This window comes from Emys orbicularis, chromosome 7, assembly GCF_028017835.1.
Source record: "Emys orbicularis isolate rEmyOrb1 chromosome 7, rEmyOrb1.hap1, whole genome shotgun sequence".
In the NCBI taxonomy this organism is placed as follows: domain Eukaryota; kingdom Metazoa; phylum Chordata; order Testudines; family Emydidae; genus Emys; species Emys orbicularis.
The window spans coordinates 50056400-50200578 of record NC_088689.1 but is presented as its reverse complement, the minus strand read 5'-3'; the positions used below and the strand labels follow the sequence as shown (position 1 = coordinate 50200578).

Here is a 144179-nt window from a genome sequence, read left to right as displayed (position 1 = left end):
CAACCTTGACAAATAAGTTGAAAATGCTGTCTTATATATATATGAATATATATATATATATATATATATATATATATATATATATATATATATATATATATATATATGTATTAAGATTTAACTTTACTATTTCTCATGAACCATTGATATCAGTGAGATGTCCATTTAAAAACAGCAGTACAGAAGTACCCCAGGGAACTCCAGCAGGGAAGGTCTTAAAAAAAATTACATTTTAAAGAGGCGGGCACTCAAAAGAAACTTGCTAAGTTGTTACGATTAAAAAGAAATCAAAACCTTTCTATAAGCGCAAAGCTCTTTCATCATAAAAATGAAAATGCATAAGAGCTGCTTGTGGTAAAGCCAATTGAAAGAATCAGCTTAGCATGAAATGCTTCCAGTATATTAATAAAGAAAGATGGACATTTCCCTGATGGAGAACAAATCTAGCCCTTGAAGCTTAAGATGGCAGCTTTGCCTAACAAATGTCACCTCTGCTTATGTTCCAGTGGTTTCTGGTTTCCTGGTGTGCCTGAGAAGTCTCACTTCTAATATTCTATACCAGAAGAATCCTCCAGCCAGAAGGGTAAAAAAAGAAGCTGATATTAAATACCAATCAGTGAGCAATGCACCTGGCTGTGATGCTATCTAAATCATAGTACTGTACAGTGAAAGTTTCCATTTTTAATATTATACAGAAAATCTGAAATATGAAAGTGAGCCTGAAATGAAAATATGTTGGTGAGGGTTAGGGGTGCTTGGCATTTACAGAAAAGAAGCATTTCAAATTTTTTGTTTCAAATTTCCCTCAGAATTCACATGTTCTGTTTTGTGTGTTCCTGTCTTCATTCTATATGTGGAAGGTAGTTATAAATGAGGCTACTCTACTCTACAGCTACGTGGGAGAACTGCTACTGTGATCACCTTTTTTGAAAGAGAAATATTGCAATTCAGTGCAGGAGAAACTGGGCTAAGGACACTGTGCCAGTGCAGTCTGGGAACTGACCAGGGAAGCTCAGAGCAATCCAACCAAAAGGTTGGGAAACAAAGTGAGCACAGTTTGTTTGTTCTCGAGCAGCAGCAATGGCCCCTTCCTGGGGTCTCTGTGATTTGACACGGATCAGGTCAGTGGTATTTGAGGAAAGATCTCTGGCTCACTGGTGGAGAATGCAGGGCTGGGAAACCACAGAGAAAGGCTGAGTGCAGAGACTCTGAGTCAGAGGTGGTTGAGATGGTAAGGAATGTTGGGGTTCCCTTGAGACCTCTTCCATTCGGTTCAGGAAGAAGGCCTACGGGGAAGAAGGAAGCAAGGATTTGAGATCCTAGAATTGAAGTCACTGTAAAAGTGTGTAAAATGTACTTTATATAAAGTTATTAACATGTATATCTAACCATGTTAACTTGTAATAATACATTAGTAATACTAGTACACACTATACCGTATACAGTGGTATAATAGAAGAAATAACATAAGCTATTTATTACAGTGTGTGTATGTGCATATATATAAAATAAAATACTTTGCATTTTCATATTGCCTTCAATCCAAGGGTCTGAAAACTCTTCACAGACAGTACACACAGTGAATTAAGCCTTACAGCGTTCCTTTGACAGTGGCAATTAGTATTCCCATTTTATGTCTGTGGAAACTGAGGCACTGAAAGGTTAAATGACTTGGCTGAGGTCACTCTGTGAGTAATAATACAACCATGAAAACAGTTTTAATCATTAGGTTAATTAAAAACCCCTTTTCTTTACAAAACCTTACTATTGAGCTTAAAATTCAATCTCAGTTTAACAATAAGAAGGCTGAAATAATGGTTGGTTGTGACATCGGGAGGTGATCACTTTTCTGATGTTCATTAAACTGTGGGGGATACCTGGCTATCCATACATAGATTTGTAAGAGAGGAAAAGAGCATACTTCAAACACTGCTCAACCTTCAAAAATATATCTCAAAGTAAATCGAATAAAAGTTAAATGAAGAAACAAACTATACATGAAAGCTGCAATGGAAGAAAATGTACACAATAGACATGGAATCCTCCCAAACATAGAGACAAATTCTGCTCTTGTTTACACTGGGGTGCATCCGGAATAACTCTGACATTAACGTAATTACACTGGTGTAAATCCAGAGTAAGTGGGGTCAGAACTTGGCCCATTGGATATAGGACAAAGCTAATATGTTTTGCATCATGCAAAATACTTCAAAAGATATGTTTGCAAAATTTCAACCTGTAGAATCACACCTGCTTAAATTAGATAAAAAAAAATCACAGAAACTTTTTATCTAGTTGACTGTGTCTGAGATGACCAAATTCTCTCCACACTTATGCCAGTGCCAGTCAGGAGTGATTCTAGCTCCACTGTAGTCAATGGACTTAAGCTGGTGTAAGACTAGTGTGCGATGAAAACCAAGTCTTTTGCCTCTAAATTGGAATTAGTGGTATCAATGTTCAGGTTTAACATTAAAGGCCAGATCCTACCCTGATTTTAAGCAACAACCCTCCACTGACTTCAACTACGCTATCCTAATGTACACCAGCTGACAATCTGGCCCAAGGATCAAATAAGTATAATATGAATATATTCCCTGTATTCCTACATTCACTCCAAACTACTTTGTTGAGCAATTGGAATATAAACACAAATGCAAACATTTACAACATAGACATAAGAACATACGAACAGCCATACTGGGTCAGACCAAAGGTCCATCTAACCCAGTAACCTGTCTTCCAACAGTGGCCAGTGCCAGGTGGCCCAGAGGGAATGAATAGAACAGGTAATCATCAAGTGATTCATCTCCTGTCACTCATTCCCAGCTTCTGGCAAACTGAGGCTAGGGACACCATTCCTGCCCATCCTGGCTAATAGCCATTGATGGACCTATCCTCCATGAATTTATCTAGTTCTTTTTTTAACCCTCTGGCAAGGAGTTCCGCAGGTTGACTGTGCGTTGTGTGAAGAAATACTTCCTTTTATTTGTTTTAAACCTGCTGCCTATTAATTTCATTTGGTGACCCCTAGTTCTTGTGTTATCAGAAGTAGTAAACAACACTTCCTTATCTACTTTCTCTACATCAATCATGATTTTATAGACCTCAATCAGATCTCCCCTTAGCCATCTCTTTTCCAAGTTGAAAAGTCCGAGTCTTATTAATCTCTCCTCATATGGAAGCTGTTCCATACCCCTAATAATTTTTGTTGCCCTTTTCTGAACCTTTTCCAATTCCAATATATCTTTTTTGAGATGGGGTGACCACATCTGCACACAGTATTCAAGATGTGGGTGTACCATGGATTTATATAGAGGCAACATGATATTTTCTGTCCTATTATCTATCCCTTTCTTAATTATTCCCAGTATTCTGTTGCTTTTTTGACTGCTGCTGCACACTGAGTGGATGTTTTCAGAGGACTATCCACAATGACTCCAAGATCTCTTTCTTGAGTGGTAATAGCTAATTTAGACCCCATCATTTTATATGTATGGTTGGGATTATGCTTTCCAATGTGCATTACTTTGCATTTATCAACATTAAATTTCATCTGCCATTTTGTTGCCCAGTCACCCAGTTTTGAGAAATCCTTTTATAGCTCTTCACAGTCTGCCTGGGTCTTAACTATCTTTAGTAATTTTGTATCATCTGCAAATTTTGCCACCTCACTGTTTACCCCTTTTGCCAGATCATTTATGAATATGTTGAATAGGACTGGTCCCAGAACAGACCCCTGGGGGACACCACTATTTACCTCTCTCCATTCTGAAAACTGACCATTTATACCTACCCTTTGTTTCCTATCTTTTAACCAGTTACCAATCCATGAGAGCACCTTCCTTCTTATCCCATGGCAGCTTACTTTGCGTAAGAGCCTTTGGTGAGGGACCTTGTCAAAGGCTTTCTGAAAATCTAAGTACACTATATCCACTGGATCCCCTTGATCCATGTGCTTGTTGACCCCCTCAAAGAATTCTAGTAGATTGATGAGGCATGATTTCCCTTTACTAAAACCATGTTGACTCTTCCTCAACAAATTATATTCATCTATATGTCTGACAATATTGTTCTTTATTATAGTTTGAGCCAGTTTGCCCGGTACTGAAGTCAGGCTTATAGGCCTGTAATTGCCAGGATCACCTCTAGAGCCCAAGGTGGAATGCTGCCAAAGTCATATTACGGTGATGATTTTATAAGTCTAGTCTCAACCAGGGAAAAAGTTAGACCAAAATGAATGCCTTGAAACCTTAATCAGAGAATTGGAATAAAAACACAAAACCTTAAAACTCAAAGGACTTGCTTGTGGGAGACAGTTAATATCTTATTTTCTAAAAAAAAGTATTATTTCTTATCAAACTGTTGAAGAGAATGTTTTTTGAAAAACGAAATAAGGCAAACACCATTAGTATGGGTCCCAGTGATCTTCTTTCCATCCATGGAGTGAGGGTAGCCAAAGCAGGCACAAGATAGTGAATATGGAAGGTAGGGACAGCAGAGGTTCAGCTGCATGACCATCCACCTGAGGCCAGGATCCTGTGAGATGTAATCTGAAGGTATAGGTAGGTAAGGTATGGGTATAAGTTAAGGCAGTAACGCAATGAGCCTCAAGGCCTGTCAGGCAATAGATTAGCTAAACTCATCAAGGCCTATGGCCCAAAAACCTTAGCATAAGCAGCTAACCAGGAGTAACCCTGGATTATAAGATATCACAAGATAGAATGCTGAAATATGTATGATTAAACTGATGACAGGTAACCACAAAATGCCAGTTTATACCAGCATCAGTAGACATTCAACCATAAGAATGCCATGGTAGAAGGCCTAGTAACCTATGGGAGAAGGACACCCCAGCATTAGTAGGGTGAGGAAATACAGATAAGGAAAAGGGGCTGAAGTCCCTATTGAATATGCATTAGGCATAGTAGGCATTATATGCATTAAGAATTAGTACCATATTATAAACGCTGTATATGGCCTGCGTGCCTTGGGAGATGTCAGAATGACTTCCATTGGTGGTGGTGATGATGATGAGGATGATGACTAGCACTTTGGGTTATTCTGCAAGAGATGGTGTGATTGTATAGATTCTCAGATGTGGGATGTTTTGACCATCTTATATTATCTATATGCTTTGCTTGGCTGGAGTGTTTGAGATTTTTGCTTACTGTGCTAATAAAAATATTACAAAGACAAAACACCTTTCCTAAGTGTAAGTGCCTCTCAAGCACACACTGAGGCTTTGTCTTCACTACCCGCCGATCCGGCGGGTAGCAATCGGTCTATCGGGGATCGACTTACCGCGTCTAGTGAAGACGCGGTAAAATCGATCCCTGATCACTCTGCCGTCGACTCCGGAAATCCACCTCGGCAAGAGGCGGCAGCGGAGTCGGCGGCAGCGCGGCAGCGGTCGACTTTCCCGCGTCCTCACCGCCAGGTAAGCCAACCTAAAATACGCAACTTCAGCTACGGTATTCACGTAGCTGAAGTTGCGTATCTTAGGTCGGACCCCCGCTGCAGTGTAGACCTAGCCTGAGTTCCTCATAATAACTAATACCTCTGGCTCTGGTCACAGGACAGAGCCCTGACAAACTATAGTGTTAATTGACTTTTCTAATTAATCATATAACTAATGCTCAATCAATAGAGCAAGCAACAGAGAGCCCTTCATTGCTAAATCTGTGTGCTCAAGGAATTAGGAAATGGAGCTAGGGCGTATGCACTCTCTGTACTCCACTTGTGGCTGCCTGGAAGTTAATGTCCCTAGAAGCAGCTTGCATGCCTGCTGCTCTCTGCAGAAGGTGATACAGCACAGATATGGAGGGGACAATCCAATAGTAGAAGGAGACCTTCCAACCATTGTGTAGGATTCTTGTCGTTGTCGTCCTCCACTTTAAATGTAAAACCAGCAGACCTCAGCTCCTTGCAAGAGAAGGTGCAGAGGATATCAATGGTGTCATGCCAGCATGGGAGACAAAATCTGTATCTGGCCTTCAACAAACCAATGAAACTGATGATACCAAAGTACAATCTAATGTACAGAGTGAACAAACTGGAAAAATTAAAGAGCAACAAAATCTCTTCTATAATACTCTTGCTGATACTTGCATCAATTGAAGGTTAAAAAAAAAACTATTCAGATGGATATGTGATTTTTCAAGTAATGGTATCTCTTTAGCCACTTCAATGCAATGGGACTTATGGTTGGTGAGGTATCACAATCCTAAATTAATTTCTCTATGTTTGTGTTTTCATTCTGCATTACTGCTCCTTTGGACAGTCAAAGACAAACAAAAATCACTTTGAATATGTTGACATAAATCTGACTGCTCATTTAGAGAATATCCTTTAGAATTAATGCCTTACCTCTGATATCTAAAAAGAAAATTGAGTCAGCATAGTTAGTAAAATTACATTGGTTAGGGTGTGTGTGATGGGGTGGGCTAGATCTGGAGGCCCCTGCTGGAGGCCTCATGGCCCTGCCTTACCCCACCCCAGAAAAGAGCCGAGAAGTCTTTGAGGCATCCTAGAGTGGCTGCAGGGGAGCAGCTAATCACAGGGGCTGCTGGAGCGACCAATCAGGGTCCAGAAGGGCCATATAAAAGGAAGCCGCAGAAGCAGAGCAGTCAGTTGCTGCCTGGAGCTTGAAGAGGGAGGATCGGGTGTCTGACTGCCTGGAAGAGCAGCAGGATCGTGGACAACTCACTGCAGGCAGGACTGAGCTCAGGGAAGGCTGCTGAAGACCAGATGCCTGGCTGGCTGGATAGAGTAGCAGCAGGACCATGGATAGGTCAGTGCGGGCAGGCTGAAGCCCAGGGAGACTGAGCCCAGAACCTGGCCAGACCAGATGAGGGTACTGTGATGGGCCCTGCTGGTCTGGTTGAAGACTGAGCCCAGGGAGAGCTGCCTAAAGATCACCAACTGAGGGTACCGAGATGGGTCCCTGTTGGGCTGTTAAAGAAGGCAGGGCCTCCGGGAAGGAAGTCTTCGTGCTTTGGCCCCATACCAGGGCAGTGAGAAAAAACTAGAGACCAGAAAAGGGGGACAGTGTGTGTGACTCAGCCATAGGGTTGAGTCACTGAAGACCAACCAAACAACCATTGTTTGGGGGGCACTCATAAGAGGTGGATCTCACCCAGTTGTCAGAACTGAAAGGAAAGCAAGCTCACACCTAACCAGAAAAGGGGCTGCTTGTGAGAGGTGGGTGCCGCCCTTTTCAAAACTGAGTGCTTTCAGGCATGTATTGGCCAGAGAGGGGGTGCTTGTGAGAGGTGGGTGCCAATGCCATTACAGCGTGTTAATACCATTAAAGAAGATGGACTCCCTTACCCATACAGGAGTATATATTTATATCTTGTACATTCCAGGATACCTCATTTGTTTTCTGACTAGTTAGGGAACAAAAGATCAAAAAGAATGTACAATGATTATCTCAGAAGATTTTATTCCCCAAGGGCCTCATTGTGGGCCTGGTTCCCTGCTGATTTGCATGCAATACATTGATTGATACTTCTATGTAAAGATGGTGAGGATGCAGGCCCTTTGAGATTTCTGAGGAGAACCCTAATGAACCAGATTTTCCTCATTCTAGATTAGTAACAATACCTATGGACAGTGAACATTGTCACAAAGTGGAGAGGACATGGTCTAGGATTTATAAAGAACTCCATGCTGATGAGCAGTTTTAGAATGAAAAGCAAGAGTTCTATGAGTCAATAGGGCTCAAACTCCCCTCTCCTTTCTGTGGTGAATTATCCACCTAGATCTTGGTGGTTCCAGTTAGTCTCGGTCTCAATCTCTCTAGTTCTCTCTGGCAGGCTGGGAAATGTAGCCACCATGTCAGCTATGGTAGTAGATCTAGCTTCTGTTTAAAAATTCCAAAGATGTACCTTTTTTTGTTTGGCCTCTGACACTGTGCAAAGTGATTTAGCCAACAACTGTTAGATTTAGCAGAGCTCGAGCCAATTTATTAAGCATAAATTACTTCCAAGTTTAGCTAGAATAATTTAGACTCTTGACCCTCCTCAGATGTGTAGCCAATAGGACCTTTCTGGTTGCATCTTTAATGTCACTGGAGACATAAATACAAAATCTATCACTCAGGAGCATGGACATCATGTAGATTTGTGACAGTTTCTGGAGATCTTTAGGTCCGTAAATTAATGACTGGATTACACTGTTGTTCTTCACTTACCACTCAAACCTAGTAACACAGGATTATAGAAGTTAGAATTGGAAAAGGCCTCCTCCTACCATTTACTTCATCCACCACTGCTCTTCCAGTGTAGGATTGTCTCACTACATTAGAAATTAATATCAATTTTTAATATAGTGCCTGATCATCCTCTAATTTAAATTAGACCATCAGGGAGTAGGGAAGGTTCATCATGTAGATTAAAAACTACTCTGCGTTCTGCTTAATCATTTCTTGTTGTTATGAGGAGCCAAGTCCTGCAAGTTTCATATTTACTGCAAAGGAGAGAGAATGGATACAAGAGAATGGAAACTGTTTATGCAGAAAATGGTGTACTGCATGTCAGCTGTGGTATAGTATTTCCTGACTTTTTAAATGTAACTCACAATTATGACACTAGACTTGGGGAAATTATCTTATACTATGTCTTTATCTTAACTGAAGTAGTTGTCTGGACTCTATATGAGATTATTTGATTTAAACTACAAAGCTATGTACCTAAGGTGTGTTCATCAATCTAGTACCCGAGCACCTCACAAACATTAATAATAGATTTTATCCTCACAATACTACTGTGAGGTAGGGAATTATTAAACCTTCTGAACAGATGGGGAAGTGAGGGTACAGGTGATTTGTCCAAGGCTATACAGGAAGCCTGTGGCTAAACAGGAAATTGAAACCAGCTCTCCTGAGTCACAGCAAGAGCCTTTTAAACTAGGGCAGTCTTTCTCCCCCTCAGATGTAAGGTGCTATAGTTTTCACATCCACCATCAGGTCTTTCCTGGTATTTGAATCCTGAACTTCTGACACTATAGGTAAGATTTAGTCCTCAAAGCCACCAAGCAAGTATCATGCATTCTGGCTGCATGGCAATTACACAAAATACTCAAATGGACATTGGTAAGTGCTAAACCCTGATTGTCAGCAAAAATGCAGACATGGGAACTGCACCCAAGGACACATCTGCAAATATAATGTGTTCTGCAGTCCACTGAAATGTTCAATTTCACTACTTTTGTCTTCAGTCGGGAAGCGTTTGGCTGCCAGACTTTGATTCTAAGCAGCTCAATTCCAGATATGGCTCACTAACAGTAGTTTGCTCCACCTCGCTGCCAATGGACTGGAACAATTTGACATCGTATCCTTCACACTTTCAATGATATCTTCTCTAAATAAGAGGTGTGATGAGTAGTACACCAAATAATAGTGTTAGTCTCTGTACCCAACTCTGCAGTGGTGCCAGTCAGACACCCAAAAGCCATGAGAAATGGCTATTACAATTTAATCAATTGTATTAACAACAATTTAATTCACCTTTTTTTTTTTTTTACAGAAGATTTTTTTTTCTACACACACAGCTTTGGCAGCTTAAAGATAGATTAATATAAGCAACATCCCAACCTGCCTCTATCTATATGTCCAACTTAAAAGCTTTGCCAACTAAAAAGAAAATCAAATTAAAGTTAGCAGGCTACCTGTAAAGATAAAGTGGTTGATGGGCTGACTTTCATTAGGGATATCACATTACAACAACAATCTAAAGAATCTTGTTAAATGTCAGCCTTCTTAGCAAAGAAATTGTAGATGTTAAAATGGAATGGAATTTTGAGACAGAAATTTGGGTAAATTACTCAACTATGCAGAGTCATGTTCACTAACATGCATTCATAATCTTTTACTTGCAAATAACTTTTTTTTTTTTTTTAAATAAACTAAGGAATCTCTGGCATAAAGAATATAATCCACACAACAGCCTGTGTTTTGTCTAACAACTGATGTATAGTACTGTATTCCTTTCAGCAGTTGGCATGATACCTGATGAGAAATGAGGTCTCATCATTGTCAAATGTCCTGTCAATTCACATGCCAGATCTTTACACCACTATAGGCTCAGGTCAATGCTGATCACTGACTGTCAGTTTGACTATACAGCCTTCTTTTTAAATTACATTTCATGAATATAAGGCTTCTACCTAATAAGTTGGACTGTTGGGCCCCAATCCTGCAGTCTGGTACTGACGGATGGACCCTTGAGCCCATGTGAAGCATCATTGACTCAATGGGATTGTGGAAGGATCTCATTGGGCATAAGGTACTGCGCACATGGATCAGATTGCAAGATTGGGGCCTAAATAATAGACACTAGACAGCAAAGAGGATGTATCAATAATGTGTATTTGTCCATACAATAGCACCATTCTGGAAGGAGTCCAGTAACTACATTGAATGCTGAATTGGCTTTGAAATCCCCATTTTGTTATATCTGATACTTATTATATTAAACCACAATGACCCAGGAGACTCCCTCAGGAAAAAAATAGTTATTCAATTGCTATTAGTTGGCCTCAGCATTCCTTGTTTCAGAACAGGTGAAATCAAACATGGAATGTATTCAAAACAGAGTAACTATCATATATTTTGAAGACTCATTTGAATAAATTTTATTATGCTTGGTCTTTAACAACGACTGGTTTGGGGCTCACTTTGATCCAAATTATGCCCTGAGACATATGTAGAAAACGATACCTGGAATAGGATCTGGCCCGCTGTTCCTACTTTCCCCCATGAATAAGATTATTTTTAATCTTACTAACACAACGATGTAGCTGTACTGTGTGTCCGTGAGCAGCATAGGATGTGGAGACTTTGTTGTTTACAAGATTTCATTTTACAACCTCTGCAGAAACATTTCCTTAAATGCAGAATTGTCTGTATTTTATCACATAAAATGAAACAAAGAAAAAAGTCCCCACAGACAGTACAGAATACATCAATTGTATCTTTCCTCAATATGAGCAGAATCTCTGAAAGAAAAGGATCAAGCAATTCTTTAAAGTTAAGATCTTGAAATCGATAAATTTTCATCTGCTTCCACCTCTCCTTCCCCAGTCCCACCCTGTGCTTAATTATCTCTAAATATCTCAATACAGAGAAATGCCCTGATGTATATTGGGCTGACCTGGTTTTTAAAAAGGATGCTGTATAGAAGAAACAGGAAAAGAAAGTGAAAAGAACACAAAGGCAAACATTCAGGGTTGATCAGGCATGCTGTATTTGTGACAATACAGAATGCCAAGGTGAAATAGATTATGGAAGCATTAAGAGCCTGCCACATTGAAAGGAAAGTGAAGACGGCTTTTGATAGTAAAACACTGAAATCTTCTTGAATGAGGATCAAGGTTGTAAATGAAAACAACATCTGGCTTTGATTGTTAAAATCTGATTGCAAAAGGGAAAACTGATGTTATGTTACACGAGTTAGCATTAGAAACTTGGAAAACTTGGCATTAAAAAAAAAGTCAGACAGACATAGCAAACAAGCAGCTGTTGGAGATGGGCAAGCTTCCCTCTGGAACATGTTGCAAAAAATAATATATATATAAGGGTCTAATTCTGATCTCTTCTTGTTGTATATCTGGATTAACTGCACTGAAGTCAATACAGTTTTACCTGTATAAAACTAGTGTCTGTGAGATCAAAATCAGGTACTAAATGCAGATCACAGTGATGAAATTTGACTAATTTCATGTCGTCTATAATCAGTAGGACAGTATGGTCAGGTGTAATTGAATTTGTAATCTGTTTTTTATTTTATTTAGTGTTTAAATTTATATCCTCAAATTTAAACATTAGGGGTCAAATTCCTAACCAGGTTATGTCCCTTTGTCCCTATTCTCTATTCCAGATGTGACAAAAGGGACTAAAAGCTGTCTGGGACAGCTGGGGATTCCCCTGTCATACACTACCAGGGGTTTATCTAAAACCAGCACAGCTCATCTTCTCTTTGCCCCCTCCACAAAGGAGACATTTTGGAGCATGGCTGGAGGGGCGTGGCCAAAGCTGGCTGGCTCCAGCCATCCCCAGCTGGTGGTCTGGCTTCTAGTGGAATTCCCAGATGGCTGACCGTTCCTGCTGGTGCAAGGTTGATTTAACTCTCTTCATGGACTCAGCATACAGCAGCTTTATGACCAGGGGAGGTGGTTAGTCTCCCCCCTCTTCTACCGTGTTAAGTGTGAGCAGCTGAGGTCTGAGCCCAAAGAGAAGGGGGAAAAAACCCAAACAGTAGTTTTGTCCTCAATCTCAAATCCATACTTGTACCTTCATAATGTACTGAAATAACTGAATCAAAGTAGAAGGTGCTGGTTACATTTTTTTTAACTCAACCTTTATTTTTTCAGTGAAAATAAACAGAGTGACTCATTATTCCTAGAGCTGTGGTTCTTCTCCTCCTCTGTACTATGATCCCATTTTGCAACAGAAGAAAGCAATCCCCTTCCTATTGACCATAAAAATAAGGAGGGTGGTCACGATCCTCATATCCCAGAAGTGGTCAGTTAGCTAGCATATCATTGTTGAGTACTAGCTAGAAGATACAGATCTAGAAGTAATTGTGTGTGATTTGGCAGGTTAATAAAGACAATGGGCTGGAAGGGGAAGTTGATAGAGATGCTACAGAAATGATGAAAGACAAATTCAGTTTCAAAATGAAAAGAGTTTTTCACTGTACATTTCTAAGATGCTGTTAGCAATGAAAATATCTTAAAGTCACAGTTCCCTTGTATAGTATGAAAAGATGAAATCTATAAGATCAAGCTTCCTTTTTTAAAATCCTAGTTTTTGTCCATCACTCAATTGTGTCAGAAACACTTCCTTCGACCCAGAGTCTGGGAGTTCAACATTATTTATTCAAGCTGACAGAGGAAGTTACTCTATCCTTTGCTCTCTTGCCAGCTTAGAGTTATATGCAGAGAAGAAAAAGGAAAGGAAAAGGAGGAGACTTCAGTGCCCAACTATTCCCAAAGGGATGGGACAGGAATAGTCAAGACAAATTCCACTGAATTTTACCTCTTGCCAAATGCAAGATTAAACTAGTCTATCACAGCCATCCTTTGGCTAACATAAAAAGGGATGTAATTTATTTGTTCTTTGCTCCTTTTTCACATCAGATATTTAATTGCATGTTTCCTTTGCCCAATGTATGTACTTGCATCTTGCAGTAATTCCTTTAAAGTTTAAACAGACAAATGTAGAAATAAAATGTCTCATTGATAAGGCCCTTTTTCATCCTTTTCTCATGAACTTCTTAAACTTTTCTGGCTTTGATTTATTTCTGAGTCACCTGCCCCTTGTCCAATGAGAAATTGGTTTTGAGTGGGATGTGTATGGCAAAAGAATAAAATGCACATAATCTCATAATAAAAAGTCTTTTTCAGTAACTTAAAACAATCAAAGTAGGTTTGAGCACTTTGAATAGTATGGCCATGAAACAAAGCTTAATCTCCCTTAATTTTGGATAAATGTAAAAAGTTCCATTTTTTTACATCAGTCTGTTTTTACTTCTAATTGATATTATTCTCACATAATGGAGGTGTTATGGCAATTGCACCCAACAGCCTGTTGCTTGTCACTTCCATTTATCAGGCTTTTAATTATTGAGATGACCCTTCTAAAATTCAGGAGTTAATATTTTGTTGCAGGATCATTCTTGAACTACTTAGTCACTTCCAATCCTGCCTTCTGCTATCTGATGTGCAGCATATGTAGCATCTTTCAGAAAATCAACTTCTGTGTATGTTCACACAAGCAGAGCATGTTCACATTTTTTCCAAGATGTGTAGTGATGCACAACATGTAACCAATAGTAGGGCGTTACTTTTAGACTTATCTGGATTTAAATCTGGTTCTCAATATCATGAGGAGCCTGGCTGAGATGCATACAGCAGGAGTAAATTTGGTCCAGAAATTCCAATTATGAAGAGCTGAATTATCAACATCTGATGTTTAAAATAAATTTAACATTAAATTTCTGAATTTTGCACAATGACACCAAACCAGTCAAAAGAGAATTAAGAGGTAATACTAGGAAAAATTTGAAATCATAAACACAAGAGGGACAATCAAAAATCAAATACATAGGCACAGAAGTGAACAGCAATTAAAGATAGAGACAATTCACGTTTCAAGTGGAAACTTGTTACATTATTTTTTATATTATGGCAGCACCAAGTAGCCGTAACGTTGCTTGGAGCCGCATTGTGTTAAATGCTGTACGGAAACAGAAAGAGGTCCCTGCCACAAAGAATTTATAACCTAGGAAATTAGAAAATTAAATAATAGCCCAGTTTTGTGTTTTTTTTAACAGCATGTGGTTAGACTATTCTGCCATTTCAATAATATTTCTAGACTTTGTCCCCTACTGTCTTGGTCAAATGCCAACATGGTGATTTATGCTTTATTTGCTTCCAAACTATTCATGCAGTGCCTTCCTGGATGGACTATATGACTCAGGTCTACACTCGTTAAAATTTCTGCAGTCTCCAAACCAGGGAACTTATTTCATCTTATTTCCATGGCAACTGTTTGGAAAAAATTGCCATAGAAAATTGTGCTTTTTCAGTAAAAATAAAAATAAAAAATATAAACCAAGAATATTTTGACTGAAAAATGAAATAGTTTGCCCAACTAACAATGTTTCAATTCAGAAATGTTCCTGTAGTGCCTCATGCTCCCATACTCCTCTCTAGGTTGGGCTCCCTATTCAGGCCATGTGTGTCCCCCATGATGCACCTGGTTTCCACTCTCTGAACTGTAAAAGTGCATCATGGGATTTGCATGGCAAAAGTGCACCAGGTGAGATGAAATCCAACTGGCGAAGAATGGTGATATGAGGCAACGTGGTAGTATATCCAAATCAAAATATTTTAGATTTTGATCAAAAAGTGAAAACACTTTGGGTTTCCAGGTGTTTGGTTTTTCAATGAAGTTTACATTTTCTATGGAAAAGAGACACTTTCCCTCCCCAAATTTTGCTGAATCAAAACACCCAATTTGCCATCAAAAACAGAACAGACAAAAATTTGACCACCATTACTATCTGTGTTTCTTCAATGGCTTCACTCTAAGTCTGGGATGTAGATTTAAATTCTAGGAAGCTGTAATTTTTTTTATTCCCAATTAGTGAGGTCTTCAATTTCAAGTAAATAGGCAAACACACTGTTCTTATATGGGCAGAATTGACCTAAACAATTTAAAATTAGGACAAATTTGGAATAGCATCATAAAGGGGATGAGGACATAACTAATCTTACTCTTGAGACTATCTGTAGCCATAAATGGAAGACAAAGAATTTTGAATAAAGTACTAATCTAACTGATCTCCTGTAAGATCTTTAAAAGAAACTCTGAGGAAAGGAAGGTTTCTGGATATACTGTTTTTAAATCCATATATCGCCTCTAACTTCAACATGGATATAGTGACAATTTGATAGACATAACAGGAAAATGCATTAACTTGGAATACTCATGAACATCTTTAGAGGAAATGCCTTGAATTCAGACATCTGGAAAATGAAAGCATTATATGTTGACCTAGCATAATTTGCCATGTTAGTGATTTCTTATTCATTTGCTTCAGTACTAGTCAAAAGAGTATTGTATTTAAAAACAGAATTGCTTGTACTATGATGTTTGGAATAATACACCAACAACACACATTACTAAAGAGAAATACTATAGCTAAGTTCCAACTCAGCCAGATACAGAAGAAATGTGTTGCCTGTAAATGAACAGGGCCATTTTTATTCATTTGCAGATGCAACTTCGCTTAGCGACCAATATCTGTGATAGAATGCAAAAGATCTCAATCTAGTGATATTAACTTCCCATTTCTATATAAGCTAACTACAAGAAATCAGAGTACTTCATATTATTCTTGTACAGTCTCTGAATTTATATATTTGTACAGTTAATGACTGTTCCTGTCTACTGGCAAGATGTCAAAGATGCTTGTTAAAAATGAGAGGTAGAGGTGTAAGAAACTCGATGAAATAGCAATAGCGTCTGTTAGCTATCTATTACTAACAATCGAGTTGTACACTACTCATTTTTAAAGTCTCTGTTTGCACTACCTTCAATTACTGGCTGAAAGCTGCACAGATTGGCTTGTACATGTCACTGTTTGTAGAGCACAGAAACACGAATAAAGTCTGTCAGTCTTTTGATCTGCATGCCAAGTCAATGTAGTCACTATAAGTATTTATAAAAAGGAAAAAAAAAACTGTGCGTATTCTACCAGTGAAGACACACAGAACAATTTTTGCTCCCTTTGCCTGTTTTTATCAATCTGTGTACTATGCCTTTAAAAGTGACATTTTTTATCAGCTGGACAAATAATCTTGTCGGATGTTGTTAATTATAGATTGAGGTTTGTGAAGGCTTACGTATTATTTTTCATGTCTTGAATACATAATTATGTAGCAAAGAAACAGCATAAAGTAAATATTAGCACTAGCCTTGCATTTTGAAAGTTTTCTTATAATTTGCAATTACTTTTTAAAACTCTTTCCACTAGTAAAGAATCAAACATAACATGAAATATTCTTCTCAGAAGAAAAATGGTGTGGTGCGGAGACATTCACTTCAACTCAATACTGTTAAATACAAGCTACCCTAATATCTGTCTATAGGTGAATATTAAGATGGCTCTGTCAGTTTAATTTAATCAAAAGGAATGACTATCTTCAGGGCCTTCTGTTAAAAAAATGTTGAAATTGTGTATAAACCCTACACTGGTCAGGTGGGGTTAACCAATCACTTTTGGCAGAGGAGGCCACGCCTCCCTCACCCCTGCTGTGCATGCTTCTGGGGGAGGGAACAGATAAAAGGCAACTAGTCAATTCAGTTGGGGTTGGAGGATGAATGGACACTGCCAGCTCCCGGGGAAGAAACATCAGCTCTCCAGACTGCACAGGTGGGTACCCCAGACTACACTATGGAGTATCCCCTGACTGCAGAGGCTGACGGAGATGCCAAGCCACTGCCCAGGGAGGATAAGCCCACATAAAACATAACCCAGGGAAAGTGTTAGGAGCTGGCACCTGAATCCTTAATAAGGAGATTACCCACTTCATACGGTCCTGGGTCAGAACCCAGGTTTGCCTACCCTGACCCTATGCTTGTCACTAGGCATTACCACTGGGAGTCATTGCTAGAGTGTTGTTTTGCTCCGCCCCATCCAGAAGATCAGGGCCCCAGCTTGCTATTGTTTGCCCCAGCCAGAAGGCTATGGGCTGTTTGTTTGCCCCGCCCTGTCCAAAGGGCCAGAGTCCCAGGCTGCTATTGTCAGGCCTTGCCAGGAGGCTAGGAGCTGCAGACTATTAGTTTGCTCTGTCCCACCAATAGGGCTAGAGCCAGGGGTAGTACTACCCAGCGAGCAAGGGTGCGGCTGAGGACTTTTTGCGATGAGATTTGACAACTCTGCAAAAAGAGCAGATTCAGGGGGAGTGTCTGGTACGACATCATGATGCTAAACAGGGGCAATCCCCCTTTACACACAACACCCCGGTGATACACACGCATAATAGAGTAGATTGAAGACTAAAAATGGATTAAGACTAAATAAGAAAGTTAAATATCCACATAGTTTCAATTGGTTAATGTACTGTGGGCAGCAAGGTAAAGCTATGGTACTATTCCAATAAAGGAAATGAGGAGGCCTTAGTTTCTATAGTCAGTATTGTTACTCTGACACCTTTCATTACAATCACAAGCCTGATCCTGCACCCATTAAAGTCAATGGCCATGCTCATACCAACTTTAATGAATGCCAGATATTCTCTTTAAAAATTTATCAGCAATGACTCTCATAAGATGTATTTATTTATTACAAGCAGCTATTAATCTTGGGAACAATGTTTAATTTATCTAGGTTCTTATAGAGTGCCCATTTACTATGTAGGCTTTGGAGTTTGCAAAGTTGGGGCCTAATTCTGAACACTACTGTGATACCTAATAGCAGAGATATTGAATATTGTGATGATCACAACCCAAGAAATTAGTTTTTTCCCTTTTAGCACAGAAGAAATGCTGCTGAATAATTTGCCTTAAATCTCTGTCTCTGGCTAGGTTCAATCACAAGAAAAACGGGGTCTTCCCTAACACTGCCAGCTAGCTCACTTTGCTTTCATCCCAGAGGCATTTTATTCTGGAAAGTTTCATAGCTAGGAGAAAAAAAGTGTTTGTTTTTTAAAGTAAAAAAACAAAAGTGAGGAAGGAAATATACCTTAATAGATTCATTTGTATTCCTCTGTCAGTGCTCTATGATTCATACTTGTGCTCTGGAATACAATACATTGATGAGTCACACAGAGAAACAGCCTCTGCACAGGAAATTAAGTTGTCATTTTAGTGCAACATTTCTCTTCCAAAAGGTGAAACAAAGATGGGTTATTAATAGTCATGGATGAAGCCTCAAGGAGCTGGAGGATTTGTTTTGGATAAATACCCCAACGTTCACATGCTTTACTATGTAGGCTTTTGGAGTTTGCAAAGTCGGGGCCTAATTCTGAACACTACTGTGTATCTGTAACTCCTTTTGGTTTCAATTTTCAGAAGCAAATATATTTGCCCAGGTGAAGCCCCTTTAAAAATTTGTTTCTGAATATGAAAGCTAGCTATTTGTATCCAGTCAGGAAGCTAAACATCAGACAGTGTCCACATGAAGAGGTCCAAACACTGAAGCATTGAATGCCTTAGAGATATTCAGGAGGAAAAAAACTTACTGATTTTATAATTCCCACAAATATTTACAGATGTAAACCCATTAGTGAAGCCAGTGACCCTAGTCCGTTAATATGTCCTAATAGGTTTCCTGTTTTCATTGCTGCAGGATAGGGGAGTGGATGATTTTGTCCTCTTCACTCCTGTCCTCCAGAATACCTTTCAAGATTAGGTGAAGAAGATAGTTAGCTTACTAGGTTGCTCAGGACCCTCTGAAAATTCTGAAATGATGGGGACTGTATGGAAGAAGTGTTTGCTGGCTACTGAATAACCTCCAACACACCTTCCCAAATAAACCCTCTTAAGATGCATTTTAAGGTCTTCTGGAGGAGGAGTTGAATACAATCAGGTTCAGAGGTCAATATACAGGAGTCTCAATATCATCCAAATATGAACACCTTAGAGTCTAAATATCATTAGAATCTGTACATTGGCCTTTTCCCCCATCCCAAATGATATTTTGAAAATATCACACTGTACTCATTTTAAAGTAGTGAGTATACGTCACACGATCAGCATTTTCTGTGTGGGTAAATCTTGATGAGGGAATGCTGACATTAAAATTAGTGTGTATACATATACAGGTGATATTATGTATACATCTGAGACTTACATATCATTAAAGTCAGAATCTGATCCAGCTCCCATTAAAATCAGTGGGAGTTTTTCTAATAAAAACAACAAGGAACGGTATCTGGCCAAAAGAATTTAATCTACCCTCCTTCAGCTGCTGTTTTCACAGCAGGAGTATTGCCACTAAGAAGTTTATAAGGACATAAACATTCACTTTAAACTCTAGGACATTATCTATTTGTTTAAAATTGCATTTATGATTCCAGAAAGAGAAGCACAGTGCATTCATGGCTATAGTTGCATTTTAATTACTATAAATTTTGATATAAACAGAAAAATAGTTTAAATATAGCTCATGATGTATAATAAAACATGGAGCACATTTAGATGTCAAGATCTGTTGGGTTTTTTTAATGCGGCTTCAAACCCCAAACCATAAGGCTCAGTGGTTACAAAATAGATGAGGAACCCATAATTAGCCTCCAGGGTTCTTTCAACCAGCCTACAATTCTGGATTCACTTTCCTCCAGATTTCTACTAAAATTACCATTGAAGATAGTCAAGCATTGAGAAGTACAGTCTTGTACTTTTATTTACTTCTATCCCCTTTCTCTCCCAAAGTATTTTTAAATTAGGGTATCAGAAAATGTGTAGTGGTTATCATTAAAAAGTGAACATTTGACAACTATTTCCCATACTAGATAGCTTTAAGGAGAAGACTGACAAGATCTGTCATAACTTTCTCCTTCCCCCAGCTTCTTTCTTCCTTGCCTCACCTCCCATACTTCTCACCTGTTAATGACTGTGAGATCTCTCACTAACTTCCCACTTGTGATCCTTCCACCTGTCCTTCACCCTACTCCCTCTAAGCTATTAACCTCTCTTGTCCCAACCACAGCCCTCCTTCCTTTCCCTCACTGTGAACCTGTCCACCTCCTCTGGCTTCTTTCCCACTGCATACAAATATGTCCTTGCTTCTCCCATCCTTAAAAATCTATAGCCTGGTTTTCGTTTATACCAAAGTGAAAGTTACATGGACCCATTTTAAGGCCACTTTACTACCAAAGCAAAGTCAATAAGAATCAGACCTCTATTCCTGACTCTACCAGTCTCTCCAACTATAACTCTATCTCCCTCCTCTTAGCTCACTGATTGGGTGGTTCACAATCATTGTGTCATCTTCCTCACCTTAAGATCACTTTTGGACCCACTTTAGTCCCTTACCAAGACTTCTGAACCTGGTTTCAAAGTTGTAGGGAAACCTGAAATCTGGAGATTTGCATTTCATTGCAAACCTTCCTCTGAGATTTAAGTGGCTGGAGACCTCCAAGCATCCCTTAGAGAATAGACCCCATTGTACAATGTTTCTAACATACAATTATTGTTTTTAAAACCTTGCTGTGATAACTGTAGAAGCTGTTACCCAGAAAACATTTGGATTATTTCACAGTTGATGTCTGAATCATATTAGTGGGTAGTGAAGGTTGCAAGTTTCCTACTGTTTCCTAAAGAGAGTGGACAGATTTTATGTGTTTCTGTGCAAAATCATTTAATTCAGCATACTGTATATCTGGTCATAAAACTGATTGTACAATATATTTAGTTTATGAACAACTGAAATTCAATGCATTGAATTAAAATCATGAAGAGAAAATGAGATAGAGACATTTGTCCTGGATATATTGTTATATTTTCTCTGAATACACATTATTTTCAGTTTACATTTGGGTTAAATAATTCACCACAGATATTAAATATAAACATGACTCTGAAAATAAAATAGGATGCCTACATATATAGTTGGTAGATTTTTTTGTATTACCTACCCTATCAAAAGTATCTGTATTATACTACTTAATGGCCTGGGAACAAATTACAACTGTACAGTAGCTTATTTATGGCTATATAAAGTTGAATTGCATACAATTATTGCAATCACACTGATACTGAGCAACTACCTCAGCATATTTTTAAAACTGAATGTAGAACTCAAAGGAATTCCTTTGGTGGAAAAACTAGAGTTTGTCTGACCCATTACTGCAGCATGTGGCGCATGTGCTACTACTGTCACAAAAAAGAGAGGGTTTGTGAGGTACCAAATTGAGTTGTGAACAGTGATTTCCAAGAGAAGTTAAATGCACTGAACACCAAATATGAATTACTGGTGTTTTCATGGATGTTAAGAAAATCTGTTTTCTATTTCAATTAATATTTTGCTTAAATGAGTGCAGCTCAACAAAACAAGCAATATCAGATTGAAAATAAGACAAAAGATCATTGTTTCGACAAGCCAATGTCACTGTAATTACGCCACATGTTTAGTAAAATGCTGAACAAACAATGGAAAAAATTTCTTTTTGGTTATTAAACCAATTATAATCAACCCCATTCTGCCCACTCATCCATCTCTACAAGGGGATCATATAGCTGTAGAAATCAGGAACAAATCCAGTCACTAAACTAAAAACAATGAACTAGGTGTACAGCCATAAATGTTGGTATGAATGTACTACTCCCAACAGCCTTCTCAATTCAGACATCTTTTGGATCCCACAGGGACTCTAGAAAATTTTATATATATATATATATTCTTTTAATTATATATAATTAAAAGAATCAGTCAGATCTAAGATTTCAGCTCTGCAACTGTGAAGTCTTTTATGGCATTCTATGCCTGTTACAAGATATGGAATATAATAGATCACAATGCACAAAATATTCATCTCCTATACTGAGATGTAACCCCCTGTGCTCACATTGTTTAGCCTGTTAAAATTAACAAGGCTGTGACAACACCATGTAACAACGAGTTAGCTTGCACACTGTCAAACCGGGAAAGTGCCAGTGACTTCTGACACACGATTGTATGTGGGAAATGGACTCTTCGGTGGGAGGAATACCACCAAAAAGCCGATCAGCAAACAAGATTCTGCTGCAGCAACTACTTTGACATGTACAAGACATGGTCCAGCCTCATAAATGAAACCATCAGATCTGGCAGAGAAGGAGACTATTTCCACCCAACTAAAGTCATGGAGAAGTTGCAAGGTGTTGGGCCACTACCTCATCTAGCACCAAGGTAGAAATTACATGCTAGTTAGCTACATCATCCATAACTGCAACACATGGTAATAGAAAACCCGTCAGATAACTTTGAATTGTTCGCCTTTAACTAACTGTCTTGCTGTGGTATGTCTCTGAATACTGCCAAGGAAAAGTGGTACAGATAACCATTACAACACAAAGAACAATGTGTGGCCATGTGGTGGAGGTACATGGTGGTACAGCAGGTGGTTTGAGGGAGTTTGTGTTTGATTTATTTAGTTAGTTTACCCTGAGGCCCCATTATACCTCTCTTCTCTGGAAGTGTAAAGTGGGAACAGGATTGGGCTTTAGGCTGGACCCTAAGGAAAGCCACAAACTTTTGGGCATGTATAGACAAGCATTTCCAATCATATTACCTGGCAAGCAGGATACTTGAGTTAAAACAGAAGTCTAGTTTAGACGTACTCGTGGATGCCGCCTGCTGCTCCAGAAGTGGCTAAATTCTGCCAATACTGCATGTATGTAGTTTGTGAAGTGCTAGGGGATCCTTTGGGATGAAAGGCAAAAAAGGAAAGGTGTATAATGAATTAATATTTTTATTAGCATATCATTGGTCAAGCCACTTAAAAAAATCATAGTACAGTTTAAAATGGAAGGTTCTGCCCTTTCTGGTCAATTAGTCATATTCCCTGAAGGATAGAAAAGTGGCTCAAAGACATGCAGGAAAACTTGTAATGGAGAAAGAATCAGAGAATTGTAATTCCAAGGTCTGACTCTACCATGAGGTGAAAACTGGGCCCTTAGCACAGATGAGATTGTTCTTTACACCATGATAAATCTGCATAGGTTTGATTATTTCCTAAATAATTCTTCATTAACCAATATTTCAGATTTCCCAAGGTACTTTTTCCCAGATAATTTAGTACAGTACTTAAATCTGTATTGTATTTACTTTTCTGGCTTCCCATTGAGTATATATTATTAAACTTTGACCCTCCAACCAATAATATATTTAACAAGAAAATTATGATACTTCACGGTTATATAGGGATTTACAGCTTCATAGTGCTTTATAAATATAAATGAAGCAGTCCTCAGATCCTTCTGGAGCTAAGTACATACTACTTATACCCATTTTACAGATGGAGAAACAGAGACCTACAGAAGCTAAAAGGCAATTTTTTCAAAGGTATTTAGAAACCAAAACATACAAATAGGCACCTAGGTGCTTTTGAAAATTCTTCTAGGTGCCTTTCTGCATGATTATGTGGCTAAATATCTTTACAAATCTGGCCCTAAATGACTTGGCCAAAGCCACAAATTAAGTAAGTGACAGAAGAGGGAATAGAAACCTTCATTCCCAGGCCCTTGCTCTAAGATTGTGTTGCCATGGCTGACCTATATTTGCCATGAGCAATTTTGTCCTGTTTCCTGGGAACACACTATTACCTGAGTTCACTTCAGAGCTGCAAAACAGAGGTGTATATGTTACACTCTTGGAGATGTTCAAATCAGTCTGACCAATCAAAATTGTGAGCTGCAAATTAAGCTGTGTGTTCAACTCAAGTGTTTCCAGAAAATCTGACAATGCAGACTGGGCACTGAGAATGAAAACACTCAGTCTGAGGAAATACATGTGATGGTATTAGATGAGGTGATACTGATATCTATAGGCACAAGACTGCATTAAGTGCTCTTGGACTTTGGTTATTCAGTACTTAGGAGGTATTCAGATACTACAGTCAGGGGGACCATAAAAGTAACTAGATAGAATGTTTTTAATTCTCTGTCCATAGTTTGGTAGAGTCTTTGGCTAAAATGGCCTTTTTGACTTTTCTGGACTGCACTGTTGATCCTGAATGGGAAGATGACTAGAAAAGATGCCCTAAAACAGTGGTCCCCAAACTTTTGAGGGTCACGCCCCCCCAGCCCCTGTCGGCACTCCCACCACCCACCCACCCACCCCCGCCTGAGCCAGGGCTGAGAGTGGGGCCCTGGCTTGAGGGGTGGGGGAGGACCTGGACAGAGGTAAGGGGGCCAGGTCTGGGGCCAGAGCTGGGGATAGGTCTGGGGCCAGGAGAGGAGCCGGGGATCAAGCTGCAGCCAGGGGCCAAGGCAGGGGGTAGGGCTAGGAGCAGAGCCGCACCGAGGCTGTGGACGGGGCCAGGCACAGGGCCAGGAGCAGGGGATGTGGCTGCGGGCAGGATCGGAGCAGAGCTGAGGATGGGGAGGGGCTGGGTGGTGCTCCCTTTCTGCCCCGTGTGGGGGCTGGCGCAGGCCCTGCCATGCTCCCCTGAAGGGTCCTCTGTGCCCCCCTGGGGGGGGGTGCACCCCATAGTTTGGGGACCTCCGACTTAAAGCGTCATGGCAGAGTGGGCAGACCACTAGGTGCTACTGCCCTTCATGGTAGACTACCCATCTACCCAAAAGACACCATGTAAAATAAATGTTATGTATTGAGCTGTACAAAAGCTTATATGTGAAACACTAACAAGTGTCAACTGTTTTAGAAGATTTTAATTATGTGGTAGCAGCTACTAGATTTGGAGTGGTGTCGTTGGCTGGCAGAGAGCTGAAAACAGCAATACATATAGCCTACTGTTACATTCATAACGGCACAGCTCAAGAAGGGAATGTAAAGGTGTTTTAAAGTCATCACTGTGCTCCCTAAATCCTGGACCAGCCACACACCAAGCAATTGAAGGCTACTCTACCTTATAGGATTGCCAATGGCCCAGAGGAACTCATACAGCAGTTAGGGATTGCTAGCATGCTGGGGAACACCAACCATGTCCGATACTCTGGTCACAGGGAGAGGGTATGGCATTGGAGCCATTACATGGGCTCTATACCTTTCACTGTAGCAAGTACTAATTCTTGCACATTTGAAAGCAAGTGGTCATTGTGGTGTGATGATCGGAGATCAAAGACTCTAAATGCATCCCTCTCCACCCTCAAAGAAAGAGCCCATGTGGGTAGTGATGGTGTCAGATTGTTTTGCTGTGAAAAGAAGCTATAAGTATGGACACAAGGAAAAATTCTTCATCTCTGGATTGTTTGGATTCTAACAGGACAGAATAACTGAACAAGAAGACGGAGATCTCTAGAGTTGTTATAGGTAGCCCTGAGAGACTTTTGGGAAACTGGCAGATTACTACATCTCTGCTACCATTTGGAATGATAGACTGTGACTCACCTGAACATATATTTTACCTGTTTTAACCTCTCAATAACTCTCATTTCTTTTTCTTAGCTAGTAAACGTTTAGTTAGTTTACTATATACAATTGGCTACCAGTGTTGTCTTTGGTATGAGATCTAGGATGCAAATCAGCCTGGGTGAGTGACTGGTCTCTTGGGACTGGGTGTAACCTGGAATATTTGTGATTTTTGGTAGAAGTGACTATTTATCAATAAGTCCAGCTGGCCTGGGTGGCTAGATAGACTGGAATGTCTAAGTGTCTGTGATTCCATCATAAGACTATTGTACTTGTAGTACTTTGGGAGTTCACATTTGTTATTAGGTTGGTGAAATCTAATTATAGACCATACGACCAGTTTGGGAGGTCTGCCTGGCTTTTTGACAATTTGCCATGAAGTAGGCACTCATGGTTGTGAGCCACTCCAGACAGCATTAAAAGGGTGAAATCATATTCCCGTTGAAGTCAATGGCAAAATTCCCATTGACCTCCATGGGACCAGGATTTCAGGTGCAGAACTTGAGGGAAGGACTTTAGTTCTTAAAACTAAACAGCTCTGTAAGATGCCAGGGCCAGTTTAAACACATTTTAGGGCAGAATGATTTGAGCAGAAGTATAAGGGAAGGAGAACAAGATGGTGACTTCACCAGGATTTATTACATGTGGAAACCTAGAAGAAAAACTGGCAGTAATGATCTAGATGATGAAAATAAGTTGCTTTGCATTACTAATGGACAGTTTACATTACAAAACCACTATACCATATTACACAATATACATATATTATATGGTGTCCTCTCTATCTCAAGTGAATAAATAACATTAACATGAAGTTGAAAAGATTTATGGCACGAATGAATCTCTCCGTATTGCTCTTTTCTGACAACGTTTCTCTAAGTATTTCTGTCACATACGAACATTGCATCACTAGTCAAGCTAATTCCTGGTGTAACTCCATTGATCCCAGTGGAGTTACTCCACAGTCGACTTTGGCCCTGTGGCAGTACACTAAATCAGAACATAGACCAGATAGATGGCTGTGATAAAAGAAAGTACTCTCACTAATTGATAATGACATCATCCCAGTCCAGAGTAAGCTGATTGCTTGTCTCATTTACAGTTATTTTCTTCAAAGGTCAGTACTTTCCTTTTTGAAATATTTTCTTTTTTCATTGTTTAGATCCTCAGATCCTATGAAAATTACTTTTCCTTTTCAGTTTGGCAAACAATTCCATTTTCCTTTATATTTTAATGGTGCTAGAAACTAGCATAGCTTTAACAACAATACAATAGTAATAACCCACTGCACTTTCATCAGATAGCATCTTTCATTCAAAGATCTCAAAGCACGTTACAAACCTTAACTAATTATACCTCATAAGACCAGTGTAAGATAGGTAAATATTTTTACAGACAAGGAAAACTAAGGTTCTGTCTACACATGAAAACTCCAGCCAGGTAAGAAGTGTCCTCGTATTGGTAGAAATGCCCTTCCATGCATCCATACACAAATTTGTTCTTCAAACATCTATCAGTGAAAGTAATTCCAGTTCACATCCAATGTAACTTCACACTGATGGGAGTTATATCTGTGTAGTGGCAGTGTGGACACATCCCTCTTCTGCTGTAACTAAATCATTGCAATAGTTCTCCCACTGCGAATCCATGCTTCACCACTCACAGAATTGACCTGTGTGGTCACCTTTCAGATAGTTCAAAGCTCTGTTAGAATCAAAAGAAAAACTAAATAGCAAAGTACTCTGCATGTGTATACCCTCAGCATTCAAAGTCATAGATACAGCAAAAAACTCTAATGGAAGATCCTACTGTATATTTATGTGAGAAAAACATTCAATGTATGACTTTAAAACTACAGATCTAAGTGAGAGCATTGGAAGAAGTTACATTTAAACAAAATCCAGAAAGACATTTTTTGAGTTATGCATGTGCAAAATATCTGATTTGGCATTTATGGGACAATTGTGATTTTTTTTTCATTTATTTTATTTCATTTACACATACTCAACTAACAAACAGGTAAATGGATTTTGCCTGAGCTTACAAAAACAAACAAAAAATCCATACACATCTGGGCTGGTACTAATTGTGGAGAATTTCTATCCAAAAGAAATATATTTGAAAAGTCACAAGCAATCAGAAAAGTAAGGCTCTAGTGAAAGTATCATTACATCCTAAACTATTGCACGTATAGTGGTCACTACCACTCCTATTATAATACACAAGAGAATTGAAAGCATTAAGCTTTGCTTTACAACTGACAATCAACCACAGGTGCACAGCTATTGTAAATAACTACTCTGCTGTTATGCATTATTGTCTAAATTGCTATTTTAAATCTAAAGTATAAACTGTACAACCAGTAGATAAAATCCAAGAAAGTGGCTCTTAATTACAATTTACTTATTTTAAAGGCAAAAAGTAACGAGCAAATCAAACTCACAAAGAATTTTAATTATGTCGCTTGTTCCCAGGAGTAGTATTATGGTATTACATTTCAGTATAGTGTATGTGTGAAATGAGATATACAATACCTATTAAAAGTACACACTGTGATGAAAGTTTGGCTCAAAATATTGTTCAGATTTTTTTAATTATAGTGTAGAGGAGATGGAGATTTGGTTACACTGTTCCCAAATAGCCAAATATTATCAACTTAATATAATATTTTACATTTTATTAACAATGATACAGTAGTTAGAACTTGTTTGGACTAGTACAGAAAGAAATATGACTACTTACCTTTATTATACAAATGGAAATGAATGCATAGCTTTTGATAGTTGCAAAAGCTATTGCAATGACTTTTTAAATTATTTCCATTATAACCCCCAGACTGCAGACACTGATAATTTTTTATAAAGTTCTATCTTGGGGCTGAAACTTTTCATGTTTGGTGTCAGCCCAGAAGTGCTTTTTTGTGTTGTTTTGTTTGTTTTGTTGAGAATTTAGAGACATTTTAATGCCATTTTGGCCTATGGTGATGGCAAAAACTCTCTTATATTATAAAAAAAAATTCTAACAATACTTTTAAAGCATGGTTCTAGCAAAATTTGTTTAAGATGGAAGGTTAAATCGTCCTTAATTAGAACTAGTGCCTTTGTTAGGCATGGGGGAGGGGAGGATAATAACTGAAAAATAATTAGTGATCATTTTCAGTGAGCCCTTCCCCCACTTTGTGATTTCACATAGGAGGTGGAAGAATTACATTTTCTTTTTGCCTTAGAAGCACAGGAGATGCTGCCCTCAGTTTCAGTTTTGTATATGAGAGACTATAAGTATCTCATGAAGCAAAATCTTCTTTAAGAACCTGATCCTGTTCCCATTGGCATCAAAGGGAATTTTGTAATTGACTTCAACAGGAGCAGCATTGGGCCTGAAAAGAGCTATAGGTACAGAGTTATAGTGTAAAAAAACTGTAAGATTCTGCAACTTTAGGGTCTTTGTGATTTTTGGTGCATTCTGCAAACTCTAAAGTTTCATGTAAAAAAAAATTAAGGGCTCAATATTTCAGTCCTTACACAGACAAAGCTCCTATATGCTTCTATGTAAACAGATATGCTGCTGCCCTATTTAACCTGGCTTTGCAGAAAACTAATATGATCATGGCTACTCAATCCAATGACAAGATGTAATACAGGAGCTTGCACAAACTGAAAGTGGCAGAGAAGAACTGCTGGAAGTACTACTACTAAAGAGGAATTACAGTAACAAAGTCTCCTGATCAGAAGGACATGTTATATGGAGATATACCTATCTCATAAAACTGGAAGGGACCCCAAGAGGTCATTGAGTCCAACCCCCTGCCTTCACTAGCCAGACTGAGTTCTGATTTTGCCCCAGATCCCTAAGTGGCCCCTTCAAGGATTGAACTCACAACCCTAGATTTAGTAAGGGAATGCTCAAACCAGGGAGCTATCCCTCCCCCTTCTACTGCAAGGTCATCAAAGAGTAAATTAGGGCATAGCCTGCACAAGTTACACATGGAAAAAACACTTTAATACAAAGATTCATGGTTTTTCATGGAAATGACATTGCCAAAATGAGGATAAACTTCTTAATCTGCCTTGTTACCTCTGAGCATACTTCCTTACATACCTTCTCCATAAGCAATTTCTGACGAGAAGTGTTTTTTCCACAGACTGTTTCTAAAAAAATGATGGGAAGGGAAGACTAGAGAATCAATATGTGGTCTTTCTCAGATGAAACTACAAAATTATTGGAGTAGTGTAATCCAATCAGACGTGAATAAATTATACTTTGGCTGTTACAGTGTACCATAAACTGAATATCTCAGAGTATATATAGTCCCTATTTTAGGGGGGAAATTAGTGCTTGCTCGTGATTTAAACTAAGTAAAGTGTACCTAGGTACCAGAGTAATGGGTGCTTTATTAATAATAAGAATAAGTGATAAATAATACCTGTTACATGAAGTGTTGCTAATGGGCATTATATGCAAAGACATGACAAAATACCATCCTCATATATACATGTTTTGGGTGCGGGGAAGAAGGGAAGTTACATCAGACACTAAAACCATGCTGATTTACACTAATGTAACTCCATCGACTTAAATGGATTTACTCCAGATTTACACTGGTGTAAGTGAGTGGAGAATCAGATCCCATTGTATTCAGACAGTGCTCCTGGTTCAAAATCTCAGGATTCTCAAAAAACAAAAGTTTGTGTTCCATCAAAAGTATGCTGTAACTTGCATGGTGTATGTAAATCCTCTTATGAAATATATTAGCATAAAATAACTCCAGCATTTTGGCAATTCTGCCCATTACTGATCAGAATATCCCTTGGTTATTTAGATATAGATGATGTGTGAATTGGTGCCCAAACTGACTCTGGGTACACACACTTCTCAATGGTGCTATTATACAAAAGGGAAAACAGTGGATGGAAGGGGTGCCATCCTTCCCCTCTCCCTCCCCCATTTTGAACATGGATGTAGATATAGAGGTATGTATTTTTTGGAGAATACTAGAATTTGGGTGGACTGTAGTTTCCTCAAAGAGGTTAATGTCACCCCCTACCTTGGTTATACAACATGCAGATCTAAAGAAAAGATTTGACCTGCTGCTTTTAGAATAAATCTATGAATGTTCCTTATAACATCACAGCCGAGTGTTTCTACAGTTAAAAAAAAAGGAGTGCTTATATTCTCTATATAAATATATGTGCTGGCCTCAGGTTCAATTAGTTTTATTTTTTACTAGCAGTGATATACTTAAGCTCTCCAGAGCTCTGCAAATTCATTTTTTACATGCAAGCACATAATCTTTTTGGAGTGAATATGGACATTAACTCCTCCTTGCAGCTCTTTATAAACATCTGCTTGCACGGCATATATTTCAAACTCAGAATCCAAGAAGGAAAGTGCTCCCAAGACTGATTACTGAGTTAGAAACCCTTTTACTTTAATGTACTCTGCCAAGATTTGTCCTTAACCTCAAATGAATCAGGGAAGAAAAAGGGAAGGGTGAGATTACACAGCCTTGTCATAATTCTAATCACATTGCCCGGTGATCACAGAATGACCTTTTATGTTTAGATGTTAAAACAAACCATTGCACTCATTGTACCAGGAGTAGTCCCAGTAACTTCAGTGGGACTACTTGTGTGAGTAAGGATTACTCATGTGAATATGGGTTGTAGCATGAAGCCATTATTCCTGCAATTACTGTAACAAGCATTCAGATTTCTCGACTTTGCAGAGTTTTAAGAGAGCATATTAGAAACAAGTAACTGAAATACTGAGAGTGTCAACCCAAGGAACTATGGGTCAGTCTCAGCAAATCAGTGTATTCAGTTTACACCAGCTGAGGGTCCGGTCACAGCTATTTGTCTCACCTGGGATTTGGTGAAAATTTACAAATTGTAACAAGTGGGAGAAAATGTATAGCCTAAACTATTTTTGCATTCGGATATATAGTAGTAGAGAATGTTTTGCATATATTTATGTTCCCCTTTTCTCCACTCCCTTCCCCCATTCTTTTTTACCTTAATTTACTATAGCTTACCTATAGTTTAATTAATAAACTATAAGATGGACTAAAGTACTTTTTCTGTCAGGTCTGTATTGCATATTCTGTCAGGTCTGTATCACATTACCTGTAGGATCCACTACCATTGCAAGTATTTGTGGGAGAACAACTCACAAGACAGTTTTCCTCCTTGCTCCCACTACTAACTTATTTTGCAAAGTTTACTGATGTGTTCAGAGACCTTGTATGATAAAATTATTTCTTTGCCATGCCCCACATGCTGGCTAGACTTCCTGGGATTCTTGCAGCTGTTTCAAGGCTTGCCATTATGTCTGAGCAGTTTGCCACTTTTTGAAGGTTATCATTATATGTTCTATAATGTGCAAAAATGCTCGGTACAAAACATGGGCCTTAGTTGGGTCACAACAACTGGAAACTGCCCATTACCCACTAAGCTTGTGATTTATAGTTCGAGAAGCAACATGTGTATAATTGCTTCTTGCTGTTCAGAAACTCTGACCTTCCCTGACATATGTATACCAATCACTGTCCAAAAAAAAAAAATCTGAAATCTGTTTGAATGGGGTTCAGGGAGGTGGATCCCGTGGTGTTTTGTAGAATTATTCATAGTATTTTACAGAACTGGTTTGGCTCTGTGTAGAGCACACACTGTGAATTCCTACAATTTGTGCAATGCTCTGTATCTGACAGTAGTATAGCTGCAATTGCTTCCTCTTTTACTCTGTATATTAATCCAACCACATAAAGACATTATTCAGAATTACAAACGCTGCATGAAATAACGTGTAAAGAAAATATATGGCATTAAATGTGACTTTTGGACGCAATATAACATTCTCCATATTCCTTATGATAATTTGGTAGGTAATGAGTAGATTTGGGGCCTGATCCTGCATTCCTTTTGCAACAAAAATGCCCATTGGCTTCAGTGAACATTTTCAATGTGCAAGAAATGGAGGTTCAAGCTCTTTAAGGTTAAGTAATTCCATTTTTCTTATTTAATATTAAGGGCCCAACACTGGATTCTTCCTCAAGCAAAACTCCTATTGGGTGAAAGACTGGAGTTCAATCTGCAGTTTCAATGGTGAGCGCCATAGCCTCTGTTATTTTTAATTCAAGATAGTAAGTCAGTATCAAAATATATGTGTATATATAAATGGATAGATTCTCAAAAGCAGGCAACTAAGATGCTCTTTCATAATTGTTGCATGGACCTCTTATGTTCACAAAATCCACATTTGTGTACACAAATGAGCATTTAAGTATATAAAGTCAGTCTGGTAATTATATTGTAAATGGCTCCATATATATATGGCCATTTACAATATAATTACCAGACTGACTTTTGTAAATGCAGGATTTGCAGGTTCCACAGAGGTGGAAACAAATTTGACAGATCCAACTTAAACACTCCACAATTTCTTAGCTTGGCACTAAAAAAATCGAGGGACTGATTTTCATAAGTTTTATTACAAAATGCAAATGTATTTGTCACTTCAAGTATATCCACACACAACCTACTATTAATAGAGTCCTTAAGCTGATTTTTACTTACAAAAGCTTTTCCATTCACCTTTGGTTAAGCATCGTAAATCATGTTAATATCATAAGTATGTAAACTCAGGATGAAAAGCAGGTGGAAATTCTTAATGGAATTCTGCTTGTTACAATCACATCTGATGCACAGATCCCTTTTGCTGTCCACTCATGACAACAAATTGATTAAATCCTTGCCCTGTGGGTTAGGTTTCAGGAAAACAGGTATCAGGATTAGTAACTTGCACAACACTGCAGGTTTCATTCCCTCAATAACAAATCTGCCCTCTGTGACAGCAGCACTACATCAGTGCTATGTGGCTTTTAATAGCAGATCTTGTATCATCATACTTAAGAGTATTAACATAGCAATTAATCGTTCTCCCCTGACTCCTCCTTTTTAATGTACACCACAGTAAGCTGTTCTATACAGAGACAATTATTTCCCCTCAGTAAAGTGGTCCAGTTTTATATTTCCCTTCTCTTCTATAAGCTTCAGAGAATCAATGCATGATTATTTTTAAGAAAAAGAAACACAAACTCCAGGTTGTCATTGTTTTTACAACATGCAAAGCTCTTCTTCTAGAGAGAGCCAATCAATCTCACACACAATTTCAAGGATATGACCATCCTAACATATTATACAAAATGGACAAAATACCAAATTACTTAGAGAGAGATTTTTCCCCTCCACTCCAATCCTGTACACCAGAAGTGGGCAAACTACGGCCCGCAGGCCACATTCGGCCCGCGGGACCCTCCTGCCCGGTCCCTGAGCTCCTGGCCAGGGAGGCTAGCCCCTGGCCCCTCCCCTGCTATTCCCCCTCCCCCACGGCCTCAGCTTGTTCCGCCGCCGGCACAGTGCTCTGGACGGCGGGGCTGCAAGCTCCTGTGGCAGCGCAGTTGCAGAGCCGGGGCCTGACCGCTCTGTGCTGCGCGGTGGCATGGCTGGCTCCAGCCGGGCAGCGCGGCTGCCTGTCCTGTGCTCTGGGCGGCGCGGCTGTAGTGGATAGGAGTTGAGGCGGTCAGAGGGCAGGGAACAGGGGGGTTGAATGGGGGCAGCGGTCCCCAGGGGGCAGTCAGGAAGGAGAGGGGGGGGGTTGGATGGGATGGCGGGGGGCAGTCAGGAGCAGTGGTTTGGGGGGCAGTTGGGACAGGGAGAAGGGGTAGTTGGATGGGGCAGAGGTCCCGGGGGGGCAGTCAGGAATGAGAGGAGGGGTTGGATGGGGTGGCGGGGAGCAGTCAGGGGCAGGGGTTCTGGGGCTGTCAGGGGACAGGGAACGGGGGGGTTGGATGGGTCAGGAGTCCTGGGGGGGTCATCAGGGGGCAAGAAGCAGGAGGGGTCGGATAGGATTAAGAACATGTTATCCATCTCCTGGGACCTGTGTTTTTTTCTGCCAACACTGAATGTATTTATTATCAATAGTTCATATTAGTCCCTGACCATGTAATAAATTTTAGGAGTAATGTAAATGTGCATGTAGTACTGCAGTGTGCCATCAACATGAACTAAGAGTTCTTAGGGTTCTGTCATCACTCAGTATAATTGATTTTAAGACTCTAAACTTGGAGACCTGATGCACAAAATAAAGAAATGTGGATAACTTAGCTGACAGGTGTGTCAGAAGATCTACATGCTAGATAGTCAAGAATTGTATAAAAATAGTTCTAAGTGAATCTCCCGGAAAACCTTTATAAAGGAATGCACTGTCAAGATTCACAAATTTGATACAGGGGAAAACAAGAATAATGTTAAGCATTAAATAAGGCCGTAAGCTCCTCTGGACAGGAGTTGCCTTTTTCGTGTCCTGTGCAGCACTAAGTACATTGGTGGCACTGAATAATAACACTGCTCTCCAGCCAAAATGCTTCTGAAATAAATGTAGTCAAACTTTACTAATTCTGGGTCACTGAGAACGAAAATGATGCTTAAAATTGTTGATTGGCTCTAGTTTTCAAGATATGCTATTGGGTCAGTATATACGACCCTTGACTTGGGAATGGCGGAGGATAAGTGAGTTATAAAGGGAAGGGATCTCAATTTAAACCAGAAATTACTAAAATACATCTTTGACTGGATCTATGAATAAATCTATGACTGGGTTTGGACAGTACTTGCTTTTTTAGGCAAAACAATGAATGATGCAATCTGAAGCTGGTATTGCGTCATACATGATATGAATTGCATCATGTTATTCCTAGATGTCATGGATGATGCAATCATAACGAAGCTTACATCACTCTGCTGAACAAATTGCCCTATATCAGCTCTAGAAATCATACAGTGTCGTGCTCTCTTATTTGTCAGTGTTTGATTTTGCAAAGGGACACATTTCTGTTTAGCCAAAGTGAGCAGAGATGCCTCGTACTTGTGTGAACAGTGCAGATAACTTCTGCTATGTTTGTGGTGAAGTGACTTTTGCATCACAAAAGCACAGTATAACCACTATGGTTAAGAAAGCCTATCAACTTTATTTTGGCTGCAAAATTGGAGATCAGGACAAGAGATGGGCCCCACACATATGCTGCAACACTTGTGCAACAAATCTTCGCCAGTGGTTGAACAGGAAAAGGAAATCTATGCCTTTTGCAGTGCCAATGATTTGGAGAGAGCCAACAGATCATACCAGCAATTGTTACTTCTGCATGGTGCCTCCAGTTGGGAAAGGTGTGTCAAAGAAGAAAAAGTGGACTGTGCATTATCCAAACATTCCATCAGCTATACGCCCAGTCCCCCACGGAGAAGGACTGCCAGTTCCTGATGCACCAGAATCATTCTCACTTGAGTCAGACGAGGAAGAGGATGAAACTTCTGGTCCTGAACCATCAATGTCACAGGACCCACATTTTCTCCCATCCTCCTCCTCTGAACCACACCTCATAACACAAGGTGAACTGAATGACCGTGTCAGGGATTTGGAACTACCCAAGAGTAAGGCAGAGCTGTTGGGCTCCAGACTACAGCAGTGGAATCTCCTGGCAGGTGATGTTAGGGTTTCCATGTTCCGTGACCGTCAAAAGGATCTTGTCCCATTCTTCTTCATGGAAGGTGATCTTGTAGCCTGCAACAACATCGATGGTGTGATGGCAGCCCTCAACATCGTTCACGATCCAGATGAGTGGAGACTGTTCATTGATTCATCGAAGATGAGTCTTAAAGCTGTTTTACTGCATAATGGCAATGTTTTGCCATCAATTCCAGTTGGTCATGCAGTCCATATGAAGGAAACCTATGACAACATGAAACAACTTTTGAGGTGCATAAACTATGACCAATATCAGTGGCAGCTCTGTGGCGATTTGAAGGTTGTTGCTCTCTTGCTTGGTCTGCAGACTGGATACACAAAGTACTGCTGTTTTCTCTGCGAATGGGATAGTCGTGCAAGAGATTCCCACTACATCAAGAAAGATTGGCCACTCCGACAGTCATTGGAGCCTGGGAGGAAAAGTGTTCAGCATCCACCACTTGTTGAATCGAGGAAGATTTTGTTACCACCCTTACACATCAAGCTGGGTCTGATGAAGAACTTTGTCAAGGCCATTGACAAAACACAAGCAGCTTTCAAGTACCTCCGTGGAAAATTTCCAAGGTTAAGTGAAGCTAAGATAAAGGAAGGTGTCTTTGTTGGTCCTCAGATTCGTGAACTTCTTCGAGATGATGCATTTGACCATGCACTGCGTGGCAAGGAAAAGACAGCCTGGAAAGCCTTCCAGTTAGTGGCAATAAATTTTCTCGGAAACAACAAGGCAGACAACTACAGGTTGTTGGTGGAAAACCTCCTCAAGGCATACAAAAGGCTTGGTTGCAACATGTCACTAAAGATACATTTTTTGCACTCTCATCTAGATTTTTTTTCCACCGAACTGCGGAGCAGTGAGCGACGAGCACGGCGAGCGATTTCACCAGGACATTGCAACAATGGAGAAATGCTATCAGGGCAAATGGAGCCCATCGATGCTTGCAGACTATTGCTGGACAGTGACAAGAGATGCTCCATTTAATGAATACAAGAGACAAGCCAAGAAGCGCTGAGTAGACACTGAATAGGACTAAACTATGTACATAATAGTTTTTTGCCTTTTGTTTCATAATAAATTTTATTTATATAACCCTTTTGCTGATTTTTAAAGTGTTACATAAACAGGACAGGTGAAATATTATCATATAAAGCAACCATAAACACATGAAAAGACCTAGGTTTACAATTTATGATTAAAACTCTACTATCTACACAATATACATAGACATAAAATGTAAAAACTTAAATATCTTAGAAACAGTAGCCAATCAGTTGTTTTAATTGTCATATTTGAATTCAGCACATCAAAATACATAATAAATAGCACATTTTATCTCTGAAGCAGACGACTTCTCAAAAATTGTAGACCAGTGTAATATAACAAGGGTTAACTATATGTCTTTGGGCATATTAGCAACAAGAGGTGAAATCTTGGCCCCAGTGAAGTCAATTGGAAAACTCCTATGGGGTCAGGATTTCACCCAAGGTATTAAATACACAAGGGGACTTAGGCTCATCATTGCAATGCCTACTGTTAGGCACCCTGCCACCTAATGGAATCCACAGTCCCAAATTAGGAATCCAGGCTTCCTGTACGATGCTAGGGGAGTTAGGCACTTAAGAATGAGAGCCACAAAAGCCAGCAAACTGAGCAGGGAGCCTTTTAGGCTAGCTGGTAGGTAATGCCAAGAAAAGTGTGTGTGGCTGTGATCCTAACAACATCCCAGTGCAAGAGGGTCAGGGGCTCATTGGTACCTGGTAGTGAGTTTCATCTGGCCTGACCAGTTCAGTTACCCCAATTCATTAATGTCATAAACTATATCTGACATGTGTCTTGTAAGGTATCATTGGAAAATTAATAATGCACTGATCATTAATATTCTTGTGAGGTGTGTGCATGGTAAACACCTACGGGCCCATACAAATATGTAGCAAATGTGGAACACAAATGTGTTTACCAGACAAGTCTGGGGATTGGGTAAACAGGTTTCTCCCAGGCAACGGACAAGCCAGTGCCTCCAGCCAGGTGTCATCAGAATCAATTAGCAACCACGTGTCAAGAGGCCATTCATTTGCATTGGAGAGTGAGGAACAAATCAATTTGCAGTTTAGCAAACAGCAGCAGGGGAAGAAACCAGCATAGAACTTGTTTTACCACCAGACTCCATGTCTCCTTCCTCACAGCTTGAATGAACTTCATTTTGGGGGTGGGGGGTATCCTTCTTCACTGGGCTATAAAAGAGGGGGGCAAAGAACCCTGAGTTATCTTTCACCTAGGAAGACAAAGGGGAACCATCTCCTATACTTTTGGGGAAGGTCCTGACTGACAGTCAGCTACGCTGATCTAAAAGTGATTGGTGAGAGAAACCTTCTTAAACAAAGGCTGTACCTGGCTAGATTAAGTTTTAGACTTTTAGAAGAGTGTTTTTCACTGTTATTAGCTTGTAACCATCTCCTACTTTATTTTTTATTTGGCATTTCTTAATCTATGTTAGTAAACTTGTTCTATTTTAGTCTAAACCAAACCAGTGCTGTATTTGAATTGAAGTGATTGTTAACTCCAGTTAATGTGGCAAGCTGCGAGGTATTGACTCTTTAAAGGAGCAAACAAACATCATTATTCCTGTGAATGGTCCAGGAAGGAGCTGGACATTGCAGAGCACACAGTTTGGGGAAAATTCGGGACTGGGAGAGTGTTGGAGAGTAGTAACCAAGGCTGGTAGATACCCGAGTGTGGCTGGGGTGTGACAAGCAGGCTGCTGGAATCAGAATGCTGAGCCAGAGCTGCTTAACTCACAGACACTCCATACATGCTTGTCTGCTGGCTGTTGGTGTCCAGGCTTTGAGCCACAGCAGAGCATTTAAGGTACCCAGGTTTAAAGGGCAGGTGGTGACACAACCCCTCAGTGGTGTAGATTGCATCCCAGAATGTGACAATGGCCTAAGCACCATTTCTCAAAAGGAGTTAAGACCAGGTAGATGCCTATCAATGCTAGGAGTGTGTGGCTATAGACAACCCAGGTTCAATTCCCTCTGCTGGATGAGGATCAGAAGAGTGCCCAATCACTGAGCTATGGGATATTCAGGGGTGGGTCGCTCTCAATCTCTCCTGTTGAAACTGTTCTACTTTGTATAAATATTTGAATAGTCATTGCAACAGGGATTTGAAATTAGATCTCCTACATCCAAGGTGAGTGCTGTTGTTATTATTTGTATTACCGTAGCACGTAGGAGCCCTAGTCATGGACTCATTGTGCTAGGAGCTGTACAAATACAGAACAAAAACACAGCCCCTACCCTAAGGAGCTTACAGTCTAAGCATGAGACAAGAGACAACAGATAGATACAGACAGACAGGACAGTACAAGGAAACAATGAGACAATAGTGGTGACAGGCACTGATACCAGCAGCTTAACTATTCTCAAGTAAGGAGGGACTGAAGGAAAACAATGAGGTAGCTTTGTGATATTTACAGGGTGTGCCTCCCAAGTTGGAAGGGCAGCATCTGAGAAAGCACAAAGGTATTTGAGTGAAAATTTAACATGTGAGCAGAGGAGGCTTATATCATGGGCTGATCAGAGGTGAGCATCAACAACTGAAGAGTGAATGAGAGATGATAGGTAGGGTGGGGATTGACTGTGAAGGGCCTTGAAAGTGAAGACAAGCAGCTTATATTTGATACAATACAGAAGAATGAGCCAGTGTCCCAAACTGTACAACAAGTAGTATTCTAATCTCAAAGCTAGAGATAAACAAATGTTAAAAGTGTTATAAATATAGTTTTAAAAATATGTATTTAAAATATTACATTAAAAAGCCCCTTACCCCTTGGTCTGAATACCCCATCTTCTATATGTCTATCTTTTAGATTTTAAACTCTTTAGGGAAAGGGCTGTCATTATTTTTGACAGCCTTGAACATACTATAATAATTATGCTTCATGCTGAAGGTTAGACATTTCTGCTTTGAAAAAAGTATCTTAAAAGTATATTTAAATAGTCAAAACTAGGCTTTTCAGTTAACATTATTGTTTCATTTTGTCTACAGACCAAAGAAGATAGCAATGCAGTGCTATACAAAGCAAAGATAAGAAACTATTATTATATCTTAAGAACATGTAAAGTCTGTGGGAAAAAATATAAATTCACTGATTCCATTGTCCCTGCCCTTTTGCCCTTGAATAGGCACACCACTTCTATAAGAGGCTTTATATTTTATCTCTTTCATGTCTTTGTAGTGAAACTCTATGGATTTTTGCCACCTTCTCCATATGATCTTAACCATCCTTTAGAACAACATAGAACAATTTAGTACAGGAAGTTAATAAAAGAATATATCCAGTTGAAATTACAGGGGGATCTTCAGTAGGGAGACTAATTACCTGAGATGGAAGGTGGTTTGGGTATTGGGGTTTTCCAACTCATTTCTTAAAGAATATACGGTAGAACCTCAGAGTTACGAACACCTCGGGAATGGAGGTTGTTCGTAACTCTGAAATGTTCATAACTCTGAACAAAATGTTGTTTGTTCTTTCACTGATTTAATACAGCTTTGAAACTTTACTATGCAGAAGAAAAATGCTGCTTTTAACCATCTCAATTTAAATGAAAGAAGTCCAGAAACAGTTTCCTAAACTTGTCAAATCTCTCTTTTTTTTTAAACTCTTTATTTTTTCGGTAATTTACGTTTAATGGAGTACTGTACTGTACTTGCTTTTTTTTTTTTTTTTGTCTCTGCTGCTGCCTGATTGCATACTTCCGGTTCCAAATGAGGCGTGTGGTTGACTGGTCAGTTCGTAACTCTGGTGTTCGTAGTTCTGAGGTTCTACTGTACTTATGGGCCCCAATCAATCAAAGCACTTACACATATATGTAACTTCAAGTACGTGAGTAGGCCCATTGGAGTCAATGCACTGCTCGTGTGCCTGAAGTTACACACATGTTAAAATTTACTTTGCTTGTATAAATTTGTAAGTAGTTTGCTGTGCCAATTGCTTCCAAAGCTATTTGATATTTACTTGATTTTTTTATTGTACTATGGAATAGTAAATGCTGGGTCAATGAGTCAACGGGTGCTTAAAGTGGTTTGCTGGATTGAGACCATAGCCATAGTATTTTAGCATCACACAAACTGTTAATGAATTTATCCTCACAATCTCTCCAATTTGGGGAAGTAGTATTACCCTAATTTTACAGAGGGAGGAATGAGTCATAGAAGCTATGTCTACACTGCAACCTTCTTTCAGTGGTGTGTAGAACCCCCTTGCCTCCCCTCCCCCCCGCTAGCACAGGTATGAGTAGCAGTGTAGATAGACAGTGAGACATCACTTAGGCTAGAAAAGGCTCACTGAACCCCGTGGATATGTCCCCACTGTGGGTGGCTGCATGCCCAAGGAGTGCCTCCCATGTGTATACTGTTTTTAGCATCATGTCTATACTGTTGTTTTTAGCAGTGCAGAGTCTCGCTGCCTCCCAGCTGCTGGAGACTTTCCCCATTGCAGGGAGCTGCCAGAGTCTTTCCCCACCACAGGGAAAGACTCCAGCAACAGGGAAGTCTTATGGTGTGGGGGGAAGGACTGTGTCACATACTAGTGGATGGGGTGCTTTGGGTGTGGAGGTTGTCATACACTCTGGGATGGGGTGCTATGGGTGCGTGAGGGGGGAGTCACACATTCCTGGATGGGAGCTATGGGTGTTTGGGGATGTCACACCCTTGTGGATGGGAGCTATAGGTGTGTGGGGTCACACATTCCTGGATGGGTGTTATGGGGGTCACACAGGGGATGGGTGCTGTTAGGGTTGCTAGGTGTCTGGTTTTTTATCAGAACACCCGGTTGAAAGGGACCCTGGCGACTCTGGACAGCACTGGTGACCAGGTCGTTAAAAGTCCAGTTAGCGTGGGGCTGGTAGGCTCCCTACCTGGCTCTGCACGGCTCCTGGGAAGCGTCGACATGCAGGGGTGGCTCTATGTATTTTGCCGCCCCAAGCACGGCAGTCAGGCGGCTTTCGGTGGCATGCCTGTGGGAGGTCCGCTGGTAACGCGGATTCGGCGGCATGGCTGCGGGAGGTCCGCCGGTCCCAGGCCTTCGTCGTACCCGCCGCTGAATTGCCGCCGAAGCCGCGGGACCGGCGGACCTCCCACAGGCATGCCGCCGAAGGCAGCCTGACTGCCACCCTCACGGCGACCGGCACGCCGCCCCCCCCGCGGTTTGCCGCCCCAGGCACGCGCTTGGTGCGCTGGTGCCTGGAGCCGCCCCTGTCGACATGTCTCTTGGCTCCTAGGCAGAGGGACGGCCATGGGGGCTCTGTGCGCTGCCCCTGCCTCGAGCACCGGCTCCATAGCTCCCATTGGCCAGGAACTGTGGCCAATTGGAGCTGCAGGGGCGGCGCCTGCAGGCAGAGGCAGCGTGCACAGCTGCCTGGCCACGCCTCCATCTAGGAGCCAGAGGGACACGTCACTGCTTCTAGAGAGCTGCCCCAGGTAAGTGCCACCCAGAGCCGCACCCCAACCCCCTGCCCCAGCCCTGAGCCCCCTCCCGCACCCAAACTCCCAGTCCCTCCTGAAACCCACACCCCCTTCGTGCCTCAACCCCCTGCCTCAGCCCTGAGCTCCCTCCCACACCCAACCTCCCTCCCAGAGCCTGCACCCGAAACCCCCTCACGTGCCCCAACCTCCTGCCCCAGCTTGGAACCCCCTTCCACACTCTAAACCCCTCAGCCGCACCTCCAGCTCGGAGCCCCCTCCTGCACCCTATACCCCTCATCCCCGGCCCCATCCCAGAGCCTGCATCCCCAGCTGGAGCCCTCACCCCCTCCCGCACCCCAACCTCCTGCCTCAGCCCGGTGAAAATGAGTGAGTGAGAGTGGGGGTGAGCAAGCAACAGAGGGAGGGGGGATGGATTGAGCCGAGGGCAGGGCCTCGGAGCAGGGGCGGGGCCTCGGGAAAGGGGCAGGGCAAGGGTGTTCAGTTTTGTGCGATTAGAAAGTTGGCAACCCGATGGTGCTGTGGGTGTGTGTGGGGTTCACACAGGGGATGGGCACTATGGGGGTGGATGGAGGTCATACTCCCAGGATGGGTGCTATGGAGGTGGGTGGGTCACACAGGAGATGGGTGCTGTCACACTCCCAGGATGGGTGCTGTCGGAGTGTGAGAAGGGTCACACAGAGAATGGGTGCTATGGGAGTGGGGGGAGGGTCACCCAGGGGATGGGTGCTATGCGGAGGATCACACTCCTGGGATGGGTGCTATGGCGGTCACACAGGGGATGGGTGCTGTGGGGATGGGGAGTCACACAGGGGATGGATGCTGTGTGGGGCTCACAAGGGATGGGTGTTATGGGGTGGGGGTGTCGCACAGAGGATGGGAACTGTGGGGGTCACACAGGCGATGGGTGCTGTGGGGGTGAGGGGGTCATACAGAGGATGGGTGCTGTGGGGGTGAGGGGGTCACACAAGGGATGGGTGTTATGGGGGTGGGTGTTATGGGGCGGGGCTCACAGGGGATGGGTGCTGTGGGGTGAGGGGATCACACAGGGGATGGGTGCTGTGGGAGTGAGGGGGTCACACAAAAGAGGGGTGCTGTGGAGTAGGGGGAATCACACAGGGGATGGGTGCTGTGGGGGTCACACAGGGGAGGGGTGCTGTGGGGTCAGGGGGGTCACACAGGGGATGGGTGCTGTGGGGGTCACACAGGGGATGGGTGCTGTGGGGGCAGGGCAGGGCCGGCTCCAGGGTTTTTGCCGCCCCAAGCAGAAAAAATAAATAAATAAAAAAGCCACGATCGCGATCAGCTCTACCTCCGCCGCTTCAGTCTTCGGCGGCAATTCGGCAGCTGGTCCTTCGCTCCGAGAGGGAGTGAGGGACCCGCCGCCGAATTGCCGCCGAAGACTGGGATGTGCCGCCCCTCTCCGTTGGCTGCCCCAAGCACCTGCTTGCTGGGCTGGTGCCTGGAGCCGGCTCTGGGTCAGGGGGTCACACAGGAGATGGGTGTTATGGGGGGGTCACACAAGGGATGGGTGCTGTGGGGGCGGGGGGGTCACAGAGGGGGGCTAAGGCGGATCGCACTCCCGGGAAGCGCACGGGGTAGGGTAGGGAGGGGGCCGCTCCCCCCCCGGCCGCTGTCCCTGCGCTAACACCGCCCCCGCCGCCTCCCAGGGCAACGCAGAGACGCGTGGCCCGCTCGGCATGGCGGCCAAGGCGAAGGGGAAGGAGAGCAGGCAGGTACCGGCCCCGCGTCCGCTCCCCACCCCTTAGCGAGCGTCCCCTGCCCCCAGCTCCCTCCGCCTGCCCAGGGGCCCCCGCGCTCGCGGGCGGCATGTGGCGGGGCGAGGGCTGGCCCCGTTACCCCGCCTGGAGGCAGCGCCTGTGGGCCGGGGCGGAGGTGTCACGGCAGCCTCCCGCTCACCGGCACCAGCTGCTGTCCCCCGACCCGGCTCACGGAGCGGGTTTGCCGTGGCAGGTTTGCCGAGGTGCAGAGAACTCCGCGCGGGCCGGGCGCTGCTCCTGCGGGGGGAGGCCGGGGCTGGGAGGCGATTCCAGGCTTGGTTCTGACATTGAATGTGCTAGGACTTGGCCCCGCATTCAGGTTGAGGGGAAGGGGTGCAGCCAGGCCTTGCTAACAGCTGCCTCCTGCATCCTGTTTATTTAAACCCTTGAGATGTTACTAGTTCTCCAGCTAGCTGCACAAAAGGGGAAAAGAAGAGTGTACATATTAAAAATGTTAGTGAAAATGAAATGAAAGTATTATGCATGGTATAGTCTTGTAATATTTAAAATAAAGAGAGTTTAAGAAGAACACATAAACAAGTTGAGAAATTCCCATACCAAAAACTCTTCTAAAATTAGTTGGTGTTACTAACAGACACCTCTGTTAATTTACAGATTGCCTCATTAAAAGCAAGGAAATGACTAGCTAAGGTTATCAGCATTAAGGTTGTGCTGTGATAAAGTAACTTTACTTCATACTTAGTAGGAATAATTAGTTCATATTATGTGGACTGTAAAATTTATGATGTCCTTAACTATAGTTGCTTTTAAGTGCTTGTGAATTTGTAAATTATGTGATTGGTAAGGCTATTATTGTTACTCAGCACCTTTCATTTGTTTTTAAACAAAGTTTTTATAATATATATTTATTGTACCCAAAATATGCTGTGTCATTTATAGACACTTTTCAACATACAGATTTTTCTTTGTTTATTCATGCTGAGAGATGCATCTTAATTTTTAGAATTTCATTGTTGGTCTGAGGGAAATGCATGTAGTATTACTTTAAGTGACATGAACAGTATGGGAACAAGATTAGATTGATCACAGATGATATTATATTTTTGTCTCCATGTAATCCCTTCATTGATTTATGTACCCAAAGCCTTTTAGGGAGTTTCACAAATCCTCACAACATTCCTCCTGAATGCTCTATTTTTCTGCACTAGGATCTCTGATTTGGCTGATAGATGTGTAATTTCACAGGTAGCCACACAACTCTCTATGGACTGCATTTCAGAGGAAGCTCAAGAGTACAAGTTATTCCTCTTTAGGTTGACGTTAGCTTAAACTCAAACTTTCTACCTCCAAATCCATGTATTTCAGATGGTATCATGAGATAGTGTTATTTTGCTAATTCTGTCCATTCTGGGGGCTTATTTAAACCCAAATGCCTAAATATGCAGATTCCATGTCCTTCTCTTTAGAGCTCCCTTAGAAAATAAACCTGATCTTCATTTCAGTCAGAGGTGCTGGTTTCAGATGTTTAAATGCATGAATAAAGTTAAATTCTCAAATCTGTGAAGTGAAGCAGACAGAAGAACTGGCCTGTAAAAAGGTAAGTGCTGACAATACTTTACAATGTGTCAGCTTGACCTATTTCACTGAGTTGTTGCTCCAGTCATTTGCACTTTCAGGAGTATTGGTGGTGTAGTGGTTATCATGGCCAGGGGTGGCTCCAGGCACCAGCGCAGCAAGCGTGTGCCTGGGGCAGCAAGCCGCAGGGGGGCGGCGTGCCGGTTGTCGTGAGAGCGGCAGTGAGGCAGCCTTCGGCGGTGTGCCTGCGGGAGGTCCGCCGGTCCCGCAGCAATTCGGCGGCGGGTACGGCGAAGTCGTGGGACCAGCAGATCACCCGCAGAAACGCCGCCGAATCCGCGTGAGCAGCGGACCGCCCGCAGGCGTGCCGCCGAAGGCTGCCTGACTGCTGTGCTTGGGACGGCAAAAAACATAGAGCCGCCCCTGATCATGGCTGTCTTTCAAGCAGTTGATCTGGGTTAACTTTCAGCGAGTGCAACATATCTACATCTTTAGGCACTCAGACACTGTGGTGATGGGTTGTTATACAAAACTCTAAGATTATTTCTCTCTTTGATAGTGGGAATTTAAAAGGCCCTTGTTGAAGGAAATCTTCTTCTTCTGTAAAATGTATTACTAAATATTCTAGTGTTTTATGAGAGATTTACATACTTTCCAAAATATTACTTTTCTTTATATTAGTATCTGTAAACAGCTTGGTCAGGAAAACAGCAAAAAATTGGTACTCGTCAATCAACTAAATTGCAGTTTAAAATAAGTATACTATACAGAAGAAAGCAAGTTGTAGAAAATATATTGTATTTGAAATATACCACAGAAGTATTATCTTTTTATACAACTTTATAACAATTCTTATAAAGAGTTTAGAGTAAATGTATTCACATAGTCTATTTTTTGTTAGGTTTTATAATCTTTTACTCAAATTTCTTAGTTCATTTAATGTATTTTAGATTAAGTTTATAGTGTATACTATTGTCTCAAGAATTTGTTTGATTACAGACTTGGTGAAGTCATGCATTCTGTATTAAATTACATAAGTTTCAGGTTTTGGCAGAATCTAATGTTACTTGTTATTCATGTGCACTACATAAAACAGGGTACACTGCTATTATTTTTGCTCTTTTATCATCTGCAGGATCTCAATACACAGTTTTGTTTTAGATTGATTAAACTGTCTTAATTGTTTGAGCTTATAAGAAACATACATTTATAGATTACTGTTAGCAGAAAACACAACATCTGAATCATAAACATCGCAACATACGTATAAACAGTTAGGGTCTTATTTCTTCATTTGGTATTTTTATTACGGAGATATCATTAATTGTTTTCAGAGCTACTGATTGTCTAGTAACAGTAAAAGTTTAATTTCAGAACAAATATATGCTGATCCAAAATCTTCTTGAAATCTGAATTGTGGCATCTCAGAAAAATACAGTATTTTGTTATTAAAAGGACACAAGTGCTTCTGATATTTTTTGTTTTGTTTATTTTTACTTTTTATTGCTTTAAATGTACACCAACATATGAGAACAAACTTCCATTTCTTAGCTTATAGGCTTTTGTCCTTTGTATGTGACACATCTATTTCTCTCTTTTGAATGGAATTGAAATTAACGTGGTTATTTTTGTTTTCTTCCTTATTTATGTGACAGCAAGAGAAGTACAGTGGTTAAAAATAGTGGCTGTTGATTTTAATTTTCCAGTGATGGAATGGACAACCGAGGCTCTCTTACAATTCCTAATCCTAAATAACAATTTATTTATCTTAATTGTTTCATGTAGACAGATTTTGGATTTAAAATATTTGATAGTTAATTTAATAATGAAATGCCTTATAAGGTAGTAATAAGTGGGCTGCAACCTTTTATATGACTGTTGTTTGGCCTCCATTTTGTCCACAGTCATAGCCCCCAGCCCTTCTGTGGCACTGTTTTGGAGGAGGAGCTCAGGTTTCTACACACTTGAGTTACTTGATTTGATCTGAGGTATTTGATGGGTCTGTTTATTTATTAGTGTATTTTTTTTAAAGATTTTCATGGGTGCCCAAAGTACTAGATGAGTACTTTATATTGTAATTTCATATAAATGTGAATAAATAAATATCTTTGAGCGGTACAGAGACTTTTACATTCACTTTTCTCTGTCTCCTTTGAGGGACATAGTTCAGTTTTCTTCCAGGATATCATATCAGCAGTAATTTTCAGATGTGCCTCATGGATACACCAGTCTGTCGAGAGACCCTCTCTGGTATTACTGATAGTATACTTTTTAAGCCACCATTAGCTTATTTGTTTTTCACTTAGGAGCTGGAGCTTTTCAATATTTGATGTTTAACCTTATGACTGTCCTGCAAACATTTTTATTTGAGTACTCTGGAAGCTTTGCTTGGGGAATTCCAGAAATATAGGATTCCTGCATCTTTTGTGCAGTCTGATTGGTGTTTCCACCTGATGCTGTAATGACAAAAGACACTAAGTGTTTCAGAATGCTGTATTCAACAGGCAGAAAGATGTACTATATATTCAACAAAGCTAGATAATTTCTTTCAAGGAAGACAAAACATTACATTACAAATATAATAGTAATGTTTTAAATTATGCAAATGTTTATCTTAAAAAAAATTAGTATTCTAAATAATTTGCTCTATTCTCCATAATTAAATACTGACAGTCAGTTGTAGTCTGTCTAGTTATTCACCAATGCTCTTCACTTGAAATGGGCAGTAGATGGTGCCACGTATTCTTCTTTATCAGGAATACTGACCTGTTGCAATTTGTTGCATATCTTGACTAGTGTCAAGCTACAAACTTGTACTGCTGCTGAAATTACAGCTAGAACACACTAAGTGGTGGAGTGAAATCTGTTACAAACAGGATTTTGGAGCAATCAAATTTTTGAATTGCTCAGCTCCAGCTCTGCTCCGGCACCAATAGTGAGTGCTCCGACTCCGCTCCGTGCTCCAGCTCCGCTCCAACTCTGCTCCGCACTCCGACTCAAATTAATTTTTAACTAAAAAAAAAGTGCATACTGTAATTTTGAAAAAAACATTATTTTTATTCAGACTTTTAAAACAATTTAAATGTCATCAACAATGATACAAACTAGAATCATTCATAATTAATTCTGTAAAAAATTATTGCAGCAATCAAGCCCTCTTTCATAGCCTGCCGCAAATCATTTAATATTAACTTTAAAGCCGAAAACAGTCGCTCTACACTAGCTTGAGTTCTTGGCATGCTCAAAGCAATTCTACAGGCAGCCTGAATGCAGTGTGGGTAGCTGTGAATGGCCTCAAAAACAGACTTAACTTTTAACCTACCAATAGACTCCATCGCCTCACAATCTTCCTGAAAGTTTCTCTTAAATAATGCTTCATCACAATTATGAATTGCAGAAGTTTGCCGGCGGCTTACTTGTTTATCCAATTCCTTTTCGAAGTCGTCATCTTCTGAAGAATTGATGCTTGAATTATCTCCATTTCCCCATGATGGTTGAAGACGTCTCAGGGATGGACGCTCGAACAAGTTCAGAGTGGAGATGGAAGTTTGAGAACAGCCTGCTATTTCTGAAGGATGTGAACTTTCTGAAACCGCAAATTCGATTGTTGATTACTCCTTTTGTTGTGTTTCGTTTTCTTCAACCTCTTTTGCCAAGTTCAAATGTAGCAATAGATTTTGTTTTTCAAGTCAGCGAGCAATATCAAGGATCCCTTCCTTTGCCTTTGGTATTTCCCTTGAGGTAAGAAGAATCTGATACCGTGGGTCAACATAAACTCCAGCAAGGAAATGAATATTGTCAAAAAGCTTCTCTTCGCGTTTCTGCATGGAGGATAGAATTCCTTCTGCAATTTGTCCACCATTTTCATGCAAGAATTTTGACAGTTTTCGCCATTCCTTCATTAAAACTCCTGGGGTTACATCGACAGCTTGAAGATTCATGGTTGTTTGGTTTGGTTTTGCCAAGAGGTCTCGCGGGTTCTTCACTTCGTCCCATTCAGCTTTTGTTAACTTGAGTTCTCTTGTTCCAGCAGCAGCCACTTGTTCACAGTAAGACTGAAAAACGAGAAGCCGATCAATCATCGCAAATATTGAACCCCAGCGAGGCACATTATCCAATGATTGAGTTACCCCATGTAGATCAAGCAGAACACTTAGAATATTTGGGGTTCGTAGTTTGGCAAAAATTCGACAAGTCGTTGTCAGAAATTTCTTCCAATGTTCTTTGTCAGTCCATCCCAGATTGCCAACTGAAGAGTGTGAATACCACACCTCATCAGTTGGACTTTTGAGTCGTCCTCATGAAGCCATGTTGGAAGTATTAGGCTAGGGTCATTAACCCATTGCGCAGCAGCATCCATGTTGAGTTCGATTTCATCCATTCCTTTAGTTCCTTCACCAGGCAAAATAGCTTCAGTTCTGTTCACATCCCTGTTCTCAGAGGTAGAAATGGTTTCATTGTCTTCGCTGAAATTTTTGATGGCACACGTCATGCTTGCTGCATTGTCAATGCAGATGCTCAGCACTTGCATTTCATTGATCCCAAATTTTTCTAAAATAGCTTTTACTTGACTTTTCACATACGAAGAATTGTGATGCCCTTCAGTGTCGATTATGTCCAAGGTTTTTACCACAGCTTTATCTTTTCCTTCTTCGTACTACTGAAGAACCTGTTTCCACAGGTTGCCGCATCCATTTTCAGGTAGCACAATTTTTGCTCCAAAGCTTTCTTGAGCTCTTCGCAACCAGACTCAGCTGTGCTGACAACTAAATGACGAACCGCATCATGCCCCATCGAAACGCCAAGCTGCCGACCCATTTCACCTGCAATTTTTTGGAATCCTTTGTTCTTTAGCCTGAAGATAATGAGTGGTGTTGAACTCAAGCAAGCCATTTCCATCAGCCCTTCACGGAAAGTATTGGCATCCATGGTGACTGTAACCTTTGAGGACTTCAAATATGAGTCAAGTTTTGTTGCTCAATTTTGGGTTTCTTTTCAGATGAAGCTCCACAAAAAATCTTTTCTCCAGGAGTTTTCAAAGAGCCAGATGAACGTCGTTTAGCCGCGTCAGCTTTCTGTTTTGCCTCATCTTCCTGGTCCTTTTTTGTAACCAGAGCCGCATAGTTTTCAGGATGGTTACGTTTTACATGCCGCCAAAGGTTGAAACTTTTCACGGCACTTGCTTCACTTGTCTTGAAGCTACATGGTTTGAGCTCGCCATTCGCTTCCTTTTCCACCTTGCACATTGCCAATTTCTTCTTTGATTTTCCCCAAATCCCAAATTTGGGCTTTTCAAATTCAAAAGTAAAGATGTCATTGAGATCCTTTTCTGTAAATCGGCTATCAATCATGGGGGACAGATTTGATTTTTTTTTGTTGTTGAAGCCATGGCCAAATCTTCTTGTGCTGCTACCGCATCCAAATGTTTCTTGTTTTGATCTTCAAAAGGCAATAAATAAAAGCATCACTTTTTTTATAATGTACCTGCTTGTGATATTTTAACCACTTAAGGTACTCCAAATTTATTTTGGATTTTCTGGACAAAAATGATTGCATTTTCTTTTTACACAAAATTATTATTAAAGTATTTTTTTAATATTTTAACATGTTTCTTACAGTTTTAATGAAGTAAGAAGTATTTTTAATATACATAATATAAATTTTTATTTATAAATTGCAAATTAGTTTTTCTTATGAAATTTTGTGGTAAAAGTATTTGAAATATTTTCCAAGTTTTTAATTAATATTTCAAAAACGCTTTAATATAGATATATCAAAGAAATTTGGTATGTGCCGTAGCGTTAGTACGTACTATCACTGTTCTACAACATTAATTGTTGGGAAGTAACGAGGCTACATGTTACAAGGTTGAAAATAAACGGGAAAGCGGATTCAAATTGCAAGCACAATCCTTTTAGTAAAGAGAGCAAATTTTCGGAAATATGTTCTTGCTTCATCAGCCTGAATAGATTATACAAGATAGAGCAAATAACAGGTTCTATCTTGTATAATGTTTCCAGCCTGATAAAGGAAAAACATATTTCTGAAAATTTGCTCTTTTACTAAAAGGACTGTGCTTGCAATTTTAATCCGCTTTCCCGTTAAAGTTTATTTCCAACGTTCTATCATACAACATCATTCAAATAAAATTAATTAAACTACAGGCGTCGTGAACTGGGGAGACTGGGCCAATTTTATTTAATATTTTTTAAATCTTCAACTATTTAACAGATACAACCTGGAATATGATTTAATGCTAAAACATGCATTAAAATGGTACTCTTAATTTATTTTGTATAATTAACCATTTCCGAGAAAACTTTAAAAAATTTAATCTGCTTAGATGCTTAGAATGATACAAACAATTTTGCTTATTACTTATTTTTCAAATTTGGAACCATAAATTTTAAACCTAATAATAAATAATAACCAAAAATTATTAACTTATTATGGAACATAATATTACCACTCATAGCTGGGGCAGTCGACGACAAGCCTTTCTTGAAATATGAAATAAAAATGACCAACCGCCAGTTCGGGATGCCTATGGTTTAAATAATTTTGGATAATGTAATATGGTAGCACATACTAACGCTAAGACATGGACATAATTTCATTACTTTATATTAAAGCGTTTTTGAGATATTAATCAGAAATTAACTTTTCATCACCTCCTTGAAGGGACTGTAGCTCCCTTAGGAAGAATTTTAGGACACGTGTTCACAGAAACGTTATTTCTTAAAATGACCTAAGGATTCACCCCCAAAGTTGTGTTGGACATTTTCCAATCACTCTGGATATATCACAAAAATCACTCCTAATTTATGCAAAAACGTTTACTGTATATTTATATGCCTGCTGCATGTGACTTTTTCAGTAAATTTAAAATTACAAACAACATTACCAAAAGACCGTTGAACAGATGACATATAAAATAAGTCCGCCAGAGTGATACGGGAGCATGTACAAATGAACAAATGTACCGGTAATGGGAGCCCGTGGGAGAAATGAGCTTAAGTGGTTAATATCTCTTGCGATATCTTAATATATCAGTAAACAAAAACATTATTTTTTTGTAATATACCTGTTTGTGATATCTTAAATGTTGCGTCTTGTGTCACACTTTTCCATAATCGCAGCACTCAGCGTGTCTCGTTGATCAACCCTTACAAAAGAAGTATCAACACATACTTATCTAACTAATCTACGTGAGTACGTACTTGCCTAACCTTGGCACAAGGGTGGGAGCAGTCTGCAGTCTTGCCGGATGTCTGATAATTATCTGATTCTTTAATAAAACATATCTCCAAAAAACTTTGTAATTTTGTATCTGTACATTAAATCTTGATTTCGGCCAAAGTGAGAATAACTGTGACATATTACGTAAAGTGGTAAAGTAGATGTTAATATCAGTTGTTATACAGTCTGAAACTTTTTGGCACCTTTAGGACTTTCTTGCTAAATATCATTCATTTTGGATTGGGGGGGGAAAAAAAAAAAAACGGAGCGGTGGAGCAGTCTAGATTTTCTGTGCTCCGGCTCCGCTCCAGCTCCGGGGAAAAACCTGCAGCTCCACTGCTCCATGCTTCAGCTTCAGGCTCTGCTCCAAAGCCCGGGTTACAAATGTAGCTTGCACCCTTTACATGTGTACACACAGAATTTGAAGAGCCATTTTCAGACTTTGGAACCTAGTTGCCATGTTTAGTTAATTTATTTTAGGTTCACATTAGGTTTAGGCCACAGATGTCAGTTATAGTATATTATATGATTTAAATATTAAAGATGTAAAATCATATTTAAATATTTACTTTATAAAAATTGTGTAAATGTACATATTACAGTACCCTACATGTTAGTTTCTCTGAGAGAGAGAAATGGTCCTATATTAAACTACATTTCAGAAATGCAGGTAGCAGCCATTCTTTCAGCCTTGCTATCATTGTTGCAAATGAATTGAAGGGTTATGCTGGCCTGTGACACTGGTAGTAACTTCATGAACTCTTTAGTATTGTTTCTAATGAAGCAAGAGGTTATTTTCAGTATTTGTAAAATGTTAGTATATTGAGCTACTTGTTTGTGGCTGCATGTAGCAATCTCACAATATATTGTAGTCTATATAATAACGTTACTAACAGTTTTTTTCATAATAAATGCTTTATTACCATTAACAATAGAAGCAATCACATATTACTTGTGTCAGAGGGAAGTTTTTATTTTCTTCATTGCTTTCATGCTGTTGAACTGTCTTGACACACTGTACTTTAGGTCAATATTGTTGTAGTTGGAGACTATAAAATGAAAAGGTAAGAAGAGTGAGTATTATCAACTATAGTACATACGAAAATAGACTAATTCTTAACCAGCGTCCAGTAGATCTTTGATACTCATTGCTTCTTGCAGTCCTGTTTTCTGCAGCCATAATCAGCTGCCCAGTTACGCCATCTTCAAGGTTGTGGAGGCCCTCTTCCATTTCTCTGTGTGTGCAACCGAGCACGAACCTTATTTCACGAGCTTAGTCCCACCTCATTCAAGTCAATGAAAATGTTATTATAGACTTCAGTGGTATACAATTGAATCCTAGGAGTATAAAAATGTATACAATTAATGATATCTTAGTGCTACTAGCACTTTCTTTTGCTTCAGTACAGAAATATCCAAAAACTATTAGTTGATAGATATTCATTTTGCACAGCAATTCCATTTTAAAACTTCGTAATGATATAGCTTCCATTTTAAAGTGCTTTGAATCCTCACAGCAAGGCTGAATCACAGTTAGTGAAATGGTGCTGAACACAGTTTGAGCTTGTCTAAGCTTGTGTATGAACTGTTCATCACAAGTTCATCTGCACCAATTGCTGGCATTCATTATCAGCAAGAGGACATTTTAGTAGTGTAGACTAGCCAATAGATAAGTGTCAGTCACTGACAGTGATTTCATAACTTTTCTTGACATCTTGTTTCATTACCTAACTATTCTAATAACACATTTTTATTTGCCTACTGATTGACTTTCTAAATTTTCCTACTGAAGTCAATTATATAATCCAGTCAAGTATTTCCCTTGACTTTAGAAGACCATTGCATTGTTAATTCATGTTCAGTTTATCATCCACTATCAACCACATATCCCGCTTTGTAATATTTCGGAATGAGTATTTCTTATACGCACCACAGGGGAACAATTACTCTCAGCATTATGAGTATACATTTTCCTGGGAAAAGTAGTTACATAATTTAGATCACAGTATACATTTTCTAGGGTTTTTTTTTATTTTTAGATTATTAGAAAATCATGTATTTATTTTAATTGCACAGTATTAAATTGTCAAAAATGGGTTTAGTGGTTAACACCCCACTGAGATGAATAGGGAAAAGCCAAGCATTTGTTTTTCTGGGTACAGAGCAAATAGAATGGTAGAGCAGTGTCTGTCTGTAAAAGTATAAGTTCCCCTTTAGTTTAAGGTGGGTGAACAAGTTATTTTTCATGTATCCACCTAACTTCACCTCCATCCCTAAACACCGTTACTGTCTTGTGTTGCTGGCAGAAAATTACTGCTGCATTTCTGTTTTGGTGTTGGATGAATTATCTTTGTACGTACATTCTGTAAAGTTCTTTGAGATCAAAAGTGTTATATAAATTAGATGATTTTTTTTTTAATACAATCTACTGTTTTTGTATAGGAAGAAGGTCAAGAACAAGATACTGTAGCTAGAGAGATTATGGCATGGAAGTTTCTTTCTCTTCCCCAAATTAGTGCTTTGTCAGAACAAAATATAGAAGGGGTTCAAAAGTAAGTAACTATAATATATAACAAATATAGATAATGCTGGTGCTTGTGTCTTGGTGAAAGAGGACTTGTGTGATTTATCAGTCAACTGTTTTTGTTGAAGATATCAGGAGTGATAACTGTGATATTGATCGTTTGGTGTGGTCTTGCCTTTATAAAAGACTTATGTTAAGTCAAATTCTGGAGGTGGTGGAAAGTAGTGAACTTGTTACTACCTTGATCTTTCACTATGATACTAATTCATGACTTTATTGAAATTAAAAATCTCATTTGCAAAAGAAATGAATAATACTAGTTTTCTGTGCAAGACAATTATTTTAATATAGCTGGTTAAATTAACTACACCAGCACTGCAATATTTATTTATGTATATGGGCAAATGGCATTTTTTGAAGACTTGTATGCTAAGTGAATGATGATTTAATCCAATTTTTGGGACACTTGTGGACAATGGCAATAATAGAGTAAATAAGAAAATATGTTGGTCTAAGAATGTACTCGCCTCCTATATTCTCTCCATCTTTTCATTTTTCTTTCTCCTTTGCTCACTTTCTTTGTATGGATATTGCAAGTTGACATGTTTTTGGGTATTTGAGATTTTTAAATATATACCAGGTGTGATTTGTTTCAAAAGTGTTCAGTGTGTTGGGCTAACTACTCCCATTGTAGATAATGGTAAAGCTCCCATTGACTTCAACGTGAATAGAGTAGGGCAAAACTGAGCACTTTAAACTGCCTCCTCAAGTGTCTTAGACAACATTTTTAGGTTTCAGATTAATGTCTAAAGCTGAAAAAATAAAGGAATTTGGATATAATGAAAACTGACCGTTAGGAAAGTGGCAAAAAGCTTCATATGAAGGTATCTAAGTTCTTAAGGATTTAGGAGTCAAACTTTAGGCATCCACAATTGAATGTATTGGCCTTAAGTTTCAGGGGTGACATTTTCAAAAGTACCTATATGACTGAGGTGCACACGTCCCATTGAAAAGTCACCTAGTAGTAAGTTCTTAGCACGCTGAAGTCAATGGAACTTATGCTCTAAAGTTACTTAGGTACTTTTGAAAATTCTGCTGTTAGTGGATAAATACAAATGTTTTAGGTAAGATTAAAAAGATATGATTCATTACCTTGAAATACTCTCTCTTTCTTGTTAGAAAAAAGATCACTTATTGTTGACCTAGTGGGATTCCATAGAGAAACTGGAAAGACATTTTTTCCCCCATCTAATATTAAAAAGATTTTTTTTCCCATTTACTCTTTTGCCCTGCACAATAGATCTTCTACTTGTAGCATTAGAGAATGAAACATTCACATCAGTTGAGACCAAATTTCATTATCACCCTGTAACACAATTTCTTGTCAAAATCTCTCATCTAAGATTAGAAAGGAAAATACTGAGAGACCTTTGTGTTTCTCTTCATCTCAACTGATATATATCCACACACACACTTTCACAGATGGATCTTAAATTATGACATGTACTGCATTTGACTGAAAAGAGGATGCTTCAAGGGCATTTTAGGTAGCACAAACAATTTAGTACCAGTATTGAAACATCTGTGTCTCACCATAGGGCATCATTTTTATATACTGTAAAGTTTCCTAGCCACTGTTGTGCTAGATGGACTGTGTGTCTGATGTGTTATAGCAATTTCCTTGTTTTATCTATTGAGCTAAAGATTTTATATTGCTGCCCACCACCATAGTACCTGAGCATCTTCCACAAAAAAAATAGCAATAGTAATACACCTCTACCCCTATATAATGCGACCCGATATAACACGGATTCGGATATAACGCGGTAAAGCAGCGCACTCCGGCGGATCAAAGCAAGTTCGATATAATGCGGTTTCACCTATAACACGGTAAGATTTTTTGGCTCCCGAGGACAGTGTTATATCGGGGTAGAGGTGTAATAGAAGATATATAAAGAATCTATCATTGTGTCAATCACATACATTGAAAGAATGAATATCCGAAAAAACCTAATTCCCTTGAAATACTGATTGTGAAAGCATAATGTTGGCAAAAGCTTACAAGACAGAGGATATGGGCTGTTTCAAACTTTGGAAAGTTCATAGTTGGCCACACTCCACTTCCATTTCAGTACATGACTAAGTGTTTTTAACTGACTAGTATATGTACAGCTACACAAATTCATCATATAGAACAGAGGTAATGCTTTAAACAAAACTTAATGAATTATGTTCTTTATATTGTTCACTAGTGAGCCTTTGATTTATAAAACACATCTATTTTTTTTTTTTTTGTATCCTTCAACAATTTAACTTTCCGGCTTTGTGAACAAACAGTTAGTTGCCTATTCATATATCTGATACTACTTTTTTTTTTAGGAGGGAATAATAAGCAGAGAAAAATATTCAGATTTTTTTAGGGAAGTAAAAACAATTATCATGGTTGGCACCTTTACTAGCCATCTTAATTGAGAGGTCAAGGACTGAGAGAACATGGAAGCTAACCTATTTTCTCTAAAACACAGTTGAGGTACATTGGCAGAATTGCAAACTGAAGTCCCCAACCCTGTCCCCCTCTAATCCATTACATTAATGTAGAAAAATAAAGAAAAGAAAAAAGGATAGTACTAATTCTGCATTGGAATACAATAGGCATAATTGAATATGGTCAAAAAAAGCGTGGCTTTTCTAAGGAGAATTTGCTCCTTTCTAAACTTAGTTATTTAGAAAAAATAAAGATTATGAGAATTTTTCAAAAGCACCTAAGTGACTTAGGAGTCTAAGCCCTATTGACTTTCAAGGAGACTTAGGCCCCTAAGTGCCCAAATCACTTTTGAAAATGAAACTTCTGCTACTAAATCACTTAGGCACTTTTGATAATTTTGCCCAATATTATTTAGTTGGATTTTCAGATATAATGTAAGGTTTGTTCGTAAGGGAACATTAAATAACATGAATAGCCTGAGATAAGGAGCAAAGTCTTATTATCAATTAAAAACTTGTGTAGCAGTGAGAAATAAAGAGTCATAATGAGAGAGATAAATAGTAAGGAGGTCCCCAGGAATCAATAATAGGACGACTGAGGAAGTGTACAGTGAGTTGGTGAAAGTTGCTTATGGCACTATGCAGTTGATTAGTAAAGATTTGGAGGATTGTGACAAACCCCGGATGGATTTAAACATATTGAATATTAAACAACTTCATTCCAGATGAAACTAAATTTTGAAAAAATTTAAGCATGGGTGAAGAAATTTTGTGCTGATGAATTTGCAGGAACCACTGAGAAAGAGACTTAAGAGGAGTTAATTCAGTGACGATGCCTACTCAGTACAGCTCCAGTTAAAAGGCAAATAGGATGCTTGGTTATATTAAACATACTAAGAAAAAGAATACGGAAAATGACATTATATTGACAAAAAATACAGCCTAGAATGTTTTCTCTATTCTGTGTCATCTGATGGGCCGTGGGGGCTGTTGCAGTCAAGGGGAGGCCCTATGAGCAGGCGCCATTGAAATTGCATTGTTGGGACATGGTAGGGGTCAGTGTTTAGGGTATGGCCTGTGCATGAATGGCTGTGGCTTACCACAGATACCCTAGGAAATATTGCAACAATAAATGGTGGTATGAGAATTCTGCCATTTGATGCTGAAATTGCACAAGAATGACTTGTGGGATTTTGTCACCATCCATTCTGAGCCTAAACCCTAGTTCTGATTTGGCCTCAAACCCAATCCTCTAGCCTAAACCTAATTTACATCTTAACACTGTGTACATGACCCATTTGTGTTTGAGTGTTCCAGACAGATTTCTTAGTACAACATAGTAAAATCAATTATCGTCACCAGTGAGTATTATGTTCATTATCATTATTATAAAAGCAAGTGTCACGTTATCATGCTGTTTGAGTCATAGTGTTGTGACAGCAACCTTAACTTTGCTCCCAGATGGAGCTGCAGCTAGGACCTTTTTGTAGAAAGCGGAGTTGCAATGAAGCTTACTTTTATAAGTGTATGTGAAGACAGGGTTCATGTTATTTTTCCTTTCTAGTCTCATTTCACCCTAAAACTTCCCAAGAAAATAAAAGCTGATTTTTCTCTTGGATTTTCAGCTTCATTTCACTCAGTGATTTGTGAATTTTAGATCTTTATATCTGTTACATGTTTGTTACATAGAAGACTTTTGGCTTTGTGGTTCCACATCTCACCCTAAAGATACAAGAAGGGATACCCTTCATCAGTAAAAATATGCCAAGTGCACCCATTGATATACAGATGAAGTCATCATACCATTTTTTTTCTTACTACATTTAAGTGTAAGTTATGATCATCATAACTCGTATTTTAATATACTTAAACATTGCTTGGGGAAACATGAAGAATTGGGTTCATGTTGCTATTTACTGATTTGTCCTGTGAACAGCATTAATGTATTGAATGATATAGCTGAATCAGATGCCAGGAGTACACACATGATTGCTGGCAGACTAAATCAAACTTATGGAACCTCTCACTTGATTTTATACTTCACCTTTCTACCACAGAAAACTGGAAGAGTTTCTGAATTTCAGACAAATTAAGACATCTTTGAAGGAAGCTGTTTTACTAGATTATTATGTGTCGGGATTTTGGTGGGCTAAAGAGATGGACTTCACTCATCTACAGCTCTCAGGATTCATGGCCATCTTACACTTTCTGTTGGAGAACCTTAGCAGTAAGTATAATTCTTAATATTCACTTGAACTGAAACTTAGCATGTTCTCTAAATTAATTTTAATGTAAGTGGTTAATATTTTTAATTAGAAATAAATATTAAATGATTCATTTTCTCCCTGAGTATCAACATGCTGTGTGCATTGTATTTTGGATATAACTCTTGGCTACAGTTAAACTTTGATTCCTTCAGAACAGAATAGGTGAATTTTTTAAAAATTAAACACATAACTTTTTACCATATTATTACCTCGCAAAAGGTCCTTGAATATAATTAATTAGGAATTTTGCCAGAATGTACATATACTTCGTGGTTAGGAAAATAATTGTTAGGAATTCCAGTTGTCTTGCTGCAGAGGGTTCACTACACAAATACCTTAATATGAATTAACTGTACTAACGAAACTATGGAGAAGAATGGAAGCATATCAGAAATGAGTTTTCCCGGGTGTGTGTATGTGTGTATATATATATATATATAATACTATAGGCAGGACTGGTAGTGCTGCCTGTTGTTAGGGTTGCCTGACATTTCCTATTATAAAACCCTATTTTCAGTTGCTTAAAACTTTGCCAAATTTTAACCATTTGGGCTGAAATTTTCAATGCCATGTGTCTGACTCAAGCTGAATTTTTTTGGAAACACTTCAGCTGTTTCAATGAGGATGTGGAAGAATACATTGTTTTGCCCATGCTAAAATATCCTGGTGACCTTTTTTCCCTCTTTTAAGCAATGTAGCATCTCATGCTTTGGAGCAGGGACTTGAAATTAGGGAGGAGGGTGGCCTGTGTATCAGGGATGTCTCTTTTTCTGTCCTTGTGAAAATCTTCCTAAATTTGGCCAAGTTATAAACTTTGGAGGAAAAAATCACTCTTTACACATGCTCAGTGAGATTTTTTTTTTTTTTCACTGAAGATTTTGTCTCTACTGGGCATGCTCCATCCTGGGGCTGAGCAGGACTTTCCGTGTAGTTGCTGTTCTGCTATGAGCTATGCCGGGTTCAGACACCTCATCTGAGAACAAGGGAGTCTGTCTTCTGTGATCTCAGTGACCCTCCCCGTCCCCCCTTTGAATGAGCATGGAGAAGAAAGCTGCCTTTTCAAATGCAATGGGGACATGAGCTGGACCTGGGAGAGGAGCCTGGAACTGGAGACTGATTGGAGGGGTAGGGAAACTAGAACCGGAAGTTGGGGTGCAGGGTGAGATTGAGACCAGTTAGCAAGGAGACTGGGACTCACTGTGCAAGGACACTGGGACTGATAACCAGTGTAGGGAGGTGGGAGGAGAGATTGATTGGACAAAGAGACCGGGGCAAAGAGGTGAGTGGAGAGGTGAATGCTAAGACTGAATGTGATGCTGGAGGAGGGAGATTGGCATGTGGGTTTAAGTTTAAGCATGTGCTGAATTCCCATTTAAGTCAATGAGCACTTTGACATAACTTTAATGTTTATCTTGTGCTAAAATGGTTTGCTGCATGTGGTTGGACTTATGCAAGTGCTTAAAGTTAAGCACATGCTTAAATACAATGCTGAAACAGGGCCTGAGGCAACATAAGTAATACTACTTTGGAGTGGTGATCTGTTAGTTGTGCCTCAGTTGGAAGAGTGCTAATTCAAAGTAGGGCTAGTCTCAGACTGCAATCTAGCTTGAAGATTGAAGGCTGTAGAACATATGGCCATGGACAGCATTTGGTGCCCAGATTTGATCCCTTTAGATTCCTGAGCACCTTCAACTGCTATTGAAGTCAGTGGGAGTTTATGGTGCCCAGCACCTCACAGGAGTGCTCAGGGCCTCCAGTTCCCTTTCAGGTGTGACTTCTGTCCCTTCTTCGTGTGTTGTTGTAACCCCACAACTTCACTCTTTCTTGCTTTACTTCTAGGGGACTCCCCATTTGTTGGCATTCCCAATTGTATCATTCAGTCTTTCCACTTCCGGTGGCTTCTCCCCTGTTCACACCCCATTTTGCGTATCTAGATTACACTCCTCTTTTCCCATCATGGTTATTCTCTGATACCTCTGTGTTCAGCACGGGAAGTGAACTTTACAAGGTTTTGATTTCTGAAACACCATAAGCATCTTGTAACTTTTTTTTTTAATTTGTTTCCTGTACAAAGAACCAAAGAAGTAGATCCATAGGGAATTAAAGTAGTATGGTAAATAAACCTGCCATTACACCAGTGTTGTGTACTTATCCACTTTGAAGTCTGGATTCATGGTAGCATAAAGGAACAAGTAAATTGCTAAAAATCTTCAAGTCCACAGTAGTCCTGGTGATGACACACATTGCATACAAATAATAATGTTAAAGCCTCTTTCTGATCAAACCAAAGTTTCAGTCACTGCTATAAGAAATTATGAAACATTTGCAAATTTTCCTCTGTCAATCTAGTTTGTGACGATACCATTGTTTTTATAATCTTTTGAATTTTAGTCTCATGTTGGTAGGACTTTTTCAAAGTCAACGGTAGAAACATAAAGTGACCGTCTAGTTAAGTACCTTATATGGTGACAGAACAGCAGATGTTTTGGTACTATGGTTCCCAATATGATAGGTATAATTGTAGTCTGAGGCCTGGTCTACACTACGAGTTTAGGTCGACTTTAGCAGCGTTAAATCGAATTAAGCCTGGACACGTTCACACGACGAAGCCCTTTCTTTCGACTTAAAGGGCCCTTTAAACCGGTTTCTTTACTCCACCTCCGACGAGGGGATTAGCGATAAAATCGGCCTTAGCGGGTCGGAATTGGGGTAGTGTGGACGGAATTCGACGTTATTGGCCTCCGGGAGCTATCCCACAGTGCTTCATTGTGACCGCTCTGGACAGCACTCTCAACTCAGATGCACTGACCAGGTAGACAGGAAAAGCCCCGCGAACGTTTGAATTTCATTTCCTGTTTGCTCAGCGTGGAGAGCACAGGTGACCACGCAGAGCTCATCAGCACAGGTAACCGTGATGGAGTCCCAGGATCGCAAAAGAGCTCCATCATGGACCGAACGGGAGGTACGGGATCTGCTCGCCATATGGGGAGATGAATCAGTGCTAGCTGAACTCCGTAGCAGTAAACGAAATGGCAAAATATTAGAAAAGGTCTCCAAGGCCATGAAGGACAGAGGCCATAACAGGGACGCACAGCAGTGCCGCGTGAAAATTAAGGAGCTACGGCAAGCCTACCACAAAGCCAGAGAAGCAAACGGAAGGTCCGGGGCACAGCCGCAAACATGCCGCTTCTACGCGGAGCTGCATGCCATTCTAGGGGGTGCAGCCACCACTACCCCAACCATGTGCTATGACTCCCTCACTGGAGAAACACACAGGGAAGCGGGTTCGGGGCATGAGGAAGATGAGGATGGAGATAATGTAGATAGCTCACAGCAGCAAGGAAGCAGAGAAACCGGTTTCCCCAACAGCCAGGATATGTTTATCACCCTGGACCTGGAACCAGTAACCCCCGAACTCACCCAAGGCGTGCTCCCAGACCCTGAGGGCACACAAGGGACCTCTGGTGAGTGTACCTTTGTAAATATTACACATGGTTTAAAAGCAAGCATGTTTAATGATTAATGATTAATTTGCCCTGGCAATCGCGGCCAGTACAGCTACTGGAAAAGTCTGTTAACGTGTATGGGGATGGAGCGGAAATCCTCCAGGGACATCTCCAGAAAACTCTCCTTCATGTACTCCCAAAGCCTTTGCAAAAGGTTTCTGGGGAGGGCTGCCTTATCCCGTCCGCCATGGTAGGACACTTTACCACGCCAGGCCAGTAGCACGTAGTCTGGAATCATTGCATAACAAAGCATGGCAGCGTATGGTCCCGGTGTTTGCTGGCATGCAGACAACATCCATTCCTTATCGCTCTTTGTTATCCTCAGGAGAGTGATATCATTCACGGTCACCTGGTTGAAATGGGGCGATTTTATTAAGGGGACATTCAGAGGTGCCCCTTCCTGCTCTGCTGAACAGAAATATTCCCCGCTGTTAGCCACGCGGTGGGGGGGGAGGGGTGAAGTGATCATCCCAGAGAATTGGGTGTGGGGGGGGGGGAGGGGAGTTAGTTGGGTTTGTGCTGCATGTTAACCCGGAAACCGCAGCCCCTCCTTTTACACTGCAAACCCATTTTAAATGGCCAACCCAATGGGTGCTTGATATGGGAAATGAGAGCGCTACTGTTTGAAACCATTCCCACATGTTAAGAAGGTTAAAAAAGCCAAAAGACTGTGTCTTACCATGGCTGCCTGCAAGCCGAAATCTGTTGCCTGGCACTGCGTGAGTGATCTCTCACACTAAACCGGCAGGCCCTCAATATAAGAGGAAAAATGCGACCTTGTAACGAAAGCACATGTGCTGTGTAATGTGAACAGCAAAATTTAACGTGAAAGAGTGTACCCATTGTTCTCTAAAATGTGTCTTTTTTAACCACCTCTCCCTTCTCCTCCACCAGCTGCAAATGTTTCTCCTTCACAGAGGCTAGTGAAGATTAGAAGGAGAAAATGGAGGACGCAGGATGATATGTTCACGGAGCTCCAGATGTCCTCCCACCCTGAGAGAGCACAGCAGAATGCGTGGAGGCAGTCAATGTCAGACTACAGAAAAGCACAGTATGAACAAGAGGAGAGGTGGCGGGCTGAATCGCGGGATGAACAGAGCAAGTGGCAGGCTGAAGATGATAGGTGGCGTCAGCTTGCAGACAGAAGGCAAGAGTCGATGCTCCGGCTGCTGGAGCATCAAACTGATATGCTCCAGCGTATGGTTGAGCTGCAGGAAAGGCAGCAGGAGCAGAGACCGCCGTTACAGCCCCTGTGTAACCAACAGCCCTCCTCCCCAAGTTCCATAGCCTCCTCACCCAGACGCCCAAGAATACGGTGGGGGGGCCTCCGGCCACCCTGTCACTCCACCCCAGATGATTGCCCGAGCATCAGAAGGCTGGCCTTCAATAAGAGTTAAAGTTTTAAACTGCAGTGTGTCCTTTTCCTTCCCTCCTCCCCCACCCATCCCGGGCTACCTTGGCAATTATCCCCCTAGTTGTGTGATGAATTAATAAAGAATGCATGAATGTAAAGTAACAATGACTTTATTGCCTCTGCAAGCGGTGCTCGAAGGGGGGAGGGGAGGGTGGGGTGGTTGGTTTACAGGGAAGTAGAGTGAACCGGGTTGGGGGGGGGCGGAGGGTTCATCAAGGAGAAACAAACAGAAGTTTCACACCGTAGCCTGGCCAGTCACAAAACTCGTTTTCAAAGCTTCTCTGATGCGCACCGCGCCCTGCTGTGCTCTTCTAACCGCCCTGGTGTCTGGCTGCGCGTAATCAGCGGCCAGGCGATTTGCCTCAACCTCCCACCCCGCCATAAATGTCTCCCCTTTACTCTCACAGATATTGTGGAGCGCACAGCAAGCAGCAATAACAATGGGGATATTCTTTTCGCTGAGGTCTGAGCGAGTCAGTAAGCTGCGCCAGCGCGCTTTTAAACGTCCAAATGCACATTCCACCACCATTCGGCACTTGCTCAGCCTGTAGTTGAACAGGTCCTGACTACTGTCCAGGCTGCCTGTGTACGGCTTCATGAGCCATGGCATTAAGGGGTAGGCTGGGTCCCCAAGGATCACGATAGGCATTTCAACATCCCCAACAGTTATTTTCTGGTCCGGGAAGAAAGTCCCTTCCTCCAGCTTTCGAAACAGAGCAGAGTGCCTGAAGACGCGAGCATCATGTACCTTTCCTGGCCATCCCACGTTGATGTTGGTGAAACGTCCCTTGTGATCCACCAGGGCTTGCAGCAGCATTGAAAAGTACCCCTTGCGGTTTATGTACTCGGTGGCTTGGTGTTCCGGTGACAAGATAGGGATATGGGTTCCGTCTATGGCCCCACCACAGTTTGGGAATCCCATTGCAGCAAAGCCATCCACTATGGCCTGCACGTTTCCCAGAGTCACTACCTTGATATCACCAGGTCTTTCATTGCCCTGGCAACTTGGATCACAGCAGCCCCCACAGTAGATTTGCCCACTCCAAATTGATTCCCGACTAACCGGTAGCTGTCTGGCATTGCAAGCTTCCACAGGGCTATCGCCACTTGCTTCTCAACTGTGAGGGCTGCTCTCATCCTGGTATTCTGGCGCTTCAGGGCAGGGGAAAGCAAGTCACAAAGTTCCATGAAAGTGCCCTTACGCATGCGAAAGTTTCGCAGCCACTGGGAATCGTCCCACACCTGCAGCACGATGCGGTCCCACCAGTCGGTGCTTGTTTCCTGGGCCCAGAATCGGCGTTCCACGGCATGAACCTGCCCCAGTAACACCATGATTTCCACATTGCTGGGGCCTGTGCCTTGTGAGAGGTCTATGTCCATGTCAATTTCCTCATCGCTCTCGTCGCCGCGCTGCAATCGCCTCCTCGGCTGGTCCTGGTTTTGCTTTGGCATGTCCTGGCTCTGTATATACTCCAGGACAATGCGCGTGGTGTTCATAGTGCTCATAATTGCCGCGGTGATCTGAGCGGGCTCCATGATCCCAGTGCAAGCTATGGCGTCTGGTCTGAAAAAAGGTGCAAAACTAGTATCTGACGGACCGGGGGAGGGAGGGAGGGAGGGTCGAGTGACGGCATGGCATACAGGTACAGGGAATTAAAATCAACAAAGGTGGCTGTGCATCAGGGAGAAACACAAACAACTGTCACACAGAATGGCCCCCCCCAAAGATTGAACTCAAAACCCTCGGTTTAGCAGGCCATTGATTTCACGGAGGGAGGGGGAAGCAAATGAATACAGAACAAATCTATTTTTTACATCTTAAGCTGGCAGACGACGGTGCAGCATGACTGATAGCCCTCGGCATCTTCTGGGTGCTTGGCAGAAAATACTGGGCGCTTGGCAGAAAATAGCATACTACGACTGATAGCCATCATTATCAAGACAGTTCTATAGGACTGAGCATGTCTGCCCAGGTGCCCATGATTGACAGCCACTGCAGTACGATGACGACGGATACCAGTCTTAATATACCATCTTCTACCAAAAGGCAAGGGGCTGCTGCTGTGTGCAATGCAGCCCCACGTCTGCCAGCCCCACGTCTGCCAGCACCCAGATCGCCCTCGGCCTCTTCTGGGTGCTTAGCAGAAAATACTGGGCGCTTGGCAGAAAATGGCATACTACGACTGATAGCCATCATCGTCATTGTGAAGGCAGCAGAATATGACTGGGGAGATGGGGGACTGGGGGACATACGGAGTTCCAGCCACTGCTGTACGATGACGACGGTTACCAATCGTAATACACCATCTACTGCCAAAAGGCAAAAGGCAAGGGGCTGGTGCAATGCAGCCCTATGGCTGCCAGCCCCACGGCTGCCAGCACCCAGATCGCCGATGAAGGCTACCAGTCATGCTGCACCGTCTACCGCCAAAAGGCAGTTAGCTGTTGCTGCTGTGTAGCAATGCAGTACCACGTCTGCCGGCACCCAGATGACATATGGTGACGGTGAGCTGAGCTGAGCGGGCTCCATGCTTGCCATGGTATGATGTCTGCACAGGTAACCCAGGTAAAAAGGCGCAAATCTATTGTCTGCCGTTGCTCTGACGGAGGGGGAGGGGCCTGACGACATGTACCCAGAACCCCCCGCGACACTGTTTTGCATCATTCAGGCATTGGGATCTCAACCCAGAATTCCAATGGGCGGCGGAGACTGCGGGAACTGTGGGATAGCTACCCATAGTGCAATGCTCCGGAAGTCGACGCTAGCCTCGGTACTGTGGACACGGTCCGCCGACTAGAGCACTTAGAGCATTTTATGTGGGGACACACCCACACAATCGGCTGTATACAACCGATTTCTATAAAACCGGCTTCTATAAATTTGACCTAATTTCGTAGTGTAGACATACCCTGAGAGTAATGGCAATTTAGTGTAATGTTGTCAGTTAAGAAAAAACAGTTGTGGAAATACAGACTACTTTTTCAGAAAGTACACTCAGCACCTAATTCTAATGTCACACCAGTTTTAGTCATCAAAATCCATGTCCTCAACAGAGTTGCTCCTAATTTATGCTGATATGAGTGAGAAGAAAATTAGACCCCAAAACTGATCATGGCAAGGATTATTTTGGAGAGCAGGTCATATGAAACACTTTTTTCTATACTCATATCCTCTATTAACTAGGTAACCCCATATTAGTAAATAGCTTATCTATCCAATTCCATTGAGGAAACTTAGTCTTCTATATGCAGCCTATCCTAAACATCATCAACAATTTAAAATAGCATAAAGAAAGTATATAATGCCCCATGTTTTCATTTGCTATCCTAATCTTCAACCAGTGCTTTCAAATCTTTTTTCCATTGTGAGAATTGCATCTAATCTTTTACTAATATCTATCCAAACTGAAAAGAGATATGCCTTTATCCAGGATAGTCATATCTTGTTATACAGAGTTTAGTGGACTAAGATTTACTTTTTCACATTATTGCTTCTCTTCCTTTTCCACTATAACCAAAACAAACAAATATTACCAGATATTTCAATTGGAAAGACTTAACTTGACGCCTCTGACCGAAGACTTTCTTGTTGTAACATTTATTCCCATTAGGGAATGCACATTAAGTTTTGATACCAAGGAGAAAGAAGTAGTATAAATGGAAGCCATGAAAATCTCACATTTTGGCCTGTCTTAAACAGTTAAGAGGGAGATTTTCGAAAGCACAAATGGGAGTTAGGTGCCCAGCTCCCACTGACTTTTTATGAGAGTTGGCTGTTTGTTTGACTGTCCTTTATGCCTTTGAAAACCTGTCCTTCCAATTTGATTACATGATTACAAAAGATTGGCTCTTTTGATATGAAAACTTTTAATTCTAATAAAAAGTTAATTTATTTACAAATTTTAATCAATCCTGTGTAACTGGATTAAAATTTTTAAAAAATACTAAATACCCCAAGTGGCATCTGATTCTTCTATTTCTTCTTCATGTTGCAGTGGACAGCATCAAAAGTTCATGAGCAGTACCAGATATATATTTTTTAAAAGACTCATAACTGTACAAACCATGCACCTGAAATAGAATATGTCCCTGATTCTCTGTTCATGTAATTATGGTGACAATATCTGAGTAAATAAGCTATCAACTAAGAAGTTTGTGTGTCATCTACTTTTGTCCCTACAGGACAAAGTGACCATCAATGGTTTTGTGAAGGAATGTTAAGACTACTGTTAATTATAAGAATAATGGAAATAAGCAATAAAATTTGTCCAATTTTAAAAAAAAATTCTACATGGCTTCAAATGCAACTTTTCAAACATTAAAAAAATCTCTCAGTACTGTGCCAAGAAAACATCCGTCACATCTATGTTTAGTTTTTGTTCTTCTGGATTGAATTGCAGCCAAACATATTACGCTAGAAGACAACATAAAAGAACTTGGGAGAGCAATGGCTGGAATAGGGGAGTCTCATTCAGAAAAAGGTGGTGGCTTGGATTTCTTCAGTGTTGATCAAGCCAAGGCTATAATCAGTTACTTGAAGATCAGGTATTCTTTTTTTCCAATATCAGTTATGTTTATATTCTAATACAGGGGTTCTCAAACTTTTGTACTGGTGACCCCTTTCACAAAGCAAGCCTCTGAATCCGACCCCCCCTCATAAATTAAAAACATTTTTTAATATATTTAACACCATTATAAATGCTGGAGGCAAAGCGGGGTTGGGGTGGAGGTTGACAGCTCGCGACCCCCCATGTAATAACCTTGCGACCCCCTGAGGGGTCCCGATCCCCAGTTTGAGAACCCCTGTTCTAATAATTCAGCACTGTAAAGTATCTGCCAATAAAAAGAGAGAGTTATTTAGTTTAACATGATCAAACTTTGCCAAAAACTCCTGAACATTACACTAACACCCCCCCAAAAACAAAACAAAACCGCAACAACCCAAAACCATTTACTTAAGTAACAGGTCTCTGACCTCAAATGATACAACCCAACGACTTCAAAGTTTAAACTAACACTCTATCCTATTTCATGGTCTTGATGGTGAAGATTCTCTATTCTTCAACTGGGCAACAGCAAGTTATTCCTTTTTTTTTTTTTGATGAGGAATGGAGAGGGGAGGGAAGGGGTAGAGTGTTATCTTAATGATTCAGTTATAAATGGAATAGTTTTAGGCCTTAGTCCAGCAAAGCACTAGATCATGTATGTAACTTCAAACCAGTGAGTAGTCCAATTGATTTCAGTGGGATTACTCACATGGTTAAAGCTATGTATTTAAGTACTGTACTGGCTCACGGCCATAATGAATAAATACTAATCATGAACGTTATTTGAGAGACAAGGTGGGTGAGGTAATATCTTTTATTGGAGCAACTTCTGTTGGTGAAAGAGCTACAAAGAGCTCTTCTTCAGGTGACTTTCATCTGTATGACCTTAAGAGGAGCTCTGTGTAACTTGAAAGCTTCTCTATCTCACCAGCAGAAGTTTGTCCAGTACAAAATATTGCCTCACCCCTCACCCATCTTGTGTCTCAGTATCCTGGGACCAGCACGACTATAACAACACTGCAAACATGACAATTATTTGATTATGTTCAAAGCCAAGTTGGGATGGTCTCATGAATGGATTAGGAAATCCAGTAGCATTTTATGTATAATGCTGTTCTAAAAATCATTAGTGTGTTGCTTTTCCTAGGCAGCCTGTACAACAGTACAAAAGAGGTCTATCACCAGCTTGCAAACTACTGCTGTTGTAAGCACAAAAAGAGATGACTGCAAACAAGCAGCAATATGTATTTTTTAAATGTAACAAATGAAAGGCCGGATAGTGGCTCATCCTGCATACCAGTGCAAGGGAGTAAGGGGATGTAAGACACTCAGTATACCATACCATTTGTTCCCAGCACATGGCAGGTGGCATGCGTCACAGAGCCACTGTATCCCCTGCTTTTGCAGGTGGGCAAAAAGGGATGAGAGGTAGTGGAGAGTAATACCTCCAGCACACTGAGGAGCATACACCATACTAGGTATACACCTGTGCAGCACACTCCCTGTCTTGAGCAGTGGGGAGATGAGGTGGGGGATTCTGAAAATCTCACTCCCAGAGTACTCCAGGCAAAGTGCAAAAATGAACTGCCCCTTGCTTTGGACTAGATCAAAATGTCATGATCTAGCCCTAAAATAAAAGATGTCTTGGTATTTATGAATGTCATCTTAACTTTTTACCTTTTTTTTCCTTCTAAAACTTTCATATGTTTTTATGGAACAAAGGTTCTTTCATTGAAAGATCACAATGGCATTTGGGTAACTATGTATTTAGACTGATCAGGTCCATGTAGTTCGTAGTGTTTTGACCTACGAGACCATAGAACTAGTCTTACTTCCACTGAAATCTTAACTTCAGTGGGTGTAGGATCATGCCCTATAACTTTACCAGTGGAATATTAATCTGGCTAACAGCTAATCTGGGTGTTAATCAAGGGTGTACATGAATATTAAAAATCCTTCACAAATTGCTGAGCAAAATATATATATATATATATATATATATATATATACACATACACTAAAGTACACCATTATTTCAGCTGCTTACATATTTTTTAATAAATAAAAAGTAAATTGGTAAATTTAAGCTTTGAAGTCGTTTTCAAATAATACAAACACAAAAATAACTAATTTTTGTTACATTTTTACTTAATGTATTTTCATATCTTTCTTTTACTTTTTTAATTTTTAAAATTTAGGTCTTTAGCTCTTTTCTCCTCAAAGTGAATATGTTATGTTTCAGTTCAGATCAAATTTTTACAGGTGAGTTATGAACCCCTGAGATGTATAAAGGAAATAGGGACGAATGCTTAGCTATATTGGCACAAACTGTTCAGCAGCTTTCAGGTTTGGTGAAAGATGACTGTTATCCTCTTTTTCATTTTGTTTCCCTTCACAAATACACATCAACTTATCTCTTGCCAGTTTCTTTCAGGAAACAGTTGATCTAGGAAAATATGTCAGTCTTAATCACCTTCACTTGCTTACATGACATCATAAAAGCTCCTATCCTTTAAATAGTTACATGAGTAAAATTAATCATGTGTGCAATTGTTAGTAGCATTGGTCCCCCTCCCCCCCCCCCCCCCAAAAATCACCATTCGGAACAACAGAAACAAAGACAAGCACATTAAATTTATATCTCTTAGAAGAAAGAGAATTTTTGTCCTTAACTTAGGATTATGGGTGCTAGGTTAAAAATAGTTCCATTAAGGAATGAATTCAGAACTTCCAAAATCATCATAATCATTAATAAATAAAATGTCATATACATAAGACACAATCCACTACAATATACCATGAAATATTTTGTGGGTATAAAGAGAGGATTTGATTGTTCAGCACTGTCAGTCTGGCTCCTTTCTGGGCACTTTCAGTAAATACATAAAATAAAAAGGTCTAAAACTAATGGCTAATAAGACAAACAAGGTATTTAACTTATTAGTCACATGTCTTTTGGCCGGGGTGAAAGTAACTTAAAGGACTTACCGGTACTCCAGAGTCCTGGGGGGGCGGGGGGGGACTCAACCGGAAGAGGTGGGGCCTTTAAATCCCCAGGCGCTTTAAATCAGGATTTAAAGGGCCCGGGGCTGGGGCTGTGGTGGTAGCAGCAGCTGGGAGACCCGGGCCCTTTAAATCACCCCCCGAGCTACCAGCTACAGACGGGGCTGGGAGCCCCGGGGGGTGATTTAAAGGGCCTGGGGCTCCAGCTGCTGCTACCACAGCGGAGCCCCGGGCACTTTAAATCACCATCGGAGGGGGCTCCTGGCTGCCGCCACTACCCCGGGGCCCCGGCCTCTGGCAGAGCTTTAAAGGGATCGGGGCTCCACTGCACTAGCAGCAGCCGGGAGCCCCTGGCCCTTTAAATCACCGCCAGAGTCCCGCCGCCGCTACCCCAGGGCTCCAGCAGCAGGGCTCAGGTGGCGATTTAATGGGCCCCAGAGAGTAGCAGCAGTGGGAGCCTCGGGCCCTTTAAATTGCCATCTGAGCCCCGCTGCTGGAGCCCTGGGGTAGCAGCGGCAGCCGGGGGCTCGGGCGGTGATTTAAAGGGCCCGGGGCTCCGGCTGCCACTACCGCCCCGGGCTCTTTAAATCCCCAGAGTCCTGCTGCCAGAGCCCTGGGATAGCGGTGGCGGGGCTCCGGTGGCAAGTTAAAGGGCCTGGGGTTGTAGCAGCGGCCGAGCCCTGGGCCCTTTAAATTGCCGCCTAACCCCCGCTGCCACTACCCCAGGGCTCTGGCAGGCTCCAGGGACGATTTAAAGGGCCTGGGCAGTAGTAGCTACCAGAGCCCCGGACCCTTTAAATAGCCACCGGAGCCCCGCTGCCACTACCCGAGGGCTCCGGGGATGATTTAAAGGGCCTGGGGCGGTAGCTGCGGCAGGTGCCCCCGAGCCCTGCCGCGTCTTCCCCAGGGCTCTGGCAGCAGGGCTCTGGCGGCAATTTAAAGGGCCCTGGGCTCCAGCAGCTGCTGGGGGCCCCAGGCCCTTTAAATTGCTGCCAGGGGAAGCCGATCCGCCCCGGTATGGTGCACCGGCTTACGTTCACCTCTGCTTTTGGCATTTACAAATGATCCACACTAAAATGTTACCAAAAATGGCAAAAGGAGGTGGGGAGGGTCAGAGTCATCTGAAGGTCAAAATTATCTGAATTAGTTCCCGATAAATTATGAGGCCTGTGTAAACACAGGCGTATATCTCACTACCAGGACATGGCAGGAATCAGAGCTGAAGTATTGCAGACAAAATGTACTGTAAATGGAATGGCAGATACCGTAGATCAAACGCTCTCTCAATACCATTGCCTTGGCCTAAAGCCTGAATGAGAGAAAACTAGGTATTAACAATTGAAAGGTGGCCTTAAGAGACTGTCTTTGCTAACTTCTTCGTTCCTGGCTTGGAAATGGAGTGGGAGGTTGAGATGCTGGGCAGTAATTTGTGCTCTACACAAAGTGAAAGTCCAGTTGGCTTCATTTTCTACTCCCACACCATCACCAATAATAAAGATCCTGCAGGTCAAATTATGCCCTTGTAACAATTAACTTTTGAATCATTTTTCAGAGCAGAATATTAAGCCCCAAAATTCAATTTCACAATGGTAGGGCTGATATCTCAAGTGTCATATTGAGTTTATTATAACGGATATGAATCTTGTAATACCTGAAATGGTTTACATTTTGTAGCTAGAATTAGAGATCAACAAGTGTCTTTTCTTATTAGTGCTCAGGTATCCATCACCTTGACCTAGAGAATAACTCCTAGGGTAACAAATGTGTTTAGAATACTTCCTTTCCAAAGATTTATGGTTGTGCTGGAGCTACGTTTTCTTTTCTTTTTCAGTTTATTTCAACACTATAAACTATATGAATATCTTTTCCACAATCCCAGGGAAGAACTTGTAATAGGCGGTGAGGTAAGTAATTTATATGAATAGAACTGATTAAGCAGAATTATTTAATGCAGCCCTGTGACATCTGTTTTATAAAGCTCAAAGCAACTTTGTCAAAATTGCTCAGATGCTAACAATACAGAATAGCAGATTAAAGAATAAAAGTTAGATACGGTGATATAGGTCTCCAAAATGAGTTATGGGTTTAGAAAAATGTGGTTTTCTTGGTTATAGTGGTAAATCTGTTGAGTTAAAAATATCTTCATGTACAGTATTTATAATAATGATCTTCAGGATTTTAATTAGATAATGCATGACTCCACTTTAAAATCAGTACTCAAATTACAAAAGATTACTTACAGTAACTCCATGATGACCACAGTTCTAGTATACCTAGGCCCATTATTTTTAATGGCAGCTATCAACAGATAATTATATTGATTGTATAGGAACATTTTAATTAGACATGAAAGACTTCTAAGGCACTCAGGTAACAGGTAATTGTGTTGATAAACTTTGTCACATATATCTTAATTTTTATGCGTGTGCACGGACACATTTATCAAAAATGCATTGTCTCAAGATTTAGCCTTTAATCAAATGTTCAGGTTCATCTGTTTATTTCTGCTTGACTCTACTAATTGAGGATATATTTCACAATAGATTGAAAAGGGGTTATGCTTTTATTTTATGAGAGAAGGCAATCAGTTGTTTTGCTAAAAAAAGGTTGAATTTTAGCTTATAAATATTAATGGAAATAAATTAAAGGGAAAAAAATGTTCAGTATTTTTCCTTTATGCTTGAAGCTGGCAGTTTGTGTTTACAAATGGTACTATCCAATTTCTTCCATGTTTCTTCTGACTGGCTTAATAAAACATATGAAAGGTTTGTTTCTTGAAGCAGTCATTAGCATTTTAGAGAATACTACATTTTACCTGTAACAGTGCAACAGGGCATGTTATCATTCATTGACTGCGCTGAATCCTGGCTCCACTGAAGTCACTGGCAAAACTCCCATTAACTTCAATGGAATCAGGATTTCACCCTCTGTTTTAATGTTGTTTTATTTTTCAGTGTTAGCTAATCAGGTGAATGGTTGGCTAACACTTGCATATTGGCAACATTATTTTTAAAAAGTGAAGCTTCAGTTAAGAAATCGTTTCACCCATACATTTTGTAATTTATGAGGTATATTACATTTTTAGTGTATTATAAATTAATTGAAAATCTTTTAAAATTGTTTTTATGTAAAGCTCATTTCTGAATGGCTAAAATCAATTTTCGTAGTCAGAATGCAGCTTTTCAGTAATGGAACTGTGAATAAATGTCAACTAAACCAGTGTCTACCAGCCAAAATGACACCATCTTCCTTATTAATCATTTGGTGCAGTAGGGATAAAAACACTGGAAAAGAACACTGTCATGAATGAATGTCAACCAATTTGCGTTGGCATTTATCTAGCATCAGGACACAATTATCCTGTGACATTCAAATCCCTCCTTAAAATAAACTTATGGTGTGAAACATTCCAGTGATGATCCTCCATAGCAACAAATCTAATTTACAAAAATTTGTACCAGTTTTGAACTTGGAACTTCCTCTGATCATCTGGTATATTATGTGCCTGCCTGTCTGTCTCTTTTAGACTGTAAGGCCCTGTGGCAGCACTTATGTGATTTTCTTTGTATTGTACAGCTCCGACCACACTTCAGTGCTTAATAAATATTGATAGTTATATTTTGTTTTCTTTGCTTTCTTACACTCACTCTAATAAGCTATAATTTAAAGCTTTCCAGCTATTCAATAAAGTAATTTTCTCTAAATGCAAATATCTAAGTATTTGCGAGCACATGTCCTGTGATGGGAATCAGGCCCATTATATGAATGAAGGTCTCTGCTTTCAACTTGATTTCATTTCCAGATTTTATCTGGAAAGCAAAGCATTACCTAGTGCTCCATGTCCCTACAGTCCCTTAAACAACCAAGTAGGCTGTCTGCCTCCATTAATATTGCCTACAGGCACAGTCATGCTTCAAGCCTATTGGGCTGTGGTACCTCTAACAACAAGAGCCCAACTCAAAACTCATCCCCCATAGAAGGGGTATAAGCCCTCCTGGTGGAGGTGCCCCATATCTGTGCTCAGTAATGAGCTCTGTTCCCAGCAATGCTAATACTAATATCTGCCCTAGATCTCTTTAGTATCCAGTCTGAGCTTGTTTGGTATTTGGGGCTAAAACAATTTCCTTACTGAACAGTTGTGACAGATGCGGAAAAGGGCAAGCGGTCTAAAGCTCTCCCATCCACATAAGTGTTCTTTCCAAAATGGGGGAATCACTAAAACATATGCACCACTAGCCTCAACTGGATAGAATCAGGTGGTCTCAGTTTTGTTTTATAAGCCCTCTGCTGCTAGCAGCTGATGGAAATCCTCTTTTAGCTCAAGTGGGAAGGGTCTCTTCTTTTGGAGCTAGAGGATCTAGGTTCTGTCCTTAGAGCTGCTGCGAGGTTCTGAATGGTGATGGTGTGCACAATGCTCATAACCAAGACATGGCTCGGGGGATATGGATTAGTTACCGTTATCTCCATTTTACAAATGTAGAAACAGAAATAAATCAGATAAGTGACTTGCTTCAGGTTACACAGCATGTCAGAGTTGGGAACAGTACCCATATCGCCTGACTAAAAGTCTAGAGTTCTAATCCCAACACATGCTTCCTCAAAAGAGACATCATTACAACAAATCAGAACTGAGAGAATTTTATAACAGAGATCCTTTTAGGGAAATTGGACCATGTAATTCCCAGAAGAAACTTGGAGCAATGGATTATAGAAGTAGTAAAGTTTATTTTTCTCTAATGCAAACAATTGTACAGTATTCTCAGTCAGATTTCATTTCTGATCTTTCACTGCAGTTATTGCTAAGTGACCATGTTACTTCTTGTGTAGAACCAATCAGGCTAGACATGGAAAATGAATCAAGGAGGTTAAATTATTCATACGTTATCACTGGTCATGCCAATTAACATAATTTCAGTTGCATAAATACAACTCATAATTAGTGGTCCCGCATGGTCCGACTAATATTATAATATACTGTAGTTTTATGAAAAAAGCATAATAGAACCAACACTTTAACTCTTTAAAGGGCAGACTGCATTTGGTGGTTAAAACACTGATTATAATATGTTTTTGTTCTATATTTTCACTTCAGCTAAAGTATTTTGAATAATATTGGCTTAGGTGCTTATGTTGATTAGGAATAAAAGGGCAAAACTGAAAGAGAATGAATGGTATGTCTGGTAAGGTAATAAAACACACAGCATGCATATAACCAAGTTTGGTGACTTTAGACTTGCCTGTCCAATTGTCAACCCCATTACTTCTCCTTCACTCCAGCTCTACAAAGACTGAAAAATTGGATATACATGTATGTCTTTTGATAAACATGACACTATAAGAATTACAGTGGGGTGTAAATTTACAGGATAGTTGTGTAAATGCCTTCAGTTTTTGTTTTTAACCAGTATATGGATGTTCCCCTTATAAACAGTGTTCTTGTTGTATGGTAGCTTCCCCCTTTGGGTATAGAAAGAGGCTCTAATAAGAAAATGGGTCAAAACCTTGTCTGAGGCAAATCAGTACAGCTCCATTGATGTCAATGAACACAATGTTAAAATGGCAGCACTATGAATTTTCTGGACTTGATATTTAAAAGTTTTTGGCATGTAAATATGAGTTTAATTTGTATGTACAATTGTATATACAAAATTACATTTGGTCATGCAGATACCGGATTTGTACATGCAATTGCTGCATAAATTATTTACAAAGTAGTTTCCCAATTCTGCAGTAAGAACTTATGGGGCAGATTGTTGTGCTCTACAGAGGTCATTGCAGTATCAGAGCCTAGGTGTGCAAATACAAAACTTACACTAACCTACCACCTTTAACTTCAAGATTTTCGTTAAGGTGTTGTTTTCCCCATACCAAGTTCAGAGATTTTGCTATCTAGTTTGTGATTTAATGTACTTATATTAGCCTGCAAATTCAGAGAGAGCAAGTGGGGTACCAGACTAAATCTGAATATACAGGGATTCAGTGGAGCAGTTCCCATTAACACATGTCAAAACTCATAAAGATTTAAATTGTTAATACATGAATTGCATAGAAGTTTTTATTATTTTCTATTTCTGTCTTCAGTTAATTTATTTTACTTCGATAGGATGATATATTACAGCATGTCTTGTAATATTTTTCCACAACATTTACAAATTGTACTTTACACAGTACATGTTTTTGCTCTCCGTAGTGTATATTTGGATGGAATGAGTCTAAAGTCTTTTGGGATGATGTCTGCTTTGAAACATTTCCTAATAAAAATAATGTGGTTGGTAAATCTAGTTTTATTCCTAGTTGCTCTAGCCAGCATGATGGAGTAATCTGCTATTTTATGGTCCAGATGACTAGCTAAGTTTCACTTCTTGAAGTAGTACTATACGATATCATTTTCTTTAAAGATGTCATAGTGGGTCAGGTTGCAATAACAATATTTAAGATTAAATTTAATGGCAGTGAACATTCAATATTATAGCAGTTTCTAGATATCACCCAGTACAGTTAGAGTTTCAGAACAATTTCCATTATAATGTCCTTTTTCTGTGTGCTCCTAGCTTTCAGAAACATTAAGCTTTTGGGGCTGAATTTATCTAAGGTTGCTCTCTACCCAAATGTGATTTTTTTTTTAAAAAAAAAAAGTTTGAACAGTATCTTTTCTGTGTTTGAGTGCAGGGAAGGGGATATGCCTTTTATATTGTAAAAACGTCTACTACAACTCTTTTAGACAAGGCTACTCTAAAAGAGCTGAAGTTTGAAACTTGATATTGACATAATCATCATAGAACTAGTGCCCTTGATTGGGGTGAGAAATGGTTTTGATTAATGAATTCTGACATTTTGAACTGAACATTTGCACATATTTACACACTAAACATGTATATTAGAAAATTTCCTTAAGCATATAGGACATGTCTGCACTGCCCCACAGTTTGGAGTACTGGAGTTTGAATAGCAGTGCACACCAAAGTTCTGCACTGTAACTCCCATGCGTGGATGCGGTGGGCATGAATGAAAAGGTTCCTAGTTTGCATTAACGTAGTCCCCTTCAAACAGGACTACATCAATGTGCAGTAGAAACCTTTAAGTTTGCACCAGCAGCATCCACACAGGGGAGTTACAGCACAGCACTTGGAAGCACACTGTTATTCACACCTCTGTAGTCTGAACCTACCAGACAGCGTTGACCTGCCCTTAGGTTCACACTTAGCGGCACAGTGATTAGCTAGTTAAATGCACACTTTTCAAAGCTTGCTGTCTTTCTTTAAATGTTAATGTCTTTACTTGGCTTTGTTTTGTAGGTATCACTTCAGCCAAAACATCAAAGCAAATTGAAGAAAGTACATTCAGTAGTTTTACTGTACTACTATGATTGTTTAAAGCTAGGAGGTTGCACACTTTGTAGCTTGTGTAAGCCAAGCTTCTTGTACGTTCTGCGTATCCTTGCATTCCTCCATTCTCCACCACAGACACCCTGTTTGCCACCCCTTGTTATTCAAGTACTCCCTGCAACTCCTGCTAACCTCCTCTCTGCTAGGGTCTCTGTGTGCCCCCCATCCAGGGTCTCCCATATCAGGGTCTCCTCTTCTCTCCCATACCAGCAGCTCCTTATACACACTCATCCCACCTTCCCCCAGGCCCTCCATTCCCTTCCATGGCAGGATCTGTGTGTGTGCCGCTACCCCTCTTCCCTCCCAGGTATTTCTGTGTGCCCCCCCTTCCCTGTTATCAGATTCCTCCAATCTCTCCTCATCAGGAGGTTCTATGTTCCCCCTCCATCATGGCGGGGGATCTGTATGCATCTCATTCCGCTTTTTCCCACCCTTCCCTCCTTCTTCCCATATCAGGATATCCCAATCTCTCCCCCACCAGAGGTACTGTGTGCCCCACATTCCCTCCTTCCCTGCCACGCCAGGGGTTCTGTGCTCCCCCCCTGCCTCCATCACTGTGGTCCCCATTCTTTGTCTCCCATACCAAGGGTTCTTTATGCCCCCTTCCTCCTATTCTAGGGTTTCCCATTCTCCCTCACCCCCATGCTGGGGCTGTGTGCACACACTCCTTTTCCCCTTTTCACCATTTCCTCTTCTCTGTCCCTCCCTCCCCCCGCCGATTATTATTTTTTCTGTCTGAGGCCTGGTCTACACTACCCGCCGGAATCGGCGGGTAGAAATCGACCTATCGGGGATCGATTTATCGCGTCCCGTCAGGACGCGACAATCGATCCCCGAATCGACGCTCTTACTCCACCAGCGAAGGTGGGAGTAAGAGCCGTCGACGGGAAGCCGCGGAGGTCGATTTTGCCGCCGTCCTCACAGTGGGGTAAGTCGGCTGCGATATGTCGAATTCAGCTACGCTATTCGCGTAGCTGAATTTGCGTATCTTAAATCGACCCCCCCCCGTAGTGTAGATGTAGCCTGAGAGAAATCATTCAATTTGTCAGCATGTTAACCTCTGTTGGAAGGAGAAGCAGTGATTGTTATAAGGGTAGTGTTATGCTGGAAGGTGTTAATGGCTGACATCAACTGGTTAATTGATTTATATATAATTGCACAGGTGCTTGAGGCTATGGCTGTGTTAAAGAGGTAGGAGGAGTTTCATGTGTCTACTGTCACCCTTCCAGTTTTCTAATTTTTCTCCAAATCAGTATGGGTTCTGGCCATTGATGCCTAAAATATTCCCTGAAATTTTGGAATTGATCAAATGCGGCATTTAAAAGTTATTGAGTTACTGACAGAGAAGTGTTGTTGAGTTTAGTGTAAGCCCTTCACAAGCTTGGCAGTACTTTATTGACCAGGAGACCTTTCCAATGGTGAAGCTAAGTAGCTCGAGGTAAAGTGATTGGGTATGAATTTTGTTTGCTTCTCTAGTGTTTCTGAATGGGTTACTTTGTGTCCTTTGGCATTCTTAATGGCTTTTTTGACTAGCTCTATAATTAAATAGAGCTGCGCGGGGGACAGTAATTATCTTTTGAGGAGGTGCTCCACCCACCACTAATTATTTTTCATACACTAGTCAAGTAAAACAACAAAAATGCCCCCAAAATACAGTGACCCATTCAGGAAGAGGTGGGAAACGCAGCTTCCAGGTTCTTGGCTCCCCACTAGCCTGCCTGCTGAAGAGGCAAGCAGATGAGCTATGAGGAAACCAGACAGGTTTCAAAATCTGCCTGGTTTCGAGCAGAATGTCATGAAAATAGAACCATTTCTGTGAAACATTTCACTTTGGATGAATCAGCAAATTCTGACAAAAATGTTTTGTCAACATTTTTCCAACCAGCTCTTAAAAAAATAAAAAAATAAAATTGGAAATAGTGAGGAATCTGTCAAAAAGACCAGAAACATCTTATTTGAATCTAGAATAAGACATCAGTATTTAGTTAAAATGCCTCAGCAAGGACAGCGTGGATGAACAAATTGTTCAAGGGGATATAGTCGTTCACATTTAGGTGACCAGTTCAAATTCAGCCCAAGTTGTTTAGTGATTGACAGTTGATACCATCTGCTTGCTATTTGGCATCCAGTGTGATATCATTTGGTGGTTACAGTCCAGTCTGCAAGGCCAAGTGTGAAAATTGCAGATATCACCTCCACAGTTGTTGCTAATTGGCTATTAGACCTAGGCAATTATTGCACACAAAGATTCATGAACATTTGTTGTAATGGAAGTCATGAATTTGCGTAACTGCTTTTGTGACTCCCATTTACTTGCTTTTCATGCGAATTTGTGCAACAAAAATTGTGTTCACAAAAATGTTTCTGGAACTGGAAAGTGTTGTGGTTACTCATGCAAATGCATCTTCACATGTGAATATCCATATGACATGTTTACACAGCCATCTTGAAATTTCATCATGAGTTTGTTGCGAATAGAGAGCTTGACCTTCTTCACTAAGACAATATTGTTTTTTTAACGATAAATGGTTTTTAGCCTGTGGATATATTTTCATCTCTAACAACCTTTATCCATTTAGCTATGAAGAAGAGTTAACAGATTCTTCATATTTACAGTAATAATAAGATCTCAGTAATAAAGATAGTTTTTGCTACCCTCTTAAAATGCTCCAGAAAGTTCAGTGTGGCCTCTAAATTTCACCTTAATAGTTATATGTGGTTATATGTGGTCATATGTTACAATGGAGAATATCTCTATCTAACATTGGATCTACAATCTTTAAGCTTTTAATTGATATAATGTTATTTTGATTGCCTATCTCTTGTTTGTAACCTCATCAAAACTCATAACATGATTTAAATAGTTATCATATTTGAATTTTGTATGGTGTGTTCAGTTGATATGTGCAGTAACTTGTATTTATACATAAACCTTAGCAATGAAAATAGTTTAAATTTCAATAAAAAGATAATAAATATAATGAGTGTATATATATGTGTGTGTGTGTGTGTGTGTGTATATGTATGTATGTATATATATATATATATATATATATATATATATATATATATATATGTATTTTATCTTAAAAATAAGAGCCTTCAAAGTTAAACAGTTGTGGTCTGTTAACAATCTAGATTGTTGGCAAGTCTTTAAACGCACTAATCAAAACATAAAAAGACAAAGGAAACTTTTTTTACAATGCAAGAATCCTGAACAAATTTCAAATCCACTTCACCTAACCATGTTTAAAATTTTGCTTTAGAGGGATAAATTATTCTTTCTCTCACTGGGGAGATGAATTTTATCAATAGGGCAGTGAGCTCTGAATAGGACCGACTTTTCCATCTTTGTTATAATTTATGTATTCTGTTTGTGCAGAGGGCATTTTTGATGATATTCCAATTGTGAACTTTTCAAATTATTTCATCTAATTTTGTTTAGAGGGAAAAAAGTGGGTAGCTTCTTTCAACTTAATTGATATTTTAGCTAAGCTTGAAAATAGCAATTCTTTGTATTGGGTTGCATTTTTTACCGATTTACAGATATGTAGACTTTTTAAAGGTCTAGTTATGTATATGGAAAATTAAGAAAGCAACCACTTTATCTGGAGTTTTGAACTTCAAATATTTCACTTTCTGTGTTAATTAAATTAATCAACCTGCCAAAATATACCTGTGCAATGTTGTTTATACACCATTTGAGTCCCACTTAACCATTTAAACTAAATGGTTTAAAAATGGGACATAAATAGTGCATAATTTTTGTATGGACTGTCTGCATGAGAGGGACTTTCAGTCACAGGCCCCATGTATCAAAAGATCGAGGCACATAAATCCAGATAGGCCGTCTGAATGCACTGTCCACCTGGTGTGCAAAGAAGAGGGAACCTGTACCATTAATAAAACAGGGAGCTGCCAGTCTTCCCAAGGAGGAAAATTCATATACATGTGCTCTCTGCCCTATGCACATCCCCAAACAGAGTGAGTGGCCAAGAAGAACATGGGAAGTATTCCAACCTTAGAGCTGTAGTAACCCAAGAGCAGCTCTTTTGATGGGAGGGGAAAGGACTGGGTCCAGATTCTTATTCTCTATCGTTGTTGAGAAAAAACTGATTTTTCAGGGAGGTGGTGATAGTGAACTGTGGCTTTTGGACTCTCTATTCTTGCCCCAAACCTCTCCGCCATTGCCATGGAGGTTGGGTTATATCAGCCCATTGGGCCTGGCTTGGTCTTAGCTGAGGTCCATTTCAGAACTGTCAGCAAACCTGCCTAATTTCCGGCTTTGGGCATTTCTCTTAGGTTTACAGGACTGCCTGCAAAATCTCAGAGCTTGTAGTGTGATCACAACTACCGCACTCATGAAAGTGGCATGTAATAGATTAAAGGAAGATGAAAGTTGGGTCTTTGAAGGCAGGCTGAAAAGAAGACAGCTCTTGGATCCTTGAACTCCAGTGTTGGCAGAATACACTTAAAGTAGCAAAGAGATTATTCTCCTGATTTACCCTTTTTCAGTTTCCCATAGTACTGTGGGCATATACAGTTCAGCCTAGTAATCGTATTCAGTCTGTCCTCAACTGACTTATAACTCACTAGGTAGGAATCTTCTTACCCACTGAAACGTCATTCAGTGTCTCCCCTTACACCATTCCCTGGTGCTTGATGCCCTTGTATACAGCAATGGATAGAATCTTTTACTGTGACCCTGGGATGGGGAGGTGTTGAGTGGCTGTATAAGCATTATGTGGACTCCTTGAAGCTGCTTTTGCACTCAAGATCTGCTTTTTTTGTGACTGCAGAGACTAGATAGCCTGCACAGCTTCTGGAGATTCCATGCCATGGATGGTGTTGGGCCAAAGATTGGACCACATCCTGTCCTGAATGTGCCCATTTAAATTCTAGTAACATTTATCCTGTAATATTCAGTGTTGTGTTTCATGCTGGTCCTGCTGACCTTTGTGGCAGATTCTGCACTAAGCCCCCCATATAATACTGAGAAAATATGCCGTAGGAGATGATGTTGACACTTTTAGAACACACATTTTAGGGCCCACGTTTTTTACACTATTTATTTATATACAAGTGTCCTATTTCCACCACTTCAGATATCCTGTAGGTGTCAAGAGTTTCACTGGCTTTCTATTCTGCCCAAAGAGCACTGCCTGCTGTATACCATGGTAGTAGGTCAGTGGTGTATTTGAATGCGGGTTGCAAATACAGCATGGGAATTTCTTTTTGAACTACACAGTATAAGGTAATAGCATAATTCTTAAGCAATAGATGTATAGAGTACACAGTATTCTACTTCCATTGAGGTAAGACAATCCAAATGTGGTTTTAGGCTTTTGAAAGCATTCTATGCTGAGTTTTGGATTGGCAAAACTTCCAGCAGTTTTGGACACTGGGCTGTTGGAATTCATGACTGTGTCTCATAGACTCAGACTTTAAGCCATTTAATGCATTTTACGTGTTGTGGATACAGGCGTGGGAGATGTTGACATGTGCACCATTGAAAATGTACTTAAACTCCATATTAATTAAGCTTTGCCTTTTGTTTCATTTTAAAAAAAGGGGGAGCTGGGGTGAAAGGGTCACTTCTTAATTCTTCTTATAGTTCTTTCAATATCTGCTGAATACTCTCACTTATTTTTTCTCACATAGAATTCCTTTAGTATTCATGATGTCCATTTATCATTTTAATTTTTATCTGTTATACATTCAGGCCCCTTAATGATCCTTCTTTGTTCTAACAAAGAAATTTTGCTAGCTTTTGTATTCTCCACGAGTTAGGAATTAGTTGAAGGTTTACCTTTGGAAAAATGCTAAATTACCTGTAATGATGTAACTTCAAAGGAAGCATTTAATGTAGTTCTACTCTGACCCATTCTTGTTATTGGAAATTATATATATGTATTTTTTTTAGTATTACTATTGTCCCTGCTGACCCAGATTAAAAGGAACTGATGGCTGGAGGCAAGGTTGCTTTTTTTTTTTTTTTTAAACTCTTACCAGAGGTGCACTATAGTGCCCTCATGTGGGAATTCTAAAAACATAATTACATTCCAGTCTCTCTGAGAATGGGAGCTCTGAGGCAAATCCTGTTCACACTACTCATGAGAATAGTTCCCAAAAGGATTTTACCTTTTGTCCTTTTCTGCTGCACTTGCAAACAAAACTATCTGAATTACTACTGAAATGTAAAATAATCCCCTTTTCATTGAAGCCCTGAAATAGCAAAACCGAATGAGAGAGGTTAAAAACAGAATCTTAGTCTTATCTCTGCATTTCCTAGCTTCTGCTGGTGTAACTCAAATTCCTACTATTATTAATGGTATTTTTATTGCCCTATATTTAATAGGCTCTCCTTGTTCTGATCTTACCATTTAATTTAGGTTTGTAATAAAGGAAAAAGGGTACACAATCAAAGTACTAGAAGTAATTGGTCAGCCCAAGCATTGCTAGAGCTATGTAATGAGTTGGGGGACAAAACAGGGCTTTGGTGTCAGTCATAAAGTTCATAGCCTTTAAAACTGACAATGAAAACACATAGCTACTTTAGCATATTTTTCAGTGAATTTAAATGACAAATTATTGTATATATTGAATATCAGAGCAACAGAAAAATCATACACCATGGATAGACTTTATTAATTTAAGACACAGATGACAGACATTAGACAAGCTTAGAAGTCTGACAGACTGAGTCTTGGTGTTTGACTAGTGCAAGAGAAAATGAGAATTTGTCTTTTTGTAGATTATTTTTCTCCTTCATAGTATAGTGTACATTAAATAAACTAATACATATGAAACGTACACATTAGAATAAAATTTAAGTCTGGAATGATGCAACTTATTTGGAGAAAAGATTTCAGAAGGATCGTACAAAAAATACAGCCCCTAAGACATAGCATATCAAATGTAATAAAATGGGGGAAACTGGATTGCTCAGGGAATTAATAATGAGATTATAGGGTCTTTCTCTGCTTAGTCACCATTTTGAATATGGAGTAATTGTTCAGCAGACTATGTGAAATGAGCTGCTTTCCACCCACTTTCTAATAAACAAAGGTCATTTTTTTAAAAAACCTGCTCTCACCAATTTGCTAACAAACAATGAAATTTGGAAACACAGGAATTGCTTGACCATGATGGTGCCTCCAAGATCAATTTGTACAGGACAAGTGAATTTTTTCTTCCTAATTCCCCCTGTACTCTTCCCACATGTTGTGGGTGCGAGCACAGACGGATTAGTGTGAATATTAACAAAACACATCATATGGTGTGACATTTACCCAGGTGCACAGGACCCACATAAGACTGTGCGGGGTGGAGGGGGAAAGGACTGCTGCACTTCCTGGGCATCAGTTAAGGGTGTCTCTGAGGCAGCTCCAATAAGGGTCGCACAGTTTATGGTGGGGGGGAGGAACCAGACTCTGGAGGGGCTCCTGGAGACCCAGTGGGCCCAAACCCCTGCATGCTGTTCCTCATAGACTGGAAGGAAGAGTGGCTGTGCAGGGTTTGGGTTGCAGCCTCACAGGTTGTCTGTGGGTTGCGTGAATTCTATCTTCCTTTGTCTGGTTTAGCATGCTGCACAAAGCCCAGATTACACAGGATTTGTATGGGGAGGGATGAATTTCACCCACTATTGCAGCTATTTGGGAAAACTGTTGAGTATTCAACAAGGATCCAACTGTGCCACCATCATTCACGTTGACTAGTATCTTACCCCATGAGTAGTCCCAACAATGTCAGTGGCTGTTTGCAGAGTAAATTACTGTACTAACATTGTGAGTAAAGGTAGCAAAATCAGGCCCCATGTTAGAATCCGTACAGATAATTTAAACACAAGGATGATCTCACAAGAATGCAAAGATCCCTAGTTTATAGTCTCTCAAAATGCTAGTGCAGCTTTTTGCTCAGGATAGGAGAAAGTGGTGTAGTAGTTTATTTTTATAGATCAGTCCTGAAGAAGATCTCATATTACAAACATTTTTTTTATTAATTTGTATTGTTTATTTCCAGCTGTAACAGAGTGGCTTGCCCCTTAAGTTTTGGAGGCCTGGGGCCAGCCAGCTCTGATTACTAAGGAGGCATATCTGGGAGAGAGGAGACGATTTCCCCATAAATATAATCAGGAAGCTGCATGGAGAGGGGGAAGCGTAGGATACTGTGGGGAGTGAGAGAGGCTCCTACAGGAAAACCCTGACAACCAAGGGGATTTGGGGGCCGGAGCTCAGTGAGCAGGAGGCTGCTGTGGGAAACCCTGACTGGGTTTGGGCCTGGAGGCCAGTGCTAGGAAGAGAATGGGCTATGAAAACAGACTGGCACAGAAGAAGACACCAGAACTAAATATTGACTTTTTGGTTGTTATGGATTTTCTTGTGGGACCCTGAAGATTAAGTTCTGTTTCTGTTATTAAGCCAGCCACTGGAGGGTGTGATAGTAACCCAGAGACAAGCCTTTCTGCAGTTCTTAAGGAAACCTGAAGGGGGGAGAAACAGAGGCAGGATGCCGCTAAGTGACCTCTGGCCATGAGGGGGTGCTCAGTAAACAGTAACCCCATTAAATCAGCATTAAATTAAGGTAACTGTGATGTTTAGTTTTCAACATTAAAAGAATGTTGCAGTAGAATTTATAGTAGAAATTATATTTGTTAGTATACATGTGTAGCATTTAAATTCTTCTTGGCTAGATTAAAGTAAATTTCAAGTAATGGCAAGTAAATTTAAATAACAGAGCCATAATTAAATACTTTCATGCCTTTGAAAATATGTTAGCCCTGATTTTTTCTTTCCCTGTCCCCTTATTTTTACTGGCTTTAATTATCCATGATCAAGGGAGGAGGAGTATACTGCTATTGCAATATTTTCTAAAACAGAACAGTGCCAGAATGAAATATTTGTCTGTGTACATTTGCCAACTTGTTTTCATTCTTTTCCTCCCCCACCACTCCTTATATTCTGGGAGGGACTGCTGATTGGTGCACTGGATCAAGGACAGTGCAAAATTAGTACAGCAGGAAACTTTGAGATGTTTAAATAACTTTTGCAATAGAAGTAGGCTTTTTAACTAATTTCAGAGTGAAGTTACTATATTTCCAGAGTGTTGTAAAACTGAGACAGGAGAGCTGGATGCCAGTGTTAACAAAAATAGAATTCACCAAATTCTTTATGGCTGTGTTTAACCTCTGTTCCTTTAATCATATGCACAGCAGGGAAAAGGGATGTGCTAAAACAACTTGTTATGTATAAAGCAGCGGACATTTTTAGCTACAAACCACACTGCCAGTTGGAATCAAACAATAAGGCCAAATTTATTTAATTTTTTAATGAATTTTGAGCTAAGTGGTCCTTTTAATTACATTAATCGGGCAGGCTTCCACATTGCAAGCCTTCGGGCTAGAAGTGCAATTTAAATCCTTTGTACTAAATATGTCAAAACTTTTGAAATAGATGAAATGGTTTAACATTTGCTTGATCTATATTTCACTAACACACACAATTTTTATAATTCAGCTTTTATCACTGCAATGTGGTGCCATGACAAAATAAATAGAACAGTAGTTTTGCATAAGTGTTTATATAATACATGAGATGTATATAAAACTGGACCAGCATAGGGGACTGGATTACTCAAGGGATTAATATTGATCTAGAACCTTTCACCTCAAGTCACTGGTTCAAGCCCAGATGAGTAGTGATTGAAAGTTATTGAAGTCTGAAGCTGTTTGGTAACCTATGCAAAATGAACGTGTGGTGTCAGTCAAGATAGGGAAAAGATACAACCAGTCTAGTAGCAGAAAAGAAGGTGGGTGCTTCAAGGGATTGAGAAGAGGTGGAACAGAGAGATGGAAGCCTGGTATCTTTGTCTCTCTCCCCTCACCTTGGAATCCTAAGCGGCTATACTCTTTTTAGATATGGTCTCATCAGATTTCGTAGCTAGGTAAGATTGAAATGGGTTGATGCTTGGTTGGAAATTTTCCAAAAAAACCCTTCAGGTGTTGTTGTAAATGATTAGTGACAAAATAAATAGTGAACCAATGCCGTGATTTGGTGGTGGTAGGGATTGCATGGCAGGATCTGTTCGAGAAGATATAAAACTGATGTCCTGAACACTTATTAGCTCAAGGACACAAATCACAAAAGTAAGTGTTAACCACAATGTCATCGTGCTATATTCCAAATGAGTAATTACAACCTTCCTATAGTAATTCCTCTGTAAATACAACTGGTTGAGGTAGGTATTCACTCTCTCTTAATCTTTTTAAATAAAATTAACATGCCAATGTGGGCAGCCAGAGACCCGGGAGCTCCGTGCCGACGCAGGCAGCGGGGCCCCTAGAATTCCGAGCTGCTGTGGGCACCAGGGGTCTTTCAGAATTGCCATGGGTGGCGGGGGCACCCTGGAGCTCCAAGCCAGGGGACCCTGGAGTTCCAAGTCCCCACAGGCGGTGGGGGCCTCCAGAGCTCGTAGCAGCCCCCACAGCTGCCCAACCTCTGTAGGCTGTGTAGGAACCCTACAGCTGGGCTCCGCATTTTGTTAGGGATATTTTTAGTAAAAGTTAGGGACAGGTCACGGGCTTCCATGATTTTTTTTTTTTTTTTTATTGCCCATGACCTATCAGTGACTTTTACTAAAAATATCCGAGACAAAATCTTAGCCTTAAATATAGGCCATAATTACAGAATTGGGAAGTATGTCCTGGGAAGCAGTGACTCTGAAAAAGGGTTTTGGTGTCTGGTGGATTATCAGCTGACCATGAGCTCTTGGTGTGATGCTGTGGCTAACAGAATTAATGCAATCCTTGGATGCATACACGAGAGTTTGAAGTCAGAGTAGAAAATCACTCGAAATTGCGCTGTTCTGTTCATTCCCTCTGACACATCTGGCACTGGCTACAGTCAGAGACTCACTACTAGTTACAAGGATCATTGGTTTGATACAGCAGGCCTGCACAACATATGGCCCGCGGGCCGCATGCGGCCCGCGGGGGCTCACTGTGAAGCCCGCGGGGGCAGGGCCGGCTCTAGGCATCAGCAAAACAAGCTGGTGCTTGGGGCGGCATGGCCGGCGCCAGAATGCCGCCCCTAAAAATGTGCCCCAGCCGCCCTAGCTCACCTCCGCTGCTGCTCGCGCACCGCTACTCGCCCTCCCTCCCAGGCTCTCAAGCCTGGGAGGGAGGGGGAGCAGCGGCGCGCGAAACGCTTGGGATCTCCCCGTCCCTCCCAGGTGAGCTAGGGTGGGGGGAGTGTTCAGAGGCGGAGGCGGAGCGGAGGTGAGCTGGGGCCGGGGAGCGGGGCGGAGAGCTGGAGCACCCATGGGGTCGGCTCCTAAGGCGCCACTTTTGGATAATGTGCTCAGGGGGAGCAGCCGCTCCCTCTGCTCCCCCCCAGCTACGGTCCTGGTCACTTCAACTTACCGGTTGTTAAATTTAGAAGCCCTTTTAGAACCGGTTGTCCCGCGCAGGACAAGTGGTTCTAAAAGGGCTTCTAAATTTAACAACTGGTTCCCGCGAACCGGTGCGAACCGGCTCCCGCTCACCACTGGAGACTCCCCTTGCCGCTCTCACCCTAGGAGCCAGAGACCTCCCAGCAGGGCTGGTGAGTGCGGCCAAGGAAGGGGGAAGGGTGTGGTGGAGTGAGTGTCTGGGAGATGTGCGGGGGGTGCTGGGCTGTGAGGGTGTGGAGGGCGCTGGGCAGTGGGGGAGGTTTGTGTGTTTTGGGGTGCTAGGCAGTGGGGGCCTGTTGGGGGGTGCTGGGCAGTGAGGGAGATCTGTGTGTGTCAGGGCATTGGGGGTCTGTGTGGGGCATTGTTTAGTTGTGGTGGTGGGGCTGTGGGGAAGGGCACTGGGAGGGAGGGAGGAGAAATCTGTGTGTATTGGGAAACTAGCGAGTGGGGAGTTCTATGTGGGGTGCTGATGTGTATTAAGAGTTACCAGCTGGATTGAGGACTGATAGATCTGGACAGAGTTTATATTGAATGGGCAAATGAAAAAGATCGCAGGGAAAAACAGTAAGGTTAGTTTAGCCGTCTTTGACATTTCGACCAATAAGGAAATTAAAATGCATTTGTAATTACATATCTTATTCTTGGCTGATAATCATTTATTGATATTTTTTAGGAAAATTTTCAATTTAAAACACAAACTTTTCTTTTTCTTTTTTTACTTATGATGTCTATCTGAAAACCCATATAAATTGACACAAATTGCAAATTAAAACTTTTTAAATGTATAAGCATTTTACTCACTTGGGCGCATTTGCCTCATGGCAAATTTGAACTCTGCTTCAAAAATTTGCACAGAAGAAATTTTTCTTTTACCTTAATTATACTATCTTAGGAGCCCGCTATAACATAGTACCAAGGTTCAATACAAAGTCATATAAAAGTTATACAAAAATACATAATGCAGAGATTTATCTACAACTGCATTGATTGACTGCTGTGTGCAGTAATATAGTGACCCCTGGACCTACAGGCTTCCACACACCGTCAGGGCCTTGCTAGTGTGCCATGCGCCGTGAGATATCTCTTCTCTTTGTGTGTGACTGTGAGTGTTTCCCTTGTGTGTGAATTTATTCAACAAAATCTTGAGCTTCATAATGGATACCATGAGTGAAAAGAAAAAGAGAAAAATAGAATCAGAGCACAGAGTTTTCAACACTGAATGGACGAATAAATACTTATATACTATTTCCAAAGACAAAATACTGTGCCTCGTGTGTCGCGAAACGTTAGCCGTTCCGAAAGAATACAACCTTCGGTGGCACTTTGAAACTAAGCATCCCAATCTCGCCAAATTGAGCCCAAATGAAAAAATAATTAAAGCAGCCAGTTTAGTGAAAAACCTTAGTAGAGAACAGCAAATTTTCAAGAAAGTGAGCACTGAGAACGGTACAGTTACTAAAGTAAGCTTTAAAATTTCTAAGGAAATTGCTGCTGCTGGGAAATGCTTGACAGAAGGCGAGTTATTAAAAAAGTGTATGTTGATTGCTGTATCTGAGTTATGTCCAGAAAAGAGGGGAATATTTGAGAATGTCAGTCTATCACGCATGACTGTACAGAGAAGAATAGCTGACATTTCTACCAATTTAAGTGATCAGTTAAAGCAGAGAGTCAGTGAATTCTGCTTTTACTCCCTAGCTATGGATGAAAGCACCGATTTAAAAGACACCGCCCAACTTCTTATTTTTATTAGAGGTATTGATAAAAACTTTGAAATTACTGAAGAACTTGCTGGCATGTGCTCCATGACGGGTCGCACAACCGGAAAAGAAATCTCCAGTGAAGTGATAAAGTGCACGAATGATAAGTCGGGATTAGATTTCACAAACTTGGTGGCCATTTGTACTGATGGTGCTCCAGCTATGTGCCAAAAAAATGTTGGAGCAGTTACTCTTCTTGAAGAATTTATCGGGAGAGAAATAACCAAACATCACTGCATTATGCATCAGCAGGTTTTGTGTAGCAAAGTCTTAAAATTTGAGCATGTAATGTCAGTGGTAGTTTCCATTGTAAACTACAACCGTTCTAGAGGACTAAAACATAGGACATTTCGAGCCTTTCTTGAAAGGGTAGACACCGAGTGCAATGACTTAATCTACCATACAGAAGTGAGGTGGTTGAGTCGAGGAAGAGTGCTCCAGCATTTTGTTGCTTTGAAAGAGGAGGTAGCAAAATTCCTAGAAAATGGGCCAATAAAATTCCCAGAGCTTGAAAATGAGTCCTGGAATCAAGATCTCTTTTTCTTTTGTGATATTACAGCACACCTGAATGATCTCAACATTCAACTTCAGGGAAAAAATCAACTTATATTTCAAATGTGTGCAGCAGTGAAAGCTTTCAAAATGAAATTGAAACTTTTCAGAAGTCAGCTGTCAGAAGGTGAAATGTGTCACTTTCCCACGTGTGCACAGCGTATCCCACAGCACAAACACGCCGAGTTAGGAGAAAAATACGCAAAGCACATCATTCTTTTGATTGAAGAATTTGACAGAAGACTTACTTTGTCTAAAGAAGAAGACGTCCAGTTGAAGCTGATTGAAGAGCCCTTTTCTGTGGATCCAGGGGAAGTGCCACTAGATTTGCAGTTGGAGGTTATTGAACTTCAGTGTTCAGCAGTTTACCGAAATAAGCACAGAGAAAGCAGCTTGCGGGACTTCTACAAAAGTCTGGACAATGAAGTTGCACTGAAAATGTTCAGCATTTTTGGACGCACTTACATATGTGAACAAACATTTTCCATCATGAACATGAATAAAAACAAGCAACGTTCTTCTCTGACTGACGACCATTTGGAAGACATTATGAAAATATCCACTTCAAATATGACCCCCAAATGCGACAAGCTTGTTGCCGAAAAGAGATGTAATATTTCTGATTAAATTTGCAAGGTAATTATGAAAAGTACAAATGTTTTCTTTCAACGGAACAGATGTTTTTAATTTTTCCATGATTAATAAAAAAAATTAAAATAATTTAAAAAATTGTTTGATTTAATTGAAAAATTCTTAATAAAGTATCACACACCCTCCCCCCCCAAACCTTAGCTGTTTCGGCGGGGCGGTGCTGGGGAAGGAGGGTTTGTTTCCGCGGGGCTGGGCGGTGCAGGGGGGGGTGTGTTTCCGCGGGGCCGGGGGGGTTCGGCCCTCAGCTGTTTACTTTGGAGTAATATGGCCCTCGCCGCTTTACGAGTTGTGCAAGCCTGTGATACAGTAAGGCCATTCTTATGTTCTTAAATTGAAACTAGACAAATTCAGACTGGAAATCAAGTAATTTTTTAACAGTGAGGGTAATTAATCATTGGAACAAATTACCAAGGTCATAGTGGATTCTCCATCACTGACCATTTATAAATCAAGGTTGAATATTTTTCTAAAAAGATATGCTCTAGGGATTATTTTCTGGCAGTTCTATGGCCTGTGTTATACAGGAGGTCAGACTAGATGATCACCTCGGAATCTATAAATATGAATCTGCTGTGTAGTGCTAACTGTGATTGGTGTTTAAAGGCTTCCTTTCAAGAGGTGACTGCATTCCAGTGATGTGATTTTCTTTTTGTAAAGCTTGTGAAAAATTTAGGATCTCTGGATGAAAGGCACTATGTAACATGTCAGTTATTATTATTAGCCACTTTATATTTAGCTGTCCAAAATAATTTGTTTCTGTACAATTTATTAACAATATCTTGTTTTTGCCCTTCTAACTATGCATGATTTAAATGAAAATAGCTATTGCCCCACAGGCTGTATACTGTCCTTAAACTAGGTTGAGCATGGGACCCAGGGCTCCTTGGGTGAAATCTTGGCCCTAGTGATGTCAGTGGTAAAATTCATGTTGACATTGATAGAACCAGGATTTTACCCATTATAAAGATCCGCTAGCTCAGTTACCTGACTGCAGCGTGGCCCCTTCCTGAGTGACCTCACTTGGGAACATCTAGTAAGATAAATATGAATGCAAAAGAAAATTAGCACAATTATACTGGTTAGAGAGCTGTAAAAGTTTTGAAAAACATTGAAGGAAATGGGGTTAGGTGAGGAGAAAATGGATGGGGAGAAAAGCAATGTGATGGGGGGAGGGCAGGAATTTGTGCAAAAATACAGAAATGGAGGGGAGGCAGGGGACTTGTTTTATGTCCTGGGCCCTGTAACTCCTGACTACAGTTCTTGTGACCAGATGAAATACTTCTGCAAGATAATGTTTATTAGAAGATAAATAATTACATTTTAATGTATCCACAAACTGAAAATATTTGGCCATATATTTATATTTCAAGTGGGATTTTCCTTTGGCTTTTGGTAATTATTGAGGGAAGAACAAACTTTGTGACAAATAGCTATCTGGAGCTATTGAATTCCCCTGAAGCATTAGATCACTTATAGATAATTGCATTGATTTATAATGGGGAAATTTTTAGCAGATCTTGCTGTCAAATGCTGATATGTAGCTAAGTACACTAAGCCCAATATAAGTATCTGTTGAACTTTCTGAATTTTGGTGTAATGGCCCTATCCATGCTTGTTTTCATTAAGAAGTATAGTTCAAACACCCTCTTTTGAGGGGACTAGATGGCACATGGGGTTAATATATTAACCTATTACTACATGAGAGCAGAGTTCCCGATCTAGCTATTGTCTGTCACAAAAGAAAATGAGTTTGGTCTATACAAGACCCCAACCCTATTCTGTGAACATGGCAATACCGCTCAAATGCTTTCTTTATGGCAGTCTCTAAGAAATGCCCTGGGCTGAAGCTGTGGAAGTGCTAGGGATCAAAATTAAGGGGCTTATCTACACGGTGGGGTAATGCACACTTATAGAGGCATGATTGAGGAGCCGTAATGGGTTGTGCATTAATTGCTCTGTATAGACCCTGCTGGTGTGCATTAAAAGTTGCCTCATGCGCTTTAATGAAGTATTGTTTCAAACAGTACTACACTAAAACACATTAAGGAGCTTTTAATCGAAACTACTAGCAGGGTCTACACAGCCCCAGTTAGCGCAACACGTTAGTGCACTTTAGAAATAATACCCCTGTAGTGTGCATTGCTGTTCCTTGGAGACAAGCCTTGAGATGCATTGGCAATAGCTTGCTTGCACAGCGCCATTCCAGATTATGCCTGTCTCAAATCACTACAATTAATCCTTCACTTTGCAGCATGAATTTTTCACCTCCAAATTTTAATAATACAAAAATTCTTGTTGACATAAAAGGTATGTGTTGAAAATTGACTAGATTTTTAGTGTTGTTATGAAGAGAAAACAATAGATGGCCAGCTTTAATTTACAAAAATTCAATGCAACTCACAGTGGCCTACAGTATTTGTGTTTTCTGGGTTTTTAAAAATAATGTATGGGTCCAACAAACTTTTACTTTTAAAAATATTAATGCATCAGCTATATTGGAAAAGGCTGAAATTGTTCAAATGAGCTCAGTAAAACAATTTGGACTACAATTCCCGGAATGCTCATGAAACTGACATGCCTACATATTCTTAGTCATAATCCATCATTCTGATTTCAGATCGATGGGTTATGACTTTCTGATGTCAGATCTGTGAGTTAAGGCTTTTTTGAGTACAGCTTGCTATCCAGTTATTGCCTCTATCCATATATTATAAATCATTACTTCTTCACCATGCAGTCAGCAGTTTCTGTTTCCTAACATTCTAAAGCATACTTGTTTAGTCTTTGTTATGTTCACAAATGCTGCACACTGAGAAATCAAAAATAGTGAGTGCTTACCTAGTAGAAAAATAAAACCTCTATCACAACAAAAAGTTTATGGAATATCCTGGGTTCCTATTTCTTGTTAAAATAGAGAGAATTAAATTTAGGTTGAAATAACTTCTCCAACCTGCACAAATAAAAACAATAATAAATTAGCACAACAGTTGTGATAGATATCAGATTTATTTTAGTTCACACAGCTAACTTCTTGCAGGATGACACTTTTTCTGATAAGTGATCTTTATAAGGTAGATCTGCTTCTGATTAAATTTAGAGAGACAAGGTGGATGAGGTAAATCTATTGTTGGACCAGCTTCTGTTGGTGAAAGAGAAAAGGTCTGTTGCACCTTCAAGAGCTGAAGAAGAGCTCAAAAGCTTATCTCCTTTACCAACAGATGTTGGTCCAGTAAAAGATATATTACCTCATCTGCCTTGTTTCTCTAATATCCTGGGACCAACAGAGCTACAACAGCATTGCAAACAACAATGGAAGATATCTGATTACATTTGACATTTGCTAGTGTGCTGGTTTAGGTCATACTGCGTATGTATCAGTTGCTATTATATTGGAGTCCTGTTAGATTAATTCCTTATAGAGTAATAAACTTACTTTCAGTGCACAAAATGGTAGACTACAATAGAAAACTGATCTCATAAAAGTACACATCAGTTACATTAATATATTTTATATGTGCCAAATCAAGACAATGGCCTTGGAGCACAGATCTTATTAAAAAGAATACCTAGCAAAATAAAAGATCACCTGCAGTCCTTACATTAAGTGCAACTGAACCCTGTTGTGTTGTGACCTCAACAGGTTTCTCAAGTTAAGGAGAATTGGACCTGGTCTGTATTTGGATGGGAGAAGTCCAGATTCTACAGCAGCCTGAATTTTCTTTGGTGTTGATGATTTTTCATTGTGCCGCTTTCCTCTGAATTGCTATCATGAACACATGTCCAAATGTTGTGCTAGTGGTCACTGTGCTGCTTTTAGAGGAGACTAAAAATTAGAGAGGCAGTGTAGTCTGATGAATATAGCACCCGAGACTGGGGTTAGAGTTCTGGCTCCATCACTGACCTGCAGTGCTTTCTCTCCAGAGGCTATAAACAACTGTAGGTGCCAGCAGTTATAAGTTGCACCACAACTCTTTCTAAGCAAGCACATTTATTCTTAAGGTGAAAGCATTGGAGAGAAGACATTTAAAAACAATAAAAGAACATACACATATGCTAAAAAGCTTCCCAGAGGTTACCCTAACTCCAGCCTTGGGACTAGTAGGTGTCAGTCCTTCAAAACACACAAATGGGTTTTCCTCAGGGTTACAAGTTCATAACTGTCTCAGATTCAAAGCCAGACCAACCATGAATAGTTCATTTTTTCTCCTTATGCAGCTCAGGCCTTTGATCTTGGCCTCAGGTAACAGGTGATCAGCCAGAGAAAGGCCCACTCCTCAGGGCATAGCTTCAAAAGGTTGGGGTTTTGCATAACCAGAGCTTTGTAATTTGCACTCACATCCCTCTAGATATTTCCCAGGAAATCCACTTCACATGTATTGTCCCAAAAAGTCCATTCTTGTGTGGCACGTTGTTCAGTGTAGTCCTTTGATCATCTAGGCTTTACACCACATCTCCCCCCTACAGAGCTTGTATACGATTCTGGCCCATAGTAATATATAAACTTTGCATATAGTAAATGGACCCAAAGATACTTAATTCAATAAGATTTTCAACAATATTGCAGGAAACTGCTCTATCTGTGACACACACACACATATCATCCACAGAGTGTGCAGAGGTGTATACCACAATTGGTCATTAACTACCTCTGTTAACACATCTCAGCTGCATCTGAGTAACTGGTGAGGATGTGCAAGCCATTAAAAACACAGGTTGCTTTTCAGATCCCAAGCTTACCTTGAAGTTGGGGGTCAGGGGGTGAGAGGGGGGAACTTGTTACTTGTAAATGGAGTAAATTTGACCTGGAAATCGTTGAGACAATAAACATAAAACTCTGCAAAGCCACTTTTCAGAGAAGAACTACTCTTTAAATATGCTCTGGCTCTGTACACGTCTGCTGGCCAAAAGGTGTTGGAAACATTTTAGATAGAACTCTGTTTAAATAATCTATAATATGGTTACTTACCACACTTATGTATGGTACATGGAGCCTAAGTATCTGTCTCTCTGCCTTTCTTGTTACCTACAGATTTCCAAAATGGTAAAAATTGTGTGCCAAATCCTGCTCACATGATGTCAATGGCAAAAATCTCCTTGACTTCAAATTTCCTGCCAAATGCATTAGACCACTAGATGGAGACATAACAGTTTATCTTGTACGTTAGAGATTTCATAGATGATCATCAAATCCACCAGCTGCTGCGAGCTCTTTCTGGGCAGCTTGCCAACTTTCTGGCAGTATGTTGACTGGGAAGCAGACAGTGACACACTTTGATCGAAAAACTTGTATGATGATTTTTTTGTTGTAATATTATTGTTTTTTAAAAATGATAAAAGAGATCAAGATGTGTATCATGATCAAAGCATGCTTCTGTCTGCTTCCCCATCAGCAACTTCTAATTTATAAAAAATCAGATTGTCTGGAAAGTAATCAGCAAAGGTTTGTGCTTTCTCTTCTCTCTCTGCTAGGAGATGCTGTAAATGAGAAAATTAAAAGGGGGGGGGGTATGAGGACGGGAGCTAGTAAAACACCAGTTGACATATATATTTAAATAAGACAAATACTTGTAATAATTTAAAGAATGAGTTTAGTTGCAAAAAAAATTGTTAAAACTTTTAAATCAGCTCCTGATTTCATTCCAATATGAGCTGAGGAGCTGCATATGATGTTCTTATGATATATGTAACCTCCTTCCATGGGAAGAGCTTCTACTAGGGTGGAGTCTTGAGACTAATTTACTGTAGATGGACAAAAACATGCACCTAGGATATTTCAAATCATCAACAACTAATTTATTTGTGGTTTTGGAGCCTTATTTCCTAAATGGGGCCTCTTGTCAATCTGTAGTTTTTCCATATGGACTTCTGCAGGAGATATAATTTATTAGCATGTATAAATGATATAATGAGCTCCTAGAAGCAATACTTGCATGTGTAAATGCTGCAAATGATACTATGTGTAAAATTAGAAGCCATTGTAAATGTTGCCTTTATATTTGGCATAGTTGTTTCTTAGCTTGTGTTATTTAGTCAAGCTTAAAAATGCCTTAGTCTAATGTGATAAATAGCAGCTGCATAGGTGAACCTGGGGATGGATACATTCTGTGAGTTGGAGAAAGAGTATATCTGTTGGTGCAGGAATGAGTATTTCTAGCTGATGTAAAAGACAAGCCCAATGCCAATGATGGGAGTTAGCACAATGGAATCCTGGCCCGTGGTGGGGCTCTTTGGGTATGTCCACACAGCAATTAGAAATCCACACCTGACCCATGCCAGCTGACTTAGGTTCATGGAGGTCGGGCTAAGAGACTGTTTAATTGTGGTGTAGATGTTCAGGCTTGGGCTGGAGCCCAGGCTCTTGAACCCTGTGTGGTGGGAAGGTCCCAGAGCTCGGGCTGCAACCCAAACCCGAATGTCTACACCACAATTAACCAGCCCCTTAGGGCTTGTCTACACTTACAGTGCTGCACAGGTGCAGCTGTGCCACTGTCACACCTGTTCAAGATGCTACCTATGCCAACAGGAGAGCTTCTCCCATCAATGTAGGTACACCACCTCCCTGAGAGGCAGAAGCTATGCTGATGGGAGAAGCCCTCCCATCAGCATAGCACTGTCTACACCGGGAGTTTCCACACCCCTGAATGATATAGTTATACTGACATATATTTGTAGTGTAGGCCAAGCCTTAGGCCAAGCCCCATGAGCCTGAGTTAGCAGGCCCGGGCCAGCTGTGGGTGTCTAATTGCAGTGCGGACATATCCTGTGGCGGACATATACTGTAGAATAATACAAATATATAAATAATTTCATACTCTGCCAACGTTAGATGGGGAGGGGGCTAGAGCAGGAAAACCACATAAGGGAAGGCATTGACAAAGTTCTTCATAAAATTATTAATTTTATGTAAATAAAATGTATGCTGGCCTGTCTAGGTTGATAGAGGATTATGTAAAAGGGTGGCTGGGTAACCAAGAGGAATATGATGCTTCTCAAAACACTTTTTTGAATGGAGTCATTGACATTGGGTTAAGGGTCTGTCGTTTTGCCTCTGGAGAATTTAGTTTAAATTTTGACTTGGGTCACAACTGAAATGGATGTTGATGGTTTCGTTCAAGATACTTATCCACCTGACACAGATTGTCACGCTTGGTAGTTAATGCTTAAGACAAATGCAGGACTCTAATAGCAAGGTGCTTCAGCTCAAGAATAAAGTATATTGACGGAGCTGTAAAGAGGAATATATTCACTTTCATTCACCCCCTGACCACTCCAGTAGCCATCCCACCTCTTCTCCTTAGCTGCTTTCCATTTCTCGCTCATTCATCTCACTGAGCCACCGCACAAGCCCTTTTCCCTCCACAAGGCTGATTTACTATTGTGCTTTTCCCACCTTTCCTTTGCTGTCAGCCCCCCCCACACACACACACACTTTTGCCTGCCTCTAGTTCCACATCTGTTCTCTCCCCCAACTTCTCTGGCCTGCAGTCTTGACATGACTGGTGTTCCTGATGTAGTTCCCATTTTGATGGTCAGGTTGAAACCCAGCAGCTCTGGTGCTAGGTGTTGTCAGGGATACAGAGCTCTGATACAGGGAGGATTTGCAGCTGTAGGGAGTGGTTCTGAGACCTACATTTCAACACATCCTGTAGCAGGACATTCTCAGTTGAGAGACCTGGTTTTAGCATTCAATCCCCTTGGCTGTCCATCATAGCCATAGCCTAGTATCATTCAGGTAATGACGCGGTGCATTTCTTTCGATTTACATTTGATTAACTGTTTTTGTTTTATGTTTCATTTATCTGGAACTGAAGAGCATAGCTGCCATGGTAATAGGTGCTCTCAGAATGAGTAAATAATAAATTATTTTGACATTTTTCCTCCAAAACTGACCATGATGGAGATATTGCCCTAATTGTAGACACAACTGTCTTCACACCCCTCATGATCATTTTCTCTGCCAGTCCATCTACCCCCAAGGATACTGACATGCATTTGATTATGGGGGGTGGGGAGGAACATCAAGATTCAGATTTAATCTTGTAACCTTATCCACTTACATGATTTTATGAAAATATTTCTCACCTTTATATGGTTACTGGGTATATTAATTTATAAATCTAAAAAATACAAAGTCCCTTTAAAGTGTTAAACATGGAGTAGTAAAATATGCATCTAGAACAAGATACAATTTGTATATATCAAGGGCTTTTTTTCCTTTAGAGTACAACATTTACTCTATCCAGTCACTAATCTCAAGAGTCAAGGCTTCTGCCTCAGTGCTATGGTGATGCTTGGTTGAACCTTAAATCTTCATAATTTTTGACATCGAACTGAAACTGAAATGTTAATGCTTGAGATTACATGTAACGGGCCTACAGTGATAAATCAAATCATTTGAACATTCAGTTACAAACAAGGATGTCAATAACAAAATCTTTCACTGATAGTCACTTAGAAATCCAAAGAGACCAACCAAAGCAAATATCTACAAACACAGACATTTTAAATGCCATATTCGCTGCAGCTTCAAAAGATTAAACTTAGTATAATTTTAAAGCTCAAAATCTTTGCCATGAATCCCAGCTTGAGGTAAAATTCTACATGATGATGGAGATCTTGTGCAAACAAATTCAGCGGTTTTTTTTTTTTTTTTTTTATGAATGGAGATTAAATTACAGTTGGTGAGGGATACAGACTTAAGTGAGTGTTATGTTTAAACTCAGTTCAGTGAAAAATTATTCTGTTGGTAATGGTTTCTTCCATCAGAAACCATTACAACCCAACAGAACTGGAAAATGTCTTCTCCAAAACTTTCCAACCCTTGCTGGAGGGAAGAGAAACCTTCTCTTAGGAGATTCATACCCTCTCAATAACAACTTCCGATCCAGCCAGACTCACAGCATCCAAGGTGCGGCTGGCTTTGGCAGCTAACTAAGAGGGAGTTTATTTCCAGTCATCCACCAGGGCAGGTTTAAGCCAAATTTAAATTAGTTTTTATGTTGGTACAGTGGTCATACTACAAAAACATAACCCGGTCCACAACTGCAGTTCTATTCAACATAAATTGCAGGAACATACAATACAGCTTAACCAACCCCCAAACACTCAACTTACTTTCTGACCCAACATAAATAAACTAATGAACATATACTATAAAAGGAGAGAACCAGTTAGTATTGGCTTGTTTATAGTGGGATGTAAAGTAGGTCAACTTTTTATATGGTATACTGAAGCAATGGTCTCTTTCAGATCAAAAAAAGATATGACTGGAGTTCTTGAGTTCGAATTTATACAGCAGCACAACTGTCATGCAATACTGATACCTTGACAATCATTTTAACATTAGTATTTTTAAGCTATGTATTCTTCTTCGAGTGCTTGCTCATATCGATTCCAATTAGGTGTGCGCGCGCCGCGTGCACGATCGTCGGAGAATTTTTACCCTAGCAACACCCGGTGGGTCGGCTGTGGAGCCCCCTGGAGTGGCGCCTTCATGGCGCTGGATATATACCCCAGCCGACCCAGCGCCCCCTCAGTTCCTTCTTACCGCCCCTGACGGTCGTTGGAACTGTGGAGCGCGGCATAGCTGTTCTCCACTCTCCCTAGCTTATCCTGTTATCGTTGTAGATAGTTGTAATTATAGTTGTTGTATAGTGTAGATAGTTATTCAGAGATTCTGCTGGGAAGTAGAAAGCCCTCTACACGGACCACTTACTTAGCCAAGTGGAAACGGTTCTCCTATTGGTGTGAGCAACGAGCTACGTCCCCCTTGCAGGCGCCTATTCCTCTCATACTGGAATATCTCCTATCCCTAAAACAGCAGGGCTTGGCAATATCTTCAATCCGGGTTCACCTCGCCGCTATTTCGGCGTTCCACCCAGGAGAGCTCGCTTCCTCGGTCTTCTCTAACCCGATGGTCGTTAGATTCCTCAAGGGTTTGGACCGGCTGTACCCGCAGCAACGTCAGCCCGTTCCGACGTGGGACCTCAACCTGGTCCTTTCCAAGCTCTCAGGGCCTCCGTTTGAACCTTTGGCTACCTGCTCACTCCTATACCTATCCTGGAAGACAGCTTTCCTTGTAGCCATCACCTCAGCACGGCGCGTTTCTGAACTCAGAGCGCTTATGTCCGAGCCCCCATACACGGTGTTCCATAAGGACAAGGTGCAGCTTCGCCCCCACCCTGCCTTTCTTCCCAAGGTGGTCTCACCTTTCCACGTGAACCAGGATATATTTCTCCCGGTGTTCCATCCTAAGCCGCACGCTACTCGCCAAGACCAGCGTTTGCATTCTTTGGATGTACGCAGGGCCCTGGCTTTATATATTGACCGCACAAAGCCGTTTAGAAAGACCACACAACTCTTCGTTGCAGTCGCCGACCGGATGAAAGGCTCACCGGTCTCCTCACAGTGCCTGTCCTCTTGGATCATGTCCTGTATTCGTGCTTGCTACGACCTGGCCGGTGTCCCGACGCCGCGCCTCACCGCTCACTCCACGAGAGCCCAGGCCTCCTCGACTGCCTTCCTGGCTCAAGTCCCGATCCAGGACATTTGTAGAGCTGCAGTTTGGTCGTCAGTCCACACATTCGCCGCCCACTATGCGCTGGTGCAGCAATCCAGAGACGATGCTGCTTTCGGGTCAGCGGTTTTGCACACAGCAATGTCTCACTCCGACCCCACCACCTAGGTAAGGCTTGGGAGTCACCTAATTGGAATCGATATGAGCAAGCACTCGAAGAAGAAAAGACGGTTACTCACCGTTGTAACTGTTGTTCTTCGAGATGTGTTGCTCATATCCATTCCAAACCCGCCCCCCTTCCCCACTGTCGGAGTAGCCGGCAAGAAGGAACTGAGGGGGCGCTGGGTCGGCTGGGGTATATATCCAGCGCCATGAAGGCGCCACTCCAGGGGGCTCCACAGCCGACCCACCGGGTGTTGCTAGGGTAAAAATTCTCCGACGATCGTGCACGCGGCGCGCGCACACCTAATTGGAATGGATATGAGCAACACATCTCGAAGAACAACAGTTACAACGGTGAGTAACCGTCTTTTTTCTTTTGTTAAATTAATGAGTGCCGATCAAATATTGTAGTATGAAGATGGAAACTGGTAATACCTCAAATTAGTGTCACATACAGAGGTGCAATTTAAAATCCGTAACTTAGCAATTTTAGAGGGAAACTGTTTCAGGGTATACATCCGTGAATCCAGAAATGCATGTTAATAACTTTAATTTTAATGATACAAACATGAAAATAAGTCACTAAAACAGTCTCTAGTCAATTTTCTGATAAAATAAACTTGTTTTTCCATTTGTGATTAAAATGACCCACAGTAAGATTTTGTTTGAACTAGGTGTTAATTAAAAATATGGAAATGGATTTAAAACACATTACAGTTCACAGAGAAAGAATAATAGCAACTGATCTCACAACCATGCCTGTTTTGAGATGTTTTTAAAATATTTAAGTTACTGGTTGTTTTTCTGCATGCTTGTCCAAAGCAAAATGTGATTCCAATAAAAACAGAAACTGAATTTATAGTCCACAGGACAAATTGTTGTTTTAACAGAAACGTACACATTCCGAGGCAAAGACTTAAGCCAATGCTCTTTGTATTTTATGTTTAATAGCACAGGATGCAACATTACTGTCTTTATATCACCCTACATCAGAACATTTTTATAGTGCGACATATTAAAAAGAAACAGCATATTTCCCTTTTTAAATCACATGAGCAATTTGTACATCCTACTAGCTTAGAATCAATATTATGTTTAGGGTTGGGTTTTTTTAATGCCAACCTTTTAAAAATTAAACTATTTTACTTCTACATCAGCTGAGAATTAATTGAGCAGGGTAGCCTAATGATACTGGATCCACCCATGGGCTGAGAGGAATTTAGACAATTTGTTTCCTGGACATTTGACAGTTGGAGGCTGCACACAATGCATAGTTTGTTTGGTTTGGGTGGTGGTTTTGTTTAGTTTAGTTTTGGGGCTGGGGGGAGTTGTGTATGACCACTCTTGCATGCAGAGAGTGCTCTAATCAGAGGGATAAGATAAGAAGAGAAGGATGTACAATAAATTTGTATGACAGGCAAAGCCTTGACATTTCACAGAATAGGTGAGCTGGTGGAATCTCTATCTAGCTTCAGGCAATAGCTAGCCACTAATCACAGAATCAAAAAGTCCCCCTTCTACAGTTTGGTTTTATTAGCAGAAAGGCAATTCCAAAATAGCTCTACGTGAACTCCATCCTATGCCTCTCAGGGTCCTTCCCTCACACTTGCAGCATGTTAGCTCTGGTTGAGGGTCACTAACACCTCCCTTATATTCAGATAAAGTCTGAGAAGCCGCAACTGCCCCGGCGAACCAAGAGTAATTAACCTGCAGCTCCGTGCAGGGTTCTAGTATCTGCTACTATCGTGGGCCCACAGGAGACAAATGTTGTGCCACCACATTTTTTACATCTAAGTATTCAAAACATTGTAGGCCATTGTGCAGCTAAACTCAGCAGGTACTCATGCAAATCTGTTTGCCATCTTTCATTGCAAGAAGATAGACGTGAAAGGAATCTTCACTAAAGGTGTAAATCCCTCCTCTTACCTCACTGACTAACTTGTAGGATATAATCAAAGGTAATTGGCTAGGTATAGCTTAACATCTTTATGTTTATTTTATCCCCTACTGGTTTAACAATGCTGAGAATGAGACGTGGGTGGGAATCTAAAGCTACAGTCCAATTAGAATATGCCACAAGATATTAAGATGTAGCTAGACATTCTTATTCTTATTACCCTTTTTCCTCACTAGCTAGGGTCAGCTCACTGGATCAGTGTTTTCCAGGCTTGCTGGCCCAGTGCTCACTCCATATCCATTCATCCCTACCAGACACAGTCTAACCACCATTTTCTTGGCTCTCCTCTTGTTCTCCATCCGCAAACTGTAGTCTCAAATGCCTCCCTAATAGGATTTCCTTCAACCATCCTTTATACATACCCATACAATATCAGCCTCCTCTCTGGCATCTTCTCTCTAATACTGCCATCCTTGGTCTCACTCCTGGTGGCATCATTCCACATGGGATCCAGTAGTGTCACCCCTCTCACTGCCCTCAAACATCTCATTTCAAGTCTTTTGAAATGCCTCTCTTTGGTCACCCTGTCAGTGATCCATATAATATGTAATTATGAGAATACTATGAGAATCTAGTTAATGCAAACCCATTATATGTTACACTAAACCGGTGTCTCTGACCCATATAGAAGGTCTGATCTTACCATGGTTTTGTATAGTTGTCCCTTAAGTAGTCGGAGCATCCATATATCATAAATCCTGCACTTATCTTGCACCAGACTTCCCGTGCGCTCAGGCACCTTGCTTGCAGTTCTCTGTCATTTTCTCCATTTGCTATTAACCCATCCCCTAAGGTACTTAAACTCAGAAACCTGATGTAGGAGCAGGCCCTCAATGATGATATTCATCTGTCTTGGTTCCATATGAGTCACTCACAGGACTTCAGGCTTTTTTTTACTCATTTTGAGACAAAATGTGTTAGTTCCATGTTCCAGGCATCAATCGCCTGGATGAAATCTTCCTCGCTATTAGCCATAAGTGCAATATTGTTTGCATGGATCAACTTTGTCCCACCTTCTGTTTGAATTTGCTTACTTCTGAAATCCACCAGTTATGAATAGTAATGAACTAAATGCTGATCCCTGGTGGAATCCAGCCTTCACCTTGAAATCTTCCACTATACCGAAGGCCAAGGGCATCTGCACTTTTGTCTTAGAACCATCATACAAACCCATCGTTGTCTGGACAAGATCCTCCAGTACCTCATAGAATCATAGCAGAGGCACCAGCCGTCAACTTGGTAGTTTGTTGAATGCTTTCTCCAATTCCAGCAGGGCCGGCTCTAGGTTTTTTGCTGCCTCAAGCAAAAAAAATTTTGGCTGTCGTGTCCCCCCCCCCCACCACCACCACCACCACTGCACCCTCCTGCCGCCCCAACCCTGGGTCACTGGTAACTCGCTCCCAGGGCAGGTCATTCAGCAGGAATTTTGGATGTGCACAGAACACAAACAGGATTGGTTCCCAAATGGTTACAGAACTGCAGTAAAGTGGAACAATTTTCAGCTTGTGTGATTGAAGGCTATCTGGATGCATATTATAAGACTGTCCTACATAAATGAGGGAAAGTTGAGGTGCCTTTCTTCTATGGGGAATTTGCCAATGCAATATCACTGTCTTCCTTTTAAACAAATAAAACTAAAACTTACAAATAAATAATAATAATAATAAAAAGCAATGGCTGTTGAAAATAGCAATTCCAGTCCTAATAACCACTGGGAAGCATTTCTTGCTCAATTTATTCTACTTTTTCTACAGCAAGTTACAGTGGATCCCTATATTTGATTTGGGAGAAATGAAGTAACAGCTGCCCAAATGAGCTTGAGCACTCCTGAATTTTGAGGGTGTTCAAATCTGGAAAAGAAAAGTCAATTTCTGCTTCCATGGCTCAGAAGTGTAAATCCTCCTATGTGCCTGGTACTGTATCTAAAACTGCCCAGTCTAGTAGAGCCTCCCCTCCCTTACTTTTCATTTTAAATTCTAGTGGGATCCACGTACCTGCCTTGCTAGGCTTCAGATAGAGAGGTGCAATGTCCATTTAGTCCACCCAATTCTTTCTTTGGGGGAGAGCCCAGGGCTGGGGCGGCAGGAGGTGCGGGTGCGGGGGGGGAAGAGCCCAGGCTGGGGCGGCAGGAGATGCGGGTGGGGAGAAGAGCCCAGGGCTGGGGTGGCAGGAGGTGCGGGTGGGGGGGAGGGGAAGAGCCCAGGGCTGGGGTGGCAGGAGTTGCGGGTGGGGGGAGAACCCAGGGCTGGGGCGGTAGGAGGTGCGGGTGGGGGCCAGAGCTGGGGCGGCAGGGAGTGCGGGTGCAGGGGTGGGGGGAGAAGAGCCCAGGGCTGGGGGGGGGGCGAAGAGCCCAGGGCTGGGGTGGCAGGAGATGCGGGTGGGGGGAGAGCCCAGGGCTGGGGCGGCAGGAGGTGCAGGTGGGGGCCAGAGCTGGGGCGGCAGGGGGTGCGGGTGCAGGGGGGGAGAAGAGCCCAGGGCTGGGGTGGCAGGAGGTGCGGGTGGGGAGAAGAGCCCAGGGCTGGGGTGGCAGGAGGTGCGGGTGGGGGGGAGGGGAAGAGCCCAGGGCTGGGGTGGCAGGAGGTGCGGGTGCAGGGGGGGAGAAGAGCCCAGGGCTGGGGTGGCAGGAGGTGCGGGTGCAGGGGGGGAGAAGAGCCCAGGGCTGGGGTGGCAGGAGGTGCGGGTGGGGGGGAGGGGAAGAGCCCAGGGCTGGGGTGGCAGGAGGTGCGGGTGGGGGGGAGGGGAAGAGCCCAGGGCTGGGGTGGCAGGAGGTGCGGGTGCAGGGGGGGAGAAGAGCCCAGGGCTGGGGTGGCAGGAGATGCGGGTGGGGAGAAGAGCCCAGGGCTGGGGTGGCAGGAGGTGCGGGTGGGGGGGAGGGGAAGAGCCCAGGGCTGGGGTGGCAGGAGTTGCGGGTGGGGGGAGAACCCAGGGCTGGGGCGGTAGGAGGTGCGGGTGGGGGCCAGAGCTGGGGCGGCAGGGGGTGCGGGTGCAGGGGGGAGAGAAGAGCCCAGGGCTGGAGTGGCAGGAGATGCGGGTGGGGGGTGGGGGGGAAGAGCCCAGGGCTGGGGTGGCAGGAGGTGCAGGGGGGTGTGTGTGGAAGAGCCCAGGGCTGGGGCGGCAGGGGGTGCGGGTGGGGGCCAGAGCTGGGGCAGCAGGGGGAGTGGGCGCGGGAGAGTCCAGGGCTGGGGCAACACAGGGGTGCTGGGGGAGCCCAGGGCTGAGGTGGGGGGCGGCAAAAAACCTAGAACTGGCTCTGTCCCTACCATTTACAGCAAGCTGCAGCATGAAGTTTCAGTTCTACACTCCTTCCCCCTCCCTTTCCTGTTAATTGCGGTCGAGGGAATGCTGGGAAATGTAGTTCTTTCCCTGCTCCAGGGCTGGCTCTATAGGCAGGGAGCTAACCAAGGAACTACAGCTCCCAGGGCTCCCTGTTGGTTCTCAGCTCTCATGCTGGATTCTTGCGCCCCTGCAAATTTGCCTCCCAAAGCACCTGCTTGCTTTGCTGGTGCCTAGAGCCAGCCCTGAATTCAAGGAAAGCCCAACCATGCTCTTTTCCTTTCCAGCTTCTTTTCTACCAACTGTCTAACAATTAACATAACATTTGTCTTCTTTTTTCCTTTTCTACAACCAAACTGCTCCTATCTTCAAATGGGCTCCACTATTCTGCAGATGTGACAATCACATCTGAGAGATTCCCTCTCAGACAGAGGTTGTCAAACTGTGGTCCATGGACAACCAGTGATCCACGAGTTCCATTCAGGTGGTCTCAGGATAGTTCCCACTAAGGTGCGGGCCTGGGCGGCCGCACACAAAAGAATGAATGGTCACCCACCTAATTAGTGGAGCTGCGCAGGTAAGGTGAGGTGGTGGCCTTGGGGGGAATAGGAGGTAGGTGGGAGGGGGGCAGTGGGGTGAGAAGGGGGGGCGGGGGGAATTTGGGACATGCAGGGCTGCGGCAGCCAGAGAAAGAGGTGACTTTCCTCAGCAGCAGGGCTGCGGCTGCCGGTAAGAGACCACCCTCCTTCCCAGCCCCAGCTCGGGGACTGCCGTGACGGGAGAGAGGGAGAGACCACCCTCCTTCCCAGCCCCAGCTCAGGGGCTGCCGTGATGGGGAAGGAGGGAGAGACCCCCCTCCTTCCCAGCCCCAGCTTGGGGGCTGCCGTGGCGGGGGGAGAGAGCACATCCATCACACTAGAAAGGTAGGACTACTGATATTAAAATATGAGTTGTGTGCTATTATTTGTAGAACAAAAAAAATTATTATTATTAAGGGTTTTTTTGTATAGCGCTTCTATCCAAAGCACTTTACGATAGTTAGCTAACGGTACAAACAACATTTGGAAAGATCATTAAGCGGTCTGCCGAGATCCTCAGCAATTTTCAAGTGGTCCGTGAAAAAAAAAGATTGAGAACTACTGCTCTAAGAGTTACATGCAGTGTGACCAACCTCTCTCAAGGCTTTGATAATTTCCACCATGATTTTGTCTGGACCTGCTGCTTTTCCAGGTGCCATCTTCAGCAGTGCATCTTTGACCACTGCCTCTGACAGATCATCAATATCCATAATTATCAATTCACACCGGTTTAGTGTAACGTATAAAGGGTTTGCATTAATTAGATTCTCATAGTATTCTTATAGTTACATATTGTGTCTCTCATCACAAGCAGTCTGCCCTCTACATCTTTACAAATGGTGTGTTCCTTCCATATTCCTTGCTTTTGTTTCTTGTCCATGCGATTGCCTAAATTTTCTTTTGGGCAAGCTGAAGGCAGTTGTTCAATTCATACAGCTCATCTAAGGCTGTTTTTTTTCACCTTTCCGACTGCTTGCTTTGCGGCTTACCTGGAGGCTTTTTTTTTTTTTTTAAACACTTCTTCTGAAAGGTTATTTTCCATCACCTAGATGTAGCTATACATGCCAAGTACAAATTTAATATCTTCAAAATTGTTTCATATGACTGGTAAAATGTCTAAGTTCTACAATGTTTGGACGACTAAGATGGACACTTGGTGTCGAAATGTCCCTGGATTTTTATTTCAGATCTCTCTATCTCTATATATAATGAAAAACTCTGATTTCAAACCAAGAATGTCAGGGCTGGCCTGCAAGTTTGTAAAAGTTATGCCAACCACACATGCTCTATGAGCCTTCATCTTTAGGGAGCACGTGTCTCTGTATTAACAAAATCCTGCAATCTAAATTGGAGCCAGCTTCTGTGCTTTGTTTGCTGGCAGAACTTCCACGAGAGAGAAGGGGAGGATGACAGTAAGTAGTTTGCAGGGTTCAAACACACAGGAGCCATGCTTTCTGGTGTTTTTTAAAAAAACCCAAACTACTACAACACTGTACATGACTTAAAGAGATAATACTGTACCTCAGTGTTGCTAATTCCAAGCATTTGAAAATCATGAGTCAAGCCCCAAGAAATCATGGTATTGACTTAAAAATAATAAATTCTGGGTTTCTTTTATTTGCCTTCTGGTTTTTGAGCCTCAAGGATTTATATTTGCAATCTTTTCTTAGCAACCACAAGGGCTAGACACTAACTTTATTTTTTTAAATGAAAGCTGAGATTCTCATGTAATCCCATGACTCCATGAAGGTTAGCATTACTGTGAACACAATATGAATTTACAGCTACTATTCCAAGGTGAATCAGTACTGCATTGATGCCCTCCGTGTAGAAGCACACTGGTCATATTTTCATTGTCCCCTCCTTGATGTCTGTAATGTATTAACATCTCAGAATTGTACAATATTAATTGAAAGCCTGGTTAAATACAAAGAAAGCATGTTGCAATTCAGTAAAGTGGAGGCATTATTCCTTTTCTTTGATCCCTGAAACTGTGGCAGCCCCTGAATGTGACATTAAGAGGTGTTTTCAACAGAGGGGCCTCTAGAAAGGAAGGGTTTGGTTGCTTCCTGTAGGAGCACCCTTTTCTAGTTGTCCAAGCATTTAAATTGGCAGCAGTTGCTTTAGTAGCAAGAAAATCCTGCCTGTTGGCTAACAGGGGAGTGCCTTGTATAGCTACTGAAACAGTAAGACAATATTTAGAAGATTAAACTCAGAGGGAAAATATTTATAACCATGACTCTGTTTCTCCTTACAATAATTTATGGGCAAAAATATAGGAAAGGAGGAACACAACTGATAAATAATATCCCATATGTAAACATAATGGCTACAGCAAATTCTTTTTATTTAAAAATTAATATTGATGTTCATTAATATAAATTACCACATTTCAGATGACACCGATGTCCTTGAGGCCAGATGTCACTGACTGATTTATGGCTTGGGGGGGGGGATATCCTGTTTTGTGAATTTAGTTATAGCACCAAGGTATTTAAAATAGCAATTTTGGGCCAGATTCATTCCTGGTGAAGTTGAGTTTCACAGTTCAAGTATTTGCTTATTGCTCAGTTCCTATAGCTGAGAAACCCATTTCTAAAATGGATTAACATAAATTCTAAGATAAAGAAAAGGAACATAATGGAGAAATGTGATTTATTGTTCTGTTTCTTTTATGTAATTGTAATTGTCTTCATGTGGTCCAAATTCTGCCCTTGAATATGCATACACAACTCCCATGTAAGTAAAGGAAGTTGAGGAAAAATTTAGCCCCTGATTAGTGTAGAACTCAGTTCTGCCATCCTATTCAGACTGCATAGATCCTATATTTGGAATGATTGTTTGGCCGATAACAGCCTTCACTCTTTGGGCTTGCTTATGTCCTCAAATGTGGACACCACATTGTAGCAAAGTAATATAAGCAATGTATTTGAGGAGCGAGCAGCAGCAGCCTCCCCATAAAATTGGTGATCTTTTAGAATTTTGGTGTTCCGCTTAATGCCTATTAAGCCAGCTACAGTAGGCAAATTGTATGCATATGTGCTTGAAGATAGGGTTAAACTGGTGGTTTGGCCAAAAGTGTGAGTTTAGAGCTCTAGTCATCAGTTTATTCATTCCAAGTATTCTACCATATAAACCACAGGCTTTCATCCTAATGTCTGAAACTCAGAAGATTTGCAGATCTAGAGTTAAGTACATTTAGACTAGCTGGTAAAATCCTGCAAATCCTGCATTAAGTGTTTTGGCTCACAAGAAATCTCACTTAAGTAACTTTTTAGATATAAGCTTGTGTGGCTCTGCAGGTATCATATGACCCTAAGGCATACCATTTAAAAATCCACAGGTATGGCGTGTGTATTTATACAGAAGAAACAACAAGGAATAGTTTCTAATTTGGCTATCATTCATATATGGCCTGATCCAAGGCATATTGAAGTCAGTGGAAAGATTCACTGGTACATCACTGGGTTTTAGATCAGATCCATAAGGCGGAAATTTGGGAATACTTTTCATCCTTTATATAACATGCACTTTTGCCTTTTTGGTAAGATTTACTACACAGAAATAAAGTTTTAACCATGTGGAGGAGAGTACAGTACTGTAGATGGTTTGTAAGATGGGAAAAAGAGTTTAAAGTTTCTTTAGGATACGAAAAGCTTGAAGCAAATAGAGCTTTGGGCCAAATATTACATTTTCTCATTCAAGAAGAAACAAACAAGCATCAAATGTAGATTCTGATTTTCTGCAAACATATTAGTAAATCCAAACTGACCTTAATATTAGCTTTTGCTGATTTTCAAACTTCTGACATTTATTCCGTGAATAGAGTGGTTCACTTCATACTGCATATGTAAATACTGGAGAGTTTTCCAGTTACTTGAATTTCTGCATAAGTCAATAGCTGGTTTTAATCTCCATAATATTTTGAGAGTGGACATTTGTGCTATTGCTATTAAGATATACCAAACAGTCATTTACAGAATATTAAAAACTCTTTACATACACTATTAAAAGTTATGTCATCAGCCATTGCTTGTTTTTATGCAATAGAAACTTAAATAATATAATACAGTGTTGGATAAAATGTATTATAATGGTAACTTAAGCAACATTAATTTAAGTAACAGATAACATCTGGGGGAAATGTAATTCTATATTCATAACTTATGCAAAGTTAATTTTACAACCACCACCACCACATCTGTAGAACTCATTTATTAGAATTTCTTACTAATCCTGTTGTTGTTCTGTTTAGAAATATTCCTTTATACTATTTTATTATCTGTGCTATGCCCACATTTCTAAAAAGGCAGTCTGCTAGTTCTCAACAAAAAATACAAATGACATACACAGGGAACAATATGACTACTTTTTAAGACTTGTCCATTTTTATGCAAACCTCCACTAGAAAATAATTAAATGAAAAGTAATTGTATACGGTTATAGGTTTAGAGTAACATTGAAACAGTAAGTGCAATCCTCAGCTGTACCAAGCTCATAAAGCCGGCTCTAAACCACCTTCACCAAGTTAGAGCAGCGCAACTTTTTTTTTTTTTGGAGATATCCTATCTCCTAGAACTGGAAGGGACCTTGAAAGGTCATTGAGTCCAGCCCCCCTGCCTTCACTAGCAGGACCAAGTACTGATTTTGCCCTAGATCCCTAAGTGGCCCCCTCAAGGATTGAACTCACAACCCTGGATTTAGCAGGCTAATGCTCAAACCACTGAGCTATCCCTCCCACCCTAGAAACTTGTTACAGTTAGCATGGTTCCCCAGGGAGCATTGCACCACCTGGAGACTGGCAAAGCATATTGTGATTTAGTTCCACTTCCTCTGTCTCTATCACATTTCTCCTTGTCCCCAGCTGATCATGACACCCTCTGCACTGGTGGGGCCAGCCCAGGATTCCTCCAATATGGGGGAATCCTCATCAGCCACTTTAAGGGTGGTTTAAGAGTCCTTTGCACCATGGGCCTATAGCAGTCAGTGAGGATCTGACTCATTTCTGTGGCAAGTGCAACACCATATTAGCACAAATAGATTGCATAATCCATTAACATAACATTTTTGTCTGCTTTTCCCCCCATCAAACTGTTTCTCACAGCTCAAGAATTATAGTGATTTAAGAGGCTATTTTGAACAACACAACTTTGTCATGAGTAAATAACTCTGAAAATTAAAAATCTTCAAAATTTTTCAATAAGCAGCACTAATATTTTAATATAGATCAGTGTAATTTGTCTTAAATCTATTCACATACTTCAGAAAGTTATAAGTTTATTTTAGGGAAATTGTAACTGTTTATAAGCAGGAGTATAATACTGACCCTGTCTCCTTCTGTGTTTTTAAATAGATTTTGCTATAGAACCATTTCTGGTGTTAAACATAAGGTTTTGTTCTAAGGAAATACAAAGACTTAATTGTAGTTTTTAAAGGAAAGTATTTCATTAGAAGGATTCATTTAAATACAGTTGTTGGCTCTGGGCTTTCACCACAATTCATTCATTCTAATTTTCCCCTGGACTTAAGACTGCAACATATAGGAAGGGACAATTCATAATGGCCCTTTCACTGCATTTTTGCTTCGAAGTATAGTACTGCTCATAAACCTGTTATTACTAAACAAGATATTTCATAGTCTACCTTGCCATGTCAGGCACTTTTTAATATCTTTTGTTTGAATTTTGTGACTGTTATGACTTATAAAAGAAACTAGTTGTGTTGTAATTTAGTTATAATCTGACAATTCAAGGGTGGTTATAAGACTCAGAGCAGAAAAGGAAGGAAGAGTCCCTGGAGTCAGGAAGGAATTTCCCCCCAGATCAGACTGGCAGTGACCTTTGGGGGTTTTCGCCTTTATCTGCAGTATGTGGTTGCAGGTCATTTGCCAGGATTATCTGGGTATATCTCTCTTAATCATTTCTCTGCCACTGCAGGGGCCTCAAGCACTGGTGCAATTCGGTCCCTCCTATTCTTTGTCTATACCACATAATAATTTAGTCTCCTGTGACTCTCATTTACTTTGGTCTCATTTTGGTTGTTGGGTTTAAATGGGCAGGTGCTGGTTGGTGTTGGTGGCCTGTGATATATAGGAGGTCATGAACTTGTGGTCCCTCCTGGTCTTTAACTACATGACTCTATTTAAAGGGAAACTGTAAGGTAAAAACCCCCTATAGTGGGGTGGTTACCCCGCTCTTGCCCTGAAGGGCTTAAAACAACCCTGGGAGCGGGCCGTGGCAGGGGAAAGGCTAGGCTGATTGGAAAGCAGCCATAGCTGTGGCTGGCTTAATGAGTGCCCAGGGAGGGACCTGGCTGCAGGGAGCTGAGAGAAAGTACCTGGAGTGGAGCAGGGCTGGGGGAAGGCCAAGGGAGCTGAGGAGCTCTGGCCTGGAAACCGCCCAGGCTGCGGCCTAGTGGAAGGCCAATTAGGTACTGGGGTTACAGGGGGCAGCCCATGGGTAGGCAGAGGCAGCAGGTCCAAACCCCCCTTGCCTATGATGAGTGGCTTTTATACTGCAGTCTGCCCCAGCTAGCGGGGGCTAGATGGTGACTGACAGTAGCCCATGACTGAGGCAAGGTGGGGATAGAGGGTTGGGGGTTCCCCTGGGTGGGGAGACTCTGAGACTGCAGGGGTATTGCCAGGAGCAGCACCCCAAAGACAAGGGGCACCGGGTCCTGGGAGGGACACGGGGGCCAGCGGCAGCAGGACACTGGCCTGCAGAGGGCGCTCCAGAGACTGGATGAGCTAATTCCCAGAGAGACCAGCAGGAGGCGCCACAGTGGTGAGTCCCCCAAACAAACAAATGAACAAAAAACACATTCAGTGATTAAATCTGAATTGATTTTAAAAAGCTAATTTAGTTTTTATTGTTTATACTGGTTTCTTTTACTCTTTGATTTAGAAGCAATAGTTAGATGATCACTTATGAACAGTATTAAATTATAGTAATAAACTTGAAGATTATTACATCATATAATCTTGGGGCCTGACTTGGCACTGTGGAACCCCAGTATAAGGGGTTTGGAATTAATAAAATAATGCAGTGATGAACTGAGACCTTTGACTCTAAGATACAACAAACATTCTTATTCAGGAGTGACAATTTTATATTTTATAATAACCTTTAAGGTACGCCCAACACTCTAGTTTCCAAACTTCATTATCCAGGTGGGTATGGAACTGCATTGCTATGGAACCTATGGAAATCAAGAGCTCTTTTCAGATAAATTGTTCAGTTTTAATGAGAGCCCCTGGAAGAACATTCAGAAAGCAAACAGTGGTCTGTAATAGTTGTCAGTAGGCTTTCCAATTTCAAGCACTTGGATGGTAACAAAAAGGTACTATGTTTGTTGTGAGCCAAGCATTTTATTTCCTTTCAAAAAGTCTTCACAAAGCTGTGAGCAAGAATTAAATCCAATATTACAATGTGGGTTTTTTTTAATCCAAGCAGAATGTGGTTGAACTTGTCAAACCAATGGATACACTTTTCCCTGCTCCGCTAGAAGAAGGTATATCTTACGATATGTATTCATCGTTTATTGCATTACCCCCAGAATCAGAGGTGGAAACTGAGGTAAGGGTTTCTTTTTTCATCTGTTCTACTATGAGACACCTCCCCACTTTTTCCCATAGGAGCACAGTGAAAGTCACCAGTTTGATTCCTCTGTCCATCTTATGCTACTAGGGTATAAGGTGCACTCAGTTTTAAGACTGAATAAAGTTGCTGTTGATGCATTAATTGGTCAGCAAGGGAGCATGTATGTCATGTATTCAGTCAGCCTCTCCCACCATTCCTTAGGAAACAATCACAATACCTCAGCAGTGTGCCTTCTCTGTATTGGACAGTAAAAATCATTCTGAAGATCTCTTCCCAAATTAGAATCTTTCACATGCCAGCACAGCACATTGCTGTTGTGCCTTTGGGCTGGCAACACTTTGATATTGTATATAATAGTGGAATGTTCAAACTGAAACATTTATTGTGGCATTTACTTTTAATTTATTAGGAAATCAATCAAGAATGTCATCCAGAAGGGCTCCAACCAGAAACCGAATCCTTGGACATAGATCCTATGGCTGGGTTCACCATTGAAGATGTTAAGTCAGTATTGGGTCAGATCACAAATGAAATTATTGGCAGCCTTCAGGTACTATTTTAGAAATATGTTCACTAATTCTAACTGTAGTTAATTAGCTAATTAATGACTGTAAACTGTACCCACACTATGCTGACAAACAACACATTCATCTGCTGTAGGAATGTGGTTTAACAGATATACATAACTTGCAAATTAGTCATCTCACATGTAATAAGAGCCAAAAATAGATTCAGTAACATAACAACACGTCTTCACAATTGCTGTGTTATTTAGAAAGTATGGGCTAAATCCTACTCTCTTTCATATCAATGGAAAAATTCCTTTTCAGTAGTGTAGGATCTGATGCAGTGAGAGAACACATGCCATATTGAATATGCTTAATATGAATTTATAGAAACATGCAGCCTTTGAAACTTATACACACACTCAATTATTATGTAGGTTCTGTATTACAAACATATGTAAGCCTAGTCTATAGTTTATTTGTATGTAGTTACATAAGAGTTGCCCCAATGGAATAGACTATTTGACCATCTCATATTGCATCCTGCTCCATCAAACATCTGAACATACTGAAGAGAAACAGCCAAAACCTTGTTCAGTATCCATTATTATTGACTTCATTGCACTTATCACTCTGTATTAGCTGTTGTAATCAGAACATACCATTATAATCTTATATGGTGCACATTCGCTCACAGTGATATACATATTTGAATGAGAAACACTTTATTATTAACAATATCACATTATCTGAAAATAGTTTGATATTGAGAAACTGTAGTTGTATGGATTATGCATGAATGGGAAACATCAGCTGGAAAATTGACACCAGCGCAATGCCTTCCAGGTTTGACTCCGTATTCCCATTCAATTTGTCATTAGAAATAGATGAAAGTCTGGGCCTATACATGCAAATAGAACCTGCATCTTTTCTAAGAAATTAAATACACATTTTTCTCTTGACCATGCAGACCTTACCTTGGCAAAACTCCCAGTGAAGTCATTGAGAGTTTTGCATGAAAAAGAACTGTAGGATCAAGTGAGAGATGCATTTTTCCCATCTATCAAGCTCTGGTTACCTACCCAGAGAATAATATCCTCTTTATTGTAGTAACTGTCCTCCCCTCCACAGACTCTTCTCCTACAACTGATTCCTCTGCTCTTTGACACCCCACCCCTCCCCCAGTTGCTCTTATCATTAGATTCTGTCTGATCCATGATCAAAATCCTTCCACTACATTCTTAGACATTGAACTGCGATCTTATACTCAGCATTGTTTTGCCAATGGATGTAATACATCCTCTGGTGCTGTTGAATCAAGGAAATACCATTAAGTGTTGGATCACAGTGCTGGCTCAAAGTAGGTGTGACTGTAACGGTAGTGGACTGAAGCAGGAGCTGCCACAGGGACAGCTGATTTTCATTAAAGACATTTATCAGAGAAGGATATAAGAATGGGAACAGAAGGGCAGCTAGGTTGTAAGTGAGAGAATTAACTTGGAGATTCAGTTCTCCTCAGGAAAGTGATTAAGTATGTACCTAGAAGACACGGGTCAATGGGATATGGACTTGTTTGTTTATACCTGACAGTGGTCCAAACACAGTGAACAAGGTAGATAAGATAAGATCTGTGTAAAGTTCAGATAAGAATTCAGATTATTTTGGTGCTTTATCCAAGCTTTTCAGAATTTCAGAATATTTTGAGATTTGCCCATCACTGCTTGGTATGTTGGAGTATGGCAATATAGGGATTTTAAGGCTCAAGGCCTGAAGTTTAACTGAAAAGGTAACCTACTACAAACTTTCTTGGATGGAATTCAGCACTTGATTTTAAGGACCAATTTTTCTACTAGTATAAATTGCATAGTTCTATTGAAATTAATATGAAGTTAACAGAGAATTTGGCCCTAAATCTGTGATGATTTTGTATGGAGTCAGTAAAGTGTATATATATATTTTTTTACCCTCTCCAAACTTTCATAGAAAACTTAAAACACTTGGAAGGACCTTATCTTGTGTTCTTTCCATTTCTGATCTATTTTTGTTAGGAAACACCATCTGTTTCCATGGACATATACATCTATGCATACTGAAAAGGTTACATAAATTCCAAGGCCTCTGATATTCATGGAATTAGATCCAGTGTGCCCAGATTTCTACAGGCAACAGAATTGCAGACAGCTACATATTATCACTGCCAACAAATTTGCTAAAATGTGTCACATTCCATGTACCTTCATTGCAAATATTACATTGAAATTTAAGCACTGAAATGCTTCAGAATTCTGGAGTTCCTATGTATAATATATATTCATTATTATGTATATAATCAAGACAGACAAGCAACACCTTGTTTTTTATTGTTCATTTCCAATATGCTTTCTAAGTTCCAGTAGTGGGTCAGTAAAATGTATTACACTGGAGACCTAATATCTGCAGCAAAAGAAAACACTGCAATAACCAAACCCCAGAGCAATTTTTCTGATTTGGTGTTTAGTGGTGAAATCTGTCTGAGAATGCAGACAAATTAGCCTATCTCCTAATTTAAGGTTATATGAAAAATGGCTGTCCCAATATCACTTCCTGTTCATGGCAGACATACTACACTGGGATTGTACACAGTAATATGATAAAGTGTTATCACATAAGTACAGGCTGGAACACCATAATGTCTGCAAAACAGGAAGGTGTGTGCAGGATAATGTCTGTCTTAAGGCACTATAATATGTCAAAACCACAAAGACAATGTGCAGCACAAAATAGCTCCATCGTAACCACTTTTTTTTTCTGATTGTCTTCACAGACTGAGATAAACGAAAAACTGCAAATGGAGGAGGAGGCTTATACTGTGAGAATAGACAAATTAAAAAATACCTGAGTAGCTAGACAAGAAGTGGTGCCGAGCTTTAGAGAAATCTACGAAAACAGAAGAAGACAGTTGGCATTAATTTAATTATTTTTTTACAAAGGAAACTATTGAGCTAATGTTTGAGGAAAATATTCATCCAAATTTAACAACTTTACTGTCCCCTAATAGCATTTATATTTACTCTATACTTAGTAAGATAAAAGGATGAGAAGGATATGTAGTTCGAAAATATAAAAGTGAAGTCTACTTCTAAATAGCAATTTCTGATAAAATGTTAAACTTCTCAGTAATTCCACTCCTTTGTGTTCCTCCTATTATAAAATATTTTTAAATATGATTCTAGCATTCCACCCCCTCCCCCCCAATCTACAGTATTTTCATAAATTTTCACTGATGGAAATAGAGAACACCATATGAAGACATTGCGGATATATTAAGGAGAGAATGTCATTAACATGTAATTATACACTTTTGATCTAAGATTATTTTCTTAAGTTCATATTAAATTTTTTGCTGAACTTGTTAAAAACTCTAGTATCATTTAACACTTTTTTTTATGTCCACCATATTGAAATTACATAAACATAGGACTGGATCCTACAGTTCTTACTCAGACATAGCTGCTTCTGACTTCAATAGGAGTTTTGTCTGAAAATTTGTAACACTTTAATTCTGACTGTATTTGTTACTTCAATATACATTAGCGTTGTTCTGTATTTTGTCACATATTGTATAAATGTTGGTTAGCCCAAAATGAAACCTAATTGTGTAATATGTTCTAGAACTGTGAAACCCATTCATTTTTACATTACAGAGCTCTGACCCTTTGAAAGAACTTGGTTAAATATGAATCATGCTTCTAAGGTTAGGCTAAATATTAACTGGAATATTGGAAAACCACATTTTAAGCAGTAAAATTACATATTTGTTATAACATGTTAAAGACATTATTTCCTTCATCCACATTTATTATGGTGAAAATAAATATTAATGAAAAACCTGTCTAAACCTGATTAAGAAAGAGAATGAGTTACCTAAAGAGTCTTGTTTGTCACTCTTTCACTTGCATGGGCATATACTTGGTGTGTATGGAAATGAGAATAAAACCAGAAGGGGGCAGTGGCTGCCCATTATTCATCAAAAGTAATTTAAAAAATAAAGAACATCCAGTAGCACCATCTGGGTGGGAATGGGCTGTGAATGTGTACTTGAGAGCATATTTCAAATGTGGACATCATGACCTTGTAAAGCAACTGTTTAGAATTTTGCATGGGCAGAATATTTTTAGTCAGGAAAAGGTTGTCAGAAAGCTAACTCATTATGGTTGATTTATGCTAATGTTTCTGATTTTGTCACTTTTGGTCTCTGCTCATACAGCATTGGTCAGCAAACTCCTGAGGGCTCACATCCAGCTATAAAAGCCAACAGTTCCTAGTTTGAGCACACAAATAGCTGACAAGGAGTTGTGTATGAAAGTTACCCCCCCAAATGATACCTTCTGCTGGCCCAGGTCAGCTGACTCAGGCTCACGGGACTCAGGTTGCAGGGCTATAAAATTGTGGTTTAGACGTTCAGGCTCAGGCTGGAGCCTGAACTCTGGGATCCAGTGAGGAGGGAGGGTCCCTGAGATCAGGTTCAGCCCATAGCCCTGTGAGTCCGAGTCATCTGACACAGCCACACGTGTGTGTTTGCTGTGTAGCCATACTCTGGGAGATTTATAAAGCACTTGGTAGATTAATAGTACTATATGAGTGCAAAGTATTGTTACACTGATTTAACATGCAGACTTTGTGTGTGTGTGTATATATATATAGAACAGCTGAGGAATCTACTAAAATTCCTAAACAAGGTTCAAATCCCACAGGCCAAACTTGTACAAACAGTCCAATTGAAGTAAATTAACACTGCCAACGGCAAAATTCCCGTTGACTTAAGTAGGGCCAGGTTTTCACCCACGGGTTCTGTAAGGAGATACCAGGATGAGTGATCTGACATACCATATGATTCTTAAAATGTAAGAACTGATTTAAAATAGGGCTGTGGATTAATTGCAGTTAACTCACGTGATTAACTCAAAAAAATTAATCACGATTAAAAAATTAATTACGATTAATCACAGCTTTAATCACAAAGTTAAACAATAGAATACCAATTGAAATTTATTAAATATTTTGGATGTTTTTCTAAATTTTCAAATAAATTGATTTTAATTACAACACAGAATACAAAGTGTACAGTGCTCACTTTATATTACTTTTATTACAAATGTTTTATCATTTTTACAGTGCAAAGAAATAGTATTTTTCAATTCACCTCATAAAAGTACTGCAGTGCATTCTCTTTATCATGACAGTGCAACTTACAAAAAAAAAATCTACATTTGTTACATAACTGCACTCAAAAACAAAACAATGTAAACCTTTGGAGCATACAAGTCCATTCAGTCCAACATCTTGTGCAGCCAATTGCTAAGACAAACCAGTTTGTTTATAATTTATGGGAGATAATGCTGCCCGCTTCTTATTTACAATGTCACCTGAAAGTCAGAACAGACATTCACATGGCACTTTTGTAGCCAGTGTTGCAAGGTATTTACGTGCCAGATACGCTAAACATTTGTATGCCCCTTCATGTTTCGGCCACCATTCCAGAGGACGTGCTTCCATGCTGATGACACTCGTTGAAAAAATAATGTGTTAATTAAATTTGTAATTCCTTGGGGGAGAATAGTATGTCTCCTGCTGTTTTACCCACATTCTGCCATATATTTCATGTTATAGCAGTCTCAGATAATGACCCAGCACATGTTCTTCTAAGAATACTTTCAGTGCAGATTTAACAAAATGCAAATGTTACCAATGTGAAATTTCTAAAGATACAGCACTCGACCCAAGGTTTAAGAATCTGACGTGCCTTCCAAAATCTGAGAGGCATTAGGTGTGGAGAATGCTTTTAGAGGTCTTAAAAGAGCAACACTGTGATGCAGAAACTACAGAACCCGAGCCACCAAAAAAGAAAATCAACCGTCTGCTGGTGGCATCTGACTCAGATGATGAAAATGAACATGTGTCAGTCCGTACTGCTTTGGATTGTTATCGAGCAGAACCTGTCATCAGCATGGACGCATGTCCCCTGGAATGGTGGTTGAAACATGAAGGGACATATGAATCTTTAGCACATCTGGCACATAAATATCTTGTGACGCCAGCTACAACAATGCCATTCGAACACCTGTTCTTTCAGGTGATATTGTAAACAAGAAGCGGGCAGCATTATCTCCCGCAAATGTGAACACACTTACTTGTCTGAGCGATTGGCTGAACAAGAAGTAGGACTGAGTGGACTTGTAGGCTCTACAGTTTACATTGTTTTGTTTTTTAATGCAGTTATTTTTGTACATAATTCTACATTTGTAAGTTCAACTTTCATGATAAAGAGATTGCACTACAGTATTTGTAATGGGGGAATTGAAAAATGCTATTTCTTTTGTTTTTTTACAGTGAAAATATTTGTAATAAAAATAGAGTGAGTAATGTACACTTTGTAATTGAAATCAATATATTTGAAAATGAAGAAAACATCCAAAAATATTTAAATAACTAGTATTCTATTATTGTTTAACAGTGCGATTAATCACGTGATTACTTTTTTGAATCACTTGACAGCCCTAATTTAAAAATGGAAAATCATTTTATGTTTTAAAATGCTAACATGAAATGCAACAGGTCATGCTTTGGATGTGGATGTACTGGTATTAATACAATATGATGAATTAAGGATTCCTGGCTCTTATTGGTTAAAATCAGACTTACTATTTTTAAGGTCCCTTGTCATGTTGCATTCCTGTGCTAGTGTCTGTCTAAAAGTAGCTTACATTGTCATTCCTTGTGTAAACAAATGGGACTATTTTCAACTTTCAGTATACTTAGTCTTTATTATTTATTACTTTTGTTATACGATAGATGTACACAGTGCTTTCCAGTGGACATAATTTAAATCGTTTAACCAGGTCCTTGCCATGAAGAGGTTTTGATAGAAGTTGGAGAGACTCAGTATAAAGAAAGGAAAAGGTGGTTGACTTTGTCCTCACTGCCCAAAAAAAGGGTGTGTTTTTACTGCAGGATAACTAATGTGCCTTATATCAGAGGGGTAGCCGTGTTAGTCTGGATCTGTAAAAAGCGACAAAGAGTCCTGTGGCACCTTATAGACTAACAGATGTATTGGAGCATAAGCTTTCGTGGGTGAATACCCACTTCGTCAGATGAATGTAGTGCAGATTTCCAGAGGCAGGTATAAATATGCAGGCAAGAATCAGTCTAGAGATAATGAGATTAGTTCAATCAGGGAGGATGAGGCCCTCTTCTAGCAGTTGAGGTGTGAACACCAAGGGAGGAGAAACTGCTTTTGTAGTTGGCTAGCCATTCGCAGTCTTTGTTTAATCCTGAGCTACCCTGCTATAAAATCCTACTGGCAACAAGAAGGCACCTGGAGTTTTACTGCAAAGTAGCTAGGTGAGGTCAACCACAGGCAGAGGTGCAGTATTGACCTTGCCTGGCTGCCCTGTGGTAAAAATAAGTGCTTATCTCCAGTAGGATTTTACAGTAGGATAGCTCATATGCATTAGTTATCCTGCTGTTTAAAAAAACATCTGTTTTGCAGTGATGACATAGACTTAGTGTGGGAAGACACCACAGGTTAAGCAAACATGGAAGGTTAAGCAAGGAGCAATGTGAAGGAAAGGGAGACTGAGCTTAGAAAAGGTAGAGTAGGAGAAGGAGAAAAAGAGAGAATGGTTTCTTTCATCTATTAATATCTTGATCAGCTTTTCTCATTGAATCATCCTTCTGTCCCTCTGCATCAAGACTGCACTTAAATTTGGAACGCATCAAATAATTAGGTTTCCTCTTTAAAATTGTTGGCTATATTTTCAGAATAGTTACTTATAAGCCACTTCTCTCAGATGTGAAATTAAAATGTTCCCAGATGGACATAAGTGTACCTGTAAAAAATCCACACACCCATTATGCCCACATAATCAACATATGTTGATGCAGATCAGACAGATAAGCACAGCTGTACAGTTGAGCCCCAAATTGTGTGTGCTATGGCAGGTTTTTCCAAGTGCACCCACACTGCTGACTTTTACCCCAAGTGTAATATATTTTTTCATTGCATAGGGCCTTGGGGTTTTTTTGGTCACAGGTTGTACTAATTGTGTAATGGGATTGCCTACAAACACTCCTAAATATATTAGCCATTTGTGTTGTGATTTTCAGAAATTATTTATGCTCTTTTAGCTGTCTAGTCACACTTTCTCAATCTGAAAATCAGCAGGATATGTAGAACTTGGAGTCTCTGTTTCTGCCCGTTTCCATTTAAAAGTTACTTGGAATTACACCCCAGAGTGGCCTGTGTGATCCCTCTCTTTCATTCCTGTGAGATTTGCAGAAACCACTATTTCTGAACCCCAGTCCTCCTGATGCCACTATTGTTATTCTACCCACTATGGCTGTGATCCTTAGCTGGAGCCCAGAAACACAGAGGGCCGCTCAGGAGAGAGGGTGCAAAGATGGGTTTGGCTCACCTTTGCATTACCTTTGTTACTGCCCTGTTCCTGGTTCGGCTATGTGCCCAGCCTGTCCCCTGGCATAAATTTAGAGCTACCTGAAGGGTTCTCATGTCAGTTAAGTGATCATCAACATTAGCAAGGAGTCCACAATTAGTCCAGAAAGGATAGTGCAACCTGCACAGTCCCCTTGTACATGGGGCAGCTCAGGCAGCGATTCTCTTTGAAGTAAAATCCCTGTCTAAAACTTCCCTTGGGGCAGAGCAGCTCTGCCCTACTCCTTGCTTTGACTAAATGCTCAAATTTGCCCTGTTTTTGAGGAATGAGTGGAGCTCTAACAAAGAACATGAAACATGCAAATGAAACACTTGATGTTTGTAAATGAGCAAAGTCAAAAATTAAAGTTATTTAGCTTCTGATTATTTGGTGATGTCTCTTCAGGTGTTCATTGTATATAGCAAGCTTCAAATTATAGCAGCTGGGTAACCAGACAACACACACATGGCAGTTAAAATCAAACTATAGTCTCAGTGAATCATTTAATTTTCCCAATAAATTAATATAGTCCCACTTGAATTCAGAACAGAATGTGAAATATTTCCAGGGGGCAAACAACTTTGAGGGTAGTATGCTCTTCGCACTGTAGAGCAGTGGCCTGCTGTTTGAAAGTTAGCACAATAACTCCATTAAGAATATTTTTGTATTGACGTAAAGCTTTACACCTGCACTGTTGGCTATGCCAGCTGATAGTTGTATTTGTTTTACATATGTACACAGTCTATTTAAAAAATGTCAGTTGTAACAAACATCCTTTCAAGGCAGAGTGAACGGAGTGCTGAATAGTAAACAGTCAGATTGTTGGAGACTACAAGGTAAAGTCCTCCTTCCCTGAAAGTTATTTATATAAAGTAAGGAATGTGCATGTAATACTGGCATGAGTGTGGCAATGTCTTGTTTATTGTGGAATTTAATGTAAGCAGGAACAAATCTAAAACCCATGCTGAGGTGGCTTCAGAGCAAGAGTTACTATAACATTTCCTTTTGAACCACTTCTTGATATGTAACGTATAGTCTGGGAAAGACTTAAAAATACATGTAGGAGCAAACCCTCAGCCCAGGTAACAGGGCAGACTGGAGGAAGAGGAGTTGGAAGGAGGACTCCCAGAGCAGCTATGGAGCTTCTCCTTATAAGTTACTACAGTTCAATGGTTGTAGTAGCCTATATGACTCCTTACATGCCCTTACCCTGTAAGGCCTCCTTGAATTCTGTCAATTCCAAAAGGCGCACACACTTTGTGCTGTAGAACCATGCAGTTCCATTGTCCCGGGAGCCTCTGGACTTGAGGAGTACTCTTTTTATTTTCCCAGCAAGACAGAACCTACAAGTTTTAAATTCTTCTTTGAGTGGAGAAGGTTTATCTTTTAACTCAATGAGCTTTTGTTTGGGTCACTTATAATGTTGTGGGGCACCAATCCAAGCCTGCTCTGCCTTGTGCACACAAAGTAGACCCCATGAATTCTGAGCTTCCATGCATCCTTTCTGGAACCTTTAATTAAGCGTTGGCAGGCTTAATTTCTCCTAAATTAAGACATCTACTGTTGTCCACTCCCAGCATCTGGCAGTTAAAGGCTTAGGACACCCGGGGCACGTCTGCACTTAAAACGCTGCGTCAGCACAGCTATACCAATGCAGCTGCACCACTGTAGCGCTTTAATGAGGAATCTTCATGCCAGTGGTTCTCAAACTGGGTCAGGACCCCAAAGTGGGTCACAACCCCATTTTAATGGGGTCGCCAGGGCTGGCTTAGACTTGCTGGGGCCCGGGGCTGAAGCCAAAGCCTGAGGGCTTCAGCCCTGGGCCGTTGGACTCAGGCTGCAGGCCCCCTATCTGGGGCTGAGCCCTTGGGCTTTGATTTTGGCCTCCCCAGCCGGGGGCGGTGGGGCTCGGGTGGGCTCAGGCTTTAGTCCCCCCTCCTGGGGTCATGTAGTAATTTTTGTTGTCAGAAGGGGGTCAGAGTGCAATAAAGTTTGAGAACCCCTGCTCTATGCCAACTGGAGAGAGCTCTCCCATCGGCGTAGTTAATCTACCTCCCTGAAAGGCGGTAGCTATGTCAGTGACAGAAGCTCTGCTGTTGACATAGTGTTTACATGGGTTAGGTTGGTATAACTGTCACTCAGGGGACTGGATTTTTCACACACCTGAGTGATGTCCTTATACCCATCTAGGTCTGTGGTGTAGACTAGACGCCCAGAGCATGGGGTTGCATCCCTGACCATCTTGGTTAATAGCCATTGATGGACCCATCCTCCGTGAACTTATCCATTTCTTTTTTGAACCCAGTTATATTTTTGGCCTTCACAACATCCCCCGGAAATGCATTCCACAGGTTGACTGTGCATTGGATGAAAAAATACTTCCTTTTGTTTGTTTTAAATCTGCTGCCTATTAATTTCATTGGGTGACCCTTAGTTCTTGTGTTATGGGAAGGGGTAAATACCACTTTTTCTCCACACCATTAACAATTTTATAGGCCTCTATCATACCCCCTCTGAACAGTCCCAATCTTTTTAATTTCCCCTCATATGGAAGCTCTTCCTTCCCCCAATCATTTTTGTTGCTCTTCTCTGTACCTTTTCCAATTCTAAAATACATTTTTTTGAGATGGGGCACCAGAACTGCACACAGTATTCAAGGTGTGGGTATACCATGGATATATATATATATATCATTATGATATTTTCTATGCCTGTTCAAGTATGATGAAGGAAAAAATCCATCAAGTTACAGACCAACCTTCTGCATGAGATACATACCAACATGCAGGTAAGACAAATCCTTTCTTAGGCATCTCTGGTAAATTGAATCTGTTTTTTTTTTTTTTTACCAGCATTATACCCCTCCTCCCAGCCCTATCCTTATCAGTTGTCATTCCTTGTGCTATATCTAATTTAAATTATAATCTTTGGGGCAAAGGTTGTTATTTAGTAATCACCTCTAAACTGCCATACATACCTGTGGTACTGTATAAACAATAATACATTTCTACCGTCAATGGGAAAAAATCCTACTATCTGATCCGTTAGGCAGACCTCAGCCCAACTATTCCACTCTCCCCACTGTTCAAAGTTGCAGCCTTCCCCAGAGCACAGCATTAAATCAAGAATTACCAGGCAGCTCCGAGAAGAGAACTTTGCCCTTTGATTGCTTTCCAAAGAAATGTCCTCAATTCCTTTCTCTGATAGATAAACGTTGTGGATCATACTAACAAATTTTCCCAAGCCTTTTGACCCCTCCCCCAGTAGTTAATGAATTTGTACTATTGATTGGGAGACCCGTAGAGAATTACTACATTTTCCAGAGTTAGCAAGTGAGTGAACAAAACCAAAATAACCTACGTACTGCATTAAAAGAAGCATTTTGTTCATTTACTAGGAAAAAATGGGACTTGGGATGTTTGTAATATTTCACAGTATGTTAGCTAATTGTCTGCACAATGTTTTACCGAAGTAATGCAACCTAGCAGCATTGCTTTACTACCTCACCCAGGGCCCAATATTGATTTCAGTGGGAGTCGAGAGTACGAGGCATCTTGCAAGACCAGAGCCTCTGCTACTAAATCAGGGTCGATAGCTGAGTGAGCCTGCCATGGCATTTGTCATAACTAGTGATTCTTTGAATTAACAAAGGGAGAAACAGTGAGTCCACTGTAATTTTGTTACTACTCACAATTACACAAATGTATGCCAATTCCTACATTTTGTAACATCAGCTACAGCTGGTTGGAAAAATAATAATATGTTTCTTACACACACACACACACACACACACGAAGATCATTTCATCAACATTTTTTTGTCTTGATATTAAAAACAAAAATTCACCCTGGTATTTTTTTTAGTTGAGGTTTCAACAAAATATATTGCCAAAAATCTATATTCTGAAACATTTCAAGCAGCTCTAATGGCAACAGGTTGTTCCAATTTGCAGCAAAACATTACAAAAGCAAAGAGTATTAAAAATATATCTTGTGAGGAGAAAAGCCTCAGCTGGTATAAAGAGTTATACCTCTACAAAACTCAATGGACATATGCCATTTTACATTAACAGGCCCTGGCCCTGTGTACTTTCTCTCTTCCAATCAACTCCAGTTTTCCATGTATAATATAAATATAGGGCCAGATTTTCCATTGAAGTCAATGGATAACACTGATTTACCCTAACAGGATCTGGTCCTTTGGATAATGTTATATGAAGACATGGTCATGTTTTATTTACATTTTTGTTGATTGTCGTAGACATTTAAACTAATGGGTCAGATTCTGAAGAGGGTTTTTTTCTGTTGACTGGTGGGTGTTGGTTTTTAAAAAAATCTCTACGCAAGCAAAATCTCCATTGAATTCAATGAGTTTCAGCTGAGTATAAACAGAACTTCAGGATTTGGTCCATCAATCTTAAATCAGAAATTCTAGTATACTATTTCCAAGTTTCTATTCTACACTCAGGATTGGAAATGTACATGTATCAGTGAGAAACATTTTGATATGAAAGAACTTACGTTATTCCTGTGCTTTGTGTCAACAATCAGGAGCGAACCTTTGGATTTATTAATTCCTAATCATTCACCTATCTTACATCATTATAATATAATGAAATAGAACTCTGTATGGTGCATTGTCAATAAAATCTAATATTGAAAAGAGTACTGATCATCTAGTGCAAATGGAAAGCACAGTAAATGATTTAGAGAATGTGTCAAACATTAAAGCTATCTAATACCTTCTAAAGTAGATTGATACCCATAAATCTAAGATAAATGACCTGTAAAATTACTTAAGAAGAAATAATACTCATTTAATCAAGCTTCCAGAGAAAAGAGGGGAAAGGTTGGAGAGAAACTCATAAAGAATTATTAAATCCCTTCAAATTCAATACTTAGCAGATCACAGAGAGCAAATGTCTCTCCAAGCCCAGACCAGATAAGCAGTTTTAAGGCAGCCCACCTGAACCTGTCTTTGTGAAATGACTAAATTACAAACACCATTGAAAAAAATCCCTGATTGCCCATCTCTACTGATTTTACAGCTCTGCTGAACATTTTCTTTTCCAGATTCAGCACTGTGTGTATCAGAGCATGATGCAAGGTGCATTTATTTGATTTAGCATTTGGTTGAGTCCAGGGGTGGGATGTCAGCTTGATTTCTGGCTTTTTGACTGTAAATATTTTTCTACTTGTAGAAGTGATAGCTTAGTTTAATGCTCTCCATTGACCATTCATGGAAGGAAGAGGGGTTAATTTTATACTGAAAGGAACACTTGTATGAAAATCAATTAAAAATTGTAATGGTGTTCTCTTCACTTTAGACTGACAATTCTGCTTTCCATTCTGCTGATGAGATTAACTTTACTTTTCAAATCCATTTTAGAGTTTGAGTAATGCGGATGACAGGAAAATTTGGCCATTTTTTTTTCACTGCTAAGTAAAGGCCTGATTATTCAATTGCTGCCCACTCAAAACTGCCACTGATTTCAATGGGACTTTTGTTGGCTCATTGTTTGCAAGATGAAGGCAGTAAGTATTAAATATCAGAATTGCTGTTTTCAATAAATATAAATAGATTATTAGAGAGTAGATTATCTACTTTCTGTTTATCCTTTGGTTTTATTATTATCTTGAGCTCAACACTATTGATGGCGAAAGCCTCTATTAGAACTCAACACAGAACTTTTCATGAAGCAACACAGTTGTACATTTATCGGTGGAGGAAACACTTTCTGTGATAAGGGTGGGTCAAACTCCATTCTGAATCATGTGGCTCTGCAGTAACTATTGACCTTTGTGTAGTCAGTCGTCATTTACATAGGGGCACATGACACCAGCATCTGGCACTTTTCATTTGATACTGTGTGTGTAACATGCAAATACTTTTACTTCAAATAAAATTTTTAACATTAAAATATGTATCTGAATTCTTCTCTCTTGCTGTGAAAAATAGGAATTTTTTTGGAATAGAAAAATAAAATCTAGGTAGTAAGCATAGCTGATCCAATGAGAACCTCTTGACACTACAAAAATAACCATATGATAACATGGTTGTGGCCAGCCCACTTTATAACAGTTTATTTTTGCTTATGTTAACGGGGAAAAATACATTACACCATGGTTATGGTCACATCATGTTTGTTTAACGTGGTTCTTTTTGTAGTGTAGATGGGGCATCAGTGTTACAAATTGACACTGATTGTGATTTTTTTTAATAAAGTGGTGTAATGTTAGTCAACAAAGGCCTGTTGGCTGAATTCTGCTCTCATTTAAACAGATGTAAATCCAGAGAATCTCCACTGAAACACCAATCTGAGAGTAAATTTGGCCATATATGTTAAAGGGTAAGAAAGTGTTACAGTATGTGTTTCTGAACCCCATCACTCCTGACAAGCAATTCCTTTCCACCCCTTTCCCCTGCTTATTGCTGAAAACACTCAAGTATTGTTACTCTCAGACTCAATGATTTGTAGAGTGGTCCATATTCTTGTCTCCCAGAACTCAGTAAGATAGCTGAATACACGTTTCTCCTGTATGTTGTTTGCCAGAGGCACCGTACCGAATGGCCATGAACGAGTGCAGAGAAAATTCCACATGCACTTCAATCTTCCTGGAGGAGCTCAAGACAGCAGCACCCACCAGGTACAGTGAGGTTCAAGGGATAGAATTAGTTGGAATCAGTTTCAGAGCTGCTAAATTTTCATTTCAATATATATATTCTTTTAAAAAAGAAACAGAGAAATGATGAAATTAGGCTGGAAGAGAGAGATGCATGGAAACCTCTGGCAGGTATTGCTGGGGGAAGGGAGGAAGTGGGGTGCTTGTTAATTTGAGGTTCAATCCTGTGAGCTGCTGTTTGACAGTAACTCAGCAGAAATGGAAATCACTCAGCATCTTACATGAGGTGCTCAGCAGTTTGCCTGATTGGGCTGTTGACGGTCCGCTGAAAACTATAGATAGTGCAAGTCGTCAGCTGCTGTAACGTATCATAGCTCCAAAAATGGAACGTGACAGTTTTTACACCACCTCAGGGTCTGCCCCCATACCCAGGGCCGGCTTTAGGCCAATTCCACCAATTCCCCCGAATCGGGCCCCGCGCCTAAGAGGGCCCCGCGCCCAGTGGCAGGGACCCCCAGAGTGGGGGGCAAGTGCCAGAGAATCCCTTCCCTGGCTAGAGCCACCTTTTTAATTTTTACTCACCTGGCGGCGCTCCAGGTCTTTGGCGGCGGGTCCTTCACTCGCTCCAGGTCTTTGGCGGCACTTTGGCGGTGGGTCCTTCAGTGCCGCCGAAGACCCGGAGCTAGTGAAGGACCCGCCGCCAAAGACTAGGAGCGTGGCCCGGTGAGTACAAGCCCCACGTGTTTTTTTTATGTGGTTTTTTTTTAGTCATCCCTGCCGGGGCCCCGTCAAAACTGTTCGAATCGGGCCCCGCACTTCCTAAAGCCGGCCCTGCCCATACCAATGCTTCTCCCCTATGTTTGTCACTCCCTAAAAGTGAGTATGGGGGAGATTCTCCCCCTCTCCCCCCATGCTCATTTACACACACATTCTCCCAGTTAGAATTAAATGAAAATCCTGCTAATCTGAGAGCATGCATGTCAGGTTCTCTTCTAGGAATAAGCTATTCTTTCTTTTTCATACTCTTCTGCTTGAATCCCAAGGTATCAATGCCCTTAAAAGAAAAAGGAGTTTTGCTTTGGGGTAAAAAAGGCTATTCAAATTATTCATGATTTATATCAAGAAGGGACCTTTCCATCTTTCAACTAGCAAAAAAGGGAAGTTTGATCTTCCTCAAAATCATTTATTTGAGAACCTTCTAAATTTCTTTCTAGTAGGTTAACTTTCTTACAAAGCATCAGTATTCAGCAGAATAATGACTATTATATAACTGAAGCACAGTACAATAACCATCGGGCTAATAAATGGTCTCCTGGTTCTATAGAAAATTTAACAAATCGTAAAAGCATTTATTGGAGCTAGGCCAGGCACAAATGACAAAGCAAGTTCAATGCTGCTTTTGGAAATGAGTCGTGGTCAGAAATACTCTCTGGGACCAAACCCATTTCTTTGAATGTCAGAGGTAAATTTACTCACCTTAATTTTCAGCCTAGATTTGATGTTGATTCTGAAGCACTGAATAAAGTCAACTCCAGCAGAGCTGCCTGCTACTGCAGCTGTTCCAGATGTAAATGCAAAGAGGGGCATTTAAAAGGATCTGTTCACTTGAATATGTTGTTTTGAAATTATGCAGATTGTATTCAAATATGACTTGATACTTCCCTATTATGTGTTTTTAAGGGAATAGAAAGATGCTACGCTATTAAGTGGTTTATTAACATTTCTAATCACAGCTCTTTGACTCAGAAAATAATTGTTCTATTGTGTGCTGAGAAGCTGCCTGTAAACAACTGGTAAAGGGATATACTGCCTTGTGTTCCCCATAGAGAAAATATCAAATTCAATTGATTAATCAAAGGAGACATTCTTTGATGGAAGGGAACCTTTTCAAACTTTATTAAAGATACTGAATAAACCATGAGCAATCAAAGTTCATAATCTGAAATTCTGCTATGCTCGCAAATACAGTAGCTGCTGTGTAAACCTTCCACATAACTCACAAGCCAGAGATGAGATGTATGTGATCATTTTTTTCAGTGCTACACACAATCTTGATTTGACACATGCAATCTTGATTGGGACTTCAGACCAGTGTAACTCTGTTTACTTTATTGGAGTTGCTCTGAATTGCCACTGGAGTGAGTAATGTTAAATTCAAACCCATGGTTTTTTTTTATTTTTATATTTTGTTTGGTTATGTTTTTAATCAATAATTCAACAACTGAAGTCCTGTGCTTTCTGGCTCCTGTAGAGTTCTTTTCTATGCTCTTCTTGAATCTGGGTAATCTAGCCAGATCCCTGTCCACAAATACACTCAATCCACCCTTCCCCTTCTCTAGAATAAAGGAGTGGGAGGCCAGGGAAGGGAACAGTTGAAGATGGAGGGTGATGCGGAAGGGATGTTAGCAGGGAGGAAAGGAGAGATCAAGAGGTGAGTTGAGGTGAGAGTCAAAAGAGCTGGAGAAGAACTTTATTCAGTGAGAATAAACCTAATGTCCAGATCCCAGCCTTCACATCCATAGTAAGCGCACATGCAGATGACCAGCTGACATGTAAATGCAGTGGGTGTAACTCATGAACAGATGGCTAAATGCAATCACTGTGATTGTGATAGACAGGCTTGGCAGAATTTGATTTTGTTTATAATTTTATTGAATAATATCCATATTTTAAGAATTTTGAAACTATTAATTTAACTTTTCACAGTTGCAGAAATTCCGGGGGTTGTCAGAAAATAATTTTTTAATGAGGGTGAATGGCGAGATTCAAAAAGTCAAAGCTTTATAACCACTAAAACATAAATCATCACCATCACATATCAAAATATATAACATTAATATCCTTGACACAAACTCCAGTTCTCAAGCAGCATTTTTCTTACTTCGCTTATCTGAAAATTTTGATTACTGTGCATGGAAATATTTTTTTGTTAGTTTGTGTGTGTACTGTGGAATCAATGTTTAAAAAGCAAATCCTTCCAAGCCTACAAGTGTAGCAACTGTTTGTAATGCATGTCTGAAAATCTGGGCCTAAATTAACTCTTTTGCAGCTGAGAATGTTCTTATTCGTCGTTGGCTGCAGAGGCAGGTCTGGAGGGCGGCAGTGAAGGTGATGCACGGCTAAAGCAGTACCTTTCCATCTCTTAGGGGTAGAGCAGGGCGGAAGGATAAACTGTTGCTGCTGCTTGACTCCCCTGTCTACTCCAGAAAGGAGAGGGGTCAAGGGCTACTGCTGAGTTTCCATGCCCCAAGGAAGGAGAGAGAGGGAAAAGAAAGGAGCTCCTGTAGGCCTCCTCACTCTACTCAAGCAGGAAGAAGAAAAGAGAAACAAGCTACTGTTGGCCTCCTTGACCTCTAGTTGCTTTATCACCATGGTATCTAACCCTGCCCTGGAGCAGGGGGAGGGCTGGGGTGAAAGAACAAACCCTTTTCTCTGCTGTTTTGCCCTCTGACTGATTCTCATCTACGGTTGGCGGCAGCTCTCTCCCCACCGCATCTTCCACTCTTCGTGGTCTCCCTGGTAGGTGTTTCCTCCTCTGTACTGCGCAGTGGGGAGGCAGAGAAAGGAGGCAAGAAGAGTAGCTGACAATAGGAGGAGCAGTGGTGGTGCTGATCAGAGAGGACAATCCCATGTAGCAAATGATCCCCATCCAAGCCTTTGAAGGGGAAGAAGCAGATCTGCTGCTGCAAACCCACCTATCCCTAAGATGGGAAGTGGGGAGCAGAGGATATACTGTCTAATATCCTTGGGGACCATTACTTTTTGGGACTACCACTGAGGTAAGTGAGGCTGGGGGCGGGGTTGGGAGTGGGAGAAATCAGGAGTAGCTAAGGATGAGGGTGAAGTAGAAGCTGAAGCCTCTCCTTGAAATGTCAGCTCAGCTCTGCCCTTGGTGATTGGTGCTCTGCTCTCCTCTCTGCCTATAGCATAGGTAGAATAGAGAAAGGAGGACAGATCATAAGACAGGACCATTGGTGTTACAGGTGCTGTTCCCACCACCTGAGCTCGCCTCAGGGAAAAGAGGGCAACCTGGCTACTGGAAACAAACTCTCGATAGCTTGAAATCTTTTGTCGGTATGTGGGATAAAGAGGATAAAATGTAAAAGGGAGAGAGTCAAAAATAAGAGTGCCGGGCTCTGATTCAGCAGAGCCCTTAAGCATGTGCTTAACTTTAACCACTTAAATGCTTAGGTCCCACAGAAGCCAAGTTAAGCCACTTTACTTAAGTGCTTTGCTGAATCAAGGTCTCAGAGAGCAACAGGGAGCCCCAAGGGATATATGGATGGAGTAAAGATATAAAGGACTCCCTTAATATCCTGAGGGCCTAGAAATCATCTTAGCAGATAAGTGAAAGAGACCCTGACTTTAAGCTCTTGTGTTGTACAAGGTATTACTGTGCTCGAGCAGCACCAACAATATGCTAAGTCTACACACATGAAGCCACAGCCCCTGTCCTGGAGAGTTCACGTGGTGCATATAGGCATTTATGTGTACCCGATGCACTGGGGTAAATTTCACGCTCTGGAAATATGCACAAGGCCTTCTCTGTCCTCCCAATAGAAAAGCCCCAGTTTTAGTTTCTCTTCATCCCTACAGTGCCCATAGCAAAGGAATCACTTAGCACTTTCCAGATTTCTGTTAATATTTTAAAATTTCTTTTGGTAATTTTAGCTCCTCAGCTTAACTCATGGGGTACCCAGGAGAGACTATTCCATATGTAACTCCTTTGTGTGCTGAGATGAGGCTAGCCCCTTGGTGGGTGGGGGTTATATTATCATCTATGGTTGTTTAAATAAAAGATGAGAAAAGCTGCTCAGGCATTTATAACAGTTAGCATTCCATTAGGATTTTTCAGGCTCCATCCCCTCAGTGTCATCTTTCCCCTCAATCTCTCGTTCCTCCTTTTTCTCCATCCTCTTTCTTCTGCTTAATCCCTCCCCTCCTTCTCCATACCCAAGGTCAATGGCCGTTTTTTCTCTTTTTCTTTCCCAGGTGTAGTGTTCGGTATTATATCCTGGGGGGCAACAGTTTTAGGAAGAAATCACTGGAGACACAGAGAGCTGTACACCTTGAAAGCAGCCATTTATTGCCACACACTGAACTAACCAAAAACCAGCCACCAAATACACAACCTTCGGGAGCACAGAGAAGGCCTGGTGGGTATTTCTGGAGCATGGGATTTACCCCAGTGCACTGGGCTCACACGAAGTCCTATGCACCATGAAGACCTCATTTAAAGCACTAAAGGCAAAGGGAGACTATCCTGCCTCCAGTTAATCCAGAAAGTGAATGTTTCCTCATTAAGGCCAAATTCTGGTACACTCACTCATGGTTGGTGGCACCTTACCCCATACATAGTTTCACGGGAGTACTTCAGGATTAAGGTGCAACCTAACATGCATAAGGATATCAGAATCTGACCATAAGAAGGGTTGTAAAGGCAGTGTATGTATGGCCTTTAGTTTGGTAATTTAACACCACATAATTCCAATCTGTGTTTCAAGCAATTAAAGTTAAACTGCATACAGTCACAACAAACTACGTAGAAAGCATTGAAAGGACAGGGCGTGTAGGCACGCTGGGTGCAATGTTGCATTCCCTTATCTGTGCTCTTGAGATCTTCTGTGAAAAGAAACATACTAAAATATCCTCCCATCTCAAACATCTCTATGTTCCTAGCTTCATCAAGGTCGCAGCTGGAACAAATTAGAAAAGGGAATGATAGCAATAGTAAAAATAATGTTATGTTTTCTTGTCAGATGGATGTTGTCCTTTTCACTACAGTCATTCATTTAGAATTTTAATTTTAATAGGGCTTCTGTGATGTGATTTGCTGCCTGCCACATTGTTCGCTACTTTCTCATGTTTTCAGTCTCTTTTCAGTTTTTTTTTTCTTTATAACTTCTCCCCAGTGGTTGAATCGGGCACTGGTGCTCATTTTTACATTAAATACACAAATTGTGTCTAAAGATTTATTGCTAGTAAATTTTCTATTACTGAAGTTAACTGTTTACAAGTGTTGGGGGTGGGGAGGACGACGACAGACTTTATCAGCAGAGACTGAACCAGATGGAATATAAAGAAATAATAAGTGTAACTATAAAGCCTTTGATCTCCATCGGAACGATAGCTGGATTCAGTGAAGCATAATACAGGTAATAACATTACTTAGCATTTATAGCAACTTTCATCCCTAGATCAGGTGTGAAAATTAATATGGGAATGTGGCCAGTAAACTATACCTGAGAGAGAGGCCTATCAGTAACCTGTGGGCAGATCCTTAGCTGTGTAAATTGTCCTAGCTCCTCTTTAAGAGACAGCCTGGCGTGCAATCAAGGTGGCCCTACCCAGCCTTACGTCTGGGCTATATAAAGAGGAAGAGAAAGTGGGGAAACTGAGCAAGGGAGAGGGGGAGTAGAAGTTATGCAGGCTGTAGTAGGTGGTGATTTTTCTCTCAGGTTCCAGGAGACTAGCCTCATCAGATTCAGAAACTTGGTGTTTTAGCTGACAGGTATGGGAGCTCTGCACCACGGTCCTGAGGAGAGGTCCTTGTGTGACAGATATTGCAATATCTTTGGGGACCATGTCGTATTAAGTGTATGAATGGTTTATGGATCACTGTAGGCCAGGGACTGTATGCAACTCTAGGTGGGGAGGGTTGCCACAGCTCTGCCCAGAACTAAAAATGGGGAGAAGGGGGTCATTAAGGTCAATTGCCCAGGTGGAAAACCCCTCCAGAGAGGTACTGCCCCCATGGGGAGGCTTGCACGTACTGGTTCAAACTGGGTTTTCCAGAGACCAAGAGACATGGGGCTTTTGGTGTAAAAAGGCTGTGTTTTAGTGGACTTCCTGCTAGTCCAGAAAATGGGCAGGACTCTCTGTCCAAGGGGTGTGTGTGTGGTACACTTGCAGAAGGTTTGGAAAGACTTTACATTGTAGGGCCCCATAAAACTGAGGAGTGCCCTCTGGTAAGCTTTTAGCACATGTAGACGAACTCTTATTGGTTTTATATGTCTGTCTATCTTTGTCATGCTTTTGCCCTAAGACCAAAAGCAGTTTGCTTTTGAAGGTTGGTTGATAACTGCTGTACACTGTTCTAGCCCCTGGACAAGGAGTTAACTACAGGTGCTGGATGTTGGTCAGATGTGCTGGGAAGTCACAGTGAGATATAGGAGGACTGCAAGCCTAAGCCCACTAGACTGCAGGGAGAGAGACGTAGGTCTCCAGTCCAAGAGAGGTGGTGGCTGGGAACCCTAAAACCTTAAGAGGTGCCTTCAGTGATGACCCAGGACAGGGAGTGTCCACCTGTGAAACTGTGACAGACCTTATGAACTATTTCTTGTAATTGCTTCTGTCCTGAAGCCTTACTTATTTAAAAAAAAAAGGGGGGGGGGCGCCGTTTTGTTAATGTGCATTGGCAGCTGCTTGGTCTGAGCTGTTAAAGTGAATCTATTGCTGCCAATCAGGGGAGAGATTAAGGTGGGGTGCTCCTGCAGTACTGCATAAGGCCACAAGGGGGTGCAAGGACTGCCCAACAGAGTCTATGGCCATTCATATGAGCTGGGGATCTGCCCCCGGGTTTGTAGGATTGGTAGGCTAGGCACTTCCTAAATTTTTAAAACCTCTTCTGTTTAGAAAATATTGCTTCCCACTATGATTTCTGTGATTTATTAATCCTTTTTTTTCAGTTCCTGCACATGCACCCCTGTTTTATGCAATGCTGCAAAATGAAAGCACCTTTACCTAAATATTCCATTATAATAAGCTAACACATTAAAACAAAAGAGAGAGCCACTCCATATAACAATTGCTTCACAGGGAATTACTGACTGATTTATACATGTTAAAACTTGAACATTATCCTCTATGGAGGAAAATTTTCTAAGGACAAATGCAAAACAAACGTGACAGTGAAAAAAACCTGACAGTATATTGCACAGTATCATTTATTCAGTCTCTGTAAGTGAAAATTTATATCACACTCATTAATTTATTATTGAACTCTTCCCTTTTATCTTCTCTCTGTGTGCAGGTGTTGCATCCCCTCTCTTTTTCTACGCGGGGAAATGTTTTGCAGCTATGACCATCAATGAGAGATGGGCCAGAACTGTAAGCTTAGATCCAAACCCCTGGCTTTATTGGTGTGGAGCATCTCAAAGGGTTTGGGTTTAAATCTCCAGATTCAAACCCATATCTTTTCTTGATTTTGGATTGGGTCAAAATGGGAAGATGCCTCTTTCTGACCTGGATGTGGCTAAGAACTTGCAAAAATGGCTATTCTGAGGGGATTACAGCCATTTTGGCCAAATCACATGAGAACATCTTACAAGATTTAAGCACAGTCTACCCGCCACTCAAATGCAAGCCCCGATTCAGCCTCAAACAGTGACCTTTAGTCCTAAATCTATTCACATCTGGATCCAGCTCTAAATATGGTCTCCTTGACCTGTTACTAAAATCACGTCATAAAGGGCAGTTTGCACAAAATAGTATTCTCAACCAGCTAGAAAGATGTTGGCTGATGATGGAGACTATCCAGAGGTCATTCTGTCACCTCCTAGAAGATGTGGCTGTGTGGGGAGGGCACCCAGGATGGCTCTAAGAGCTCAGAAAGTTGTGAGTTTCTTTCCCCAGATGTCTCCATATGGCTTGTGCCCAGCGACCTGCCCCTATAGATTGCATGTCTCAGTGTGTGATATGTGCCTTTTCTGTCAATCTAAAAGTAGTTTAAAAACTGTCAAGAACAACAGATAAAATGACCTCAAACAAACCCAGATGAAAGGCCTTTGTTTTTATTTTTGGAGCACTTTGCCAGCTTGAGTCTTTCATATCCCAATATAAATTTCAGAATGTTTTATTTCAATACAAATACATGTATATCAAACCTGGCGCTATATTTTAGTGCTAACGCTTTAAGCAAGAACATGAACTGAACAACTCACAAGTGTCCAGAAAATTACATCGCTTTTTTCCAAACTTTTAACTCTGTTTTCTCATCTTTATTTAGAATATACTTTTCTCAAATGGATTTACAACACGTATCCCTACTGCACTAGGATTTATAAATAAAGGGCCTGATCCTGGGAAGTGCTGAGTACTCTCAGTTCCCATTGACTACAGCTGAAGTTAAAGTTGCTCAGGGCACCGTGCATGAGATGCTTAGCACATAGCAGAATCTGTTTCAAATACTGTGTGCTGGGTGGTAATAACATGAAAGTCTCCCTGTTTCTAAAATTAAACTGTCTCTTTGCAACTGCAGCTAGCATTCTAGCCATGTGCACACAGACTGGCTTCCTGGTGCCTCCTGCAACCTGGGCCGCTCAGTCCCCATTCCAGACAGGTTGCTCTAGGATTTAATCTTTACATTATAGGTCTATCTGCATCTTTACTTTGCATTGGTAGATCTTATATCTTAGGTATCAATCCCTGCAACTCTTTGGGGATGGCTCTGTGCAGGTGTCTACCTGAATGCACTGAACTGCATGACCAGAGACTTATTCTGTAAATGAAGCCATCTCCCAAAAAGAATATCTCTGCTGTGGTTATGATGCCAAATTTTCTCTTTTTACTCTGAACAGTCTCAGAGATTCTAGGAGAACACCACTCTCTGTGAAACAACTCAGGTAGCTTTTAATAAGTCATAGTACCTTTGTGTTATTGAAATGCAAGTGGATTGTCTAAGTCCTGTAATAACAAGTCTTCAATGAGTCCAGAGGCAGCTGATCCAGAGCAGGCAGGGCAGGCAATGCCTATTCTATT

The 144179-nt window shown here is 40.8% G+C and overlaps 1 protein-coding gene across 1 annotated transcript; it reads left to right on the top strand.

The window, feature by feature from the left end:
* Positions 1–54550: 54550 nt before the first annotated feature.
* On the top strand, positions 54551–122204 carry CABCOCO1 (ciliary associated calcium binding coiled-coil 1). Its single transcript, XM_065408199.1, has 8 exons — positions 54551–54601; positions 55641–55750; positions 60264–60433; positions 69794–69938; positions 74775–74847; positions 118671–118796; positions 119230–119370; positions 122130–122204. Exons 1-8 carry the CDS (start codon positions 54551–54553, stop codon positions 122202–122204), a joined length of 891 nt encoding a protein of 296 aa, XP_065264271.1.
* The last annotated feature ends 21975 nt before the right edge of the window (positions 122205–144179 follow it).

Coding starts and splice junctions, on each gene's coding strand:
- CABCOCO1 (XM_065408199.1), top strand. CDS start 54,551: ATGTATACAATTAATGATATCTTAGTGCTACTAGCACTTTCTTTTGCT. Junction 69,939..74,774: donor ATCAGTTACTTGAAGATCAG/GTATTCTTTTTT, acceptor TTTCTTTTTCAG/TTTATTTCAACACTATAAAC. Junction 119,371..122,129: donor AAATTATTGGCAGCCTTCAG/GTACTATTTTAG, acceptor TTGTCTTCACAG/ACTGAGATAAACGAAAAACT.